Source organism: Camarhynchus parvulus, chromosome 3 (genome assembly GCF_901933205.1).
Source record: "Camarhynchus parvulus chromosome 3, STF_HiC, whole genome shotgun sequence".
NCBI lineage: Eukaryota > Metazoa > Chordata > Aves > Passeriformes > Thraupidae > Camarhynchus > Camarhynchus parvulus.
The window spans coordinates 51,108,674-51,252,852 of record NC_044573.1 but is presented as its reverse complement, the minus strand read 5'-3'; the positions used below and the strand labels follow the sequence as shown (position 1 = coordinate 51,252,852).

Sequence of the window (144,179 nt, the reverse complement as noted above, 5' to 3'; positions counted from 1 at the left end):
ATGACAAAAAGACATTTTGTTCCTTCTTTTCACCCTGTCCAATCAAAACGTATTTTAAGAGAGACCAGCAAAGAAAATGTAGAATTTCAAATCCCAGCACATGAAAGCACATTCACCTTGGCAGTGGAGGGGCTCCTTAATGCCTTGTTCTTACCAAACCATCCTCTGCCATGTCAGGTGGTTGAGAAGTACTGCTTCCTGAATTCCAAAACCAATTATTCTTTGCTTTGAGACAAAAAGGTGGGATTTTATCTGACAATGAGTATTGTCAAAAGAGGGGGTTATTTTGCTCTTCTGTGGCCAGACCTGAGTATTTAGATGACTCTCTGCAAGTGTACATCCCAGTTAGTGTGTTTAATAAAACTGGTTTCAGGGCACTGTTTTCACTTTGTGTGATCAGAATCTGCCTACTGAAAAACGGCAGGAAATGGAAGAGACTGAGATATCATATTTTCTCTACATCCTTAGAATAAACTGGTTTTTTTGGTTTACTGGAGACATTTTTTAATAAGTATATCCTTCTTATTAGTATTTCTGGGGAAGTGTAAAATCAGTGAGGTGAGATGAATTCCTCAAAATTAGAAAAGTCCACAAAACAAGATTACAGATTACCAACCCTTTGTACTGAATATCAGCTCATTAAAGGGTTCATAATCTCTAAATACATTCCTACAACATACTACAACATATAGGCCTTTTTTTTTTTCTGCTCCAATCTCTTTCAGGAGGGGGATGGATGAGGGTGTTTTGATAACTGGCAGTTATCAGTACAATGAAATAGGCTTCCAAAATATAATGAGGTTTCTGTGCTGAGGATAAGGCAAGATTCTTTAAGTGAAATGAAAGAACTCTAAAATTACACACTGAAAAATCAATATATTGTATCACTTTGCTTGAAAAAACGTCTTGCAAAAGGGTCTTCATTTTTCAAGTCCCATGACCACAGCTGAAACACATAAACTGAAAAGAAGAGCTATAAAGATATAAATCTTCATAGAAATCATAACTTTCTCATGCCATTATTGCTGCTCCTTAGCAAAACCATGCAGTCATTTTCTATTCATTTAGAATTCAGTCAAGTAGGATCAATTCAGGCTTTGTTTGTCTGTATCCTGTGATGTAATTCCAGCTAATGAAGCTGCAAAGTATAAAATCTGGCTTCAGCCAGCAAGGCCATTACGATGCTCCTCCTTCTGTTCTGACCTTTCAGTGTCTAAGGCAGTGAGGGTTGCCTGTTACTAGCACTTGTGGCAACATGTTGAGTGCTAGTATGGATGATGGCTCTGCTGCTATGAATCATCTAGATAACATTATCTAAGCAAATAATTTATTTCAAATGAGAAAACTTCACTAAGAACAGTAAGACTGCCCTGCCAAGCATGCAAAATTTAGGAAATGAGGAAATGGTAGAACTAAGATGAACCATGCAGCTTCAATTCAAGTCCCTAATATCTGACATGTCATGGTTGCTGTGGAAGGTTGTCAGAAGTTCATACAGGATTTTCCCATTGATGTACTCTGCAATGGAATCCTAGTTAGTACCTAAGATTGTTCACCCTCTGCTAAAGTGTGTGCAAAGCTCATGAAGACACAATCTTAATGTCAGACTGTACATTTCCTGGTAGATTTCTGCTACATGTGCTTAAGAAAATCAGCGCCTCAGAAAGACTGATGGATCTCTCTCTTGCCATTCACGCACCTAGTCAGACATGCAGCCAGGTAAGAGCATTTGTAAGATTTGTAAGATGCGTGCTGTGATCATCACGTCTTTATAAGGCTTGTGCAAGGCAGAGGCACCAATCTCCTTGTGCAGTTCCCATGGCATTCTCCTAGCCACAGAAACTGGGACACCCTGGGAGAAGTGGTCTTTTCACTTTGTCCAGCTTTGCAGTGCAACACGGTCAGTCCTCTTCAGGCTGCCTCCCGCGTAGCGCAGTCACTTCTTGAGAGCTGATGTATGACCAAATTTGGGCCAGATTCTGGCGTCTGCTTGATGTCCTTTCTACGTATTTTGTGTTACAGCAAAAAGGTGCTCAAAAATTCTAGACTGCACAGTGTGGCTGAGGACAAGATTTATTAGAAAAAGAAAAGGATGAAGAAAACAAGTATGCCTCCCAAGTGTGATACAAACATCAAGCATTCCTTGGGACAAGCAGGGGAATAGAATAGGTGAAAATTGTTTCCTCTGCATTGCAAATAGAAAAGTCAAGGCCTGGAATGAAGAAATCCGCCAAAAATTATGCAGAAATCCAAGGCCAAATGGGAATTAGAGTTTTCATCTCTTATTTCTGTGTATATTCTTCTTAACCAAGCTTCTTGTTGTTATTCACATATTGTCCTTTATTTTTCAGCACCAGTGCTCAGCCTTGACAGAGACACTTTGCAGTCAGCTGGAATCAGTTGGGCACAAATAATTACCTTGTGAATGTGTGACATTTTCTTGCCCCATTCAGTTCAGCACTGTAAATCACAGCATCTGCACAGTGACCTGCTGTGTGTATTACCGCGGGCCAGGTCAAAATTCTGCATTAGTAGGTTGGTTTTATGCAGATCTGTTTGCTAGTGCACTTTTTCAACTGGCTATGCAAAGCTGGTAAAAACCTACTTTAGCAAACAACGATGCAGGATGCACTTTCAATAAAAATCAAAGAAATTTTAAATGCAAATATTTTCCCTGGGCATAAAAAAAGAAGGAGCAACCAACTCAAATCAACCCAAAGAAAGGCAAACCTCAGCAGTAATCCAAACATCACTTCCAGGAAAAAAATCACAATTACTTTGAAGTGAAGGTTATCACTTTGGTTGCATTTGATAGAGAGAATTCTACCACTAGTATCTACATTTATGCAAGGAATTTATTGGGAAGCTTGCCTGGAGTAAAGAGAACAGAAAAGTGTGGCAGGTGAGCACGAGAAATTGCTTGAGAACAGTTTGTTTTGCTCCAGCTCAAAACATGTTACTTGGTGCAGTGACTGTTCAAGACCCACATCAACTGCCCATTGCATAAATTCTCATAATGTTGAGTTATTTAATGAATTAGGCTGCCAGTCTAACTTATTACAGAGGAGGCAGAAGAAAATGCATTTCTATTTTTACATCTGCTGGAAGGCCAAAGAATCACCTGTTACTTAGGTTTCACTTGCTTTTGACAGATATTAGAACCCAGCTGTATTTTCTAATCATCCCTTGGTCTGCATTATATTATCTCAGGGCAATTTCCACTTCCTTCTAGTGTTGTTTTTACTTTTTTTTTTTTAACAATGCTCAGTGAGACACAACAATCAATAATCTCATGGAAATTGCTCAGGAGATTAAAATGCTGAGCAATTTTTCATACACATTCCCCTTCTGGAATAAACATCTTAAACCACAAAATTATCTCTCTGAAGCACCATGCCAGTAGGCTCAGATGGCTTCTCCTAGCATTTACATTTTTTAAAATCTGCAGTAACTCCAGGGAAATCAGAAGAGGCACTTTGCAGTGAGTGGGATTTTTCACAGTGAAGTTAGACAGGAAGCTCTGCTATCCGGAGATACTCTTTGGTATAGTACACCCAGAGAGGTTCAGCCAGGGGAAGTTCCCACCATCCAGGTTTTCCATTGGCAATGGCAAGTGTTTTTTTGGAAACCTGTGCTCAGTTTTTTTGCATTCCCTTCCACTGTGCCAGCTCACTCAGAAAGTTGTTTGGAGGGAAATTGCAGCGGTACATGGTTGTTAAATATTATTTTATCACATTTATGTGTCCCATATGGCTTCTATGATTGTATCATCATTTGATTGTTCTATTGCTGGCTAATAAATAATTTTCATATCACTCCTTACAAGTCTCTTAATTTCTGAGAAGAAAAGAGAGATATGCGGATTCATCATCTTGGAAGTCTTAGATTTACTAAAGAATTTTCAAAACAGCTCCTCCAAATAGGCACTGATATCTTGATAGCAATCACTTCAAAAAACCCCAAACAAACCAAGACCACCCCAAAACTACTGAATCACACACTTAGTTATTTATCAAATCAATTTTCCTCAAATGACAGATCAGGAATCACATGGCAGATTGTGATGTAGAAGACCAAACACATGGACAGGTAAAGATGTAATGTCATATTTTCTAAGTTTGAGGGGATGGATCAAATTTGTTTTTCTGGATCTTTAGGCCTGGTCCTTTTCACTCATTCTCCTAAAACTTTATTCTTCTAGGAAGAAATTTCCTCTAGGAAACTTACTCTTGTGGCTCATCATTATTTTTAGTTGGCCAAAAGGAGAGGGTTGGTTTTTTTTCCAAATGTGGATTTTTTTTTAAGCTAGGGAAAATCTGTGGACTTGCAAGTACCTATCTCCATGGCAGAGTGCCTGAGGGCCCTGGCACTGCTGGTGATCCTAGTGACACAGCCCCTGGAAATTCTCTTTGCTTTCCCATTAGGTCCAGCTGTGGGATAGCATAACCTGCATAATATGATGACTTTCATTAATATATTCCCAGAAGGAGATCTTTGGAAGTGAGTTCAAATAAATGTTCTATGCACAAACACGAGTGGCTTTTGGTACTGGTAAATTGATCTGTGTAGTAAAGTGACCATTCAAACTGATAATAACTAAAATTATTCCAAACAGATAAAAATCAATTTACATTATATGTGAGCTTGCAAACCAGCAAAGGTCCAAGATTTTATTATTTGGCAACTTTACATCCAATTTTTCAATCTGTCTACAGTCTTTTTAGCAGAGTGGGCATTTTCCTTTCTTTTAACATACTTATGCAACCATAACACTGAATCTGTCCAAAATTGTAATGTCAATGTTAAAATGTGATAGACATCTGCTCTTGAAGTAGAAAATTACTTACAACTATTTCTCTCAATTTTTGCTAATAATTGAAAAAGCCAATATTCTAAAATAGAAGATTTTCTTATCGAAACTGGCATGGATTCCTGTGTCTATTGATTCTTTAGGCATTTACATAGAAAAGGATATGTTGAGATAAACCAAGTCTCATTATGTTACGACATTTTGTGACACTGTGACACCTCACAGTCAACTAAGATTGTGATTCAGAAACTAATGTTTCTGTGTAACTCAAAGTTTGGCATTCAGGAATTCCAGAGTTGTGCAATCATAAATGGAAATTTAGTTTATGACTGGGGGTACCAATTCCTTTGGTTTAGAATTAGTTTTCAATGTGCGATGTCTGGAACTCACAAGCCCACTCTAGATTAGAGATGTTTTCAGCCCATCCTCATTTTAGAACAGATGTTCCAGGACTATTTATTGAATAAGTAGGTCTTGTAATTTCTTTACCTGAAATACTTCTAATTATTTCAATCATGAAGCCTGCCATTCTATAAAAGCATCATAAAATAAAACAAACTTCAAGTTGTTATTTTCATGAATAATTCTGGTTTCTTATTATCCACTGCTTATCATAACTTATGGCTGGCTAAAGTGGCCCAGAATCTCCAGGCCTAAATAGCACCCAAACAGTTGGAACTTTGGCACATTAAGACTATCTGATTTTAAAGCTTATCCAATCTAAGGCATTGCGTGGGTTGTTTGAATGAATGTCTGCATCTTACCTCTAGAAACTTACTAAAAGTTCTGTTTCTGTTTCACTGGAGAAGGCAAGCTGCAGGCTGTGAGCACTCCAGGTCAAGAGATATCCATGCCTTTCGTACTTCCATATTTCCAACCTCTAACAGCACTGTGCAGGGTCAGCCTCATCTATCCATTTTGTGCTATGGTGCGGTGAAGGACTGTTTCTCTCTTTAGCTAAAATCATAGCATTTCCTTCTTACTTTTGTTTTTGTAATCTTTTTGTTTTGTCATTCCTTTAAGAAGGAAAGAAATTACTCTTCATTACATGCGTGTTAAACCTAGCAATAAACAAGTACTTATCATTATAATGATTATTAGAGTTGCATATTTATGCATTGCTAGCAATAAGTATTTTTGTGGCTTTCCAGGAACTTGTTCCTCATGCAAGTTTTTTGCCATATGTTAGTGCACCATGCTTAATGATGTCTGGAACAATGAAGCATAGTTCAGTACAATAATAATGCTACATTCTCTTACAGATCAACCTCACATTAATTTTAAAAGAAACTTTAGCCATTTAGGGACTGCAGAATTAGGCTAACTATTTAATGAGTTTTGTTCCAAAGCCTGTCCTGATATAATCAGCAATTCTGGTTTATGGTTGAGGATGCAAATAAATAGAAGGGAAATATTTTTCCAGAGCCATTAAAAATAGCAGGTAAGAATAAAAAATACAGCTGTGGGGAAATAAGATGATTTTTTATCAAAGTATATTTAATCAGATTTTCTCAGATTTCATGCTACTGCAATGAGCATGAAGTTATATTAATTACTTAAAAAAGTCCTTTTGAAAGCTGACTTAACTTCAGTAGTACATTGCTTACCAATTTTTTTCCTCATTATAAAGCATTACATGGGGTTAATTTGCTGCTGTCCATTGCAATGCTGATCATCACTGCTTGTGATTAAATATATATTGTAAGTAATTCATTGAAACATAAGCATTAGGTAAGACATTCTGGAATACTGTAAATATTGTATTAAGTGTATGAATTTACTCTCCAATGCTTTGGTGGGCAATTTGAGAAGTGAGGTGGGGAATTTAATTTCATTTATAAAAGTACAAACAATGTGCAAGAAATCGTCATTGTGTTCTCATGATGCAAGTGGTGCTTACATTTTTGTGGGGGATGCAGAAGGAATTAATCAAATTTAAAACACAGCCAGGATATGAGTGCTGAATAAATATAGACCATGGAAGTGGTGGTATGACATCATTGCTAGTGACGTCTTGCTTCACGAAAACCGAAGTCTAAATAGGAACAGCAATTTCTCATCTTGCTTACAGATGACACCAAAGATCCGTGGGAAATTTGTTTTCATTAACATGTTCTTCACTGATGGCTGTAGGAAAAACATTTGTTTGCCTAGAAAAGACAAATAAACATTTTTTTTAAGTACTGAATATCCTTGAGTTTTTTAAATTTAAAACTTCTTCAACATATGCTTTGCATTCTGATGCATTGGAGACTTCAAAATCATTGCATCACATCTTTTCATGCTTTCATTACAGTGCTGTCACACAGCCTTCCCTCCCTGCCCATTTGCTTGCATCTAACTACAGCTGAGACCTCAGCTCCAACATCAAGCATGAGGTAAAGCCTTCACTGGGACTCTATGGCCATGACAGAGCGTGAAAGATGTTCACAGGACCCTCAGTTTGTAAGTGAAAGCCTGAATAGTATCTCAGCTCCCTGGCAGTCATTCCATTGGAGTGGATTTTCAGGACAAGGCCTAGAGGAATAGAGGTGACAGTGGTAGGGCAGAGTGAGAAGAAAGCATGGACCAGACTGCTGACAGCAGCAGCAGAGAACATCTCTGTCCCTCTTCATTCCCTGTCAATCCTCAACTCTCTGTGCTGAAAATAAACCAGTGGTCATGAGTGGAGCTGTAACTCATGACAGTGGCCAGCAGAGACTGAGAGAAGGCAAATGGAACAAGGGAACAGATTTGAGAAAAAGAAAAAAGGACAGAGGCAGTGACACATGAACCACCTTGATAGGTTGGATGGAGGGGCTGTAGGATCAGACACAGAACCTTCAAAACTTCCCAGCCCTGATCAACAGGAAGATAGCTCACATGGAAGCTGAATTCAGATGAAGAAAAATGGTCTTCACTTTGTCCAAGCCAAGAGAACCTTGAAGCACAGCTCCATGTTTCCCATGTGCTTTAACTGCCAAACTGAATCTGCCTGCAGGATACCCACGGCCAGAATTAACTTTCTGCGGGCCCCAGGAGACCTGGGGATGGATTGGGTGCTGGGAAGCTCAATAGACCAAGGTTTTGGGAGCATTGCATTGCCCAGAGGCAGATATTTAGAGGCTGTGGTGGTTACTGGCAAAAGCTAAGGAAATGCAACATGACAGACTGAGCTTCTGCTTTTTCTCTATGTGTCTCACCTGTGCTCACTGCTACCTGCAAATACTTCTTTTCTCAGAGGCAACAGAAAAAGACTTTTAATGGACTGTTTAGCATTTTCCTGTACAAAAATGGAGTTATCCCTGATTTGGTCTTATCTAAGTTTTTCAAATTTTTTTTCATTAACTCCAAAAAACACACCATAGAAGAATACAGTAAAGTTTAGGATTCTAAGTCACAAAGCAGGATTTGGTCCTTCAAATCAGCTAAATGCTGTTATATAATCTATCCTAACCCTTCCTTTCCCTTCTCCAATGGAGTTTACTTCTCTTTTATGTGCAATGGGTAACAGAAATGGCACAAATATATCTCCTTCCTGTCTATTTTTCTCATTTTCTTCAAGTTGGGTCCCTCAGTGTCTGAAAATTCTTTTCAGGAGTGGAGTTTTTCATTATGTATGTTGAACATGTAGCAAATATCTATAGCCCTAGATTGAACTGTGGGGCATCAAAAAGAAAGATTTACTGTCAAAGGGTCTAAAGTTATTATTATTATTGCCATTTTGGTGAAGGAAAAGCTCTGCTTATGCAAGTGTTTAAATTGACCAAGCAATTACTTTCAATGCCTTTATTTCTATTCCCCTCTCAAAAATATTTGCTGGAGACTGGTAGTTTCATTTCACTCAAATAAGCACCAATTCCTTCAGGGAAAAGACTGGCTCTAGGCAGATGGTCTGCTTAGCCAACTTCCTTTCTTTGGAGGGAAAAGAAAAAGATGTCAACACAAACACAAGTCTGTGATTGATGAGATGTTTTAGGGCATGGGGGAATATTTCCAAATTTAATATGTTTTTCCCTTTAATGAAGAAGAAAATAGGTGGATCCTGAAAGATTATTTAACTTACATAAACTTACTTATTTGCTGGCCTGCTAAAGGCTAGACCTTGGCCGAGGATAAAGCAAAATTAAAAAAAATATTTCTTCTGTTGAGTTAGGAATATTTGACTTTTTACTTAGTTTTCAAAGGGCATTATTTGCATTAGTATAGAGATGGCCTTATAAATATGAAAAAGTGTGTGGGTAATGAGTCCTTGAACATAGTGCTTTTGGGTTTTTTTTTGACCAGTTAGTCTAGCACAAAACTGACAGTTCCTGTGGGCAATGACAGCTCAGAGACTGGTGGTCACCACAACTCGTTGGTGCCAACATCTTGTGTGTTTTCTTAGAAAATCAGGAATAATTTTCTAAGAAGAACTGAGCACTTTAACCAATCATGAGTGATTGTTTTCGGGGATAGGTCTCTCCTGTTAGACTTGTTTCCTTGTGATTAGTAAGGTTCATTAGAAAACAGATTTGAACCTTGACAGCTGTCACTCATGTCAATTCAGATCTGTATAGATGAATTTATGACCTTGTCATAGAAAAACCACATTTTCCCTTAGAATTTATACGTGTACAGAAGGAAAAAGGAAAGAATTTTATGTCATCCTAACACTGGTCTTTCTCATCTAGGGAGTCCTCTGAAGTCTTTCTCAGAGGACTTTCCCAATCCTTAATAAACTACCTCCTTTTCCAGGTATTTGACTTATTTATTTGATCATCTCTTAGGAAAATATTATTTTTAGGAATTTTTTCCATTTGACTTGCTAAAAAATTACAGCTGAAAAATTATTGGGGTTTTGCCTACCCTTTTGTGTTTAAAACTTCATTCAAAGGGAAATACTTTGGAAGGATCAAAAATTATTCCTCTACTGTATTTCCTGTCTGGGTTTTGATTTTATCTATGTTCTCTTCTTAATGTTGCAATAATTCTTATAGTACAGTAGATTTCTTTGGGAAGAAGAAAAAGAATAAAAAAATGTTTTCTTTGCTCTGCACGTCTAGTGAATGATCTTGATTTTCAGCTTTCTCATTTTTATCTCATTTATAGACCTGTAAGGTTTCTTCTTGTTTCATGACAAGAAAGTGTCCTAAGAGGGCACATAAGGGATGTTGCCTTGGCTCATGGCAGTTACAGGAAGGAGAAGGAATGAGGAGGGATCATGATACCAGGAGCACCTGTGACAAGCAGAGCTCCTAGTTTGTGCTATAACTCAGAACATTCTGGGCAAGTGGACTTTCAGCTGCTGAGTCTGTGCTCCGAACAGTTTCTTTGAGAACAGGCAAGGTTCGGCTAAAGCCTAAAGATCTCAAAGCAGATGCATTGTCTAAGTCTGAAAGTGCTTGATGTGTGAGACATGACAGGTCACATACTACTTCCAGTCAAGCCCTGGATCATTGTGTTTGACTTCCAGATTATTACCTGGAGTCTCTTTGACTAACAGGAAAATAATTTCCTCATAACCACATGTGGTATCACTGGGAATTGGATTTCCTGTTCTGCCAGTAACACCTTGCAGTCCCACTTTAGAAAGGATTGGTTTTATACTTTAGTATAAAACCTTGCAATCCAGAGTTGCCCCTTTGTTTTACAGAAGAGTATTCAGAAAAGGTGTCAGAAAATTGCAAAGTCCTGTCTGTGGGCGTGGTTTCAGTAAACCCCCTTGTAAAATAGAGAGCTCTCCCTAGATACTTCTCTGCTGCCAAAGACTTAAATATTCAAATAAATATATTTAATGACTCGATGGTTCACTTCACTGGTGTGAATTTTCCTTTACATGCCAGAGAGCTAACAGGAGAGCCAAGTAGCTTGAATCACGATAACCATGTTGCCAGTAAAAGGCAAGCTCTATGTTTTGATTGGCAACAGCACTAAGAAATATACCAGCTGTGAATTATTTCTTCTCCCCAAGTAAGTGGGTTTTCAGGGCAGTAAAAAATGAAGCCAAATTATCATGGACTGGGGATGATAAGGAAGTTGCGGAAAATACTGAAAAGAGCTGAAGAAAGTCCAGAATGAACTCCCCTGTGTTGTTCAAAATTATGCATTTTTGACATTTATAGTAAAGTTAAGACTGCTCTACACACACCTCTGAGGAAGAGCGAGCGGATGAACCTGAATGAGGACAAAGACTCAGGAAAACCTGCATCCATTCTCTCAACACAGCCAATATTAGATTTTCTAAAGAAGAGTGTGCATGTGGGGGAAAGTTGCGAATTAGCACTCTTAGTAAACTATGGAAAATCTTAGTTAAAGCATGGAAGCTGGAGCTAGAAAGATCCTGTTAATCCATTGAATTCAGACTTTTCACTCCAGGAGGGCTCTCTAATGATATTTCTAGTGACTCATCTAGCCTCACTTAAATTCATATCTATTACTATTAATAATAGTGGAGGCTATTACTTCCGCTTGCTTTTTAGGAATCATAATCATGGAAAGTGGGAATCCAGGCTTAATTGCTAAGAAATGGAAATGTATTGCATCAGAGTGCATAGTTCAGCTCCAGCAAAATACTCCCTTCTCCTTTGTAATTTAAAAATGAAGTGTTTTTTCCCTCCTGCTCCTCAAATGTCTTCATTTTTCAATACTCCATAAAACATGTCTAGATCATGTTTTTTTCGGATAGGCTGTTGCATGACTCCTTCAGTACCCAGTCAGTTGTGGGACACCTATGGGCAGCACCAGTAGCAGACCTCGATGAGCACAGACTTCATGGGCATTACAGATAATGCTGAGGTTGGAGTGGCAGCATGTATTGATGATATATAGATTTTTAGGGGTGTCGTGATAAATGGCTGGCTCTGCCTGGGGTGCCTTGTAGTCACAAACAAAAACAAATTAGATTAGAATAGAGAAGGTCATTAAACCATTTTTCTCCTGATGCCATGAGGTAACAGCCATGGAGAGAAGGGGGGCCAGACATGGTGAGGGGCCCAGGGATGGACTGCTGCTGTGCATCCATTGCAGCCAGCTGCGTGCCGGGTGATGCTGTCTGTGCATCGAGGCACAGCCTGAAGGGAGGGAGGATACCAGAAAAAGACATGATGCCTTTTCCTTTCATTGGCTGGAGGATGCCTTAGACATAAACAATAAGAAAGACTGTCAAAGCAGAAAACCCCACATATTTTTCAGGTCAGGCTACTATGCAAATCATAACAGAATTTCTTGGAGTTATTTCCATTTCAGGCTTTTGAGTGAAGAAGGACAGACTTTACAGATCACCAGGACTGGATACTGATAGTGCCATGAATTCTGAAGGATCTCAAACGTAACGTTACTAAACTATTACGCATGGGAATATTGTGTAGTTTAAGTCTTCCACAATACCAAAGAAAGGAAAGCTGACAAAGATAACTTCAGTCACTAGAGAGTGGTCTTGGAATATGTAGACAAGTGGGTCTAATTTTTCATTCTGGAAAATCAGTAAATAAGCTTCAAACAGATATTTGATAATAAATACATGATTTTGATAATACATTACAAAAAGGAACAGGCAGTATGCATATTGTCAAGGCAGATATGCCTCACAGCGCAGTTAGAGTCCTTAATAAGCAATATATGTGGATCCATGTAGTATATATGGACTTTCTATAAGCTTTCAGCAAGATCATTAGCCAAGTTAAAAACCCTAAAAACTCTTAAAACTCCCTCCAACTAGGAAAGAAGCCCCTTTGGGGGAGATAACTGCTAAAAGATAGAGAATGAAAACTTTCAGCAATGGAATGAGGTTACTAATGCAGCCCCATGACAGACACATTACTGCAGGCTCTACTGTTAAATATACCCATACAAGATTTGTGAGCACAACAGAGATGGTAAAGCCTGAAGGTGATTTGGGATGCTCAGGGGAAAGATGACAGTAAGAAACTGGAGTGTGATATCACAGTATGGGGCAACAGAGGAATAAAATTACAGATTAAATATAATGTAGAGTACTGCACAGAGGGTATGGGGAGGAGGGGGATAGCAGCACTCACTTCCAATATGGCTTGTTTTATATTCTTTTTCCCAAAGTACCTGTACATATCTTCTGCTGGCCAGACAACAGATGGATGAAAAGTCAGTCTGGCATTTTGTTGTGATTAGAAATTTTAATGGAAAAATTGGGAAGAGATGCAGAATTCATGAAGCCACTTTAAATGTTTTCTGCTTTCTTAATCCCTCTGCACTGGTGAATTTAATCTTAAAATGTTTGAATCCTGGCTACTGTAATAATGGCAATACATATAAATACAGACCAATACATATAAATTGTATCTTTCTCACCATGTAATCAAAAAAGTAGAGGAAACTCAGATATGTTGTAAAGGTAATAAGATTTGGAATAGAAGCATATAGAAATACTTTAATGCCTCTGTTTTATATAAGGCAAAAAATCATGGTTTACGTCTCCTGAGAATTCACTTCTGAACTTGTGAAACATAGGCAAAATATTATGTTTTGGACAAGAAATTAATTTTAATACTGTCATGGCTAAATCTAGCATAAATTATTCTATCTTATTTATGTAAATATAAAGCTTTAACCTTTTCTCTTAGTCTTTTTTTTTTCTCACAGTACTCTTTTGTGTTTCTCTAGAGATGCTGTATTGCAGTTATATTTATTATATTCCCTTGCTGCTTTAAGAAGTTCCTTTCTGTGCTATTTGAGAAAGATCAAGGTTCTCTGGAGGGAAAGAGTGAAAAACATAATCATCTGTGCCTTGTTCAGGGCCTTTCAGTGTCATGCTGTCAATTTGTCATACACCGAACCTCATCTGGTTGTGGCCTTTATGCACCAGCACTGATGGTGAAAGGAGAAGGGGAGTGGAGGGATTGTCCACTCCAGGACCTCAGTCCTCCCTCAGGGCTGTCTTCTAGAAAAGTCCCAGCTTTCCCTTCCCCTCTGTTGTAGCCCCTGCACAGTGTTGGGTGGAAAGGTGACATCAAAGAGTCATATCTCCCCTCAGAGACAGAGAATTTCTCGCTTCTCCCTAGACCATGCTCCGCACATGAAAACCCACAGTAGAGGAGATACTGTTTACTCTGGCTGGCAGTACCATGAAGTGATGGTCACCTTCTCTCCCATTTCTTTTATTTTTAGAGGAGATTTTTATTTCTCCTCCATGCTCTTCCCCTAAATAACATCAGTTCTATACTGGAATCTGCTGCACATGTTTGAAAAGCATTATCAGGAGCTGAAGTGTTGCCAGCATTTTGCGATCCTTGGGTGGCAGTGGGGGAAACCTGGTCTATTGCTGAAACAGAACCTCTGGAAAGGGACAAAGAATAAACCAGAAAATTGCTTCTGTCTAGTGAACTAAAAGAAAAAAAAAAACACTATGGAAAGAATTCCCCTTCATAAACTGTAAATTTTACTTGTACTCTATTGAGCCCAGATATGCATGTTCTTTCTATTACAGCTCATGAACTCACAACTGGAATTTGATTTTTATAAGAGAATAAAAGAAGAAGAAAAGAAAAGATGCAGTGAGGGAGCTCATAAAGTAGTTTTGGCCTCTAAAATGATATTAAAATTGGAATTTTTAAACTTATGTAGGAGCATTACTGTGTTAAAAATATCTGAAATGAGGTATTTTCAACATAGAAGTTAAACAAAAAGAAACACTAGTAGTTTAGGGCAGGAAATTACAAATTGAAGCACTCAGTTTAAATGGGATTATGGCTAATGCAAAATAGGCCTTTCACTTAGCACTTCTTTGCTATTCTGGCAACCAGGCAGCAAGAGACAGTTACATTATTTGTGGCTATAAAATGCTATGAGGAGTAAAGTCGTGTTACAGGACTATCAAGCTGAGAAATCAAACCTTGTGAGGAGTCTGCTTATACCACTTAGACTTGCTCCTGCCCCAGCAAATGTAATAGAGAAATGAAATCAAGAACAAACTCCCTAGAATGGGGGTAAACAGTGTCAAGGCCACAAATTATCTTCAGTTCTTCAAATCTTGGGTCTAAGCTGGTTTGTTTTATGAGAGAAGAAGGAACAGGTCTGGACTCCAGCAAGAAAAGAGCACACAGAGTCCTCAAAATATTGCAGAAACTTGAGAATTTTTGGGTCCAAACAGGTAAACACAAAAGGAACCACAGCTTTTCCAGGCTGGGATCCAGCACTGTCCCCCCGACCTTGACCTCCCATACAAGAAAAGTAGCAAGTAGAGCGAGACAACCAAAATCAAGACAGAATTAGCACAGAGGTAGAAATTAGGGTGTGTTTGCACTCCTACAGCTGGGTTGGTTGCCCCATGTAGGTGCCTATCCGGTCACTGGAGCCTGTGGGGCTAATTTTGACCTAACCTGAGGGTTTATGGCACTGCTGTTACACTGCAATCATTTTGGTGTGTTGCAAGACCGTAGTGAGACCCTAAGTTAACTGCTTAAGGGCTTAAGGTTTTGAGAATATTTGCTACAAGTAGTTGTAGACACTAGGAGAGGACCTCTTGCAGGGACAAACATTTCAGCCTGCAGCTGCATCAGCTATTGTTCGAGGCAAAGGGTTCAGGCTGTCTGAGGGAAAATGTATTTGTTGTTCTTTGCAGCAATTCATACCTTAATTCTTTAGAATTCATTACAGGACTGGGAAGCAGCATGTGAGATAAATGAAGTGGGAAAGAGATGTATAGGAAGAACCTGTGATTATTAACTGAAACAGTTCAGCATAGACTAATTCCCCCAGTATGACTATGCTGATTTATGCCAACTGAAGCTGAGATTGTTTGTTTGCTTGTCTTAATTGCATTTAAAAAGCAAAGCATTCATTTCTAATCCTCATGTTTGCAGAGAAGTGCTTGAAAACGTAAGTGCATCTAATTGTTCAAAGAAGCATAATGCAATTAGAAGACAACCTAGTGGTATTATTTAATCTTTTGGTACTTAGAGAAAATTATTCCTATTTTTGATCAGACTATTTTGAGAATTTGATTGGAGTTTTGTATAATGGTAATTTCCCCTCATTTTTTTGGTGAGTCTCTCAAACAGTGTCAAAAAGCAGTAAACATTACTTAAGGTAAGCAATCTTTAGCTTAAAAATTAGGCAAGTTTGACAGTATCAGATCTAGCAAATGTAGTTAGCAAATTATGCTCTGCTTATCTGGAGAAATTGATTGGTTGCATCCTGTACAAGTTCCTAGGAATTTCTGACCCTAGAATTTGCAAATATATTTCTGCGAATTTCACATCCAAATATTTGAAACCTCTTTTGACCTAATGACCAGAAAGAAAACTGAAACACATGACCATATTGAAATTTATTGCAAACTTTTGATTCTTTTCAGGAGGATGTTTATCCAAGCAATTTAAAGTTGTAGAATATGCTGGTTTGCCCATACTAGAGACTGAATTCTCCATTCACCAGCCATATACATGGCAAAAAGAAGCATGTACAGTCAACCAAACTTTTTCTTACTTTTGTGGATTGTCTTAAGTGGTATTCTGCCACCGTTCAGTGAGTTACTGCTTTTGCTGCTGAGTCAGACGATAGCAAATGTCTGTTTCCTATGGATGTTTTTTCTGGGTTCCTGTCCTGGTTTCAACTAGGGTGGAGTTAATTTCTTCTCAGTTACAGTAGCTGTGTTTTGAATTTGGAATGAGAATGGTGTTGATAACCACTATTAAGGAGGAGAAGCAATTATTTTCTCATCCTGTTCAAAGAATGTAAACCTAAAGAGGGTGAACTCAATGGAGAGCTTGGATGCAAGGTGGGGAGCACAGCAGATTTGCTCTGCACCTCTGTGTATCATGCTGTCATTGGAACAGAACAGTCTACCTGGTGTGCTAAAAGCCCCCAGACACTATGCAAATATAGAAGAACAGTCAGTGAAGTGGTAAAAATTGTTACAGATGAGCAATAACATCGCAAAGACATCTAAAAATTATTTGCCTAGTGTTCTTAGAGAATTAAAAAAAAGAAAAAGAAAAGGCTAAAACTGACTCTGAGGTAGTTAGGACCCTTCAAATCACAGCCAGGTGCTCAGGAACTGGGGGACCTTGCAGTTGCAGCTAATCAGGCATTTCTGCTGCAGCTATTTATTATTCAGTTCCTCCATATGGATTTCTTTTCCCCCTGCTTTTTCTTGAGGATGTTCCAATTTTTCTGAGCCCAACAGTTTTCCAGTTTTCCAACAGGAGGTGGCAGCTAGAGGGTGGGCTCACCCCCTATAACACCAAACAGCACTGCCCCAAGGAATGGCCTACAAGTCAAAAGGTGTTTTGGGGTGACAAGTTTGAAGAGTGACTTGCAGGTCACACTGCTGCAGGAGCTAGGTGGCTTCCCTGCAGCCCTAGTGCTATGTGGAAATCAGATGCAGGCAGTGGTTTTGCAGATATATTGGGAATTGAGTTTTGCATGTACAACACGTAAACTAAGTAAGTCTGCAGATACTAGGTGAGACAAAATTCATACAAGCAAAGAGCCATATGAAACCCTATAAAATAGATAAGACTGCTCAGGAAGCTGCCTGAGGGGATGGCAGGAGGCAGAGGTAGCTCTGAGACTGACTACTGCAGCCTTACTTGTCCACTCAAAGGACAGTAAAATTATTATTTTGTATTCAGCCATAGACTCCAGCCTGCAATGCCCTCAGTTGTTGGATCTCTGCACTGAGTGAGTTCAGAAAAACCTTCTGCTAGTGCCTTAAGTTATTAGATCCTCTGGTGGAAATTCTCATTTAAATAGATTTTCCCTCTATTAAGCTGGAAAAATTTCCAGAACAGGAAAAATGTGTTATCCTCAGCACTGTTTGCTGTCCAGTGGCACTGCTGAGGCCCAGAAGGGCTTCTCTGAACCCAGGAGAGCACAGGCTTGAAATCAATGTGGAATAAATAGTGATTTCTGACAAAAAATAACATGTTGTTTTGATCACTATTTCCCATAGTAGTTTTCTTCTCAGAAGCATAAATATATAAAAGGAAAACATCTGTCAGTGTCTGTGTGTTTCTGTAGATACACTTTTTGTTTGAAATTGAAAAGAGATGCTGAAGAATTAAAACTATATCATTTGTTAACATATTCCAGTAAAAAATTTTGAGACCTTTCCAGCATTTTCTCTTGCTTCTTTTTAGTGTTTTTTTTTTGTCCTATAGCTTATGCACCAATTTAACCTGGATTTGAAGCTGATTATACCAGAGAGAAGTTTCGCATTTGGCATGTGACAGAATTCCTAGGAAAAGCTTTGGTCACGAGTTGGGATCTCTTTAGGGTCATGGGTGAATCTTAGTGACTTTTGCCTTGCTTTCCCTCTAATGTGTGTTTTCATGAACTGCTGCATGCAGGTTGAACTGGATTTATTGAGCCAAGCGTGTGGCAGCCCTTTTCACAGAGATGAAACAAAGCAAAGAAAGATAAAACTTCCACTTTTTCATTTCTGACACTTCTGTGGCTACAGAAGGAAAACGAGCACAGCCAGAGCTACAGCTGCAACTAGCAGCATGGCTTCTGGTGGCAAAGGCTTCCCACATGACGTATCACTACTTACTCCGTGCTGCTTATCACTGACTATTCCTCTACACTTCCAGACAGGATTTTTTCCTAACTGTTTCAGTCCCCCAGGCCTGTGGTAGCTTATTTTTAATCACCTGCCCATGCCTGAGCACGCCCAGCTCCCGTCAGGCCCGGGCCTGCTCGGCAGGATGCGATGGCCGCGCTCGGCCTCCTTCCCACGGGCGGCTTTGTGCCCACGGGCGGCTTTGTGCCCACAGCTGCAGCTGCCGCTGGGGCCAGCTAAGAATAGAGCCCTGCTCCCGAGTCAGCTCCAAGGAGCATGGGCAGTGAGGGATGTGCTGAGGGGCACGGAGGGACTCTGGGGCCGGGATAAAAAGCAGGAGGATCTGAGGGTGCCAGCGGGGCGCTCGGAGAGCAGCGCATCCTTTCTGCTTTCTGTCTGCTGCCAAGCACCGGTGCGCTCACCGGGAGACTCACGGGAAGTTTGAGGACAAGATGAGAGTTGGAATAATGATCTTGCAGAAACTGAGCTCTGCTTAGCACTGCAGTCAGGAGGAACATTTTGTTTCAGCGGCATAGCAACCATAAGATGAAAAGGGCCAGGAATGAGAGGTAAAGGGGAGATGGTGTCCCGCTCTGTAAGGCAGTTTCCTGGCAGGGGAAATCCTGTGCTGCTCTAGGAAGGCTCCCACTGAGCAGGTTTAGCTGGGCTGATGGGACTCAGGATTTATCAGTGCTGCTATTGCCCTGGTAATGCTGTGGCACCTGTCCCTTGCCAGGCTCATTTGGTCCCAGCGCAGAGTGCAGCAGCTCTCCCAAATCTCCAGTGAGGATTTGCATGGTACCCACAAATCAGGCTACACATGAAATAACCCTCTTCTCCCTCACTTCCCATTTTTCAGGAGAAAGGTGGCTCAGAGCCGCGCACTGGCAGGTCCCTTCCTCAGAGGCCAGGCCATGTGCCAAGCCCCTCACCAATACAAATTGTCCCAGCAGGTCCATGCTCCAGCCTGGACATCTCACTATAAGTCTGATTAGTGACCCAGTCTGCCTGGTGCAGTGTCCCAGGAGTCACCTGCCACCCTCCTGGGACAGCCTTTGGGATCAGATTTGAGATGGCTTTTACATCAGAGTTTCATGTTTTCAAGAGATAAATGATGTAACTTAAGGCTGCTCTTTGCCTTGATTTTCCAGTTTTGGCTCATTCCTGAGTCTTTATTGTAAATTTGCTATTGGTTTAAGGTATCTGACAGTTTCTTGCAATTGATGCATTAATCAGGGCAAGTGGAGATGGCTGATTTCGGTAAGCTTACTTGCAGATGTTTTCATGTCGCTCAGACAGAGAAGTGCAAGATGTGCTGTTCATTCTCTCTCATGCTGTAACTGATCAGATGCAATTCTCTTTTCTTTACTCAGGACTTTCATCTTAAACTCCACTGCCATAAACTTGGAAGCAGCATTCCATCTGTAGATAAAAGTATGATAAATCCCATATGATAAAGGATTTCTTTCTTTTTTTTTCTCCCACAAAATGTTGAGGTATTTTTAAACAATACATATGTATTATCCAATGGTCTTGTAAGTTGATGTTCTGCCTTTTAAAAATGATAATTTCATTTAAATTCAGAGATCATTTCACTATAAAGGGTACAAATAGCAAATACTCTTTCCTCATTCATCTACCCTGAAATAATTTATTCTTATGACCAAAATCATCACAAAGACAAGCAATCCTTTATTGTTTGTTATACCACAAGTACATCCAGATTCACAAGCACAAGAAGAAGCCGTCAGTAGTATGTCACACTTGATAAATCGGTGCATTAAGGTCCTGAGTACAATGCTCTGCTGCAGCAATTCAGAGTGCATCAGCTGAGTGAGTGCTGGCAGCAGGGAGCTCAATTCTTAACTTGTCACAACTGTAAGGTGAAACATTTTGGAGAAAAAGAGGTGGATGAAGAACCTTCACCTTGGCAGCCCTAATGACTCAGGGGGATAGGGTAAACTTCAATACAATAACTTCATCCTAAGTCTGAGACCCAAGATTTATGGAAAGGGCAGTCTGAGTGCTTGAGAAAAGGTCCAACTTTGTGGATATGAGAGGCCAGCCAAGAAGAATATATGTGGTGAAGCATTCACCCGTGGCTTTAAGCTTCTGCTACCTCTGCAGTGAAAATATATGCCGTATAACTACTCCGACTTAAAAGCTATCATTGTGCAGCTGAACAGATCCTGATAAAATGTTAAAGAGGATAATCCATAGTAATTGTGCATTTTTGTTGCGATAGATGAGCAAGTTCTGGGGAACCACAGCACTAATGTCCCACCCATGGCAGAAACCCCAAAACTGTATCGTGAGGCTGTGCACAATACTGGCTCTGGCTGTACCAACATCTGGGGAAAGCAGGAGGGCTCTGATCAACCTGAGTGAAGCTGATGTTCCTCATCCTCTTACATCGTGTGCCTTAAGAAATAAATCGCAAGCATAGTAGGGCAAAGGAGTTAAAGCATACTGGTCCTGATTTAGCTGATATGAAGAAAACTACTTCTGTGAGTTACCTACTTTACGTGTGGGTGTTGGTTTAGTGGATCCTATCCATCCCAAACTGGACAAATGAAACTGTACAAGACAAACAACCTTTGTTTCCTGAACTCAGGCACTTAGTCATCAATAATTAATTACTGCAGGTAAATGAGCCAAAACACTTCATAAAGCAATATTTTTTTTGTTTCTCAGCTATTGCATCTGCTGCTTTTCCACAACCACCTTAATATTAAAATGCTTCTCTTGGCATTGTGCCAGCTATGGGAAAAACAAGCTGGTTGAAGTAACCACATGCCAATCACAGTTGCAGGGTTGCTCTGCACACATTGAAATGTCTGGTTTATGGGAATAAGCTACTGCAGCTCCTATCATCAGGCAGCCAAATCTGTCGTGATTTGTGTGCGCCAAGATAATTCAAGGTTTGTGTGCATGAAAATTCTGTTAGGCAGTGATTGAGATCTAAGGAAGAAGGACTCTCTGCCAAAGGGAGATTTTTTCCCTGTGGTATGAAAAAAAAAATCAAGTAATTTAATTAAATGTCTCAGTGTGTGAAGCTGGGTTGATACATTTATTTGCAAATATCCTGGAAAACTATCTGTTAGTTTCTGTGGCTTGACTTTGGGACAATTCAAGCTAGTGTTTTGCTTTTGTGACGGATTGTGTATGTAGTGGTTCAGGAAAAAAAGCAGAGAACAAACACACAGCCCATTTTTCAGACCTGACGGGGATGTATATATGTGCTGTATGTGCAGTTTGTGTTGTTCCTTATATCCTTCCCATCCCATTGCCTGCTGACTACCTGCTGAAATGGCTGCTTAAACAGGCTGCTTAAAACTGCTGCTTAAACTGCAGCAGACTCTGTGACTGCATGCTCAAGTGTTGGAGAAGTTAATTCTTGCCACCCCTGGCAAAGTCAACATTTGAGTCAACTCAATAGTTTAAGTCAAACTTCTTTGTGTGAACATTATCCCTGAAGCTTCTTTCTCACCTTCTTTTCTTAACCTAACCAAAAGAAAACACTGAAATGTCTTTTGCAGCATCTTCAGTAATGGATTTATTTCTTTTAACTGGGAAAAAAAGGCCTGTTGATTTTCCTGGCAGGGTCAAAGGAAGTGACAGCTGCATGAATTCATTGCAAAGGTTAAAAAGTAAAACAAATACCTAAGGCCCTGGCACAAATTTAACCTGGTCCATAACGGTGCCAGAGAAACCCTGGTTTCTAGTGAAAACAGCCCACAGAAGCCTGTACTGGACATTAATCTAAAGGAAAATGGAACCAGAAAGGTTCTCAGAAGGGTGTCTATTATTCCTCCCTGTTAAAAATCTCTGTCAAAATCAACCCTGAGACACATACACCCAAAAACCTAACCCAGAGGTTTACCAACCTACCTCTAAAAGGGACCAGGGCTCAGGGGTGATGTGGCAATGGTGTCTGCACCTGCTCCTCCAGCACATGTGCAGGTCACAGCTGCACAACAGCACCGTGCCAGTGCCAGGCTACTCAAGAGCTGGGAGATTTTGCTGCGCGGCCATCTCTGCTTTACCCTACAGAGGGTGTTTCTCTAAGTAAAGGGAGAAGGGCTGTTGCTGCAGTGGGGATAGGCTGGCGACTGGAGTGGTTATTGGCAGTGTGGGAGTGTGATGGGGTCCTGTGGGGTCCTTGTTCAGAGGGGTGAAGCTATTTGGTGGATGTTGTTACAGGCAAAAGGTTTGCGGCTAAAAAATTGAGGGGAGTGAATAAGACAGAAGAGAGGGTAGTGATGAATTTATTGTGGGAGCACCTTCCTCCTCAAATGGTGTGCTGTGTATAGTTCCATGTAATTAAAGAGGATCATCACAGGGCAGGAGGTTGTCTCTGTGTCACCTGATACTGCTGTCAGTGTTGATGTTGGCATCCACATGTGTGGGTTTAGGAAGCCCAGGTTCAGCCTGTTCTTAGACATCTCCAGTGACAGAGGGTCTTCTGAAAGTCTTCCGGTGCTTCACTAGGACATATCCTTCATCCTTGCCTTGTTCAAGAGGCAATTCATAGACTGTCTTTGGATTAGTCCCCAGGTGATGTCCAGTCAGATTGCAGTGAGAGGATCTCCTTTTGTGAATATAGGAAACTTCATATACTATATGTGGTAGGATAAAATACGACTGGGGAATTGCCTATTTGCTTTGAACTATAGCATGCTTCAGTTTGGGAAAAGCAAGACACAAAGTGAAAAAGACCCATCTTTGAAAGACACTGAAAAATCAATGAAAATAAGAGAGCGGGATGTGCTAAAATCAGCTGGCTGTAACCCAGCAGCAGCATCCAACAGTCACACTCTCAGGGACAGGCTGCTTCTGCCTGTGCTGATCTTTTTCTGGTTGATCTTTTCTGCACTGAAATGTGCATTTGGCTTTTCTGTCAGTTCTGCCCAGCCACATCAGGAGTACCATGACAGACTCACATCACCATACCTCCATCTGAAACTGGTGCACAAATCTGGAGGATCTAATCTAGCTAAAATAAATAAAAGTTTCTCACCTCTGGTAAAAACTACCACCTAACCATAGCGAGGGGTAGGGGCTGCTTTGGATGGCAATTTTAAGCCCCAGTCTGCCTGAAGCAATTTTAAGCATCAGTCCTGCTAACATGTGAGAAGTATTAGCTGCACTGCTTCAAATCTTGCTCCACAGTTACCACCGTCTCTAGGCTACACCAAAGAAAGGGTGAAAACGATGCTTATGGGTTGAAGTCCAACAAGGCTACTGGAACTCCATCCCCTTGATCTGTCCTTCCCACAGAGCTCAGCCTGTGCCTGTGCAAACACAGAACTTCTCTAAGAGCTCTTTTAGTTGCAGTCTGCATGGAAAACCACAGTATCTCAGCCTCTGTAAAGCTTTACAAATGCTATTTTTCCATGCTTGCTCTCCTTTTTGGAGCATCCTCACTGTCCTTACAGTTGATTGTGGTTCTGTGACCCAGGCAGATCCTGGTCATAATCCCCAGACTACCCTGTACCTTGGTTAATTCTAGAAAATTATTGTATCTGAGCAATGAGATGTTTGCAGCTAGACTGAGAGGTATAGTGGCATGTCTGCATTCCTGGGAAGTGAGCATTAGTTGTAGGGAGGACAGAGAAATTTTTGGGGAGCTCATGCTGGTTCCTGCCTTGTTTAGAGCTGTGCTCTTGTAATGGCACCAAAAGATGATGCACCAGGAATGCAGCCATGCTGTGACTCTGAACCTGTGCTACACCACAAGTCTTTGGAGAAATGATGGTGTAATGACATCTGTCACACTACTCTGCTCTGCTGTGTACACCAAGTCCTGACCCTTTGTGGGACTCCTTTCGCACTGCTCCTTCTTCCCACAGCCACAGCAGCCATGCTCCAAAAAAAGAAAGTGAGGTTAGAGCAGGTCCTGTCCTTCCCTGCCTTCCCTGCTCCATCTCCCCCAGGCAACTTCTCTCCCCTTAGCTTGGTGCTGGTACAGTGTGCATTCAGAGGGACATGCCAGTGAGAGCCCAGGGACAAGCCAGAATTGCAGATGAGACATTTTAATCTCGACAGAGTGCCATTTTCCAATGGAACAGCTTTTTGGTCAGTCCTGTCCTATGACAGAATGGCCTTGGGGCAGCTGGACAGCTGGGTTGGTAGCCCAGCAGTTCTGCACCTTTCTTGAGCTGACTGGCTAATATGTACCGTGTGAACAGAGGATCCAGCTGACAGCAGATCTGTTCCTATGTCCTTGATGGAAAAAGTGGTAGGGAGGTATGGATCTGTGTGCCACTGTCAACAAAGAGCTGCTGGAGTTTTTTCCTCCCTGCGCAATTATGTATACAGTGAATTTCTGAGTCACAGGCTGACATTCCAGCAGATCAAATTGTTTGCCCAATAGTGGAATAAGTAGAAGTGTACAAGCCTGAAATGGTGAGCTGATTCTGTTTGCTCAGCTGACAGAAGTGTAGCAATTGCTAATTCCATTGCATCCCCACAAAGCAAAAGAGGAGATGTAACAACCAGCGAGAGAGAATTACAGAGAGACTCTGCATTGCTCTTTCCACTAAATATGCCCAAATGCAGGCAGACGACTCTCTCCCCTCACTTCCCTGAATGCAGAGTGTTTGCTTTATCTGGTGATGTAACTGATTGCTAAATAATAGACAAACCTGGTATGAACTCTCCTACTTATTTCTGCGCGGGTGCACATATGGAGGAATCTTTCTGCATTTTTCACTGGATTTTAACAGATTTATAACTAGAAATATGTCAGTGCCCTCTGCTGGAAAAGCAGGAGCCAGACAAGAAGAAAACTAGAGCAGAATCTTGTAAATGCATAATATTATTGCATTTACTGCACTTGGCGCTGGAGACACATGAAATGCAGCTGGACAGGGATAGTGGGAGTCTTCTGACCACTAGACAGAGCAGGATCCACTCCCCTACAATGGCTGCCTTTTCCCCTCACTTTGGAGGGCTCCCAGACTGGGAAAAACCTGGCAGTGGAAGAAAACATCAGACCAGAGTTAGCAGCATTTGCTCTTTCATACACTTCAAGTATGGAATACAGTTCGAATTTTTGAGAACTCTTTTCTATCTAAAGACATGGTTTTTAAGAACTCCTACTAGAATAGTTGGGATAAAAAGTGCCCAGTTCAGACTATCTGTTACAAGCTAAAGAATCAAACTGGCATATATTTTGTAAGGTAGATCACTCAACACACCTTGAGAGAACTTTGTCACTCAGAGGGCTGTGGTTAAGCACAGATGGTTGTGGTTAAGCAATCCATATGGACAGCACCACAATGTGCACTCATCATGAGTACTAAAACTGTTCTCTAGTGAGAACAACAGCAGCATTGGCTTTGAGCGAGCAGATGAATCTGGGGAAGGGTTATCCTTCCAGAAAACGTTTCCATGAGATTTATTTAGCCATTTCTGGTGTAGTGCTTATCAGTCTGATTTCTCATCCTGAGAAGAATTAGCTTCTTTGTGAACTACAGAAATATTATTTTAGTTAAGTCTTCAAGCATGGAAATGCTGGAATTGTTGCCTTGAAGAACCATGAAAGATTTTCAACTTAAAGCTGTAGAATCAAAAACAGTAGTTTACATTGACAAATGCACCAATAGCCATGGTGGTGTGTCCTACCTACTCCAATGGCCTTGTCCCCATTGTTGGCCAGGGCGGCACAACCTGGGCAAGGGCCAAAAAATCATGTGAAAAGTATAAGATGCAACGCAGGCCTTGGCAACTACCTTTTCCCTTCTTTCAGTTTCAGTTTCCCTTTCTCTTCTTTTTTCCCCCTCCTCCTTTCTCTAGCACTACAGTAAACAGCTGTCCTGAAGATGGAAGTGTCACCATAGTTCCAGGAGTTCTGACAAATAAATGGACCGAGCAACCAAAGACCAGCTAAGTGGAAGGTGAAGGGGAAAGCCTCCTTGGCACATCAGTAGCTGGAGTGCTGGGCATGAAAGCATGAAAGGTCTGCTCCACAGACTGGTTTGCATGATTGACTTCCCTGGCATTAACTTCCAAACCCTTTGCCTAAGTTGTTGACCCCTATGTGGGTTTACATCTTTATATACAGCAAATGCATAAAAAGTTTTTATAATGACTCCATGAATGACACATTGCTGCCCTGCAACTCTGTAGCTGTCCCTGAAGTTACATAGATGTGTCTGATTATAGCTCAGCCTTTCAAAAGTCATAAAATGAAGTGGCATTTTATGTAACTCAATGGGTTACAGTAGGAAGCTGTTAACAGTAGAGGATTAAAATAAAATTGTTCTTGGTATTTAAAAAGTGTTGAAATGAGGAGAAAAATAAATCCACCCCCAAATGCTGCAAATCACTCCTTACAAGTTTGGCATCTGCCAAGATTCTACGTGGGAAAAAAAACCTGGGCTCCTTCCCTTAGAGGGTCCTCCCACACTCTTTGAGGCATAAAGCCCAAGGGTAGTGTTCACTGTCCACAGACACACACAAACAGACTGTTCACAGGTGCACCCAGCAGCCTCATTATGAAATGCCACTTTTCCCACAGGGTTTTTTTAATGCTTTCTAAAAGATACCACTTATATCAATCCTTGTATTCTGTGCAGTTTCTGTGATGAGACTTAAATGCAGGGGAGGAGATCTGACACATTTCAGCATATTTCCATCTTCTTTAGAGGTAAGCAAGTAAAGGTAGGCCATTAGTGTGTGACATTTATTGTTTATTGTTTATACAGGAATGTGTATTTATCAAGTGATTGGCTGAATCAAATTTTTCAGCGGTGATCAAAGTATTATAAGTTGAATGAAAATATTGATTGTGAGGGACTACATCCAGCTGGAGAGAAACAAATAGAAAGGAATAACTCCTGAGTTTTAAATTATTCATTTGTATTACTTTAAAATATCATCTCAGCATATTGTCAGTTGCCATGATTTTCTTTTAATTTCTATGACATGACTGCCACCATAAATAAATGAGATTGCATAACTTCCAGGTCATTCACTGAATGTGGCATTGAATAAATTACAAAAGGGAAAGGCATATTCTGCAAAATGTGTTCCCTTGATGAGATGGAGTTGGTCTTGCACATTTATTTCCAACATTTTGGCTAGGCATGTACCTGTCTCAAGTACTTAAAAAAACACAAGATTATTTTCCAGAGTTCCACTGTGTAATTTTTGCCATTAAACACTAAAAAGGAAAAATAAAAGTCAACCATTCACTATTAAAAGACTTTAATTATTTGGAACACTAACATAAAAAATGTTTACTTGAAAACGTTTCTTTCCATTTTAGTCCATCTTCAAACCTGTTACACTATATTTCACTGACTAGTATCACAAATTACACTGACAAGTTTCCTCAAAGTGGCAAAAGATAGAGCTACAGTAAACTGTTTCACAAGTTATTTAGAAAAAAACATATAAGAAATTATTCTTTCCCTCTTCTTCTCTGATGAAGCAGAAACTTAACATTAAAGTAACAAGAACAGTCATTATAGTGCTAAGTATATTTGACATATTTAACCTCACAAATAAATAAATATGTACAAGGGAGGTTACAGCATGTCAACTACAAAACAGAAAGCTTTACATTGTAGAATTGAGAGCATTCAAGAGCAGCTAAGTGACACAGACAGTTTAAGATTACTACATGGTAGTAAAAAAAGAGAAAAAAAATCTTAATTCAGCAAAAATACAGGTAGATGTACATTAAACTGATAGGTTACAGCTCAGCTTCATTCAGGATACTGTGGGTTTTTTTATTTATACATTTTTCATCTGTTATGTTTTATTGATTCCTTACTTTTTTTCAGAAATGTTTGGTTTTCCTTCTCTTCACTTTTGAACATCTTAATCAGGTAGAAATCTCACAGTAAGCTGCTATGTGAACACTATTACCTACAGTAGTTAAGCAAGTGGAAAGATAAAATATAAGTTCAGTAAATGCTTATACATAATCTCTCTGTAAATTATTTCAATTATTAAAGATATCTGACAACACTCCTCCCTGTTATTAATTACAGTTTGAGTGAATGGGGCTGACTTCCATTCATACACCACAAATGTATTTGCAGTTATGAGACTGAGGTTTTGCTCAGGTCTGTGTAGTGACAGCAGTATTCCTGGGTGGGATCCATCAGGACATCCTCCTCCCACCAGGTGTTTGCAGCCAGAGGAAATGTGCCGTTTGTGCGGTCACAGCATTAAATGATCTCTGCACACAAAAGCACGTGCAAAGAGCAGAGAAAGCACAAACCCACATCTCTCATCACTGAGCATCCACCTGCTTGGCAACCAAAAAATCTCAGCACAACTTTATGCTCTCTGAATTCAAATAATTAAATACGTGGCTAAAAATATTTTGGTTAAAAAAAGGAGTAATTTTAAAAATAAAAAACCTCCATTAGGAGACATTCTCCTCTGAATGCCGTATTTGAAAAAACTTTTTATGTTTCAGCACATGCCTTCAGAAACATGTGCAGCTACAATTTTTATAAAGCTTGTCATGGGCTGAAACATGGTTCATGAGAAGAGATGCCCTTTTGGCACTCAAGATCACTTGCTAATATGTCACACATTTATAGAGAGTAAAACAAGTAAGCATTTTATGCTCTTGTCTGTTCTCTGCACACATCCCTCCACACCCCTCAGTGTCATTATGGACGCAGTATAGCAATGTGAAATTCCTTAATATTGCCTGAACATTTCAACTCTGCGCATCCAACAACGTCAATCATGTCATCCAACAGGGCAACAAAGGGATATTGATAATGTTATGTGCCCAGAAAAATGTTATTTATTTTTGGCAAACATGTTCCAAGTTATCCTAATGTTGCAATGCCATCTGATGGAGGTGTCTATACATAAAGTATATGCGAAGTACAGAGATTGACACTCAAGGGCTTACAGAGAATTCATCTTGCATTTAAATATTTAGACTTAAATTTTAGCACCGTCCATAGTTTTTAGATTGTCTCTGGTATACGCGGTCATATTTCCTGTGTGTATTGTTATAAAAAATATGTGTAGAGAGAGTTCTAGGTATATATTTATATAACTATATATAGTTGAATGCCTTTTTGTTATCTTGTTTTGTGAAAAAAGAACACTAAACACAGACTTGAGATGGAAGACACTGAATTTCATGCATACCAATCAATAAATGCTGAAACACAGCTCTGTGTAAACTGTTTTTCTAAGTATATGGATACAAATTTGCCTGCATTTACCGCATATGCTGTTTTGGTGAGTAAGGTTTGCATGATCAGGTATATTTAGGCCAAAATATTTTATAATAACCCTTTAAGTGGTGGTAGAGTTTTATTCACTTATGAATAAAGAACACTAGACATTCAAGAAGCAAGAATCTAACAAGTGCCATAGGGAAAATCCATATTTTTCAAAATAAAAAGGCCATCATAAAACTGCTCAATAAAAGCTTGCCTGTACTGCATGACATGTCTGTTGTTCTCTCCAGGAGTCAAGACTTGCTTCTGTTTGGGTTATATTATTTTAAGTTAGGCTTGTGGTTCTTCAGTCTTACAAGATTATAATTAGCTGTCCAGGCATCATGCTGGCTGGCACACATTTAAAAACAGCTCAATACCATGGTAAAAAACTGTCGTTTTCCACAACAGTAAAAAGTTAAAAAAATCTGTCCTTAAGTGGAAGCTGTTTGTAGAACACGATAAACTGGGAAAAAAATAACTGAACAGATCAAATTTTATGACATTCAGTATTCTCAGTTCCAGGCAGACATTTTGTATTCCTTTGATTTAAAAAACCAGTAAATCAGAAACCCAGTTAGAACTTTGTGCTGCGACTAAATGTGTCGGACATGATATTTTTATAGAAGCTGTCGGAGTGAGGATTGCAGTATCCTTTGACTTTGTCAATGACCTGATGGACAGGGATGATTGATGTCTGTTCTCCATCCTCCTGGGCAAATTTTGAAGATGGCTTGTCAAGAAAAACATTCTCTAAGAGGAGGAAAAAGCAACAAGATGTAGTTAGGGCCTCTTAAGCAAATTCACAGTTTAAAAGATGTGTCACTCCCACATTGATATGCCTTCAATTGCCACTACTGCTGAACTAAATTACTGCCCTAAAATAAGTTTTTGGCTTGAGATTGCTTCTTCTAAATTCTTTTGAGAAGTCTGGTTTTTTGGGCAGAACTTTCAGGTATCTCTTGAAATTATCCCTCTATTATTTTGCCTAAAGTGTTACTGACTCCTATGACCTTTTAACATATTAATTTACTGCTGATGCTCTGAATCTTACAAACTAAAAATATTTTGATAGCACTGGATCTCCAAAAATAGTATCTCCACATAATAAAGTACTGTAGAATGACTGTGAACAGATTTAATTATTTTAACAGTGGACGCTTTGAGCTATGCACAGAAATAATATAATCTGTGCTGAATGTAGCAGAGGATGTCTTTCCTCCTAAAGCAGATAACCAGAGCCAAAACTTTGTGATTGCCTAGCCTCACCTTGCTTTTTCCATAATGTGCAGGCTGAAAACTGAAAGGAGGCCTCCCTTCAGAGTCCATGTGCTAGAGGTCAAGGGTGAAGCTGAAGAAGTAAAGAAGCAAGGCAATTCCCAGCCAGACTGGGAAAGTCTGCTTCAGCAGCTCACATTCCTGCTGTTCAGAGAACGGTCAGCAGGTAGAGCTAATGTAGCGAGAAATGAGAAGGAGAGAGCTTGTCTCATTTTCTCAAGCATGCTGTCCTAACCGAGCTCTCTTTCTTATCTCTTCCACTGCAGTGAAGCTGGAATAAATTCCCTGAACCTGGGCAAGATCTGTATCACTGCAAGCCAGCAGTAAGGTGGAGCACCCTGGGAAGAAATGTTTTCTACAAGAGATATTTTTGATGGCTGTTTAAAAAACCTTGGTGAAGTCATCTCCTAAAATTCCTTGTTAAAGCATCATTTAAGAATTAAGCATACTACTTGAACCATGATTTCATAAAAAGCTTTTCTTAGAAACAAACCAACTAGAAATAAAAAGAAAAGTAACCCATCCCTGGAAAAGTCATGATACCAAGCCATAAAAGAGCACAAAGTGTTGCGAAGGAGATATGGATTGCAGACAGAGAAATCAAAACAGTTTCACTAATTGAAACAGAAACAGGCATGTTCAGGCTTATCAGGATAATTTTCAAAGAACGCAAGAATGTTCATGAATCGCAGTGAGTAACTCCATGTCCAATGGCAAATTTCTGAGTACCAAGAGCCTTTCAAATATATGCATTTACTAATCAATGGCTTCACATCTAAGTATAGGGTCAAAATCATGTATCCCTGAAGTAATTGTGAGTAAGTAATTTTTGGTGCTAATTGATATAAAAATCTCAATGTCTAGAAGACTAATCCAGTAATGGCCACAGACCAAATATAAATATTAAATTTTCTGTAATAACTTTGATAAATACTAAAGAATCTTCTGGAACCCAATCAGATTGCTTTTGCTTTTTAATGTATGCTTCATGTATGGGTCATTTCAGGATAATATCCTTTCCCCATACTACAGCTCACAGGCATTAATTTCAGGACATTAATGTCTGTTTTCCAAAATGGTATCCTCTAAATGCTGTATGCCCCATGCAGAGTGCAGACACCCAGAGTTTGAAGCATGCTTGTCCTTTGATTCAGCATCAGTGGTGCAAGATGTAATAGAAATAAGCAGCGTTTCTGATTAGCAAAATCCTCTGCGTCAATGAGGACATCATGCAAGAAGCATCCCTCCACCGTATTCCAACCATGCATTCAACAAAAGCAATTCTCACTTTACCTGTAATGCTCCACCACTGATGAGGAAAGGCCCTTAGAAGACATTATCTACACCACAAACACATGAATGCTTGTGTCAATTCCAGGGAGCACATTATTACCATATGTATCAACAAGACTTGCCAAGACATGTAGCTATGGCATTCTTTGCCTGCAGTTTAGCTAAGTTGGCAAACTGAGAAGTTCAGCTGTATTAGAAATCAGAATCTGAATATTATTTTTTATTACTTTTATTATTTTTACACATGAGAAGATATGTCAGTATCTAAAAACCTAGTGTTATCAAAAATTCCCATAGAGTATCACAATAAGATGTGTATTTTGGAGAACAAAGTGAAACATATTAAAATTCCAAAAAATAAAAAGAAAACTTGTATTCTCTTAATGTCCAAAAAATCTTCATATTCAAAACTTTGATTGCATTAAGAATTGCAATCCTTTTTAGGAATGATTTATGCATGGGATTAAGCTAATAATTTTTGAAGAATATATATGAGCAAGTTTATTTTAACTTTACTACTTCTTATCTGCTACAGTTTCTTTGTTTTACGTCAAGAACACCTTGCAAAAACTCCAGCACTAAGTCTTCTTAATTGATAGCCTGATATTAAAGATGCTGTTTGTGGAAGCCTGCTGACAGAAGTGTTCCTGCAGGGAAGAGATGAATGAACAGGGCAGCTGGGTGCACTGCACACCGAACCTGACCTGGCAGCAGGGACAGGCAGCCCAGGGAGGCAGGCACCAGCCCTGTGCTCCCAGTGCAGTTGTGAACAGCAGTCCTGAGAGCAAGCTCAGGTGCTATCAGTCATCAGGAATGTCTAAGATACTTCTCATTTTTACTGTATTCAAAGCAGATGTACTTCCTGTATGTTCTCAATAAACAATAAAGTTTTAAACCCTTATAATGCCTGATGCACAATCTCTCATGCTAATGGATGCACTGAATCTTGGTCAGTGAGAAAACAACAGTGTAATTAATTTTTAAAAAAGGAGTGTTTGTGCCTAACTGAAGCAGGTAATGATCATCAATTAAAATAATAGAAGGTATTTCCTGGAAACTATGCCAAGCATCAAGAAAGGTGAGTGTCCCATCACAAATGAGACATTGGGGGCTTAACAAAAATAATTAATACTTAAGAAATAACATAACTTTCCTTCTAGTGAAATCATCTACTTCATATCTAAACGTTTTTTTCTGATAAATATTTTAAAACAAGTAAACACACCTTTGAGTTAAATATGTGCGCAGATTTTATTTCCACTATATTTATAAAAGAGTATTGTATAATAATGCTATGTGACTTTACACAGGACAAAAACATGCAGTCACAAAAACAGAGTAACAAAAAAAATCTGTACTATATAAGTGAATTTCTGAAATATTATCTCAGACACAACCAAACCTGCAAATCATTCCAGCTGCTCTCTTTCTTTGTTCCCTTAAAGTCTTAAAATCAGCACATTTTCATGGTATGAGTGGAATACAGATGATGTCTTTTATTACATATACCATTGATATCTAAATAAATAAGCAGTAGATATGGCTATTTGTAGAAGGGCAAGACAATGCATACTCTGGGAACACAGTATCCATTTCTGAGTAGGCTCCATTTGTCGTTTTACCCATAAATGTTTTACAATTAGATGAAAGGAGTTTAACCAAGACAATCAGCTGTGGACTTGGACTCTGAAGACTTGATTCCTATTTCCAGCTGTACTGCCAGCTTTCATGTTACCTTGGGTGAAGAACGTCATCTCTCTGCTTTGGCTACCCTGTGTTCACAATAGGATAATAAGCAAAATTTGCTTTCATCAAGCCTATTTCATTTAGTATGGGAACATACGGAGATCAGATCTATATATTGCATGTATTGCACGTTGGGTAATGGTTCTTATTAAACAATAATATATATTTAAAAAATACTCTCACTATATGAATTGATGATATTTTCTCTCTTTAACCTTGGGGTAGAAATGCTTGCTATGCCCTTAACACAAACCTATGTGCTCACAGATGCACTGGGTTGCAATGCAAGAACTCACCTGTATGGCTGTTTCGTTTGCAATATGTATTCGTCGTAGATTTTGATTTGGATGTCAGGTAGGTTGAATTGGAGCCGATGGAACTAGAGGATAAGGATTTCCCAAGATTATCGGAACTCTTCTTTATAATATTGGTTGCTGTTTTGCTCCAATCTAAAAATGAATGAGAAGTTTTACATAAATAACTACCGTAATAGATGCCTAATTTATTCAATTGTGTTTATTTCAAATATCTGATGCATTTCTTAGTATTGCTTATAACAAATACCTCATGCTTTTCCTGTTAGGTATCCTCTTTGGTTCTTAAGAATGATAAAAGTATTCCAACTTGATTTACTCTACTAAAACAGTTGAAATTGGTGGCTCTAACATTCTAACAACAGTTCGTCTGCACAGCAGAACTGCAAGTATGACCTGGCTTTCCAGAATGCAGAAGAGCAGAGAAGCTCTGTAGCAGTATAGGGATACCAAACTTTCCTGACCTGAAGAGCAAAATCCAAAGGTGATAGGATCATTTACAATGATCTTATCATCAGAGGGTTTGATCTGCAGCTGCTGCTGCAGAAGATTCTACCTACTAACAACTAGCTTGTTGTTTAGCATATTGGTGCACAATTTACATAATAAAGTTTATTCAGTAGTTCACATTTAAAGAATTTTGTCCAAACCATTAACACAATAGGCTCCTATGCTGGAACAACTTCTAAAATTAAATTAAATACCTAATACCAATAAACTGACTGAAGAAAACTAACACTTAAAACCTCACCACAAGTGTCCCAATACCAGTAAAATAAAAGTATCTAACTACTTTTGTACCATACAATTTGAGGTAAGTGCAGGCAGTTTCACAATTTAGTTATCCCCTTGTTATTCACTGTACTTCAATGAAATTCACAAACTGGAAGAGAAGTCCAAGCTAAAGATACGTGGACCACTTTAATCTTGCTTTAAATCAAGACAAATACTTTATAGTAAATTATTGATAGAGTGTTTAGGTATGCAAGTTCACATTTGACTTCTAGTTCACTGTTCTGCCTGAAAACAGCATCAAGTTCATGGAGATTAAAACCAGCCCATGGAGATAAACTGGTTTACGCCAGATATAATGACATCACATTAACTATACCACTGAAACATTAAAATCCTTTGTGTTTTTATTTCTACTATATTCATATTTATTTCTACCATATTCACAAGCTGCCCAACAGCAGCAGAAAAAAAATTGATCTTTGTTTTTCAGTTCAGGAGTTATAGGGTTAATCACATGGAAACTGAACATATGAAATAAATTGGATGTCTGATCAGAATGAATATGATTTTCCTAGTTTGTATTAATCCTTTGAAATAATGAATGAAGTTTTCTTACTACTAAATGAAAGCTTACTATAGAAAGCAATGAGCCTATGTCACTTTACACCAGCTGTAGATTTGAACACTGGTCATTGAACAAGAACCATAAGAGAAAGAATTATACGGTCCACATCACCACATCAGACAGCAAAGGAAGAGCCAGTTGCCTGAACAAAGCAGCCTCAGGCCATCCAAGATGGCCAAAGGTGAAGGAAACTATACGCATAGTGGCCCAAGCACTGGACTTTCCATGTGTCCAAACCAATGTCTGTCCTTTCATTCTGACTGTTGCAGATGAAGGTGAACATTAGTTCTAGAACCTAATCAGGCTTCGGTTAAAAGGAATTTTCTATGTTTCTGAGTTTCTAATAGTCTCTGAATTCAATGGCAAAGGACAGGACAGTTTAAAAAAGGCAAAGATAAAAGCAAAAGAAGTCATAATATTTCTATGCAACTTTTTAGAATTGCTCCTACATCAGCTTAACAGTCCACACAATTCAAAGTCAACACACTTTAATGTAGGAGAAAATGAGTAAGACCGGGCATGGAATGACAAAGTTTGAAACTCTGGATTTTTTTTTTTTTTTTTTGAGTCTGATGGACCTTCCAAAACCATCACCCATATCTCTGGTTTACCTTGCATTATATTAAAATAACATTGCAAGCTGTTTAACTGGACTTTTATAGACAACTGCAGCACCTAAGGAGGGGATTTGTGAACTGCCTTTACCTGAATTGTCTGCCAGTCGGAACCTGCCACAACAGAGATGTCTTCTCCACTGTTTCTGCACATTTTCTTTCATAGCACAATGGAATACAAATATAAACAAACCTGTGACAAAAGCAAATAAACACAAAATGAAGCATGTGTTTAAAATAGATTAACTGAAATTTGTAGTCAGAAGACTATGAAGTACAAACAAAAAAAATAATCTTAATATTTTGTTATTGGTATCCATGCACCATTTAAGAGGTGTGGAAATTAAAGTTTTCCCATCCTCTAGTTGCCATGTAAGTGTCTGAGATATCAGAATACAGAGATTAGGATGCCTTTTATTGGCATTGCTCAGTCTTCATATTTTTCTTTCCTTTTTTTTTTTAGAGGAAAATGATTGAAAGGTCTTTTCTTTGAAGCAAATGACTATTCTGCACCCAACAGGACTGCAAGAGAGAGACTGCAAAATAAATACCAACATTATTTTATTAGCAAGGAGATATTTTATCCCCTGGATATGGTTCTGTATGTATGAACTGTGGACTGTATTCTTTTAAAACCAGACATCTTGTAAATGGCACTTAGGGGTGTCCTAATGTAGTGGGTTGAGTGCTGGCCAAGTGCTGAAAAGGTGCACATGGATTTATGTGCATCACATGCACGTACTTAAATGATTATGAAAATGAATATGCTCAAAGTTCTGATTAGGAGTCCAGTTTCTTGCTCCCAAAGAAAACTAACAGATTTTCATACTCAATTGTAATAAATGTGTTTAAGAATGTTTTTGTGGAGTTGATTTTTCTCATGGAACTTTAAAGTTTTTATTTTCAAGACAGGAGATAAGCATCCTACCATGTGATAAGTAGGTCTTAACAGGGCATATGATATGTTTTCATCCCTACAGATGTACTTTGGAGCTAAATATAGTAGTTGGAAATGCTCCTGAATCTCCTCAGGCTGGCACTGGCTGTGGAATCTTTTGTTGTTCTGTGGCTTAGCCTATTTCTTGTTTTACTTGTACTGTCTGTGAGAGAGCCAACCCGAGGCTGAACACCTGACAGCAAAATGCTATTGCAAGATTCCTCATGATTTTATCTTAGATATGAATAAATGCTACATAATGTGGGCAAACATGGTCAAGTAGCTTCCTCTAAAACCATTCCTTTATGATCATCACAACTAGTTCTGAATACTAATGTCTACTGTGTTTCAGCTGTCAGAACACAATGGCAGGGTATAGCTTGGATTATAATGTTTTGGAGAATCAAATTATCTTCTTTCCTCCAAACTGCTGAGGCCTAATTTTGCAGAAATGCATGTCATTGAATTGGACTTGTATTTGCTTAACAGGCCACGTTGAGACCTCTGGAATCAGTTAACTTCAGGTAGGGGCTGGGTCATGAGACACAATCCTTCCAAAATTTTTCAAGAGCTGATGGGGAAAAAAAGGAAAATCACATTTTAAAAAAGGCATGACCTAATGCATCTCAAATGTAACCTCTCTTGGATTATGGTTACTGTATTTGCATTTGGTAAAATATTTTTCTATGTGATTTGTTTAAAGCACAGAGCAAGTCCGATGCAACCACTATCAACTCTTACAGGGGTGGAGATATGAAGCTGTTTGTGGCCCAAAGTTCTTCTTAGGGCTTTTACACAGCTTACAAACTTAGTAAATTGATGCTTAATTAAATTGCAGTGAATGTTCTGAATATTTAAAAAGAAAATGCATATTCCATAGTAATGCAAAACAAATGTACTGCATTAAGTACTTTGCCTTTGCCCTGTCTGGGCTTGGTCTCCAGAATTTTTTTGTCTGTATTTCATTATTCATTAAGTTTACAATGTGCTTTTAGTAGCACAGCCTTGGTTTTGGTTCCCAGAGACAAATCAGATCCTAGGCTTGGTTCTAACTTGGCTCTGACTTGAAAGTACTTGGCTTGCCCAGGCATATATATAAAATGAGCAGCCAAAAAAGAAATGTTCCCATATTTTTTACTCTGAGCGTCAAAGAGAGAGCGTCAAGAATTTCCTTTGTAGATGAAACAGCAAAGTACAGTAACACTAACAGTTGCTGGAATTTGCTTTTTCATTGCCAGTGCACAGAAAACTGCTGCTGGAGGCTGCTGGTATGGCTTGAAATACTCATACAGCTTTCAAAAACATGAGAGAGAACAGATGTATTTACCAACATCTCCACAATTAAGCTGCTAATATTGAGGAAAGACTTGCCATATTGAAATGCTTTTTGCTGCTAGGGAATGCTTTCTGATACAGATTTGCCCCATTCCATCCCCTTACTGCTACATGAACACTGCACCAGTTATATAGGATGCTAAACATCCTCTTCCTTTATTCTTTAGCTTTGCCTAGCTCTTTCTGACACAGCAATAAGTACCTTCAGAGAGAAGATTTTTGTCTCCTATTGCTTGATCTGACATGCCTGAACATAGACTGCATCATCATTGCTACCATAATCCATGAAAATCTCATCTCACTCTTCTTTTTACATTTACTTCTCATCTTTTTCAGTTTCATCTTCTGACTTAACTGTGTTCGAAATATTCATCTTCCATTAAATATTGCCATTATCCCACTTAGGCAGTGTTGGTCAACCTTGTATGCACTCTGCACATACAAGCTTAATTGTTTGCAGTGGAAATTCTGGTTACAGAGAACTTGTTCAATTTGACCCTTGGCAAGGTTTTCAGAATTTAAGTCTTTTTTCATGTTCTTCCCATACTTCTGATCTCTCTAGGCCTGTCTGAATTTCTAACACAGACACAATGCTGTAAATACTTCATTAGGCTGCTAGGGGAGTATCAGAATGTGTCCTTTGGAAAAAACAGTCTCTAGTAAGAACACCACATCCAAATATTTTTTGTCATTTTGCTTAGCATTTTAGGTTGAAACTGACTCAAACAAAAACCCACAACATGATTCTCTTTCCATGAAAGCTCAATAAATCTTTCAGCACAGTAAATGCATCTCAACTGTATCAGATAAAATCGGCACAGAGTGATACTAAGTACTTTTTCCGTAAAGAGAAGATATTTTGCTGACCCTAAGAAAATTTCATTTTAATCTCAATATTTGTGTTGCGTAACACATTTCCTTCAATGACATTCTTGAGTTTGCTTTTTGGGGTTTTTCTGGGTTCCCCCCCCCGGCCCGCCCCCTGGCAAGTTTAATTTTTATGTCAATATGTGTGTGGCTGTCCATAAGACATGGACTTCCAATATCCTCAGGGTTTTCTCTTCATTGCATATTTAGTTGTTCTTTATAGGTGGATAGGGCAAGCACTAGTAGAGAATTTTATGGCAATTGAGACATATGCAAATTTTAGCTCTGAGTTAAATTTTTATAAATATCAGCTATATAATTCTGTAATTTATAACCATGTGATTACAATTTACAGCATTTTTCAGAAAGACAAGCTATGCTGGAAAAGTAAAATATTGGAAACGAGTAACAGAAAGAAAAATAAGCTGACTGTAGCAGTCACTGTATTTTTCTTAAGCAAAGAATATCCCATATGTCTCTGCTATCTCTCCACACTGAGACAGGACTGAATTTTATTTTATGAGTTTCTCATGCCTTAATAAAATATTTATGAGTTTCACAGATTCTCTACAGAAATAAAGTAAGGAAAAAGGCTTCCTATATTTGTTATAATCAGTGAAAGGAAATGCTGAAGGTCATATAGCATGCATCTAAACAGACAACACTGCAGACTGTTAGCTAGGAGAGCTCTATTTATAATATAGCTCATTTTATGGAAAATACATTGAAACCATAATTAATTTACATAAGATATTCAAACCACCTATAGTTGGTGTTATTATTCCACATAAGGGGAAACTAATGATGGTTAAATATCAAAGGAAAACCTGGAGAGACTGGATATGAATTCCCTGGTCCAATCACTGGGCATAGCATGCCCCAGAACAGCAACAGATCAAATATAATTCGTTCACAGAACAAAAATTCAGCTTACCTTGCAATGAATTGAAAATTGAGAAGAGGTACAGGAAAGCAAGAGTTAAGGGACCCCAGGCAAAAAAAGCAAAGCCCCATGTCATGCCCAGGAGGAAGGTCAGGCTGACCACGCCGCGGAGGTTCCTCAGGATCTCTTCCTTGAGGCTCCGGTTGGTTCTTTTCCCATTCCTCCCGCAGATTTGCACCATCACCACGATAAACATGGCAACATTCATTAGAAACATGATTCCAAAGTAGCCAGCACAAGTCACGTAAAAGACAACTTCGTTCTTGATCCAGCAGCTGTAAAAAAATTAAATTAAAATAAAATAAAGTATCATTTTTGGTTAATGGAAACTATCCTTCCATTAATCATACAAATAAAGGAAAATGAGCTGATTTCTGATACCACTGATGCAGAAACATAGTGTAGAATGAAACTTTTGTCCATTTTCTGTTTGGAAACAGGATGAAGCCCAGAGGTATCTTAAGTGACTATGGCCTATAGTACTAAAATATGAGAAATCTGAGGGTTGTATCACATTTTAGGTAAAACTAGTTAGAAAAAGTGGGAAATGGTGGGAACTGCAATCCCATCATCAAAAAAGTTCAGACTCAGTACATAAAAATTCACTGCTGTCATCTGTGTGAAGCATTGAGTGCTTTAGAAACAGAATGGGCAAACTTGGATCTTCACTGTCAAAATCTCAAGTTTCTGCCACTGGAGCTAAGTAAGAACTTGAACATGACTGGAGAAGAAGCAGGACTTTTGAGGTAGCCATTTGACAGTCAGCCATATGAGAGCTCTAACTAATTCCTCTTGCAGCAAATGGCCTGATTGCTCAGCATGATACTATAATAAAATTCAAAAAATTAAAGCTTTATTTATCATAATGAGGCAAGGAAAAGAGCACTCACATAAAAATTTTGGCATTTGGAGTTATTATGTGGACGTCATGAGAAGAACATAGAGGACCATTGAAGTACATTGGCAAAAGGCTGCTTGATTTACAAAGGAAACTATTTTTATACTAATTCTTTCTTTGCTCTCACCTAGAAAATATACTTTTTATTTAAGACAAACCAAAATAAGTATTTTTCTTTTATTTTCATGAAAAACATTTGCCAGAGGCATGTTTGTTCCTGGCATTGGGTAATGCAGATTTCCCTCCAATTTTTCTAACAGCCTTCTTCATTTTACAGATCCTAATCATTCAGAGTTTTGCCCCTTTTTGCTTGTTTAATGCACCACTGTCTTTTCCAAAGCAACTATAAATGCTAAATTTCAAGAGATCAAAAGAAATACTCACAAGTCATCTCCTCCTTGCCCGCTTGCATCTCTGCCATATAACTGTTTGCCATAAATACGACTTGCATTTGTATTAGCACTTGCTAAAACAATTGCTATCACCAGAGCTGGCAAACCTGCAACACAAGAAAACTTGTGAGCTGTCAAATCTCCTGAACTTTCAAATTCACCGGGCTAAGCTGAATTACTGATGTCTCTATCCCTATTACTTTAGAGCACAGCATCCTGAGAAAACTGCACTTAGAAGGTAGAAAGAAACAATTTTTCAAACAGTACAAATATATAGAACTATCAAAACAATTAACAGGCATTAATGAATAAGCCTTGTAATGTTCTGTAAAGTAGAAGAAGTTTAGTATGTGATACGGAAATTAAAGTATAATAAACAAAAGTAAAATAATATCCCTTAATTACCCAAAGTTAAATTTGCAGCTGCACACAAGCTCTCATTATATAGTGAAAAGATTAACAAATTGTTGCAAAAAGGAGATCTAGTAGAAGAATGGTATTAGGAATTTTTTGAAGGATTTTTTTAATGCTAATATGAATTCATAAAGTTGTGTAACTGGGGAACATAAACTTAAATCTGTAATTTCTTGACTGCTTCTCTCAAGCACATTATATTATATACACCATATTATATACCTTCTACAGCACTATACATATTATATGTGGTCCCCTTACTTCCGTAAAGCAAACTATGTATTTCTTAATAAAAAACCAGAGGGAGTATTTGGGGACAACAGACAACTATGCAGAAGAGACCTCTGCAGAAAGGTACAGCTCACACAAAAGAAATGCATGTTTCCTGATATGCCTTATTTACACGTCTTATCCTTGCTATAACAGAACAGATTCAAAGGGGAAGAGGTTAATTTGCTTTTCCGACCACTCAGTCCTTGTCCTCTGCTGAGGTTGCCAAAGAGGATGGTAGTTGCCAATGGAAAGACATCAATTATCAGCTGCACTGAGGTCAGTGCTCTAGCCTAAGGTTAATGGCTTTGCATTGTGTTGTATGATTTCAAACACAATATGCGTATTCAGGGAGAAACCACAGACTCCTGATACAGACAAAAATGAAGAACAAAAGTCTTGCTGCCTGAGCCTTGCAGATATTTTTCAGTATTACTTTTTCCATTTCTGTCCTGCTGTGTACATTGCTTAGGGCAGCCGGGATCTCTTGGTGGTTTAAACACTGTGCTGAATCTCAGAAAATTTTGGTTGTTCGTGATTCCACAATAGGCTTTGTGCTTGTTGGCAAGAAAACTTAAGCTGGAATTAAAGTTTTTGAAAGTCAATGCAAAACGTCCATAGGCTTTGCAGTAACTGCAAAAGTTCCTGCGTTCATTGTGTGACACAGTCTTCCATCTCTGACACAGCACTCACATTTCCCCTCTCCCACTCTGGCCTCTTTGGAAAACAAGACCAGTTTATCTGGTCTCTCCACTCATTCTGGGGCTGGGAGCTGCCCTGGGTGGGGAGTGCCAGTGAGAGTGTATTTACACAGAAGCACACGGGGGAACTCGGCGACAGAGAGGGCTGGCTGTGTGCCGGCCCTGCTGCAGGCTGGGGAAGGAAACCACACACTGATATAAATTCCACTCTGTATTTCTGATAGAGAGCTTTTATATAGCAGCATTTACAAAAAACATTTTATACGGCAGCATCCATCCTATGTAAATATTGCATCTAGTGAACTCACCCCAGCCAATGATGCAAAACTTCAGTATGTATCGCCGTATGTACGTGTTAAACACCTTCACTAGAGCAATGTACATGTGAACAGCTTCCAGTCCCATCCATGTAAAGGTGGCCAGAAGAAAAAAGTGCAAAAGTGCAGCCACAGCTATGCAGAGGCCATCAATATCAAAGGATGCAATCCAGCCATCAAGCAAAAAAATCAGGTTAAGAAAGAGCAGGGCTGTGCTCAGATTCATCAGGATTTTGGATGGATAATCTCTTCGTAGCTTCCTAATGAGAGAAGCACAGGTGCACATGATTAACTTGCGGCAATCACACAAACCACCTCCTGCAGCTGGGCTTACCCCTTCACAAAGTCAATAAAAGCACAAGGAACCCCTTCCAGCTGGGTTTGTGCAGTAAGACATAGTGGTGTGTATTTCTGTGTGGGATTGTTGAAGGTTTCAGTTGTGCGTGGAGGGGGTAAGCTACCAGTTCTTTGGGTCCATGGTGAGCTAATTAACTGCTGCAATATTTTAACAACTGATTTTTTTATTACAAAAACCCCAAACCTTTAAATTAAATATAAACCAGTACTTTTAATTTTAAATGAAAACAAAACAAGTATAGCTGACCAGAAGGTCCTCTGTGTTCTATTCATATGTGGCCTTATATGTTAACTTAGCTTTTGGAATATATTGTCCAGTGGATGTGGTTTTCTGTTTGTTTTTAAATAGTCTCTTAGGAAGAGCGAAAAACATGTAATTCTTTTAAACTAGTCCCCACTGAAATGTGCATCATAAGGGGCAGCAAACAATTTCTACCAACTTGAACCAGAACACTATACCATAGGTAACATAATAGGAATGCAATCACTGAAGATATTTAAAACTTTGAAAGTCTCTTCTTCAGCCCCCCTTCCCCCTCCTGTCCCCAGAAAATTATCCTTCTTTAGCAGCTACTATGTCCTGCCCTGTTACTGGCATAATGCTTTCTTTGTGTTGACATGACTTCATTTTCTCTTTTCACTGTTCACAGAACTGTACCACTTCAAAATTTTTGCTTTCTCTTGAGTCATTTTCACACTTCAGCAGGACTTCTGCTGAAATTGTTGTAACACTTGAAATTTAAGTTCATTTTATCTCTTCCCACTTGTGTCTTAAGGGCTATAGAATGTAATTTGCTCTAGTTGGAAATTTCTTTTTAAATTTGGAAATTGTTATGCTCACATAGGCAAGTTTTGTTTTTCTTTAATAAAAAGCCTGTTTGACAATTTTAAAATAATATCCATCTGTTCAAAATCTAGAGAATTCTGTCTTGCCAGAAGGAATATTTTGATACAGATTCCCCTTATTCCCCAGTCTCAGCAGTACAACACATTAGAAACTGGAAGAAAGATTGTGAACTTATGTCCCCTTGAAAAAGTTTCCACTTTACAACACTGTGACCCTGATTTTGAAGGTTTGATTTTTTTCAGCCATGGACTTCCCCTCCTAGAGAAATAAACCACACTAACCACGTAACTAACTTATTTTATTCTGTACATACAGGCACTTCTTTGTGATGTTCTTCACGGAATTAGTACTTACTCGAACGCAATGTATGTCAGAAGAGTTGCAGCTGAAAATATAGCAGATATTCCACAGCCTATGTAAGTGATAAAGGTCAGGACCTTGGTGTTCTGTGGGTCGATTTGCGTCACCGCTCTCTGCAGGTCCTGTGAGAGAGAAGGAAGAGACATTGGCCGTAGGCAGCACTTCTGCTGTGAGCACGGCACTCTTTCTTGGTAATGGGTCAAGTAAAACTGAAAAGCACTCTGGCAATACCGCTGTAACCTTGACACTGGGGTGCATTTTTACTGCGTGTTCTCGGTCTACAGTTGTTACACCTCTCACTTCCTTCCCACAGCTCTCCAAAACATTGTGCTGTAAATACTATAACTTCTGGGAACAGCAGATAGAGCCTGATTCTGATCCTTATAATTCAGTACTAGGAATTGAAATGTCCTTCTCTGGAAAAGTCTCCAGTGTCCAAACTTTTTAATTCTGTTGCTTGTATACAACTTTTTTTCTGAAGATGGAAGATTTAGAAAAACGTAACTTAAAAGTATTCATACTGAAATGTGCAACATTGTAGGGAATTTTTAGCCTTTTTGTTATTTAAAGTCTATGGAGTCAATGCAACTAATCATGTACAGGTGAAACCAAGGGCAAGATATTGCATTTTGGATTTAGGGTCTGTTTTGATATAAGAACTACACTTTTAAATATAACTGGTCAGAAAAGTAGTGATAAAGACAACAGAAAAAAAATTGGAAATTAAGCAGGATTCTGCTTCACAAAATTCTAAGGATTTTCTTTTTTTTTCTGTCTAACTGTAAATGTCACATTTGAGAATGAATGTCAGTGTTATTTCCTTTTTTTAAGGACAAGAAAATATGAGAGTGTTCGGATTTATATCACTGTGGAGAAAATGTGTGCAAACACTAAGAGATGATTATGTCAATTCTACAGTCATTTTCACTGTTGTCCCTAGCAAAACTAGCTAGCAAAAAGAAACATTAAATGCTACAGAACTTTGCATGTTTTGTAGGAAAAGGCAGGTGCAGATTTTTCTTACTGTCCATACCCACCTTATATGACTGTTTATTTAATCATAAGGAGATTGTTCTTTGGAAGTAACTTAGTATCTAAATTGAAGTCAGAAGAAATTATTAAAATGGAAGACCAACTAGAATGGTCAAAACTATGTAAAAATCTATTGGAATGCAGCCCAAATTAAAAGACCTTCTGCCTTATTTCCTACTGCCACTGAAGCATTCAGGGAAGAGAAGGGGCTCATTGAATATATCCTAAAGGAAGCCTTTTCTTAATCCCTTTAGGGATGAGAAGTGGAACAAGACCATAATTTAGCTTGCAAGAAGACACAAAGTTTTGTGGCTTTTCCATATCTACATCTCAGCATGATGTGACGAGAGCAGTTCTATTAAGAAGGGTCTGGAAGGCCAAAGCTGAAAAAGTCAGTGTATGTGGCTCCCTTGTGTGGTTTAAGTCCTATTGGACACTGCCACAAGTTACTTCAAACCCAAATACTTCCACTTAGGAATTATTCCTGCTGTGACCAGGAGCAACATCTTTTCTGCAGCTATGTTTTACAGGCTGAATGTTAATTTCAGCTGGAAAAAAATGTATCAGTCCATTATTGAGCATAAACAACCACCAAAAGTTCAGAAAAGATAGCACTACTCCATTTTTTCATGTTGGGATTTTTTTCCCTCTGGAAAACACTTCACAAGTGCAAATTGCTGGAGGCTGCTGAAGGCTGGAGGCTATGCTGCTGAGGCTGAAGTGGCCCATATGGTTCCCTCTTTCATCTCCTGGACAGACACTGCTCTACCAGCCACCCTGTCTGGAGACTTTGCTCAAGGCTCTGACAGAGCATGGGCTACGTGTTCTGCACCAGTGCTCCATGAGCAGTCTTTTTCCAAGAGAAGGCCTGTAACATAAGGCATCCCCAAAACTGAGTAAAGCCAAACAAGCAAACAGCCAACATGGGTTTACACATTGTGCAAAAGGTGCCACTTCATAGTTTATGACATTAGATAAATCTTGTCAAGTTTGAGAACTAGATTTGCAAGGGACAAGTCAGCCTTTCTATCTAAGGATGAAAGAGAATTATTGTGCTCCCTTGACTTTTCATCCTCATTACTATTTCTGCTGTCTGGAGGATGTTTTTCTTTCCCCGTTTTTCCCTACAATGAATGTCTTTTCTTTTTGTTCTGAAAACAGCATTTCTAACTATTTCTCATGCTTTTTTTTTTTTCCCTGCAAGCAACTTCTCACTTTCTCATTCTGGAAATTTCAAATAGACTTTCTTATTCACTTCCCTCTTGTTCCATACCTCCTTCCTCAGCTGCAGGTCACTTTTGTCAGATTATACTGTTAAGGGATATGTCAGAGATATTCCGAAACTTAGGACTCATTAAGATCACTTTTTTCCTGTCTCTCTAGTGGAAATGTTAGTACTGGGCCTTGGTTATATTAAGTTGGATGTTATAATGTTATAATATGCTATTTGTATTTTGGTATCACTCAGAAGTCTCAATCTCAGGTCTTTTGTGGCGCAGTATTTTTAACACATAGAAAAATCTCATGGGTACATTTTAGTTATTTAAAAAATAATATTTAGCCACTTTTAAAGAATTTAATAATGATAATAATAATATTCTTCCATTGCTAACTTTATTCATTATCTTGTTCCTGAATCCTTATCACTAGCTAGTGATAAGGACAAGATAATTTTATGATAATAAGGGGGAAATAATGTATTATTATTACTATAAATTATATGCAAAAAAAGAACCCAAATAACAAAAATGAGAGTTGTCTTGCCACCAGACAAAGGCTGTCTTGCTGTTCCTGGGAAAAGTAACATGGTGAGTAGTGAGTTTGCCTACCATTAGGACCCCAAAATGTGTGAGGTGGTTGCATAAGCACACAGTTTCATTTTCATTGGACTCTGCATCCACCTGGCAGCCCGCAGGGTTCCAGCCACCACTGCCACCTGTGGAAATGAAACATGAGAAACTGATGTCTAACAAACACATGTCAACCTCTCTTTTAGAAGATTTCTCACTTCATCCTGTGCAAATGCAGAAGTGCTCTCTCAAATTGAATGAGCCAGCATTAAAAACAACTGCAAGAGAAGCAAGTGTCAGATTTCCTAGCTTCTGCAAAGACTCACCCCAGATGAGTGCCCAGAAATGGACTTCTGAGCAGAAGCAACAGATGGAGATGGATAATAAAGGCACAGAGCTTTTTGGTTAGTGAGTAAGACGTGGGTTGTGCATTAAGACACACCTTAGTTTTACCCAATAAGAAGATGGTTTTAGTACTCCTTTTCCCCCCACTGATGTGATGTCTACACCTGCCTGCCTACCACTCATCTATCCCCAGGCACATGAAAGCTTTTATGGCCCAGGAGCAGAGGGTCCCGCCCTTCCTCTCTGCAGCATGTAATGCAGAAGCTCAGAGTGGGTAATCCAAATGATCTCTGGTGGCCTTACAAAAAAAAGATGAAGTGAACTATTCCCAACCCATCCCACTTGAAAAGACCATTCTGAAAAACAAGTAGAAAGATTTTAGTTTTAAAAATTAAATGTTAAAAAGTAAAATGTGTTTTTTTATTCATTTTTTCCCTGCCAAAATATGAGCTACTTTTGTGAAATCATTCTTATTCTCTGACTCTTAAAGACATTCTTCTCATGGCTCTTGACAAAATCCAGTGTAATTTGCTCTGTAACTTCAAGACAATCAACACTCAAATTCAAGACATTCTCCCAAAATACTGTGAAGAATACTGTGAAGATGTTCCAAAACCACTTAAAACTCTTCTCCACTCAAGCAGCCACTGTGAATAGTTTCTTCCCTCCCTGTGTTTTTCTCCTTTAATGTGATTCTTAAGTTCAGCTTCCTGACTAGTTTCTATGATTTTTTGCTCATTTTAACCCTCCTGAATTCTTCTCAGTTGATCTGTCTGTATTTCCTACTTTGAATGACAAATTTGGATGTTAAATTTTATTTCTTGCAAGACTCTGTGTACTGAACCTCTCCATCCAAAATCCTCAGCTCTGTCTGTTTCATTGTAAGGAAGAGAAACTTCTCAGCAGTGATCTCTAAAACAGAGACATCCGGAAACTCATCCCAGAGAACGACTTTGCGGAAAGGATTAAGAGCCTGAGTAAAACATCACACACAGGTTTGGCAGTAGCGACCATTCTTTGATGAAGAATGTTCTAAAATGTTGCTTTATTAACATGAGTCTCTGTATGTGACCACAAAATCTTATAATCTGTAACAGTCACAATCTTACACCTATATAACCCAGTTCTTAAAAAAATGAACAGTTAAAAGTATGGCTAAGAACAATTCATGTGTCTGAGTAGCATTATAATTTAATTTGCTCGTAAAGACAAATGAGAGAAAAACTGCAGATATGGGAAAAATTGGAAGAACTTAATGGAAAAAATGTAAATGTTAAAAACATTTACATTAAAAACAAACTTTTAAAAGGAGTATTTAAATTTGCTGTTACAAGTAACTATGTTACCCAGAAGCAATTTTACACTTCATTGAGCAGACTTTATTGAATCCTGAAAGGATCGATTTGGGAGCAAAATAGACAATACTGTGACCAATTTTAAGACTCAGACATATTTATCCCCCTCATGAAAGAAATTACAGTATTTTCAAACTTACCATTTTTGTTCATATCCCAGAAGACACAGGTAGGTTTAGGATCTTCCTAAGAACAGATGTAAAAGTAGACTTTGTATATTCTCTTCAGACATAAATCTCATCATTTACAACAGATGTTGCAATGCATATATTTTCATTTAATCAGCTGAAGAATCCATATCATTAGATAGTTGAAAATTTGCCTAGTGTCAAATTAGAGTTTTTTCTGCTAGAAAAATAGATTTGTCCAAATTGCAAAATCTAGAGCACTGCTTCTATGTACTGTTCAACAGTTCCTTTTGCACATTCTCAGAATAATGAAGTTTTCTCATTACTGAAGTTATCCATGAATATTATGTCTTTTATATAATCTAAATACTTTTACCTGTTTACTGCCTTAGGGCTTCTCCATGAATCCTCTACGTAAAGCTTGAAAATGTACAAATGACTGCTGAACCCATGTGTAGGTTGTTTTGCCTCACCTTAAAATATTCATTGTAATGCAATGCAAGACAAAGTCAATTGAGCTGTGAAAGTTACAAACCAGGTTTTCATTACATAAACAATTTACTTAGGTATTGCATTTTAACATTTTCTTTAATGTTTCAAGTGCTAGTACCTCTTTTGGATTAGATACTGAGAATGGAGTCAAGCTCACACATTTTCTAATTGGAACAGTATGCGCCAAAAGGTTGCATTTGGTCTGTATTTCCCTAAATTTACTGTAGTCGTCTTTTATAAGTGTATTTCTGTCCATTCCTCTGATGAAAACCACATAACAACAAAATAATTCTGGGAACTATAAACAAAGCGAATAATGCTTTGTCAAAGAATTTAGGTAATTATGAAGTTGCAGTGTAATAGATCTTGTCCCTGGTCATGAATATGGTCATTAAAAAAGGTTTCACCTACAGTTATTGGCAAAGAAATTACTTCTGAGGGGCAGAATCAATCATCTTGCAGATAAATGTTAGATCACGAATGGAGTGCCAATGTACGAGGATGGGAGAGACTATTTGTTTCTATGTTGTGCTTGCATTCTTTTGTTCTAGACTTCTTAATTTTGATTTGAATTTTGATCTTACTCAAAATCCATCCATATAAATCAGGTTATAATCTTAGCCTTTACTATATATGATCTACATTCCTTCTCCTCTGAATAATCAGTCTTGTTTTACCTGAATTTTGGTATGCTTGATTGTAACCTTCACATAATCCTGAAGATCCTGAATGGTTAAGTTTCCAACACTGCATGCTACCACGAAACTGGTCAAATTGGCAGGATTTTCTGCATCCTTCAAGAGATTAAGAAAAATATAACAAGTGCTTACATGGCACATAACATAAAAGCCAGAGTACACAGTTTCAATTTTGCAGCATGCCAGAATAAGTAAGTTGTCAGCATTTCTGTACTTTTGATCACACAATATAAGAATGTTATGTTTATAAAATCAAATTATGGGTTAGCCTCATGGAAGCTTTCCTATTTTTTTTGTAGCCATAAAGCATAGGCACAATCATAGAGAGAGGTTAGAAGGCAAACAAAATTATAACTCAAACAGTGTGGCAGATAACAACCCATGATATGATTAGCTCATTTCCCTAAAGAAGCATGAATGAGCTCACTTATCTTATTGTTGACACTGTCCTTTAGTAAATGCAAAGTTTTTAGAGAATAAACCATTTTCTCAATATAGTTGCTAAATCACCCTCAATCTTACAATGAATGATTATGAAGTAGTAAACCAATTCAGAGCAATGTTACATACTGAAGGGGATAGCATTTTCTGTAAGGTCTTATTCGATAGGAATTGAAATAGAATTCTGACATTATCACTGACCAGTAGGATTTTTAACCTATAACTGACAATTTTCCAGAAGAGGTGGTTTCCTTGGAAATGAATTATTTATTGAAATGGGAGTGCATTAGCAGTGCTATTTTCTTTTGATAGGCTTCTATTGGAACCTGCATATTTACATGCCTGGTAGGAAAGCTTGGTTACTGCCTGTGGCAGATCTTAGGTAAAATAAAGTCTTCTATTGCCACTCACTTTCCCTCCCAAAATCTGGTCTGCCAAACTCCTGAACCCTTGATTCCTTCCATTTAGGAGCTTTGTTAACATAAGACGTCAGGTTTCAGCTCAGCACTGGGCTTGTGAGATCCCACCACTCATGAGAGACACAATAGCTTCTGTTATTAGGTGGATATTACCCTGAGAAGAATATTTTATTTCCCAAGAACCATATCCAAGAATTTTCAGACACAGTATTTCAGATTATACTGGAGCTTTGGCAAAATTCTGGCAAAATTTCCTAAAACCTTAAAAATTGAAGAGGAAAGAAAATGCAAAACTCTAGGCAGTTCTTTACTATTCAGACAAGAAAAAGTCTCTTGGCTATCACCTAAATTTGAGCAGCCAACAAAGTCTATGAAAGTCCTTGGATATATTTGCACAGGTTTCAGTGGATTCTGTCTGTAGCAGATAAGAAAAACAAGACACAGTTGGTTTCTTTAGTGAAGGCGATTTAATGTATTCTTATGTGTGCTTTAAAGTAAAATACAGATTTCTTCTTATTTAGCCATAAGGCTGTGTTCAGCTGAAGTTCAACAGTTCAGGCACAGATGTTTACACTGAACACACCTGTGTTTGGTGAAGTGAATCCCACCCTGAACAGCTTTTATATAGCCCTCTAAGTAATGGAACATCTATAATGAATTACAAGCCAAAACTTACTGGAATTCTCTCAGTTGCACTACAATAACCCATCAACTCCAATACTGCAAAGTATGTTTCACTGTTATGTTGAATTCTTTTAAGGAAGACAACTAATAGCATTCAGATACTTGTAATTGCACATGGAAGAAATATGAAATGCAATACAAATAAATACTCTTATACTAATGGATAAAGTTATTTGGTTTGAGATGACATGTGGAGTTTATTTGTAGGCCTTATTTTAATCCCCTTTTTCTTTAACTACCTTTATTTTTAGACTTCCTGAAAATGTGAGGATTGCACATTTTTAATTCATTGTGTTAAACACATTACCCATGAAGACTTTGAAAAACACATAAAAAATGAAAGTCATTTTAGTTGCAAATTAAGGTGCAATTTTTATGGTTTTTGTTTTTCAATTGCTTATTAAGTACCGCTTAGAAATGCATTCTGGCACCATTAAGGGACACATTCTGACTTCATATGATTTTATGCCATTATGACCAGCCTCCATCTGTATTCTTCTGGGTTTTTTTTTATTAAAGTTATTCATCCTGTTTTTCTCAAAAGCAGGCTTAAAACGAATACAATTTAAAATAAAAATACTTTGGGGTGTATTTCAGAAGGCAACTGTGGGTCATGGGTATTTTCTTGCCTAGATTATCTGAAGAATCTGGATACACTGCCAATAAAAACGATAATATAGGGACAATACAATACTACGGAGTTCTGCGGATGCACAAGAGCCAAAGGTCACTTGAAATACTGATGGGAAAACAAACTCAAGTCTTCTGAGACACATTCTACAGTTCACCATGAAACAATGTTTCCTTCTTAATTAACTTTTTTTTTTCCCAAATAACTGTGGTTTTGGTTTTCTTTTTCCAAGCTGCAAACTCTTCCTAACATTTTTGGCACCTACCATGCAGGCACTATTTACAATTACCATTTGATAAGACACAAAAAGTAAAACATCAAATCTGCCTGAGCATGTTTAGGTTTCAGGTACAAGTATTGTTCTCCTTATTCCTATTAAAATATGGTATGCTTATGAGAACACAGGTATTAAAAGAACACTGTGTGTGTATTTATATATATATATATATATATGTCCACAAAAATCCTCTGGCTGTTAACCATCAGCCTGGAGTTTCCAACTGAATATAGAACAGTCAGCTGGATATGACTGCTAACCAGCTCTTAAAAGGAAAGGAGAGTACTTGGCAGTGTTATATGCCAAATTCTCTCCTCATAGAAAAGAACCTGGCTCCACTGAAAATTAATTGATTTTAAGCAGCTGGGATACAGTTTTGCATAGATTACACTGAGAAAATGTTTATTTCACATGTGAGAGGAATTTGCAGTTAAACCACTGACTTCAACTCAACTTGGGCACTACAACTATTTTGCTGCTCTGAACATAAGACTGTCTTTAGTGCCTACATTTGCTGTCATCTTTTAATTCCCATAACTCATGAAATACTGTGAAAGGATTACACTACAGGAAACTTTTAGCAACTGGCTTTGATTCACCCTACCTGTAGTGACTTCAAGCACATTAATGCTTACCTGAAAAAGACCATTTTTATTGAAGAAAGTAAACTGAGCCCTGGATATAACTTCAAGCTCATCTTGACTTAAATTCTTCAGTAAACTTGGTGGCAGAACAACAGAAGCGATGGCACTGGTCTGATCCTTGTCAAAATCTATCTGTTACATAAAAACAACAGGAGAATATCTTCAAACAATAAAGAAACCATCTGTTGTCCACAGCTAGGTTCACACTCTTAAACAGAAATATCTAGATATGGGACTAGAACAAATCAACACTAAAATGACTTGTGTCTATGTTAGAGTTGATGCAATAAATAAACTTTTTAAAGGCTAGGGAGGCTTCCCACTTTTCCAGCATGAGATCAGCCATCTGCTACAAAAAGATATTAGATAAAACCAACAAAGAAACAACTCCTCCACTGCTATAATGATGATTTGGAAACAATGAAATAGTAATTATGACAGTCATAACCATTTTCAGTAGCATTCAAAATACTTTTCCTCATAGCAAACAATGTTGAGAACTAAAAAATATGCTCTGAATCTCTCTTTATTAAATTGTATTAGTTGCCTTGATCTGCACATCTGAAATAATTTTCTTATGAGCTTTTATAGTTTCTCTGGAAAGCAGATTTAAAAATTATTAATGTCAGTTTTCCATATTTATTCTGCTCTGTAACACAAAAAAGACACTTTCTGACACCATATAAATTGACAATGTATCAGAAATCTAAAAGCCCTCTGTGGCCCAGGAATATAACAAGTGAGTAGGAAATAAAAGAGGATGCAACTCTGCATTTTATTAGCAATTCTATGACTGATCCCTTTCCCACCATGGCCTACTCAAGGTGTGCCACCATATCCATTGAAGGAAGGGGAACAAGCCAGCTCACAGTATAGTAAAGTCAGCTCACTCTATAGTAAAAGCACTTCAGAATTTTACTGTAAGATATGGGAACCCCCACTACTGGCTTCCCCAGGGGCATCCTGGCCATGTACTTGTGCCTCTCATGGACAATTGTATCATTCTAAAAGCACCATTAGCTAATAGAAAGTTAAAAGTCATAGGCTATTGACAGATTATTCACCCTTGGAAATCAGTAAGAAGGACCTCACAGACATCTCCCAACAGGGATAAATGCAATTCAAAACCAGGTTTTCAGAGGTTGATTCTGCCACAGTAAACAGAAAGTGTGTACATGATAAAGATGTCCCGTTAGGCACTGTCTGCAAATAGAGTAGAAGAGGCTTCTCCAAAAAAGCATGGATATATTACAGGAACAATTTAATAATATGAATCACCAAAACCTTTAGTCAAAGTTTTGGCAAAAAACATAAAGACACAGGGGACTGAAATAAAATCTTTCCAAATTGCCATGGATAAATTTGCTTGGTATCTACTTTAAGAAAAAAATACAAGAAAAAAATATCTGGAAACATTCTGACATACAGCTTGAAGAGTTCCATGTTCCCTGATGAGCCTAGGATAGATCATCACTACAGTGGTGAAAAATGTGGGCTTTCACAAGGGAATCTCCCTTCAGCAGGGACAGAAAGTATCTTTCTGACAGGCATGGAAAATATAAACGGTGCCCACAGCTGCTGCAACTTTTCTGGTAGGAAGGATGCTAAGAATTCTCAATCAGCTGTTGGAAATGTGAAAGTCTGAAAAGAAGCTCATGTTCCAATAGGAACAGTATAAATAATTTGACAAAATTTGGATTTTATGATTATTTAGACAGTGCTGTAATAAATGATTCCTGGACGAGAAAATTCCTGGATGTCCTCAAGCCACAGATGGTAATTCCTGTTCTATGTATGATCATCTAAAACCTGGCTTCAGAATTTTCCTTTCCTCTTTCCATAAATAAAGGATGAAATCTGCAGGAGAAACATTCCTTTGATAACAAAGAACTATTCAGCTTCACAAACAGCTATTGAGCTTCATTAATATGAGAGCTAAACAAAAGTAGATTTACAATCACCAAAAATTTCTGATAAAATTGATTCAAAGGAATTTTAACTAAAATATCTAGGAATATAGATATGTGAAAACTCAAGTACATTAAATCTATTTTTATCTATTTAAAAAAGCATTAGAGTTTTGATCCAAAGTTTACATATATGCACGAGTCCTAAAGCCTATTATATTACTACTACTTTTTCTAGGAAGTAGACATTTTTCTGTCTTCATTCTTGTTTTGATTTTTACAGTATATCATATCTTATAAAATGATCAGACATTTATTAGGATTGTTGTGTTGCCATTTTGCATCAGGAATTAATTTGTTTCCATACAATACTTATACTCTAGTGATTAGTCTTTAACTGTTTATACAATGCCATATTTTGTTGAATTCAGTTTTAGTTCCTCTGGCCCAAATGACAGCAGATTTTTTTTCTCTTTCTGTGTAATATTTTCTTGTGTTTCTCCAAGTAAGACTCACTGTACTTGAATGGTTAAACACCCAGGAAACTGAGATTACATTACCTCTGTCACAGACTTCCTATTTAACTGAAAAAAATTAAAATGCACTGCATTTTTAAAAGCATTTACGTGTCTTAAGATGTAGTGAAATTTACAAGTTTTTGGCACCTTACCACTACTGATTTCCAAAGGACCTTTGGAAAATCCTGTTGGTACTCATGTGCTTCTCAAGCAGTATTTCAAATTTTAAGATGTCTATTTTTTTCTATTTGTGGGAAAAAAAAGCAAAAAAAAAATATTTTTGAGGTCATGATAAATATCTTAACTATAGTATCCTGTCTAGATCCTGTAGCACTGGAGACCTTCCTAAATTTTGTGTGATCTCTGTTTGTTTTATTTTTAATGTCTAGGCTGGTCAAGCTCCACATGAATGACTTGAACTGCCTCAGATATCCTAAATGGTATAAGGCAATCCACCTATATGTGGACAACTGGATTAGACTTAGGTTTCTTTTAGCAATAAATATTTAAACTGTACTGGAAAGCTGAAGAACTTTTGTATCTGCAGAAATCTATATGTAGATACCTATATATAGGTATCTTATTTTAAAGCTGAAAGACATCCAAAGAGTTGTTAGATATTGTACAGTGGTCAGTACCGCACATTGTTAAAGGTTATTTTCCTTTTTCACTAGTAAAAAAACCCCACAAAACTAAAAAAAGGTCAAGCGTGTTGTGGATTTATAAGTCAAATTACTTTTTATCTGCATGGAATGTGAGTTTATCTGTGTTTCCTGTCACTCAAGGAAATACTACATTAATCTGTTATCTGTTTGGATGATTGTAGGAAAAAGGAAATAGAAAGTAGGGGGAGAACTGGGAGTTGTAAGTGGATTTATAGGAACCACAGTAAACACACTTGGAACAAGAGGTACATTTCATGTTCAAATACAGCTGCTTGTTCTGTACCTGGAAATCAGATGCATTATTCTGTGGACTGACGCTGAAAGCACCACCTTTGAATGAAGTTGAATTTATAGAAGACACTCCAAGTGCAAGATTTCGTGTTGAAATACTCATGGATGGTCCAGCAAAATGGATCTTTAAAGCCAAGGCATCAATAGTTTTTAGAGCTCTAAAAACAGAAATAAAAATTACTCTGAAAACTGAATACAGAAAAAACCCCCACCTATGTTTGGCATGCCCCTCACATAACAAGATGATCCTCTTGTTGCTATGTTTCTATTGCCCATCCGTGTATTCACAAGGAGACTGATGGACTGTAAATTTATGCATGTCTCTTGAAAACAAAAGCTGTTGAATGACAGAAACTTTGTGACTACATATCACTGGTTCTGAAATAATTTTCCAACAATACTTATATCTATGCTGTGTCATGTATCAAAAGACTTTTCCATCCAGATACTTTGTCAAGCACACTACAAGAAGAAATATTTGTGTATCTGTTTTGGAAATTTGTTTTTGGTGGAGATCAGAAAACTTTGATTTTCTTGTTTGTCTATACATGTAAGAATGAATCCTTACAGCCCTGCAGGTTGCTCTCAACAACTTTTCTCAAATGCAAAAATACTTACTCTGAAGATGAGGCTGCCAATACACTGTCTGAACTGGCCAGAATATTGGAAAAAATTGTCACCACGGTAGAACCCAGAGATTCATCAATTTCTTCGTCATTCACAATTTTTTTGAGCTTCTGCACAACGTCATTTACTTTGTCTGAGGTCAGCTGCTGCCCCTCACCAGTGAGATTCAGAAGCTGATTGGCAATATCTGCTGCATTTTCTGTGAGCATACAGAATCAAGCAAAAAGCAAAAATAACGCATTACAGTAGTAGTAATTCTGAAGTAGTCCGGAATTCAAATTTTTATCATCACTGTTGAAAGCTAGAGTATGTTCTGGTAGGGTATGCAATGAACACAGGATTTCATCATTTTGTCAAACTTATAATTTTTTTTTAAAGTATATAGGACCTGCTGAATATATACTATCCTCATTGGCTGTGTCTTTCTTTTCTTTGTTTTGATTTGAGTTTGTAAATCAGAACTATTATAGAAAGGGGGGATTGCATGAAAAAGAGAGGAATACAATGAATAGTATCTCTTTTTTTTCCCTCCTAATGCTATCCTTTTGTTTTCACTGGGAAAAAGTTTCACTCTTGAAGTGAAACAAATGCATCCGAAGTCTCTATTACTGAAAGAGTGTTCACTCTTTTAAGCTTTCTGAAGAAAGTCTGACCCCCTTGCAAATGCTTCCCTTCTTTCAGAGGATGCTACTCTTACTTGTCAGAGACCTGGCAAGCACAACACACAAGCAAATTTCATGACAAGAATCTTCCTGATAAGGGAAGTTTGATAGCATGTCCAATGGCAAAACATGTTAAAACTGTAATTTCAATGCCACCTGGACAGAAAACTAATATAAACACTAACCTTTAACAGCTTCAAAATATTTGAGATTTAATGGAATTTGCAAATAAGATTTTGAAAAATCAGCCTTCTTTAGTTTGCAGCTGGCTGTGGGCTGTTTTTTATAACACATTTTTCTGATATATTTACTGTGAAATGTTCATTTTACATGACATGATGTTTTTCATATAATCAGACTGCAAGTACCCAATTGACTGAGTTAGGCAGCCAGGCTCCCTAGGACACCAAAAGAGGCTTCTCCAAGACAGCAATTCAGAACAAGAGCTTACTGTAGGTGTTCTGCATATTATACATAAGACTGTATAATTATCTTCACTAGCTTTGGCACTAAAAAAGGGACCATAACATTGTTGTCCTGTTATTTTATTACTCTTTCATGGCCAAAATGACATAAAAGGGTATTTTAGAAACAGAGAATAAATCTGCAAATATCTGATTGTAAGTCCAGTGAAGAGAGCAGGAGCCTTTCACCTGGCAGGCATTAAAAATATTTAAACATTTGTCCTAACTTGAATATCAAATAGAGGTAAGATGCCACCTTCCTTTACTCTTGATTAAATTGCCTGAAGAGTTTGATTTAATTCAGTAATTGCTTTCCAGAGCTCTAAATGGGTGAGCTGAATTTAACTTGGGTGCACTTCCCCAGAGTTTAATTATTTACTTTGCACTGATTTTTTAAGAAATATTTTTAAACAACTTAGCATAAAGAGAAAATATGTTCTTCCAAAGACCAACACTAATATACCCACCTGTGCAATTTCTAAGATCAGGTTGACCCCAGTATGATGTATAATTCTGCAGACCCAAATAGCTAAAGAGGGAAAATCAGAAAATTCACATGAAATATCATAACAAAATTACATAAATATTTCATAATTCTTATGTAGGTTTCACAGTGGTCCACTCTACTCAATTCCCAACATCCATAGCAACATGGCCCCTAGTGAAACACAATATATATACTTGACAGTGAAAGTGTATGATTGATTAAAAGATAGTGCTGAGAGAAATCCCAGTTTTTCAGTGGGAATTCTGGCTTCGTGCTTCAGGAAAGACCCAAATATTGACACAAACTATTATGCCCCTATGATGGCCTAGGCATATGCTCTTTCTATAATTTCTCCTTTATATAAATGGCTTTGATCTAGCCAAATGCAAGACATACTGCCTCTCATAAGAACATGCACAGGAGCCATGTGAAGGTATACATTTATTCCACCAATGAAAACTAGGGTAAGTAACTGTTGGATCCAGGTCCAAATTTAGGGGTAGATATAAAGATTCCTTTTTTGCGGTTGTTTTTTAAAGCCTTACCATAGCAAAATACAGAATCACAGAATGGGTCAGGTTGGAAGGGACCACAGTGGGCATCTGGTCCAACTGCCCAGCTCAAGCAGGGTCATCCCAGAGCATACAGCACAGGATTGTGTCCAGACTGTTCTTGAGTAACTCCAGGGAGGGAGATTCCACACCCTCTCTGGGTAATCTATTCTGGTCCTTGGTAACCCACACAGTAAATAAGATCTTCCTCACACTCAGGTAGAACTTCCTGTGCATCAGTTTCTGTCTGTTGCTCCTTGTCCTATTGCCTGGCACCACTGAACAGAGCCTGGACCCATCCTCTTGGCACCCTCCCTTCAGATACTCATAGACATTGATGAGGTCCCCTCAGTCATCTCTTCTCAAGGCTGAACAAGCCAAGTTCCCACAGCCTTTCCTCATAAGAGAGATGCTCCAATCTCTTAATCATATTTGCCACTCTATAAAAATGGGTCCAAAATTAAAAACACTTTTGCCTAAGTTTTCCTTAAAGACAATCATGCTGTCACAACATGGAAAAAGGAAGGATGGTAAATAGGAAAAATTTATCCCTTTGCTCAGCACATGATAAAATAACATTATTCCTCAGCTGATCACATTTGTTGTAACAGCACAGGTAATCACCTACTGTGGAATGCAGATGACTAGAAGAGACTTTTAGAAGAGCTTCCTCTTCTCTCCAAACAAATCCCACCAGTGTTCCTTATTGGCAAAAGCTAGTGGAGGCACAGGAAGGCACAACACAGGGCAGAACACAGGAATTTTTTTTTTTAATGAGGAGTGCTGTACACAATTATTTGTAGACCACAAATGAATAATAAAGATAAGCAATACTTGAACAGCAAAGGCCAGAAACCTTAATTTTTAATGATTCTGAGGCTCTGACATAAAAACAACTTGATTTCTGCACTACTCACTCTACAACAAAAGTTGGTCAGTCAGAATCAGTTCTTGTACAAGATTAGGAGGCTGAGGAAGTGAGTTATTTAAGTATAATGTGGGTTGCTTTCCTGTTTGGCATTGAAACTCAAAGCTGATTCATATCCATGTTACCATACTATTTGGAAAAAGTAAGAGATCTGGTCTTCTCAGAACACGTTCCAGATGCAATGTGGGTGGATAAGACAAATATATTGCATTTAATAGTAATCATCCTAAATACTGAAGCAATTAATTAATATTGCATCATCATAACCATGTTTACGGCACTCAAAGGAGATGAAAGCCATAATGTTTTGGTAATATATAACCAGAAGCAATAAAATTCCCATTTTACAAATGGGAAATGGATATACAGAGTCAAAATCTTTTGTAGATATTTGCAAAAAACCCTTACACTAGGGAAAATTTCTTAAACCTGAAAAACTCAAGTTCCAATCTTTAAGCATAAGATTATCACCACCTTCAATTATGACTAACTACTGGCAAAATATTTGTTTCACAATTTCTTTTACTTCTTCCCTAATGAGATGAGGTGTTTTGGATTAAACCAAATACATGGCTCATCTTCATAGAATTTTATTCTAATTCTTACACAAGTTAGATAGTAGTGGTGGAGTGGTGGCAAATTTGAAGCTTTGGGTACGGTACCATAAAGGTCATGGCCAAGTGCAAGTTCCTGCATGTGGGTGAGGGCAATCTCAAGCACAAATAGAGACTTGGGAGGAGAAAGGATTAAAAGCAGCCCTGAAGAGAAGGACTTGGGGATGCTGGTGGAAGATGCAGCCCAGAAATGCTGGATGCATCCAGCTGCATCCATGTCTGGGGCCTACAAGATGAGAAAAATGTGGACTTGCTGGAGCAAGTCCCAAGGAGGCCCACAAAAAATGATCAGAGGGCTGGAGCATCTCTCCTGTAAAGACCCTGAGAGAGTTGGGGTTGCACATCCTGGAGAAGAGAAAGCTCTGGGGAGTTTCCAGCACCCAAAGGGACTACAAGAGATCTGAACAGGGACTTTTTACAAGAGCATGTAGTAATGGGACAATGGCAAATGGTTTAAAACTGAAAGAGATTAGGTTTCAGCTAGATATTAGAAAGATTTTTTTTTAGTTTGAGGGTAGTGAGGCACTGGCACAGGTTGTCCAGAGAGGTTGTGGATGCCCCATGCTTGGAAGGGTTCCAGGCGAGGGTGGATGGGGCTCTGAGCAACTTGTTCCAGTGGGAAGTGTCCCTGCCCAAGGCAGGGGGATGATCTTTAGGCTCCCTTCCAACCCAAACCCATTCTATGGTTCTGTGACTTGAATAAAACAGTTTCATTCTGTAAGAAGATTTTATTTTTATAGTCATGTTAAACATGTATTAATTGTGGGCCTTAATATGCTCTGCACAAGTGGTAGATTAGTTTTTTTCTTATCAATGAAATAGAAAATATTACTGCACCTCCCTAATCTCTCATGGTATAGAAAAAATCTTCCTGAAATACAATACTAGCCAACGGCAGCTATTATATATAACTAAATAATAACTATATATAACCAGAAGGTTGCATCAGAAACAACTCATCTTCTCACATATTTGAACACCTACCAGGTTCTTGATGCAGTCTGAACTGAGCTCCCATGGCAAAATGTGAAGTTGGTCACAGTAGGCCTAGTATCTGGCCAAAAATAGTTTGGAGGGTTTTCTTCAGCTAAACATTTTTCTGTAAAAATGAGTATATCAGTGTTAATAATGAATTTCTTCCCCTAATCATCTTACATTTGTTGTCCTCAGCTCATCAACTGGCCTACAGCACAAAATTGTCTTAAAATTGCTTGGTTGTTTGCAATACAGTGGCAATAGAGAGGTGCACAATAGGGAATCATCCATGCTGCTGCTGCTGCTGCTCAAAGGTAAGACTTGAATGCGTCTGCTGCATCCATGCACTCCAGCAGCCTCCATCTCCTCCTTTCCAAAGGAAGGGCAATCTTTGCTAGAAGCTGAATGGGAAGAGATTAGGGCTAAAAGAAGATTGATTAAGGGCAATTGTTGTCAGAAACACAAACACCATTGAGAAGTGGGGATGAGGGGCCTTGGAGGTCCAAAATGTCTCATTTTAGCTCTGGCTGTAAAGTATATTTTGTTATCCTCAAACCACCAGAGGAGCTGTCAGGAACCTCCAAGCCTCTTTCAACCAGACAACAAGACATTAACTAAAGCAATTTGGACAACTTTGTTTGCATTAAAAGTGGTATTTTGAGGATGGCTCTTTGAGATTAGTGGAACAACCAGGTTTAAAGAGACAATTTAAAATCTGAAACCATCATATTGTTTGGAAATGAGTGATTATTTTAACACAGAAGGTGCTTATTTATGAACAAGCAAAAAAAAAATTGTTGTGTAACAAAGCTGAACACTACTCACCCACTGGATCAACATCCACAGTATGAAGTTGATATCCCTCTTCCATGGTTCGATTATTACTTATGAGCTTCTGTCGGATGTCTTCCTCTTCCAAATTGATGTTGTTGGTAGAATTATAAACCAGAAGAGCCAAAGCACTAAAACTGCAAAGAAAATTATCCAAGTGTTTCAGTCAGGAGAGCAGAGGCCAAATGTGTAGAAATAAAAATATCTGACAAACCCTGGGTTTCTGAGTATGGAACAGTGTCACCAAAAGAGTGTTGCTCATTATCTGTAAATTAATATTTTTGTATATATAGGACCATGACAAGAAAATATGGCTGGAAATTTCATTTCCTAGTTACCTTTAAAAAGCATCTCATCAAAAGAGCTAAAAATGTTTTCAGAAGAGTTCAGAAGATGAAACCATAGAGTTGTAAATTCTAAATGGCCCCTAATTAATTTTAAACATCTGGTTGCTAATGGCTTAGAAACTTAAGAGCTGATTCATCCCACCTCACAAAACTTGTCAGGGTGGGACAAGTCATCCTCCAGAGGATCCACATCTACACTGACTACAGAGAAAGACTAAGAGATTAACAAAGAACAGATGACTAACATTTAAATCTCTTAAGTTTTTTTATGGAGTGAAAAACACCCTGACATACTTCTGAAGCTTTTAGTCATAATTAGGAAAGTCGAGTTCCTCAGATGACTAATCGAAGTTTGAGCACTAATAGCTGTTTCTGTATTGTAGCCCACTGCTACTTTCTTGGACATCAGAAGTAGTTCAAAGTGCCCAAGACTCTTTCCTGTGAACAAAATAAAACAGGCCCCACCCTTGTCCAAAAACATTGCTTTTCTGGAAGGGAAGTCATGAACAGCAAACCAGTTCTAGCAGGACACAGGAAATAAGCCCAGAGTGGAAGGCACAGAAATTTCCTCCTGGGACAAAAGGATCTCATTGGAGATGAGAATATACTGGTACCCAAGAGCATTGCTTGGCTCTGTCTAGTAGGAGGTAAGCCTCTAAAGCATGGAACATTGGATGTCCGTGGAAGCCAAAATGTGGAAAAAAGGAAAAAGCAAACATTCTTTGGGCTGTCTTCATCTTAGCTTTGCCCTTGGACACCCATCAGCCTGAATAAAGACAGACCTTTGGAGTGTGTGAGCTGTTCCTGGCAGCCTGGGGAGCGGTGGCACTGCCAGCACACATACAGTGAGCAGGGCACACACCCATCAGGGGTGCTTCCACCTGTGGCCCCCTGTGTAAGAAAGCAACAGTGAGCTAAAGGGACTTGTGGACTACGGGAAGAAGAGTAGCAGAAAAAAATCTGTAGGGGTGCTGAAGAGGGCCAGTAGGGTTTTCAGGTACTCCTTTCTAGACAGACCAGGACTTCAACTAAAAAAATCTTTCAGAAAGACATCCCCATGATGACAGCTCAGAACTGCACTTTCCAGATGTGTCTAATTTTCTTGACATATTCACTGTTTTACTGGTTACATGTTGTTGGAGAAGAAAGATAAAAATGTGACCACCTGCAGACTTGGCTTTCTCCTTTCTCAGTGGATGTATTTTAGCAGAGAAATTCCAGCTATCTCAGGCCAGGTCTCTCCTTCCCTGCTCCCAGAGATACTGAGTTCCTCCTAACATTCCTTTGGTCTCTGTGGGGTGTTTAACATCTATATGGCAAATAGCCTCAGTAGGGTGGATATGCATTAGCAGGCTTTTTCTGTATACCTCAGATATGTTACAAGCACAAATTTATTATGGCATTTATTTTTAGCAGAAGTATGGAAATTGCCTACAGGATCGCCAATTCCTTCAGCCCTCCAGTACTTCTGCCCCAGAGTCTCCTGGCATTTAACCATCTTTCCTAAAAGATTCTGGCTTCAGTCATCTATTCCCTTTACTTCAGAAGAGGAAAACTTAATATACTGATGCCACTCCCTACCTCAGCAGTCTGGCTACAGAACAGACATTCTGAACAGTCACCACTACTGCTTAGGCGCCTGTTTCAGGATTCCCAACTAACCAAAATGATATTTAGTATCCATACCTGTGAGGAAGGACAGTGCCAACAAAATAGAAGGGATAATGATAGATGAGGTAGAACTGATTGCAGTTATATTGAAAAATTACAGGGAAAAGTATTGATTGTGAAGCACTGGCAAAAAGAATCCCTTAAACCAATCTGCTGTTTTCTGAGAAACTCTTAAAGCACAGGTCATGTATACTGTATAATAAGAGCCTACTCCATAATATGATGAAAACAATTTCCACAAACTTTTCAGAATGACTCATGCTACCTTCCCAGACTAAATAAATACCTTTTAACTTGACAGCTGACGCAATATGAAGTTCAGTGCTTCCTTCCACTTTTGTCACACTCAGATCCCAGAAAGAAAACATTATAATGATGAAGAGCAAATTCTCAATTTGGGAAACAGTAGGCCTGCACTCATATAAATGGCAATGCTGCTGTGCTCTGCTGGTGTCACTGGATTTGCTACACCCAACTTTAAATCTTTTATTGTGTGACATATAAAGGCAGATAGATTCTCACAGCAGCAATCAATTACAAATTCCACATCATCTATAGTAACCTGTACTGCCAACATTACTGCCATCAATATAATTTTAAAAAATGGACAGTGGTGTAGGTAAACACAACAGGGATTAGTATGTTTCTCTTTTCTTTGACTGAAATGGTGACAGCTGGAGCAAGCAGGAAAGCTTGGGAAGACCAGAGTCTATCCCACTTTGTCCTGGTCTGTTGAGCTAAGCTGGCTCAGAGAGAGCAATTTATGAAGCTGCATCCTCATCAGAGGCACAGGAGTGGAGCCTGTGCTGCCATGGCCCGGACCACAAAGCCAGCTTTCTTCTCCGGCAGTGTGACTCAGAGCTATTCCAGGACAGTGTGCCTACACACGGGCTGTGGTCGCACTGCTGCGCCCTGCGAGGAGCCCGGGGGAAGGACTAACAAACCACGCGAGCCCTGCAGCACAGGCTGCCTTGCACCTGGAGAGATGCAGCTGGTAATTAGCAATGCACATTTCTCCTTTCTGTTGTACTAGACAGGCTGAACTAATACTGAATTACTGGTGTTGTCAAACTGTTTCACAAATCACTATTAATTTCCTTCAGAGTTAGTATAACTTGATTTAAAGAATATAAAGAACTAATTTTTAAAGAACCGAAATACTTGCGGAATTTAAATCTCCACTAAAATGTCCTGGGAATTTCAGAGATGACTACCCTGGCATATTTTAAATAGTTTTCAAATGTCAACATTAAATTCTTTACTAATCTCATGGTTATGTTGTCTCTGAAGATAACTGGTGATGGATAGTTATAACTAAAGACTGGCCACACAGGTAGGCCTGCAGAGTCACTTGTGAGGTTTTATTTCGTATTTGTGGGGTTTTTTAGACAGAGAAAGGAAATTATGAATTTGACGTTATGTTTTTAGAAGGTTAATTTATTATTTTAGGATACTATATTATATTAAAGAATATTATATTAAACTATGCTAAAGAATACAGAAAGGATATTTACAGAAGGTTAAAAGACAATAATGAAAACTTGTGACTCTTTCTAGAGCTTTCACACAGCTTGACTGTGATTGGTTATCAAGTTAAAACAATTCACATGAAACTAATTAAACAACCACCTGTTGGATAAACAATCTCCAAATACATTTTAAAGCAGCAAACCACAGGTGAAGCAATGAGATAATTATTGTTTTCTTTTTTATCTGAGGCTTCTCAGCTTCCCAGGAGAGAAATCCTGAGCAAAGGGATTTTTCCAGAAAATATGACAGTAATGGTTTTAACTGCTTCACATTAACTGGACAGACAAAAAGAGATGACTGTTCCATAAGTCACTCAGTGAAGATGCAATACAAAGAACAAACAAAATGTTAGAAAACTCACAGAGTAAGTCAGAAATAAGTTTAAAAGCAGAGGAAAACTAAAAGCATTCCACAGAAGCATCTGAGTTGTGAATAATCTTTTACTTGAGGTGATTTTTTTTGACTGCAACACATTAAAGTGTTCAAAACAGAGAGCAAAAAAATATGACTTAACAGACACATTCAAAGAAATGTCAAGGATGAAGAGTTTCCCTGGAGAACGTGATGTTATAGCTAGAATATAAAATCTGAGACTTCATGACACAAAACTAAAAATTGCAGCTACTTTTTGGACTACTGAAAATAAAAGCATCCTAAGCCTTCCTTTTAAGTTAATGACCATCGTAGCAGAAGAATTTTGCAAGCACCATGGTCACGCCTCATGCCTTGGCTTGTGTCTCTGGGTCTTGCTCCTCCTTGCAGATCTGGTGTGGGAATACAATCAACTACAGCCTTTCAACAGAAAGCACTTTTAATATGTGCTAATTTGGTATGAAGGCTATTCATTACTAGAGAATGTTGCAAAGTCAAACCAGAAAGGACTGGAATCCCTCACATGGAACAGCTGGTCTTTGCTGAAATGGGTTTTTGGCTACACTTGCACTATGTTCTGGAACAATGAAGAAAACCCCCATTACCCTATTCCCCAATACACTGCTTTTCTAAAAATGGCATCTAACAATGTCAGACCTTCACTAATTCTAGTTAAAGTTGGTGGAAAGACAAAATAAGTCATTGGAAGCTGGAAAAGGGCAGGAAGCTTCAGCAGGAGACTAAGAAGGGATCATCCTTCAGTCACTCAAAAGGAAATCCCAAATTCTTGAATCTGTGATGAAGGCTCTCTTCACAGGTCATGGACACAAGATGCCAGCAGGGCACTGTGGAGAAACCTGAGGATTTTCACTTGTTCTTTTTTGGTTGGTTTTTCAAACAGAAATATTACATATAATGTACATGTTATGCAGCATTTTAAAATATTTCTCAGCCCAAGTAAAGGCTGCCCCTTACTCCAAATCCTTCATAAAACCTCACCGGTAGAAACCCAGAAAACTTTTGAAATAGGAACAGACATCATAGATTTGTTCATTTATAACAAGAATAGCAAATTATTTCATAAAAAATAATTTGAAGTAATCTACAAAGAATGTAAAAAGCCCAATACTTGGGACTAGAAAACCAGAATCATGCTGTTCTAGTGTTGCTACCTCTTGTCTAAAACTATTACACAATCTAATTAACATTTTATCCAAGTGCATTACACTTCCCATTGAGCAAAACAAGACCCAAGAGCACAGCATGCAGGAGCCTGAATATGCCTCACTAACATTGGTGGCAAAACTCCCACAGACTTCAAAAGAGCAGGACTGGGCATGGGTAGCTCTGATTAACTGCTTTCCTCTCTATTTGCAATTCCAAGACAAGGGATTTCTGTTTACGTTTAGTAGTTTTTACGCAGATGGCTACCACTATGATTTTTAATTTGGATGAGATGTTTAACAGTACTAACATTAATATTGTTTCCCATAGAAGGAGCAACCCAACACTGGAAATAGGCTAAAATTATGACAATCAAGCAGTGGCTGTTGGAACAAGCATAAACTTACTGTATGTTAAGTGAAGAAAAATTCACAAATTAATTAGGGCCTGAATTCTCAATACTGCTTGCAAAATAAGAAAAGAAAGGAGAAGAAGAGAGCTGAACTCTTTATTAAAGATCATTTCCCCTACTGTAAGGCAGCCCTATGTAGTAATCTGACCAAACCTAGAATCAGTAGGACTTTTCTGAGAAAACCAGCAGCAGCAGTCACAGGAAGTTTTGACAAAGGTGTAGAGTCATAAAAGGCAAAGAATTATTGAAAGAAACAAACACATTTATAGTTTATCTAGAAAATTGGTTCACTTGGATAAAATCCACAAATTGGTTTCATTTTCAAAGGTTTGTGCAAAAATAATGGGGACAAAGAAATAGCTATATCCATCGCTCATGCTGAACTCCTGTCTATTTTGAACAGCTGCCTTTTCATTAAGAGGCAGAAACCGTACAACCAGGGGAAAAATTGAACACTGACATAAAGTCAAATACAGCTTTTATAAGACTCTGTCTATTAAAGTAGTTAATTATCTACCAAAGTATTAGCTTGATACATACTGCTGTCATCCAGAGATGTCACAGTATTAGAGGTGCTGATAATAATATGCACTTTTGGACTTGGCACTCTGTCTCTCATCACTGGGTACATAAATGCCTAGCAAGCATGGTGTACTTTGGATTTCTGCAGCTCATACAACACAGTAATGAAAGAGCAACAATCCACTTCAATAATTTTGTTTTGTTTTGCTCTTCTCCAGAATGCAGTAGTTTTAAAATATTTTTTTGGAAAAAACACCTATTTTTAATGTGACAAAAAAGCCAGCTTCCTACCTCCCACTTCCAGCTACTATTTCTTCTCTGAATCATTCTCTCTTAGCAATTTTTTCCTCTTTCACATGCAAGAACACTAGGTGGGGAGAGTGACAGCTCTCTCAGCTTTATGGATCTTCCTTGATGAGGAAGCAGTGTGGTAAATATGGGTAGAGCAAAGCAAAATGCATAGAACAGGCTTGGGGATGTTGTTTTGTTGGTTTTGGGTTTTTTTAAACTGCTGTATAAAATACTAATCCAAAAGGAATGCAAAAAATATGTGATCTGAATTACAAGAATATGAATTCATGTAAAGAGAGGAAAAACCTTCTCAAAGAAGACTATGATCTTGTAGAAAATTCAGAAAAGAGAAATAAGGCTCAGTGAGTTAAGAGTGAAGACTAAAATATTCACTTCTGTAAAAGATAAAGTTAAGGCCCTAATATTTCTATGTTAAGTCTTAAATTTTAACTGTGGAGCAAATTTCTGTTTAGATGAACATGAAGGTAAATAGAACAAGAAATACTTAAAAACTAAGGGAAATAGTAGAATGTCTAAGACTGCAACAGACTTATCCTTGACTATCCAAAATGAAGAAATAAGAAAATATTTGGGCAACTTTCCACAGAAACAATTTATAGGAACATTAAGTTAATATAACTGCATGAAATCACACAGTGAGCAAGTTACATTCAAGAATTCAGCCATAACTTTACAGTGAATCACCTAGGCAGTCAGGAATTACCATTACTTCCATCAGGTATTTAGAATTTCTACCCTCTAAACTGCTAATCTTCTATACTCTCAAGTGTTATCCTAGCATCTTGTAGGATTTCCTAAGAATCCTATCCAGGAAAAATCCAAGGAAAGTCTAACAAAGAATCTTGACAACAATTATCCGTAAGCAGTAGGAAAAAGGTTTGCTTTATGGATCTTCAAAAATTCAACAGATTTCTTCCCCACAAATTCAGAAACACATGTGTGAGCCTCAGAGAAGTAAGGAACTGGTGACTAAACCCAGGAATACTGAAGACTACTGGGAAGCTGATCCTTTTTTGGTTTCAGAAGGGAGGAATATACAATCATAGATATATACACAGAAAACCTAAAGATGCTTCAATCAATTTTTTTCAAATGTTTCTTCTGTAAGAGGTAAATGATGCATGAAAATGTATTCAAGACATGAAAGCTATATGAAAAAAGGCAGAAAATCATGTGTACATATATTTCTATATATGTGTAAGTGCATACACAGTGTGTAAAAAGTGTCATTTTTGTTAGTCATGTATCATGTACCTCCCTTAAATTTTTAAATATCCTTGTTTTATCCCATCTGCATTTCTAGGTTGAGCAGGATCCTGACTTGTCTTTTTGTTTTGTTTTATTTTGTTTAGTTTTGTTTTCTTAAGAGAACATTCACAGCATGACACTCCTGATTATTTGGAGAACATTAAAATTTGGTGTGACATGACCAGCATTTATACTAAATTATTCAGAATGATGAAAAAATGTCATTTAACCTTGACACAAAGTGCACTAGAGCCCACAAGAAGACTAGTTTCTCATTAGACGAGGCCTTCCTTGAAAAATGACATACTATGAACATGCAATTCCATTTCCTCTGAAATTACATATAATGAACAAAAGAAATAGAGACTGGGTTACTTCCCCATGAGAGTAATACATTATGAGGAGCAATTTAGTGGCACATTCACTGTATGTCAAAAAGGGAGGCAAAGGAAAGGAAAGGGAAAGGGAAATTACTAAAACAGTTTCTGCTTCTTCAACTGTTTTTTGAATAGACTAGGGAGAAAAAAAAAACCAGAGGTCAGGATGGTGGGAAGGTGAGACAAGAAGAAATCAGGTGTACAGCTCAGCTGCTAGACTCATAAAAAGATACAGAAATAAGGATGGGGAAAGCTTTACATTCCTCAGCAGTCTTGGATTGTTGGTAAGACCCGAGGTGCGGTCTCCACTTGAAAGGCCTTGCTGGCATAACCATATCATTTAGAAGTGTGAAAAAAAATCCTACCCACATCACTACACCCTACTGTAAATGTAGGTCAAGCAGCAAAATAGCCCATTCAGAGACTGGGCTTACAGTGTACCAGTTAAAAGGTTTTGCCAATAAAAGCTGTCTTTCTGCTGTGGCTATGTGGGAAGGAGATAATACCTTCCTACAGATCTTTTCATGTCTAGGCAAACTCTTGAAAACTAGAAGCACCACTAACTACTTCCTGATGGTAAATTGGGAATATTGGTCTGATATTAAAATGATATTATCATGGCAGTTCTCAAGAGTCAACAGTTAAAATTCTTCACAGGATTTTTGCCTACACTTCAAACACATTCATCCCATACCCACTTATTGCCCCATCCTCAGAAGACTAATTATATTTTGGTTTTCTCTCCTTAATTTAGTCCTAAGATTCCCTCCCTCTCCAGACATCCCTCAGAAATCATCCTGCTGCTTTCAAAGAAGTCCATGGAGGCCAGATTTTCAGGGGGTTGACCCATCTAACTTTCTCTGGCTGCCTTTGAGGTCGTTCCAACTCCAGCGCCTCCAAGCCCAGCAGTAGTCAGGAAATGAGAGCATATGGTAAATAGTTTAACTCACACTCGTTTAGCTTTCAATTCTAGCATGATTTTTCAGTGTTTTCCATCTAGTAAGATGTCTATTAACTCAAGAGTGTCTGGTTCAAGAGAACAAATGCAGAGACAGTGGACAGATACCAATGTACCAAAGCTTGTTGCTAAAGAAAGCTGGGTGTGTTGTACAACTTAAATATCCTGTATCTATTCCGTTTTCTGACAGATGAAACCTGAGTTCTGAACAAATTATCTGTTAGGATTTAAAGTGTGATAGGTTGAAACCAAAACAAACATGATAATCAATATTAGGTTTCTAGGAACATTCAGAACACTGAGATTGCCAGCAGTCATGTATTTACAGACCTGCAGCATCTGCCAAATAATAGACAACGAATCCAATAATAGACAATAAAGCCTGTTGTAAAGCCACTTGCAATAGCAGCTGTTGCCTCTATTGAGAAAATGTCTTTCAAAATATTACCTTTTAATGCTTCTTTTTTGTCTTGCTCCCTCTCTTATGGAGGCAGGGTGGATGCTACGAAAGAAACAGACATTAATTAGGGTGGATTAGTTCTCCAAAGGAATACAACATAAATATCTTTCTCCTTAATTTACCTGATATTGACCACATACACAGTGTAATTCCAGTTCTGGAAAGTACGGTTCAGCTGAAAAACAGGAAGACATTGATCACATGAATGGTGAGATGTTAATGGGGCTCTTTGTTGCTTAAAGCTGTGTTAGAATTTCACCCTTCTGCCCCTTGAGAAGTCCCCTTCAGTTTTGCAAAGCAAAGAGAACACTCACTTTTCAGTGAGGTGACTGTTGTACAACTGGTAGTGAGAGATGTGGCTTTTTGTGGACAGAAGGAAATCTGTATAAGGTCACGACAGAGCGAACAGGTGAGCGCACAGGATCCTGACTTTTTCCTTTTCTCCCTCTCTTCCACATCTTAAATCCTCAGATTTATACACTTTGAATAGAATAGATTTACTGAAAAAGCTATCAGCTAGATTTTCACCTGAAAGTCTTCAAACTTATGATGATCTTCTTTTCAGACCTTTGTACTCTTTATTCTGAGTGCTCAACAGCTGCTCTGTTTTCCTCCAAGAGACACCTTTGCATGCTCTTAAACCTTTCTAGTTTCTTTGGCTCAGGCATCTATGTACTTTGCCTGGGTACTGCTGCTAAGGGAACAGCCTTGGAAGGTGTGCCTAACTGCAATTCTGTTCTGTAGATTATTATATATATATATTCTGGTTTATGGGTGCCTTAGCTTCTGATAGCTGAAATCTCCAAGTTTTTTAAATGAAAAAATAGTTGTTATATTTCATGATATCGTATATTCGCATAAGTAGTTAGTATAAAGGTTTCAAAAATTGTGTGACTGGGACTATGTGAAGTGTCAAAAAGGACAGAGAATATCTTTATTCAGACAGTAAGAACCTCTAGAGGCAAGAACTTCAAAAATCCCTCACCTGGAGTCAAGCTTATGTCTGCTAAAATAGGTTGAAAAACCACGGGCTACTAGAAACCTCAGCAGCTGACCTGTGGCAGAAACCTTTTGAAGTAGCAAACATTAGGATAAATTGGAAAAGTTTATTGCTTCCCACAAATCAACACTGCCGGGTGTTTCTATGATTTCTACCATAATATAGCTTCAAAACCATATTAGCACTTGGGGAGAAAGTTGTTGTCCTGTATAGTGATGTTTGAACCCAGACATGTACCTCTTTGTGTGGACAATTCTGATTTCTCCATACTTTCCAAAATCTCACTTACTACCTACATTTCTTAGGAAGCTAGCTAGTATAGCACAGACATTTTAAATTTAATCCATAGTGCTGAAGAGCCCCAGCTAGACCTGAATTTATTACTGCACAAATAAATAAAAGAAAGATATTTGGAGAACACATGCGAAGAGTTTTTTTGGTAGTCTCTTTTTGCTTTTTTTTCCCAACTGATAACAGTGATGGGACAGATTCATATATGTAATCACATAGGAAAGAAAACTTAACTTACCCATTCTGCAACGACATCATGTACTTTTGACACTGAGTTGGGGTTGGAACTAGAGACAACTATTGATATCCTGTAGAATAGCCCACCTGTCCGTTAAAAACAGCATCGTAATGTTAGAAACTGATCAAATTTAGCTTTTTAATAATGAGATTTTAGCTTCATGATTAATATAAAAATTGTGCTGAACCCCAGATACAAGGCCACCTCACACTCTCGTTGGCATTTAATCTCTGAAATGAATAAATTCTGCAGGTTTGGGCCCATTCTCGTTAGTCCTGTTGATTTTGACAAGAATTCCCTCCCCCTCCATATTTTCAGAGGCACTTGAAATGTGACATGGAAATTCACAGACAACATACATCTAAATAGTATTTTGCATATGCCTCTAATGTGGTGTGTAAAATCAAGTTCATGACAGTGCCAGGAATTTTAAAAACTATTATAATTAATGAAGTCTGTAAACACAGATAAATTCTGCTCCTACACATATTGTTATAATATTGTTATATGTTTCAGAATTGAACCACTGCAGATTGGAGTTTAAATATTGTGAGAGCAAACAAAGCTCATCAATTAAATGTAGGAAGGTAACTGAGGACAGAATTAGGTGTGAGAAGGGATATAGAGCTCTTGTTTCCAAAGTACAGGCTTGCTCTGAGGCCTGGCAATGGCTAGACAGTAGAAGAACCCATATTAGCTTTACAAAACTGGCAGCTGAACAAACCATCTTTCAGTCACAAAATGTGTAACACTTGGCTTGGTGCAATTTTATATTCAAAAAACTGTTTTGAAATGGCACAGTGTAAATATAAATTCTCTTTAAGCTCATGAGTGGGTAGGCAACATTACAAGATTTCACATCTAATAAATAACATCAATTCATTTCATAGTTATGCTCTGTGTTAAAAGTCTGTACTTTCCACAAGCCTATTTTTTTTCATTAAGCTACTAAATATTCCGTAAGCTCTAGTTGAGTGAAAGTTCCCAGGATGTGGGGGAGGTTTAAGAACTTCTGGATCAATTTACTTGCATTTATGTGCATTTGTGGCATTGCTTGGTTTTGGGCTGTTACCAAAGCTGTGGGTCTTGATCACAGATACATGCATTTATATAACCTTATGTAAATCTTACAGACACACTACATAGGTCAGAGCAGGACATGAAAATAATTATACAGAAATCCCTTTCTGTCTCAGATTGGAAAGGAACTGCTCTATCTTTTGGAAACTAAATAAAAGACCTTTTATTCTAAGTATAGCAAATGTCATAATTTTACAACTTCATAGATAATTACTGTACAAGAGCTTGAAGTAAAAGCACCTGGAAAAAATTTGACATCAGTATTTTCCAATTTAAGTGTGCATGCATTGGTTAGAGGCAAGTACTTTAAAAATCCCTACTCGTGAAATGATTGGAGTATTGTTCTTTCTTTATAATATGGAATTAATTATATGAATATTAAGATTGGTAAAAAAATTCTTTTACAATAAAACAGTAAAGAAGGTGGTTTACTAGACACTTTCTTTGGTAAGCTATGATCAAATTTGTGATATGAGCAGAATGAACTTTGTTTTGATTTACTGTCTTTTTTAACTCTTCCGAGGAGGCACACAAATTTGGTGCATAGTTTAATCTGAAAATGTGCTTTAGTTTATTATTACTGCAATAGTTAAAAGAAAAGGATTAAAAATTATATTTTTGGAAGTAGAAATTTGGACTTTGGGCAAATTGAAAACACTTGCAATGCCTAGATATCCTTTGTATGTATATATCTCCGTATAAACACATATTCAATTTTAAATCTATAATGCACCATTTGTATGTGCCATACAGATACACACATACAGAAAGTGTGCATTAGATACTCTTGCTAAAACTCATGTGTAATTATATATCTAATTATAACCTTACTTAGATAATTATGTATAGTGACAAAATCACCTTAACATAGGAAAATGCAAAGTATTTTAAAAATCATACACAGTAACTACAAACTAGGCAATAGATTCAAGATCTCCACCAGATGGTGACCCAAAGAATGTTTTAATGAGGTAAAAAAAAAAAGAACAAGAACTAATCTGCATTTTAAAATACTCTCAGGAGACTGTAAAGTAGATAGTAAAAATTAAAACTTATTTATCCCTCTTCAAATTAAACAGTTGAAATCCCACCACAAATTAATGAATGAAAAAAAAAAAGAGTATAAAATTGGTGAAAAGTAGCCAAAGAAAATTTGAAAACAAAGGGAAAAACAGCCTGAAAAACAATGCCCCCTACACCCACTAGCAACTACAAAAATATAATGATCAATCAAATGTGAGTATTTTAAAGAATTCCATTAGGAAAATTACTCAAACACTTAGTTTTGAAAAATCTTCTATTTTTGAAAGTGAAATCCTCAAAAATATGTCAGTAAAAAACATTCATATAGTCCCAAAAAATAAATTGTCATTTAATCATATAAAATATGTGGAAACCAGTCTATTATCCTCACAGTCTCATGAGAGCTGTCTTAGAGAAGCACACAAATATGAGAAATCACACATTAAGGACATTTACTATCACTAAGATGCTACAAATTCCCTTCTGCTGTAATTATATTATTATTCCAAAACATCTTCACATGCTAAATGGTCCTACATCAAAAGAATGAAAGACAGCTACTTCTACATTCAGTCTACAAACTGAATATCTAATAGATAAGATGATTTGGGTTTTTTTCTACATCTAACTTAGCAGCTTGACATACTGTAGTGGAGCTCAGGTCGACACAGGCAGCCCAGCTCAGTGAAGAAGTCACACAAACAAGGCAAAAGGACTGCAGCAGAGCTAGTAAGTTGTTTCAGTGGTGGGTAAGAGGTGCTGTTTTGGCTTGTCCCAGATGGCAAATTGGCCAAGGAATAAACATGGGCTGAAACTGATGACTCATGGTATGTCACAGAAGAAAGTGATGTTTGGATCTGCACAAGAGAGTGATGGATGGTGGCTGCAGCTCTTGTCAGAGTGCCTGTCAAGATGCTCTCTTTGTGCTGAATAAAAACTCTGCTATAGGAAGATGGCAAAGGTACCACATCATTCATTACTGCAGGTCTTGATGACTCCAGAACTGAAGAGAGATTTGCAAGATGTCCATAATCAGCATTTTCAAAATCCAAGGCATTGGCAGTAATGATAGATACTGCTTCTCTGTTTCTGCTAAAGGGTCCATACACCTCCCCCTCTGAATTCCATTCAGAAAGCCTTGGTATGTTTGTTGATGTCAGAACAGCAAAATCCCTTATGTCTTTATCATTGTCCATGATTTCTTGTTCTACTGCCCAGAGAGAGTATCTTGGACTGTCCCCTTGATTTTCAATGGAGTTTTGTCCTAAAACAGTTAGATAATTTCTTGGTGTTTCTGTTGTTGGCAAGTTTAACTCTTCTACATCCCACTGAGGGAGCAAGCTTGGAGAAATTGTGTCAAGATGATTCTGAAAACTTTGTGGGAGTGGAGGTGTGGAATAGGTGTTAGGAGTTACACTGTCTCTGAATTCTGACTCTGAATGAAGAAATTGCCTCAATTCCAAAGACACTGGAAAAAATTCAGAACTCATTGAACCGATGCTTTTTAAAAAAATACCTGCATCTTTTTGAACTTTACTTCTTGGTTTATCAATGGTATTTGTTACAGCGTCATTCTTCAGAAGACTTTGAGACTGCTGTGTTTTGCGTGTTCTTGTACTGCTTGTCAAACTCTTAACTCTCCTAGTAACCTGAGTCCCAGATGTACTGATCAAGAAAGGAGCTTGGCTATCCCTTGAACCAGAAGGCTGAGTTCCTGAGTGTGTTGGCAAGACAGAAACAGGCTGATGCCTATTGTTTAGGAAAGTCATGTCGGTTTGATCACTTACTATGTCAGTTTGAATTTGCGTGTGCAAACTATCCGCAGAGTTTTCAAGTACCCGATCAAAAGGGCTTACCTGTGCCCATACAGAGGATTGAATGGAAGGTGCTTCCAGGGAAGGAAAAGGAAAATCAAAATAAAATTCACTGTTGGAAGTAACAGTTAGGTTTGCAAAGCTCATTGTTGACTGCAATTGTGATATTGACTGACCATTACTTTCTGAAATTCTCTTTGAAAAGCCTGGAATAAATGAACTAAAGATTTGTGTTTCCAAAGTTGATACATGACTAGAAAAATTAATTTCTTCATCTCTGTGACCTAAAAATCTAATGGCAGATGTTTGTTCAGAGATACTGTCAGAGTTAGCATATAAACTAATGTACAGCAATCTCTCTGTTGGGGAAGAAAGCTGTTTATTAAATGAGAGCCAGAAATTTTCTGATGGTTCCCCAGAAAACAATTGAGATGCTTCTTTCAAATGATGGGAAACAGTCCAGAAACTTGCTCTTAAAGAGGGGGATATATCTACATATTTTGTTGGAAAATCCAAGTAATCTGAGTCCCAGGAGTCAGCAACTGGATTCATGTTCTCTGGCTCTAATATGGAAAAAGCTGATTCTTCATTTTCATTACTACCATGAAATGCATCCAAATTGCTCTCCAGTGCTGCATTTCTGAGGGTCTCACTTGGATTTTGAAAGTATAATGAATGCTGTAAATAATGAGACCAGTAATTACTACTAGATATAAATATGCTGTCACTTTTCAAATATGTGTCAGTCAACAGCTGTTGATAAATAGGCAGGGTTGTTACAACATGCTTAAATGCTGAGCTTGTCCAGCCTGGTTCTACCAGAAATGATGAAAATGTTAATAGTTCTCTACTGTGTCCTTGGACTGAATTTGTCAGTTGGCTGTCATGCATAAATTTTGTGTATGATTTTTTCATGTTCTGAAAAAAACTTGTCGGTTTTGCATGTAGAATATCAACAGAGGTTAAATTTGTAATGCCTCCTGAGTGATGGTCCTTAATGTGCACAGATTTTCTAGACTGAAAGTCACTGTTTGCTGATAGTGTAGAAAACGTTTTCTTGTCAGCACTGCCTTCTATCATTTCCAGGTAAAAATTTTCAGGTGCCAAGTCTAGTGAATCTAACCTACTTTTTTGGAATGGTGCCTTCTCATCTGTAGGTGGTACAGACAAGCTAGAAAGAAAATGATGTCTGCCTTCTTGAATATCAGAGGTGATATGATGATGAAATACAGGCTCATTCCACCACTTCCCAGACTCTAAGAGGTTGCTTGTATGCATGAAATTGTTTGTGTCGCTGCTGGAGGATGAAACCCACGGAGTTTCTTTTTTGTGTTCGTAAGCAGTGCTGCTGCTGCTGCTGTTGCTGCTGCTAACAGGAGAGTGGAACGATGGCTCAGAGCCAGAAAGATGGAGCCTACTTGCCAAAGTCCTTGCTAGCTCTGCGCTGGGATTTCTGCTGTGAAGAAGAGGAACTGCTGCATTCACAGGCGGCTCTGTAGCTGCATCTGCTGCACCAGAAGTACCACGGAATGGACTTCTAGAATAATTCAAAATATTTTCGTTTGGCAACTGATTCATTACAGTATAATCTAGGTTGATGTTTTCTGTATAAGCAGACAAGGTTTTGTTGCTGTTCTCCTCAGAAGAAGCTGGTGTGGACAAAGTTGGAAGGAACAAGCTGTATGGGTTTTTTCTCTCTGGGTTATCATCTGCTGAATTTTTACTGAAATGCAGGGGCCTTTGCTTCACTGGCCAAATAATTGGGGTTGAGATAATTCCTATTGTTTTGATCCCTTCTATCTTAGATTCTTGCTGCCTCTGTGGTCGTGAATGGGAAAATTCAGGTGAATTTCTCTTCATTCTGAAGATAACTGTAGCAGGAAGTCTGAATTCCTGCAGGTCTGTGTGTAGCAAGCCACATAGTTAATGGATTAAAGAAAATATATGTAACTTAACTCTCTGTTCTTGGTCTAAAAATCAACTTACCAAGAGTGGAAAATAATGCCTGTTAGCCGAGTGAAAGTTTAATTTGCTTCTACCATAAGTGAACTTGGCTTATTTTCATAGTCTTCCTACTTTTTCTCAGGACTTTCAAAGCTAGAGAAAGGACTTAATTGTCCATTTTTTATTCATAATACTATTAATAAGATTGAGTTCATTCTGTCATTAAAAAAACCAGAGTGAACTGCTCATGGTGAACATTTGTGAGTGGCTCCACAAAAAAGAAGCAAACACTACTTGGAAGAAATTTTCAATATTTTCTTCTTACTTCTACAGCTTATTAAAACCAAACAGTCTGGATTCAGATAAATTCTTTCACATTATGCACTGTACTGCCTGATTGCCAGTGTACAACAAATATCTGCCAAGAGAAAAAATACTTCAAGAGTTTTAAATCCTGCAGTAACAACTGATGAACTGGGGAAAAAAAACCACCCAACTAAAAAAAATCAACCTAAAAACCAAACCACAAACCCCACCCAGATTCTAATTTATTTCTGTGGAGTACACTGAAAAAATAAATCTTAAAAAAATATACATTTAAGCCTGTGATGAAAATTGGCAAAATCTATCTCTCTGTTTAACAACCAGCATTAACAAACTAAAATATTTTAGCAGTACTTCACAAAATGATGCTCAGTCTTTAGGAGACAGTGATATCACAGAATTTGAGAAAGCCTCAAAAGAAATCCTGGCTTTACTCCTGTGCTAATAATAGGTTCATTTACTACCTTATTTTTTCCCTTAATCTTTCTAAATGAAAAGTAAACGATATCTGATACTGTCAACATTTTCCCTAGTAAAGTCCGATCCAGCTCTTCTTTAAGTCAGTGGAAAGATTTCTGTTGACTCAGTGGAAGTGGCTTTGCTCCATAGGAATGGTTCCACTTGGCTCCTGCGCCTGAGGAACAGACAATCCGAGCCTACTACCACCCCGGCTGCACAAGCAGGAGCTGCACAATGTCTGACAATCTGCAGCCTTGAAACCCTTCAACAGCACAGCTCTTTTCGGACCCTTTCCAAACATCCCTCTCCCTTCCCTTGTTCTTTGCGTTGTTAAATGCAATGGGTGACACAAAGTTAGTCCCTGTCACAGAAGAGCCAGGTAAACACGAAACAAATAAACACTGAGTTCGGTTCTGTTTTCATTTACACCATTCTGACATGGTCCAGAGATTTAATCCTGATTTATTCAGTGTAAATGAGATCAGAACTGAGACGTGACCCTTGACATTATGATGGTAGGAAAAACACACCTTAAAATACAACAAATTTGCTTTAGACACAGTACAAGGAAAAATGTAACACAGGATTTCTTACCATTGTTTGGCTTATCGTTTCTATTAGTATCGGGCATGTTAGTGGTGACAGTGGGTGGTGTAGGAGTAGTAGCATTTACAGTAGCTGGTAATAAAGATGAGAAAGAGGTGAACTTGAATGAAATATGAATGTTAATAAGGTAAGACAAAATGGGAACAATGCATGACAATGTAAAATGAAACCATCTACACACAATGCCATAAATGTTAAAAAAACACATTATTTTTTTCTGTACAAAGTGATGAATAGATATGAACTGAGGCCCCAGTCCTGCAATTCTCGCTTGCACTCACTTCAGTGGGAATTTTGCCAGTGTACATTTTGCAGGATCAGTCCTGCACTCCTTTCATAAACTCAAAATCCTCTCATGAGAGCCTTGGTTATGTGAAGACCAGAAAATGCGGAAGTTCTAAGATGCGTGCACTTAGAATGCTGCTTGTGAAAAGAATCTTTGCACCTCCGCAAAGACTGAATATGACAAACAATGAAGAGAACTGAGATCAGGCTTGGAACAGGTGAAGTAAAATACCTATTTTGAGAGCTTTATGTAGAAACTCAGCTCCACTCTTCCCACTGACACCAACAGGAGTCACTCCACAAAATCCTGGAGAACCAGCTGAACACTTTTCAAAACTAGGAGGAGGAGCCAAAACTGCAAATATCCCCCACGATGGACTGGAAGGGTATATGTGCTAGAAGAATTCAAAGATCATGCCACTAAATTTTCAAACAATGGTTTGGAAAATAATTTAGTTTTGTTCAGTAACTCCCAGGGAATGCAAATCCATGCACTGATAGATTTTTTTCCTGAAAACCCTTATTTAAATTCTGAAGATTGGCATGGTAAAATCTCCCAGTGTTATATGGCTTTGGAAGATTTTGGAAGAATCAACCTAGGAAGTTTAAGTAGCTATATTTTGGACAAGAAATCACATTTTATGTTTTGCTAGGTTGATTTATCTAGCTTTTTGAGTCCAAAAGTCACAAACTTGTCACAGCTTAGGGAGCAGGTTCATGTTCAGGTTTTAAAAAAAATTATGGAAAGATAAGGAAAAGCTTGACATTGGAACAGATTGTAACTGGGAAAGTGAGCATATGAAGTGACACCTTGAAATATATAAAAAGCTCTTCCATGAAACTTCAGAGATAGATTGTCTGAGGAATAATTTACAAAGTTTCTTACAGATTGTGTCTTACAGCCAGTGCTGCTAAAGGAGGCATCTAATGAACAAAAATGTTTACTAAGCATAATGAAGAAATCAGTTCTTTCATCAGACATAGCTGACATAACCTGGCATCCACAAACTATTTTAATGTTGTTATTGCACAACACCCAACAAACAAAGGAATCCAAAGTGGCCTCTCAGTTTAGACAAAGTCTGTGGTATTGACAGAAAATAGACAGACATATTTTTATGATTTTCATTATTATGACAATAATTATGATGGTGCTGAGTGGAATAAATCTGATCTGGCATCTTATTACAAAGTGACAAACTGAACACAAGGGACACTTTACCAAATACTTTTTAGAGAAGGAAAGAGTATTACCTTTATGAAAATATTCATAGTCTTTATTGAAGTCTTTATTGATGATCTAAGAAGTTATGAAGGCAAGTTTGAAAGGCAGCATCTTTTATCAGAGGCAATATCTACCAGACAAGTTAATAAAGCTGGGACAAAGGATGAGGTTTTTAGAAAAGCAGGCTTGTTCAGCTGAAAATGTGTCCATTTCTGTAGCCATATTCACTGATGTTATGAAAGACATTTTCTCCCTTCCATACCATACTATTTTAATGGAGGAAAACACTCAGAGATCTTCCAAAAGAATGGACAAAGATATTTATACAGCGATACCCTTTACATATAAAAAGACTAATATTGAATAATTGTGGATGCCTCATTTACCCAAACTATTTGAGTTGCACTATTTAGATTGTACTCTGCTTTGTGAATATGATGCCTGAAAATTACTGTTTAAAATCTGATTATGGACATTAATAGCATTTCACTTTCCCCAAGGAGACAAGTACAATATGCTCCAAGAACCTGAACCAAATTTACCTCAGGAAAATCTGGGAAAAGTACACTGAAAACTGACATAGATCTCTTACTGGCTTTCCAAGTAGAGTGCATTTCCCCTTGAATTTTTAAGCCAAATCTGATTTACTTTAAAATATTGATTTTGAAAGAGTTCTAAGACTTCTTGTTCTCCTCTTATATTTTATTTCCTCCTGTCTCTTTCTTCCACCATTCAGCTGGAAAGAGTTTACAAAGCTAGCTATTTTTGGTGCAGTTGCTGCTGTAATTAAAGTTTAACATAGCATGCCAACACATTGTAAGGCCGGGGTTCATGAAGGCATCGTGGAAATGGGTTAATGTTTTATGGAACTTCAGCATCTGAGCAGAACAGTACAAACTAACCATCCTTGCATGCCCATTGATTCATGTGACATGGAAATCTGTAGGATTCACCTATTCCTTGCATTCCTTCAACTGAGCTGACCTTTAAAAACACATAATGAATTTTTATATGTGGTCATTTTTACATTATTAATCCATCACTAAGTGCCATAGCATGTGTTTTCTCTAAAAGCTGCTGAATTTTGCAGTTTGATGGTATTTATTTTATACCTGCTAATCTCAAAGTATCTAGCCTCAAAATATCTTATTGAGAAAAAACCCTGAATAAAAGCTGGTTCCTTTATTTACGTATCTTCCTTTTTTTTTTCTTTTTACAGATTTACCTACTAATTATACTGGTTAATATTTCACTGTGAAAATGTGCAGGAGGAAAAGAGGTGGAGAAAGAAATTAAAGCAGTCAGTTAATTCAGCTTCGATATAATTGAGACTATTTGGAAAATGTATTATCAAGGGAGTGATCACATTTTTTCCACATATTGTACGAACAGGACACCCACATACTTGATGAGACTAAAGAATTCCTTTCCTTGATATTTTTTATTGCCACTCACCCTCTCATAAATGATAATAAAAAAGAAATGGATTAAAACCCTGAGGCAAATAAAGATTTCCCAAAATGAAACTGTGAAAAGGATCTGGGTTTCTTACCTTGGCAAAGGCTTCCTAGGTTTGCACAACTGGTTGGTTCAATTGAAGAAGAAGGAATTAGATATGAGCCTTTAAAAAGAGAAATCAAGTAATTTAGGAAGGATTAGTTACTGGGCCTAAAACACATTATATCACACAGTGACACATTTCTCTTCCTAATTTCCCTCAGTTGCAAAACTGACACTGCCATTTGCCTATAAGACAAGTTTTCAGTTTCTGTTGCAGGTCAGGAATCCTTGAAAACCCTGCTGACTCGCAAGTCAGAGTCACTCATGTATCCTCCCGCGGTTCTCTCAGCTTTCACTGAATAACATCACATTAAAGGAATGCAGCTTGTGTGTGCTCTGTGAAATGGGTTGAAGGAAAGGGGTCCGTATGGCCATGGGATTTATGTGATTTTCATAACAACGTGTGACTTGGAGGAGTGACCACGCTCTGCTGCTGCAGCACAGGCTACCCAGCGCACACTTGTGAGTAATCTGCCTGGGACAGACACAAGCCAGATAAAAGGTGATTAAACTTGCTCCTCTGCCCTGGGCAAGGGTGTGATTAATATGCTGGTATGCATGACTTATAAACAGATAATGTTATAAGTCTGTACCTCTACAGAATTATTCATAACAACAAACACTACACTTTGATGATCATCTGGAGACAAAACCAAGGCACCTAAGAGGGGCTACAGAAAAAGAACTGGTGCAACTGCATTAATTACACTTCATGTATCCCAGAGGTTCAGCTGCAGATACAGCTGCCTTTGCACACTGTGTTGAACACAATGGGACCATAGAGCTCTGGCAAAATGTGAACCCGCTAGGAGTTTTGCCCTTTTGGCTTTTGCTTTGCCACTTCAGAATCATATTGAGTCAATGAGATTCTCTCATGAAACACACTATCCTTCCACAAAACTAAATAGCCACCACCCATCATCTTGTAAAGATAGCTCAGAAAATATTTCCTGTGATGCAAGAACAAATGAAGCATGGAGCTTTGACACAGAAACTGCATCATGACACAGATACCACTACATGTGTTGCCAACAAATATAGGGCATAATTAAAACAACAAATATTAAATGATCCTCAACAAATATTAAATTTCACTGATTTTTTTAATGGATTAAGAGATAGAGGCAAATTCACTTTCTTGGTACAATTCTTATGAACTCCAGGAAGGATGTTCTAAATGAGTGTACTATCCCCCTCACGAGGTGGGTTTTTTCTCCCAAAATAAATTTGTTAATATTAAACAGTCAATATCAAAACCTACTCTGTTTCACCCCTGTTGTGTAACATGGAAAGATGACCTGGGAGTTGGATGGAAATACTAGGGGTGTTCATATTTTCTTCATTAAGTATTTTAAACAAGATTGTGATTTTATTTGGTGAAACTAAAAAACAAAATCAAATCAAAATTTACAAAACATTTAAGTCAGAAGACTGCTGCATTGCTTTTGCATGGCAAGTGTTTGGCAGCAAGGAGGTACAAGGGGCAGTTCTCTGAGAAGCCTCTCACAGAAGCTTTCCCTATGTCCAACGGAGCCAATGCCAGCCAGCTCCAAGATGGATGTGTTGGCCAAGGCTGAGCCTGTAAGCAGCAATGGTAGTGTCTCTGGGATAATGGATTTTAAAAGGGGGAAAAGTTACTGCACATCAGCAGTTGCAGCCAAGTGAGGAGTGAGAATGTGTGAGAGCAAAATCCAACAGACACCAAGGCCAGTGAGGAAGGAGGGGCAGGAGGTGCTGCAGGTGCCTGAGCTCAGATTCCCCTGCAGCCCGTGGTGCAGACCATGGGGAAGCAGCTGTGCCTCTGCAGCCCATGGGGTCCATGGTGGGGCAGAGATCCACCTGCAGCCTGTGGAGGACAACATGCTAGAGCAGGTGGGTGCCTGAAGGAGGCTGTTGCTCCATGGAAAACTGGCACTGGAGAAGACTCCTGGCAGGAGCTGTGTACCTATGAAGACAGGAGCCCATTCTGGAGCAGGTTTGCTGACAGGATTTGTGACTCCACGAACCTGTATTACAGACACATTGTGTGATACATCTCAGTTCAAATGTCTAAAACTCAGACATCCATATCTGCTTGTCATGCTGGACTTTATAGCCAGTGGAGAGGAACAGGCACTCCCACAGCAAAAGAACTTTGACTTAATGAGACATCTTTTCCAGCATGAGATGCACTGACCTGTGGAATAGCTTTTTGATTCTACTATTAATAAACAGCACTGAGGGCAATTATCTTAGCCTGAAACACTGGCCAGCTGCCTAAGGCAGACACATCCCACACTGAGTTACATCTGAGAGCAAAATTAAGGATTTCTTCAGCCTTTGGGTATGAAGAATCCATGAAATGCACATGAAAAAACAAACAGTTGCAGGCATGGACAGATATGTGGCCATGTTACCCTTAAAATGAGTAGATCCTATCCTGCTATAGCTGTAGCCAGTGCAGGCTTCAGAATCAGAAGTTGATTAAATGCTCCTCAGTTTGCCTGCACTGAACTCTGAACTGGTGGGCAATAGCCATACTTCTATCATTACCTATGTTACTTGTTTTAAAATAAGTCTGGATACCTAGGCTGTGTATGCATACCTTTACATGCAATCTGCACAAAGGTATGGCAATAAAAACAGAATTCTGTCAAGTCTTATGCAAACACCCCACCACAACTGCACAGCTGTGAAAACATTAGTCTATGGAATAAACTAATAAAAGGTAAAACTATGAAAAGATTATCTGAAACAATTTGCCAGTGTTTTATGCCCCATAAATCTACTTGTAAAAGCTTTGTCTGAGAAACTATAAAAATAATACCCCTTGAAAATGTAAGCACTGTTCAGGCAAAGATATGTTGAGATCACTGCTAAATGCTTGGTTTGCTTTCTTTTAAGTTACAGGCCACTTCCTGGTGAAGCATTATTGGAGTTGTGTGAAAAACTCTTTTCTGCATAAATCCTTTCACTGCTGTTAAAAGAAGCCTAATCAGAGTCAGCTTCCCAATGCCAGTGGTTTATTCATGTTTGATAGCCTGACTCATCAACTCTCCTGTTGAAGGCTGATTTTACAAAGAAGGCTTTTACTTGAGAGGAGGAAGGGAAGGCAATTCCAACAATTTCATCTGTGGGATTAGTAATGATCTTTGAAATGGGTCTGCATCCAGAATTTTCTTTCAGGAATACTATGGCTCAGGAAAGCCTGTATCACAGAGGGTGATTTCATGTCAAGGAAAGAAAAATAGCTAGTGAGTCAGTTTCCTCATAGGCTTATTTAGAGGCAACAACAATGTTTATATGCTGATACATTTTAAATTACTTGAATAGATACTGAGCCTCAAGCAGGAACACTAATATACTTTTTCTAAAACTATGTTCTGCTGCAGGAAAACTACTGACAACTCACATCTCGGGGAATAAAGTTGTGGAATGAAAAATATTCTATCTACAATATCACAGCTGTGATATTATATTTGTGTCTTAGGATTGTACAGTCTTTAGCAGAAAGAAGAACAAGACTCCTACTCCAGTCAAAATTAAATGAGATTGCAGCTTTTACAGAGATAGGTTTTTTCGTAAACAACCTATGGTATGGTAGACATCATGGTGTAACAGAGTAAGAAGAGCACGATTTTTTGGGAAGTTATTCTCTATCAGATCAGTTTATATCAATGAAATAGAAACAGTTGTTTTGGGTTTTTTTTTGTCAAAAAAACCCCCCACAACATTATAGAGAAAAAATGTTTTTGTTCATCACTCATGGTCAGATCAGCCTTTTCTTTATTCTGGTAGAAAAGCAAAGGTACCTAGTTGCTTGGGGTTTCATACAAGTGTTGCTTAATTTTTTTAGCAGAGGCATGTTGAGATCTTTCTTAGTAGTTCTAGCTGTGATTAAGCATCACACACTTTGATATGAGTACAATAAAGCAAGCAAAGCAGCTTTTTTAGCCACCTTAATCCCTCAAGAACTACTAGATACAGAAGCTAGAATGCCTTAGTGATGGCAGCTTCTCTTCTAAACTAAGGATTCTCAGAATGCTGACAGATGCTCTGTCAAATGTACAAAAAACACTCCAGGACATTTATGTGAATCAAGTGTCTGAGGCATAAAATGAGAATAGGCTGGTAAATGTATTGAAATTTATTTTCTGGAGTAATGTCCAGGAAAAAACACCTTCAGTAAGTACCAGTTAAAAAAGGACTGGTAATATGTCATCATGAAGAAAAAATCTCATGATTTTTATCTCTAACTCTTCCTTCCTGTCCATCTCTTCCAATTTAATAATTTATTCTTATTTCCTGTCACCTATGCACTGCTTTTGTCAATACTTTTGCTGGCTCTGCATGTACAGCATGAGGCTAGCATGGGCTCCTCTGGCTAATCAAAGGGCCAAAGGGCAGGTACAAAAACATTTAGTAATTAATTAGCTAACATACATTTTTTTCTCCAGAGACCACAGTAATCTTATCTAGTAGGTATTCAACATTATTCCCCTTTTGAATGAGCCAATATGGAGTGTTTAGGAAATCTTTGATCTGCAGATCATTTCAAGTAGCTCAATACACTTAGGGGACTTGTCCTTTTCCTTTAAAGACTCAACTCCATACCCTTTCAAAGCCTCTGTTTATGGTAAGAGTTGAGCTAAACTCTAATAAAGGTAAGACCTTGCTATTTTTCTTTCATGGGAATGCTCTCATTTTTTTCTATCATGGTATGTGGTATGTTCAGCAAAATACAGAAGTGTTGGGGGGGGAGGATAAGCAAAAAAGTTTTGGCAAGGCATACTCACCACAACTCAAATTGTTTTCTGCTTTCAGCGCTGAAGTTGGAATACTCCAGAATTCATTTTCCCAGTCTACAATGTTTCCTTTCACATCGCAGCTGAGGTTGGCCAGTGTTTGCGCATTCATGGTGAAATTCCAGAGGCGGAAGTTGTAAATGTCCCCATTTAGAGAGCTCACTTCATTGCTGTTAGAGCCCAGCACCAGCCTCCCATTTCCAGGGATAACTTTGTCATAGATCTCTGGACAGTCCACCACATGATAGGTGTTTTTGGCATATATACCTATAGTGCCCGAGAAGCTGTCCCATACAACGCACAGCTGCTGAAAGGTTCCTGTGAAAAACTCCGCATTTCGGGGCAATGCATTCTTAAGGATGCACTGTGTGCCTGAGATGGACAGAAAATGGCCTTTTGTGGTCTTCCCGAAGCTGAAGAGCTCTCTCAACAATGCATCAGTGTAGGAGAAAACCTTCCAGTCGTCGTTGTCATCGCTGTTGCCCTTGGTTGCTTCAAAGCACAGTGTAAACTGTCTAAGCTCTGGCAGTGAGACGGTCTCTGCCACAGACACAGCATCGATGTCAGGAACCTGGGGAATGATGACTTTCTGGTTCCTCAGAGACACGGCAACTAGAACCAAGAGCAGATGCGTAAACTATCAAAAAAAATTTCATCATATAGGAATAAAGGCAGACTGGCAGCAGGGGTTAAAGTAACATACATTAAATCAAACAAACATTCATCAGGTTGTTTTTAACACTGTAATACACCAGCAGCACACACCAAAGGGAATTTGACTTGGGAGTGAACTCAGCTGAAAATATGCAGCGATCCTTTCAATGGCACAGAGAATGCTGTGTGACACCGAGTTAACAGCCCCCTAAGTTGTGTTAAGAGCAATATTAGGACATATTACCTACTGCCCTCCAACTCTGCTTCAGCTCACTTAATAAAAATTACTTCTCATTCATCTAGTAAGGATGCATTAAGCAATGGAATAAACCAGTTATTCGAAAAACACAGTATGATGTGCTTTTAAAATATGTTATTTTAATTACTTGTCTGCATGACTGCATTACACCAGTGAAGTTTGGGCCTTCCTTCTTTTAAATATCGCAATAGAAGAAAGGCCCCATTACATTCCTTGGCAAACTGAAGCCTTTTGTTGCTGAATTCAGCAATGGGTATTTCTGCACAGCATTAGGCATCTTCTCATTTTGTCCCCAGCAGCTTTCTGGTCAAATACTGCAATTGTGTGCTCATGAATATTTCTATCCAAGCTGTTCCCTATTTACTAACAGTTGGGTCAGCAGTTTTGGACTTTGCACAAGTGTCTAGAAATTTCTAGTCCTACAGCAATTTATATATTGCTGTAAGGGTATTTAGGCAGAATTGCTCTAATTGTTGTTAAATATACTCATTTGCATGGGCAAAATGACAACCACTAAATAAGAAAGTATCACATGACATACTTTTTCTCCATGAGTACATGAATGAAAATTCTGTTCACTGTATTTCAGAGAACATTATTTTTCAAAAGAGAATGTCACTATGCTCAGTTTTATTGTCACATTTATGGCAGCACAATTCTTACAGCAAATTTCTCCTCAGAAAAGTTTCCGGCTGCCATTCATGCAGAAGTGTCTGGTATAGATTGCAACAGCCCTCGGTTTTACTTCTGGCTCCTCAGTTCTGCCTCAGACCCATATCTCCTGCAAATGTCTGCTACCTCTTACGTGTTTTCACAGTGTATATGCTGGAAATGAAACTGTTTCTTGCAGAAGGTGAAAAATAACTGCCACAGTAGTTAATTCCCAGTCTCCTCTGGGATTTATCAGTGATGTCATGACGCTTACACTAATTACTACACCTATTCTCTTAGATTGAAATAAAACCCTTTCAAACATGAGAGTGTGAGACCTGAGGGAAGGGTGACTGTCATGCCAAACTCCGGAAAAGACACAGATACATATATATATATATTTTTTTTATATATATTTTTATATATATTTATTGAAATAAAACCCTTTCAAACATGAGAGTGTGAGACCTGAGGGAAGGGTGACTGTCATGCCAAACTCAGGAAAAGACACAGATACATGGTGTATAAGGATTCTGTGCTGTCTGTGGCACTGCAAATTCCCTTTGCCAGCTGCTTGCAAAGGCTCTGAGCTCCAAACTACCATTTTTGGATATGATATACAAGAACATAATTTGACCAATATATTACATAGTAAAATAACATAAAGCATTGCTCATTATCTGCCAACCCAGCAACTGCATAATAGGAGGGAAGAGAGAAAAATACTGGGCTTTTATAGTTACTGGATTTACTTCATAGATTTATTTTTCTTCCCAAGGGAAAAAGCATGCTGTAACAATTTTATAGATAGAAATTGCATTCAACTCTCCATTGAAAACAGGGGCATTTTTTTAGCGGGTTAATTATACCGTAAGCTCCTTTACGTAACATGGAAAGTGTTCCAGAAGAAGCGTAAGGATTCAAGACTTGAAAAAGAAGAAAGCTTATTCACATGAGCACTATCCAGACCAGGTGGTCAGAAAAGTTATGGACAACCTGGTCACATTTAAACAGTACAGAAAGAGACATAAATGGGAAGGACTTTGCTCCCGTACTGAAGAAGTCTACTCAGTTTTGCTGTATTCATCGTACAGATTTAACCACTGGCAGCTTCCCCATATCCCATATATTGAAAAGACAAAACTGACAAGTAGTTTGTCCACATGGAGAAAACCAAATCCTGCCATCAATATTAAGTGCAGATCTCTTTCCTGGTTGTTGTTGCACAGTCAGTCATCACACTGAGGAATTTAAATGTTAGTATCAGAGAAACTGGTTATTCTCTGAGGAAGAATATACATATATTCTTGGAATATTCATCTGGGTGCTTGAGAATACTTTCAGAATGATGCTAAATTTTTTCCTTTGAGAAGATCCTGAGACTAGCTCAGCTGGGTAGAGGGTAATGAAGTGTGAATAATGCCAGGGTTGTGGGTTTGATCCCTGTATGGGCCATTCACACCATGGCTGCACTTGATTCTTCTGGGTCCCTTCCAACTCAGACTGTTCTGTGATAACTGGATTACAATGGGCATGGGGGTTTTTGACACATTTTCTTACAAAGAACATACAAACATCGACCTTACTTGTGTCTCACTGTCTCACATCTCATACACCCCTTCACACATAAGCAAGGGAGGAGTCCTTCGGCTCTATTTTATAATCCCTTGCAGGGAATACTGGTCTCCTGCCAGCCCTTGGGCTTTTCAGTATAGTTTGGTGCTTAAGGGGTGCCTTCTGCTGTTTCTAGCTCCCTAGCTTTCATCTTCCCTTTCTCTGAGGCTGGAAGAAATGTGCCAAACTTTAATGAGGTCTGCAAGTGTCCACATACAAAATATGTTTGGGGGTGTTTTGTTACTACCTCAGTGAATTGTGCTTTTAATTTGGGCTACTGCAGTCCTGCTTAACTGTATTGTAAATAGCCTCAAGCATTTCTGTACTAACACAGGTCTGTTGGCTCTCCTTCCTCCCCTTTTGGTGACTGACTTCTACTTACTGGTGGAGTTATTACTTACAGTTAAGTGTTACTAGGAAATTATTTACCATGACAGCTCTTCAGCTGGTGTAAATTGAAATAATTCCCCTAAGACTGGCAAAGCTAGATTGGTTTACTGCAGCTGAGGATATGGCCTGTCCATCTGCTATTGGTGTGTTGCAGGAGGTGGCAGGCAGGAAACAAACATTTGTGTGGGTGGCCAATTTGATATGGACAACAGGACTCTGCAAAACTCAGTTTGAAAGTTACATAAAACTGAGCAATCACACAAAAGCTGTTCTACTCCCGAACTAATTCTCTCCCACAACTCACTCTCTTGTCTGTCTTTCCCCACATGTATTTTGTCTTGTGTACATGCTGCATGTTAGGATGTTTATATCACTAATGTCTTTTTAAACTTCATTTCTAGATAGCAAATTGTGCGTCTTTGAATGGCCTTTTACTTTCCAATTTTGTATTACTTTCTGAAATTCAAAGTGGAACAAACTAGTTAATTTTATTATTATATATAAAATGTAATTTCTTAGAAAGGGAAAAAAATATAACAGCATTCCCCTAGTTCTGGGAGAAATTAATGCTTTTGCTGCCGTGTCACATTTTTGATAGTTAAAGATGGTGTCAGCTTGAACTACAAGCTTTGAAACTTCATGTGAAGTGAGGGGGTGTGCAATTTTTCACATGACGTGAAGTGAAGGGGTGTGCAATCTTTTTAAATGCTGTGGAAACTCTTTGCAAGCATAGCAGAGCATAGCACAGGCATCTGCCATGTGGATGTGTTGTCATTTCAGTGTGTGTGCACATTGATGTGCTATTTTCCACATGCTTTTATAACTTGAAAGGAAAGCAGTACATTATGATCCCTTTCCCCAGACTCTTTTCTGTATCCATTTGCAGGTTAAGTTTTACTATGATGTTTGTCTGTAACTGTGTTCTGAAAGTAACACAGTTGCACAACTGTGAGTAATAAGCAGAATATAGTTATAATTTGCCCTAAAAGAATGCAGACAGCTCTCCCAGCATCCACAGTCAAAATCAAGACATCAGGTGAAAGTTACACATTTGGAGTAATGAAACCAAATGAAGCCAGTTCTCAACCTAGGTGCTTAACAGCAAGCCTTAACACAGAGCTTCTGAACTAATATGTTTGTGAAACATTAAAATATAAGCCACTGGTGAAGGTCTTTGATGCTTTTACTTGCACTGGAGAATAGCCTTCTTTTTCAACATAAAAGGCTATCTTCCAGGACTATTTAATTTTGATGGTGCTATCCATGAGTATAAGGTACTACTCAATTTGGAGGTAATATTCTTGCTTCCATTATAATGCATTAGTCTAGGTATATATACACAAAGGGCTCTCTGCCTATGTTTGTAGACTTTTCTTCTCCTTATTAAACACAGCTGAGGTCAACATTGCATCTTTTAATTCCAATTGTAACTCATCTCTTACAGTGATATTTAAACATTAAAATATTAAATATTTGCATAATCTGACTGTATATAATTTTTTACGATCCACTTGATTTTACAACTGCTTACAATACAGCAAGACTTTTGTTAATTTCAAATAGAAAGCCTTTTCAAATAGAAGCCTTTCAGAAAATTTGCTTTGACTTTCATAAGAAAACAGGTGCTCCTACAATTATTACTACATTATTTTGTCAGTATGAAAGGACCTCAGTAGAGAGAAGTATTTTTAGCTTCACTGTGATGTTACCTTTTTTCTTTTCAGGACTGCACACAGACTGTGATGACATAATTATGCCTACTTTTGTCCTATAATTCCTGGGATTTACTATCTTAATTATCTAAAAATGAAATGTGCAATAAATACTTTAAAATTACCATGAGGAAGATGTGCTTGTGACTGATGAGAGAACTGCCAAACTTCCCTGCTCTGTGTTTTTACAACAAGCCTACCTGCAGAACAGAACTGTGCTACAATAATATAACGGCTAAATGCAATACTAGTGCTCAGTTTAAGGTGTGCAACCACTACAAAAAGAAAGTCTACTGAGACCATGCAACTGGAAACCATAGCCCTGAAGTGGAATGAACAGTGAGCCACACACGGGGCCTGGCAGCGACTGTCCAAATGCCCTTCATTACGTCACTGCCCTTTGCTGTCTAGTTAATTCTAATTAATGCTCCAACCGGAAATTATTTATACGCTTATCTTCTAGGGAAAAAAGCATGAGTGTCTTTGTCAAACCTTTAAAACCATTATTACATACTTAGGGAAGGGAAAGAAAGGTCAAGGAACTGGGATGACAGGTAGTCATTTTGCAACGTCAGCTCATGCCTGGGAGTTTGTTCCAGAGGCTGGATGAACTCCGAGAAGCTCTGCTTTCAGCACAAACTGCTCCTCACTTCTGGGAGTTACACTGGGCCACAGGACCAGGCTGACCTTTCTGGCTCAACTAAGTTGCCTCTCATGTTCTCCTTTAGGTTTCTATGTCCCTCTGCAGGTGCGCACCTGTCCTGCTTCCAAATCCTCCAGCATAAATTGGCAGGGAGAGAACTGTCAGGCCTAAAATCTTTGTATGTGAAAAGTTTTTCTAACACACTTCTTGTCGTGTCCTGGAATAAAATAATTTTGATCCAAAGAAAAATAAATTAGCTAATAAAATTTACAAGATCACCCTGTAAAGTGCAGCCTCACCCATTCATTCTCTTCTTATGGATTCTCTATCTTATTCTTGATTCCTTTGGGAAGTCATTCTAATCCTTATAGAACTTTTCCTTATAACATCTATAATGGGATAAAATGCTTCGGACTTACTTACTTCGTACATAGCTGGCATTAAAACCTTTCTTTTGGATACTGAAGTCGCTTTTAAATGACACAATCATTTCATTTCCGGTAGAATTATAGGATAATCCTTTGGCAGTGATGCCACAAAGGTTCATTGGGCTTTCTCCATTGTCTAATGTCAGTGAATCATAAATGCAGCCTGGAGCTTCTTCAATGTCGAAATCAATAAATGTTAGCTGGATGATAAATCCATGAGGTGCTCGGATGATCCACTTGCACGCTTGGCTGTTGGGATAGTCACTGGGGAAGCATGGCGAAGTGAAAACTCCAGAGGGGTCAGTCAGCACAGTCCTACAGTCATAGCATCCATGAGCTGACAACGAAAACAGAGAAAAGCTGGAGGTCAGGCAGAGACGTAACTTAAGAGTAAAGTAACCATCAACACAAGAACTAAATGTATGTCTGTACAGAAAAATAGAGATGGGAAGAAGAAAGGCAGAAAAAGGCCTTGTTTCTAGTGGGGAAAATGTTGGAGGAATAGCATAGGAAAAGCATGTTTTATGTAAGAAATCCTATAGCAAAGAACTATAAATTATATTGCTAAACAATAATTTGTACACATATATTTACCACGTATAATGGCCTGATAAAGGCAAAGTGAAAGCAATGTTTTTCAATTCAGAAACGTAAATTGTAAAACTGCAACTTCTAAAAAGATGACTGGTATCATTCACAATTTTTGGCTGCTGGTCTGACTGTAGGTTATCCCAACAGCTCAATGACATGCTGTTGTTTCCAAAGAAGTGCCCCTGGAAAGGAGCAGCAAAAGAGTTGGGCTGAAGAGCAGCAGAAGCTGCAGTCTCTGAAGGTTAGTCATCTGCATTTCCAGCTGATGCATTCCACATCACCCAGAAGGGCAGCAGTGAGCTACTGGCTTTTGAATCAACAGTAAATTACTGTGTCCTTCCCATGCTGACTCAGCTCCATTGACCTACTTGCGGCAGTCAGGCTTTAAGAAATTCTTACCCCATTTGTCATACTCCTTTGCTCACCTGCTGTGTTTACCCATGAGAATTTCAAGTCCAGTTAGTGCCCAGGGTTGCATTTCTTGTTTGGTTAACATTTGCTCATTTATCATATATTTACTTAGTGTTTTATATGATATAATTACTGTGAACTGCCTGCTGCTGAAATCTCTAACAGTTTGCCAAAGTAGCACTGAGCAAAATAGGTGGGAGCTGAATATCACCACGAGATAACCAAGGAAACTAACTGGCCTATTAATGCTGAATTACTTTGCAAACATTTCATCAAGCCACAACCCCATGTCAAATCTTACAAGGATGAAAAAACATGAATCATTAGCTGCTCAAACTAAAAACAACCTAAAAAGTTGTTGAGTGTAAATTACATACAGAACAGTTATAAAATAGGAATAAATGCAACTAATTCCTCCAAAGAGCCCTTGATGTTTCTTTCCAGAGAGGGTCTTTGTATTTTTCAGTCACATTTAAATGGTGTTTGGCCTGAACAAAAGGACCCTGACTCTGTGAAGTTGCAGGCCAAAAATGCAGTTTACATCTGCAGTTAGAATTGAGAGGTATATTTAAAATAGTTTTTATAATTTTTATTTGCAAAGCACAAATTCATATGGCCCCAATGAGGTAAAGAGACTGTTTTGGCTCTCAGAGCCAAATGCAGGCTGGTTACACTAGGAAAGCTCAGTGGGACACTTTGTTCAAGTGAGAAAAAAATGCCGTCTGAAAGATTTGCAGGCAGCAATGGGAAGCAGTGGTGCTCCTGGAACTCAAAAACTTGATCTGTGAAGTACCAAAAAAAGCCTGCCCATTTTTAATTTCCCTGTAAATCTTTACAGTCAGAGGACTATGCTCACCTGTACTGCAATCCTGGTGTTCCATTTATTAACCAGAGAGGGAATATTTACCTATTAGTGATTATAAATCCTGCAGTTGTACAAAGAGATGACAGCTTCATCCAGTGGATTTTGCACAGATAGGTATCAGCTTTCAGAGAAGCACCTTAGATTGAGAGGAGGAGCAGCAGGAAAAGCATGCTGCGTGCCACAAGCCACTGCAGGCAGTCTCCCAGTCCAGGGCAGTGAGCCCCTACAGGGCAGAGCCCTTGTAAGATGGCTCTGGCTGGAGCAGTCTCCAGCTGGAAGGCTCTGGGATCCAGGATCCTGATTGCCAGGATGAGGGCTTACAGGGGCTGGGGATTTGGCAGCACATCTCACTCACTCTCCTTCTCATTTCTGCCAGAGAAACGGACGACACAGAGCTCTCTGGGCAGTTGAGAAGTTTCCTTGGGCACTCAGATAGACCTGAAGCCAGGGACTAAGGTGTTAAGTGATGTAAATACATACAGGAACATGGGTGTTAATATAAACTGGTCAATGTACACTCGTGTTAATGTACTGTTAATGTACGCTGGTTAATGTACACTTGTGTTAATGTACACTGGTTCATCCCAGGACACCTAAAGTAATCTTAAGGGTATTATAAGACATTGCCAAACCACAGAAAATATGTTATTTGTCAGTAAAAGTGTATGTCCCTAACTGGAAGAATATTACACTCAACCTGAGACTGGAAAAGTCAAATTTGTCCATCAGAGAGAACTCTGATGTTCTTTGTGTTTATTAATTCTATTGACCATCAGCAACCAAAAACAGGACTCAGCTTTTCTATTTATCTCTCTCTCTTACTCAAGAGACAATTTATCATTGTCTCTAGGCTGCGTAAAAAGAAAAAGCCAGTACATATAACAAAAAGCACTCTTATCTCTGATGTCACTGTAAAGAATAAAACATAAATGTTATTTATGATTTTTAATAATTTAACCTTTGCAGAAATGTATTCCCACTTTATTACATCCATATTGTTTTGTTGATTTTACAAAACCAATGCAAAAAAAACCAGCCCCTAAATTTAGGTAGGAAAATAAGTGCTCGAAACTTTGCATGCACAGAAGAAACAGATTTGGTAAATAAAATGGTTGGGTTTTTGTTTTAAGTGGGTTGGCTCCATTTTGGTATAGTAGCTATTCTCTCCATGACTGCAATTTTAAGGAGAAATATCCTGTTTTCATGCAAATGTCCACAGTAGTAAGTAAAAAGAAAAGAAAACAAACAACAAAACTATATATAAACAGAATGGCTTAAAATGGAACGTTTTGCACAGCTTCTCATGAGACAGTTATTTTTCTATAAACATCACCTATTTTACTCATTAAAGAGAAAAATTGCTGTGGCAACGTTAGGCTGTCAGCCAAAGTTGACAGATATTTTGCAATCCCATTGGCCCAGAGCAGTTCTGAACTGTGGAGAATGAATACTTGTTGCAATACACACCACAAACACTTCTAGAAGCAATCCAAGATATTTTATTGATTTTAATGGGAACAAATTTAGCTATGATATTCCTGGTTAGAAGCCCCACATATCCATAATCTGCCTGTCAAGTAATTTTCACCACCATAGACCAAAGGAAATTCACTGTCTAAATATATTTCTCCCCCCCCATTCTTTCCCAAACCAAAATGAACACCCCTTTCAAATAGTGAAATCAAGCACTTAATTTCAACATTTCCTAAACTGAAAGCTTCACTGGGCAATTCATTTGTTTCCATCATAAGAATACACTGGAGTATGGTATCAATTTTTTTTCTGCATCATACTCATACCTCCCACAGTAAAGAATATTGAACTATTTAGTGTGATACTTCAACACTAAACTGAAAAGGGAAATTAACAAATTCCTCTGGAGCTAGTTAGAGCTTTCACCAAAGTTATCTAAGTGTTTCAAAAATGTTAATTGACTTCAGAAGTGGAATAGACTGTAGGGGAAATGGCTTTCTCCTATCATGGCATGGAGATATTGGGCGAAAATGGAAAAACTTTCCACAGATTTTTGGCTCCTCACAAATGAAATAAAACTACTGATTTTCCTTAACTACTTTGTATTTGTATTTGTATTTGTATATGTGCAAAGCACACTACCAATGACTTTAAACTGTAGCTGGGAGAGAACTTTGACACTCCGGCCCACTGTAGAAAATCCAAAAATGAGTATTTAGTGCCCAACGGAAAATTTCAGTCAAAGCAATTTGACCACTTTTTATAAGAACTTATCAGTAAAAGCAGGAATAGAATCCCATTTTCACAATTGCCAATTTTCCTAACCATGAAACCATTCCCTCTCTTCTAGTATTTTCCTGACTATTTCACATATATATCTTTTAACTTGTGTGAGAAATACCCTATCCTAGTCTTTCCTACACCATGCTCAATCATCTGGCGACTGCCCTAAAAGTCAGGGGCTAAGGAAAACATATCTGACTCATTAATGATTGCACCACACAAACAGTCATGTGTATATGCAAACCTCATATCCTATGAAACAAAACTAATTGTCCAGCTTGTTCTGTCCACTGACTTTGCCTCTTTCGAGTCCCAGCACTGAATTCCACCATATGAACTCATCAAGACAACTGCAAGTACTGATATACACAATTTCAAAAGTGACTTTCATGAGTCACTTTTGGGAAGCTAAAGCCACAGCCGGACACAGAGCTACAATGTCTAGCTGTGGATTTGGGAAGGAAACAGTCTTGATATAGTCTTATCCCATACGTACGTACTTCTCTTTTAAAATTTTTTTCTTGAATGACTAACACATTCCAACATTTGCCTCCAAAATCTGTGCTAATGTTCATTCATATTTTTCTCTAATTTCTCCCACTTCTCTCCATTGTCATCATTTACCCCTAAAACCTGTATTTTGTCCTATTATACTTAGCATTTCTTTCTCAGGCATGAGTTTTGATCTTTACCTCTCCACCTACTTTCATTTCTGCCCTTATCCAACCTTGGTGAAGTGCTGAAGAACAAATTTTGTTCAGCCAAGAATTTTTACAAGAGCACAAAAGCAATCCAGTTTGGTACACTGTCTATTTCAGCCTTAAAGGCCCAAATTTTGTGAAGGTTAGGATCAAATGAAAACAAGGTCACTGTGGGGAAAAAAGCCTGTACTTGCAGTTTGTGCATTATCCAGGTTTTTTTTACACCAAGTTACAGTTTGCACTGGAACTTTCTTTTCACAGCTGAAGCACACAGAGTTTCCCACCTGAGAGGAGTGTAAATGACTCCACATGTTTAGGCAGTAGCACAGGATACCAATGACAACTGGGGTGGGTTGTATTAACACTACCAGTATTTTTTAAAAATACATTAAAGGGTTCCCTCACAAAACAAAATGCTTCTGGATTTCATTCTGGCATAAAAATTAAATCTACTTCTCTCCGTGGATGATACAATTTTTATAGGAAAGAATCGTGAAATAAATCTATGTAGCTCTGGAACGGAATTTTCAGAAAGAAAACCCAAATATTTTATGTCAACTCTAGTAATATTCAAGTGAACAACAAAATCTCCCCTGCCTGACAGAATTAGGCCAATTCTAAGCCACAGAAAATCTTAGCTAGAATGCCTAGCACTTTAGACATAAAAAAGCAGTACAGAATTAATTATAATTTGCTTTCATGTTGACATCTGGGAACATTTAAGCACTTTACATACATTTTAAAAGGCAGTACTAACAAAGATGGTCATTTGGACTGAGAAAGAACAGGCAGGTGACACAGCAGAGGTACTTCCAAGTGTGTGGTGATGCCCAAAATAAAAGAGAAAATTTACAATCATTTCGTGTCACAGCATAAAAAACACCTAGTTCAATGAACACTGAGTGGGAAAAAGTTTTCCTTTGTAAGAAGCAATTAATTGTTCAGGTTTCTTTCTATTTCAAGGATATCACAACACAAATATTGCCAAACATTAGGTTAGATGTATTTATGACTGCAAATAGATGGGTGAATGAGGTCAGCAATGGGCACACCTGCAGACAAGCAGAAGGGCCAAACCACCAAGATGTGGGTGGGCTGGAATGGCTACAGAACAAACAAACCTGTGTTATTCCAGCAAGACACAAACACCAAACCAAAAACAGCTATCCTATGGCATAGACTTGGACAGTAGCTTATCTTCACCTCAAAAATAATTTTGAACAGAAAGGCAATCTATAGCTCTAGATAAATATCCACATGCAAAGTGGGAGCATATTAACTGCAAAGAAATGTCCCATCACTCACTGAACATAAAGTAATACTCTGCTCTGCTTACTCACATTTAAGCTTGTAATGAGATAAAACCTTTTCAATTTGTTTATGCAAAACAGGAAGCCTAGCACTCTTCTAGAGCCTCTGCAGACCAAACCATGTACTCTGCTCTCTGTGCAACCCACACTTTGATTGAGCTCAGTCTGCAAAAGTTCAAATGAGGAGATGTGGCAGGTTTATTTTTGCTTCTTTATTTACTTTCCAAATTGTAGAAGCTGTATGATCTCTCAAAAAGGTCTTTATTCTGCTACACTATGCTGATAAAAATTACTGTGCACCACACCTAACTTAATGTTTGCAGCTACTGTAATTGTCAAATTAAACAGACAATCCTAATTCTATTTAAACATTCAGATTTAAAAATAAAATAAAGGATTAGCTCTGCAATAAACAGAAAGGAAGTAAGACTCATTCTGATGTGTACAAAATTTTGTCCCTTCACAAACAATGTTACCAGGTTGAGGTCTACTGCTTAGAGATATGACTGTGATTGCGTATAAATGCAGATACCCCCGGATTTGTAATCATCATATGGAACAATATCTACTATAGAATTTCTACAACATTTCTAAAGTTTCTAGAACATTTCTACAACAGCTCTAGATTTCCAGAAGTGTTGAGCAAATCTTATAAACCTCACAGATATGCTTTGAATTTAGGCACAGACTTAAAATTCAGCAACTGTATAAAGTCCTTTTCTGCACAATGGTGTCTTTGAGTTCTGTATTTGAAGCTTTGCAGTCCTGTCTTCAGCCTTGCAGCCCCCTCAAGGCTGAATGGGAGAGCATGACTCCCTAACTGCTCTGTCTGAAAACCACATGGGAGGCACCGCACAGACCCGAGCAGCGAGGAAGGCTGTGCCATCCTCCCTAGGTCTGACCATTTTCTTTTCTTTTCAATGAAAGGAATAACCACTGGACCAACACCGGCAAACATCCATTCAGGGAGAGAGATCCACTCTCAAACACAGAGGATGATTATGGAAATGTGGTTTCCATGTAACCAAGTAATGCTGATTGAATTTGGTGGGAGAAGGAGGCCAATTTTTTACACCAAACTGCAATGAAATAGTTCCCTCCAGACTTTGAATTTCCTTATCAAATTACTTTATGCCTAAAGATCAGGAAAGGTAAGGTTTAATTCTAAGTCAACCATGAACTTCCTAAAAATGTCCTTTTATTCCCTGGCTTCCCCACTTAAACATATAAGCATTATTCCTCTGTGTAGGGTTCAAACCCATCCCACCATCCTTTGTTAGTAGGATGTTACACTAACTTTCAGCTCTGCAAAGGCATTGGCAGCAGGCTTTGATGCTGGACAGTTTGGGTGTGGAGAAATATATTTCAATTCACCCTTCAGGGTTTTTTAAATTTCTCCAAACACTGAACAGTCAAACTGCAGGTCATAAAAATCCCAGGCAGTGTCGTGTGGGTCATCAAAAATAGAACTCAGTAAAATTTAAATAGTTTTTAAAAACATTCCTAAATATTTTTTATTATTATTAATAGCTGTAGAATACAAAGAGTTCCCAACAGGATAAATATTACAATAGTTTTTCTGTGAAATCATTTGCATAGACTCATCAGTAATATAACCAGCATATTTTATAAAATAAAATTTTATAAGTCTTATATGAGTGAAACTTTACATTATTCTTCTGCAACACATAATCAGATGTATTTTGCAGAGCACAAGTACAATAAAGTTTTAGTTAGCAAGAATCTTTTGAATCTGTGTTATTCTTCATTTGCAAATGTGACTCTTTTGGTTGATTTGTGAGGAATCACTATTTTAAGCACTATTAAAAACTCAGTCCAGACTCTCATTCTGCATCATTCCCATTGCCTCATCTTCACAGTACTCCTTGTACCCAGCAAGAATTTAAAGCCTCCATATTCCTGACTGGAAACAGCACATAACCCTGGCAGAGTCTTTTATAATTCAATGAAAGACAAGATTGTGCTCTCACAAAATAATTCAACAATTTGGTTTTGGCCACTGAAGCCAGGAGACAAAGAGCGTACTATGCCCTGGCCAGTCCTATCAGCTTGCCTTGCATCATCGTTTGCTGATGCATTATGTCCTGCAACATATGCTTTGAATGGATGAACTGGTTGGCACACCTAGAAATAATAAAATGTAAGGAAAAAAAAAATCTCCTTACAGGCTAGTATATTTATATGAAAGTGTAATTGTTGTCTATGAATTCACTTATTATTTCTGCTTCCTGTTGCTCTAGCCCATATTGCTTATCAGTTTATTAGCAAATTATATTTGTCATCACATGGAATTAGAACTGATTATTTTCTCTCTTTTGTAAGACAAGAACAAAGCACTTAATTAATGAAATGATATGTGGCAAATTGAAAACTGATAAAAGACAATATTTTCTCTTATGTAACAATGCCAGCCTGTGAAACTCGGGCCTGAAAACTATGAAAGCAGGGAACATAAAACTCAGAAAGTGCACAGACATTTTCCCAATTATCTAATAGGATCTCTGAATCCCTCCAGACATAAAATAATTGATGAGACATAAATGTAAGAAATTGTAAACATCATGGCTTATGTTTAAAATTAATCTTAACCAACTGGCCATGAACAGCATTAATAGCTCCACCTTGGTCATGGACACAATTCCAGTCTCCTGCCCATATGGCTGCAGCTCAAGGCCAGCTCAGGTCTTCTCCAAACCCTTCCTGGGTACAGCTGAGCAGCCAGCACAGGTCAGAGGCCATTCCCAACATGCAACCTGGATGCAGCTATCCCAGATTTTGGAACTGTGTGCACTTGAGACACAGCATGACCTGGCCTCTGAGGCAGAGAGAAGCCCTGGGCATATCCCTTTCACTGGAGTAAAAGTGGCCATGGCACTGTGGGAGAGCAGACAAAGCCACGTGAGGCCAAGCACAAGGTTCTATCTCGTGTATCTTTCATAGGAGCCGATTGAGCAGTTCTCATTAGTTTTGATGTTCCAACACTACACAGAAATCTGGGAGAAACAGGTGGTATTACATCCTGTTTCGAACATGATAATCAAATTATCTTTCAGGATACACTTGAGGTCAGTAGCAGTAATAATGTAACAAAAAATCAGGAAGAGCGAAGCTTAATTTTCAAGTCAGGTTAAGATTAGAAAAGCAGACATGAGAATAGTAAATTACTGATTTGGGAAGCATTTACCATGAACATAGGCAGTAACCAGCTACTACTAAATCCAGGAGCAGGTTTTTCACTAAAACCTGAAATCAGCAGAAGCTGATTTGCACTTCCTCTTGATACAACTATGTAACATGGTCCTACACCAAGAGAGATTATGTTATTTATTTTTTTTCATAAATAAATATGTAAGCAACAGCTTGACTTCTAATCTTTTCATTAAGCACACAGATGGACTGGAACTTTACACAGGTTTAAGGTGTACCATTCATATGCAGGCTGTTGACACTTTGAACAGGACATTTCAGGGAACTGACATCTTGACTTCTCAAGATTAGCATCCTATCCAGTCCTCAAAGGAGTCATCCAAGTACTGACATTATCAGTATTTGTTATATGGTGGATCTCTAAAACTTCATGAAAGTCTTGAAGAGGTAAGAGCTGAAGTTCTTGGGTGGGATGCCAGCACAATGCAGAGACTATTAGAGATTCAGTGTTTTTCAACATATTCTGCACTGCCCCCAGGCCCCATTTTATGCTGGAATTCAGTAGGTATTTATTTCTGTAGGGTTATCATTGCCAGTAAAAAGCTCTGACCCCTCTTGATCACTCTAGCACAGATATCCTACTCCCTGACAGCAGCTGACTTAATCACAGCAGTGACTCCAGCAGGTTTTGATTGATCTGGGAAATTGAGGGAACCAGCTACAATAGAAGAAAATATGTTCAGAGCCAGGGTGGGGGCCCTGCACTGCCTGTTTCCCCTTAGTTGTTTGGGTTTGTGCCAATGAAAATGGAAGTGGAAACAAACACACTGACTGGGTAAATCAGCCCTGACCCATATGAGTGGAGTTCACAGTGTAGACAAAGTTATGGATTTCCCCCAGAGGGAGGGGGTAATGTGAAAATCCTGTGTTACACCCATTGTAACTTAAGAATATTTTCATTGGCATTCCTGTGATAATCTTATAAAAATAACAGAATTGACTTGCTAGTTTTGGCTTGAGTTGGACATTTTTTTCCACAGAGTAGCAGAAGTTTGGGACAAAGAAAGGTATTGACAGTTCAGTTTAGATATGCTGGTTTAAAAGGCATTAACTAGTAAGTATACAGGTGTGTGTGCATTAAGCACATAAGCTAGCATACATGTAAGTAAAAAGAAAATTAAGTCAGGGAAGGGATAGACTGGGAACAAGTGAGAGGTTTTTTGTGAGGTTGCTGCATGTAACCCAATGTTTTTCAATCTGGGATCTACATATCACGCTCCATCACAAAACATGCTAAGATTTACAGGAGGAGTGGTCATCAAGAATGTTGTACTTTTGTCTGCTCTAGCCAGAAGATCTGGCTGCTGGCTCATAGCTGTTCTGCTGCTGCACTGCTACAATGAGGATCACATCCTCTGCTGGAGTAAATCGCTGGGTGCAGTTAGATTTAATACCAGCCTGCACAAACTGAAGAGCTGTATGGCTAAATACATTCTCAGGTATCACTTGTGCAAACACGTCACACTTCTCTGGGAAGTAGTTAAAAAAATGAGTGGAAAAACAGCTGACAATCTTTTAGTGAGGAAGAGTGGTTTTTAGGAGCTTGAGTTCCCACCAAACTGCACAGACATGGGTTAAAATAATGCTACAACTAGGCACAGGTGATCTTGGTAAACTCCAGTCATACAGATGCACACATTGCTTCTACACATACACTGGAAACAGACTAAAGAAGTTGTTAGGATTAAATTCTTGGGTAACAGAATATTCTGTGCAGTGAAAGTAGAAAATACTGCATTTTCACCAGGTGCATTACCCAGCCAATCCAACGCACACCCAATATCCAAAGCAATTTCCATTTGATCCATGATGCATTCAAAATCTTTTATTGTTTATAAGAGGATAGGTCAATTGCAGAGTTTTCTTTCTGAAGCTTCAATGTTGGAATGTCTTTTCCGGCTGCTACTATCAGTATTCTGAATAGGCATAATTTTTAAGTCCTCTGAAGACCTCTAGAAAGCACAAGGTAGCGGGGTTATTGTATGGTTTGTCAATTATATTCTTCAAGCTTTGTCTGTTTACAGGTCAAATTTTGTGCCTAGATTTAAAAAAAAAAAATGTCAGCTATTCCAGAAAATCCAGTATGGATTACATGGATCTCTTACAGTAAATGTTGTAACTACATTTGGTGTTGTTTAACAAATTACAGAAACTATGAAAAATTACTTTACACTGGAATTCACTATTATAATAAACTATGAAGGCATTCTGGACATACTGGGAAACACCAACTCAAAACTGATTTCATACAGAGTCTTTGAAACACTTTAAGCATTTTGTTACTTGTCCTCTCTGTGAATTTTCAAAGTAACTATTTCAGTATTATTTGGGCTACTTATGTTCCATTAAAAATAGATACTGTTGGTGATATATTTGTCTCATCTGATCTGCAAGATGTAGCAATCTAAGTCAAGAACTTCGGGATTTTTTAACATTACAAATTTATAAAGAGTTTTTCCTATTACACACAGAAATATTCTGTTCTACCCCATCATAGAAAACCAGCCATTCTCTCACACTCCACAGACAATAACATTCAGAGTTAACATGAGTTCTGCCCAGACCAAACTGAAAAGATATTCTGAATAAGGATATTGGTGTTTTCTTGTACACTTTCAATGCAAGCATGAGGAGACTGGAAAAGGTTAGAGCCTCTTTGCTAAGCCAAGATTTCAACTTTTCTACTTCATTTAGGGAGTTTCTGGAAATTAGTCCAGCTACACAAATAAAAGTGAGATCAGAAATTACTTCTCAGTATTTTTCATTGATGAGAACAGAATAATGCCATGTACAATATGGCAGACTAATATCTATTGTGGTAAGGAAGTGTGTGCATTTTGGACATCTAATGCTACTCTGATATCTCTAATGCTGTTTTTTGCTCTATATTCTCAAACAAGCCATTCATTGTAATTTTGAATAACTTCAGTTATACAGCATCTAAAACTGCTTTCTTCTCATATTGTTTTTATCAGATGTAAAGATGGAAGGGATTGGCATACCTGAGTCAAAACAGTAATTCCTTCACTGACATATTATTAGTTTCCACCCCTGGCATGTTGGCGTATTTCTCCTCACAGAACAGCTGAAAAGAAAACTTTGTGAACACAGACTGCAAAGTCTTGTGCTGACCAGCCAAGTGTCTCCTTACTGCTTCCATTAAGTTTACAATGACTGATCTTTGTGTGACTATACCTGAACCTTTTATTTTTTGTCAGTCTGGGCTATGTGGTTTATTTTTCTAACCTCCATCCAGTACTGCAACTGCTCTAGACACTGAACTCCCACTGCAATCAATCAAAAATTCTCCCCACACATTCCAGTGCTTTTTCCAACACTAAAGCCTTTTTCTACAAATTCCCTAAAGAAAAAAAATCCATGGATGAATGGACTTCAAAATTAGGAATTTGATTCTGATCAAACTACATACATTTAACTCCTTGAGTATGGATACTATGTGCCCCACTTCCCTTTTTGCATCTTGCTTCTTTACTGAAAGAAACCCCCAAATTTACAGGGATCAGATCAGAAATAAATTATTACCTGTGTCCTTTTTTTTCAACTATGTCTGCTTACCACATAAAACCTGAAAATGTTCTCCCCTTAATCAAGAAAAACTACAATAAGCTTGACTAAGCTTGGCTTTAAAACCTCTCTGCTAGATTCTAAAATGCTTTGTCTTGTTTTTAGTATTTGTCTACTCGAAATCTTAAAGAAGAGGTTTACAGATATTGGTGTGATGTTTTTTAAAGATCTACAAAAAATGTTTAAAGGTCTACAAAAATGTTAAACTGGTCTCTGTGTTAAAAACATGTACAGCACTTAGTTACACAATACTCTACAGCTTCAATCTCAAATACCATGAGAAATCAATTCTTAACTGAAAGAGGAATTCTGAAAATAGACTTCTTGTTTGTTTGGGGAAACTTCTTGTTTCACCAAATCAAAATCAGCAAGTTATTCAACTTAATATAAGACCAAGAGTGCTTTCTTAGTCTTAAGAAAACTTGCTTCATGGGAAGGAATTTATTTTCTGTGATGGTTCTGCAGTCATCAGCATTATTTGAAAACAACATCTAAAGCACTTGCCATTTAATGGAAACTGCAGTTTTACAATTGACTTGCTCTGCAATTTCTGAAACCAAACCAAACCAATCAAGCAAAGGAAACCTCTTTCATGAATCTGTTATTTACATATAAAGCAGACAGGAAAAAGGTATTTTGTTAGCTCTGGAGACACTGTTTAAGGAGGTTTTAAAAGATTAGGAAGTATAATGACAGGTGCACAGTGTTCCTTAAAATGAGACGGGAAGTGAGTATGAGAAAATTTTATGGCATCATCCTTCTATAAAACTAAGTGAACAAACTGTTCTCTCTTAAAAATGACTATACACTCACATTTACAACCCAGTATTGTCCCTTCACTTGACCTTTAACACATTGTACTGCATTAATTGCCTTAACTATTCAATGAAGAAAGCCAAGTACTGGGTTGCTTCCATATTCCTTCTGTGTGAGGTTATTTTTTAAAATATTTTCCCCAAAATATTAAACTCTGCTGTTGTTTTGTGTTCAACAAAGCTCTGAAGTTCAAGCAAGCCAACATGTGTCATCATCTCAAAACTTAACATCCTCACTGTGCAACTTTTCAGCTAATCTCTCTAGCAAAACCTACCTCTACACACACCAGTGACTGTGGCACTCTCCTTCTTAACACCATTTCCAACACCACTTAACATTACATTTCAACTGTTTTCCAGGAAAGCCTATTTCAAAACCACAATGAAAAAGATACCTTCTTATTTAGAGTTGGAGTCCATTTACCAATTTTCTGTCTCTGCACCCTAAATATGAACTAATAACAATATGAAAGTAATTTGAGTATCTAGACAGATTATCTGGATACCTCTGAGAATTGAAGCCCACTTTGACTGCAAGTTTTCTATTGTTGAAATTCTCAAACCCACAAAGATTTACTCCTTCAGGATAATAAGCCCTGAGTCTTCCAGTGATGAAGCCTGGCAGAGATCAAAACTATACTGGACCTAATAAAAGGAGTAAATATGGAAGAGACACTAATCAAATTCTAATATTCAAAATCTGACTCTGAAGTTCGAAGAGACCTTAGAATTCCCACTGCTTTCACATTACTCACCTTTTACTATAGTTTTTAAGCACAATTACTCTGATTTTGCAGATACTGAAAATTTTAACATTTGCAATACTGTAATTTTTGAGCTATCATTTGAACAAACAATGTTGCAAGCCCAAAGATGGAAACATAACAGCATGGGAAGTATAAGCCTACTTCTCCTAAAGAGGAAGGGGATTTTGTCTCCTGAATGTAGATTTACTTGGCAGTAACAGTCAATAACAAAAGTAAGAAGCATATAATTAAAAGTTTTGAGTATATTTTTACCCATGACCACAGGTTGATTATTATGAAGAGTTAACTGAAAGCTTTGGAGGGAGAATCAGAAAGAAATATCTCAGTGTTACAGAACAAAGTGATTTACAGAAAAGCAATTTGCCATGTGTGACAATTAATAAAGATGCAGTAAAATATAAAGCATATGCCCATTGCTATAGTACATGCCATATTGTTACCAGTATGACTCTTCAAAATGCATCAAGCAGAGCTGCAACGTGTTTAACTCACCTCCTGCAAGAATAAAATAAAGCAGTGTTCTTGGAGTTCTCTTTTTTATTATTTTTTGCCTATTTTTGCCTACACACTTGCTGCGTAAACTATTAAACTGCAAACTGTAAACTTGAGTTCATAAACGAACCCATCCATGACTTCTATCTCTGCTCTTTTAGTGTTTATCTCAGTGATCACTTCCCTGCATTGCAGATTTACTTCTGGGGCTATTGAAGCATATCAGTGCAGTGTTCAAAAGTAGTCTGAGGAGAGTGGTGGGAACAGTGGCTATCTCCCACATCTGCATCCTATCAGACTGTCAAGCACAAAGTTACCATGAACACTATTCACTGTTGTTCACCCAGATATTTTAGACATTCTATCAGAAGTGCAGAAGAACACTTAAAAATACGAATTAGGGGCAATAAATTTAAAAGTTTTGAAGAAGCAGGTTTAAACACATTAAACAAATAACATGTCAAATACATCTAATTCTCTTTATTTTAGTTCAACATTTAATGCTTACTAAAAACTTTTCTCCTTTCATCATGCTTGGCCAGACCATCTAGTTTTAGGCTTCATTCAAAACTCAATAGAAATGCTCTCACAGCAGGACTTGGACCACAGCCTTTAGACTCAAAAATGAAAAACAAAAATTGACCATAACAAAACCTCATCAAGTGACCTGAGCGCTGGTACTACACAGTTTCTGTCATAGAAACAAATTATCCACCTTAGGATCCTGACACATGAAGTTCAACAGAAATATAAAAGTTTCTTAAAGGGAACACCTAAAGCATGGGTTTAGCAAGTTTTTATACGGAAAACATACTAGCTATGAGTGATTACAATATCTGACCAAAAAACAGCAGCCAACAGAGTGGAGAAAGCTGTTCGTGGTGCTTTGCATTAATAAACCTATAGTGTTAGTTTTGAATCATTATTCAAGGTGGTCCCTACCAGGCATACACAATGAAGAAAAAATCTGCAGAAACAAGAAGTAATCTGGAAAATTGTTCCAACATCAGTGCCCTGTATCCCTCTAATATATATTTGAATGCAGGAAGTAATAAAAACTGTAAGACAATGAAGCAGATCACAGTATTTTTATAGAGGGAAAGAAAAACATTAGTACAAGGCTTCTTTTGGGCAGTGTGTTACCTTTATAGAGGCAGTGTCAGAAAAGGCAAGACCTGGTCTAAAAACATATAACTGTTGTTTAGTGAGTTTTGGCTCTAACAGAGAGTCCCAAAAGGAAAACTACAGACACTGAAAAGACCACAGCAAAACACCACTTTACTTGCTAAGTCATTGTATCATGGTACTCACAGAAGAATGGACCAGAAAAAAAGCAGACAAAAGTAGACTTTCTTCCCTAGTGGGGAAAAAATGAGGGCTGTATCTGATTGTCCTTGTCTCCTAAAAGTGTTTCCTTCTGAATATGATATACTATGTCCTGATAGGAATTAGGAAGAAGCATATTAATGCTGCAGTGTGTAGGTTAGAACCTGCTTTATAGACCTGCTTAAACACAGCTCAGCATACTTAACAAGTTGGTAAGTGTTCCTTGCCATACCATGAGATTTTTTTTTAGAGGGCATATTTTACTCATGGAAGCAAGAGAAGAATGACTCATGAGTGATTTCATAACAGCTCTGCAGAAATTAGTCCAACGCCATGGCTGTAGGAGAACTAAGCTGGACAGACTGTCAAAGCACAGAGGAACAAGGAGAAAGAGTCGAAAACCACAAGCAAGAAGCACAGAGTAAAAAGGATAAAGCCTGTATAAACAGGAAATAAAGGAAGTCTTGCATTTAAACATGACCATGGTGTCTAATTGCTATGGATAGGAAAAACCAAAAAATTCCTTTCACACTATGTATAGTGTGTGCATAACCAAATAGTCACTTTACTCTAAAGTCATGTTCATCTAAATCCACCTTGCTATTGTCCTGTAATAGTATTATTTCTTCCACAAAAGCCAGCGACTAAGCCCAGAACTATGGTAGACTCCCATGGTAACAATGGCAGAATTTTTAGGCAGGTCATCTGACTTTGGTCAGGAGTTCAGTCAATAAAACTTACTGATTGTTCTCCACAGGGTTTTTCTATTAAGGACTCTCAGCTGTTAGGTCAATTAAGCTACAGTCAATATAAAGAGCTCCTTAGGGAGAGTATTCCATCTTATTCTCATTACTACAGTTGACCCTAGTGCCGAGGTCTGCAAAACTGCTGCTGGTCTGGAGTTAAAAATGTATTCTACCTACTTCCTTAAGAGACAGGCTATTCCAGATCTTCTAGTTCTTATGAAATCTATTAATTCTATTTTAGTAGTTGTGTGGTTGGCACTAGCATCAATCATTGCAAGTTTTTCAGCAAAAGTTGCTGAGCAGTGCGTGCAAACCAACAGGGAACTCTTCAGTATGGTTCAGGATAGTTTCAGTACAGCTCTCCCACAGTGTGCATGGAAAAGCGGAGAAATGTTTTAATACCTGCAAGTATTAAGCCTAATATGAACCTTATACCTGGTCAGCTGATCCAGACATTAAGCAAAGAATAACTAAAAAAACTAAAAAATGATAGGTGTAATCAGCTTTCTGAAAACAAGTAGTAGAGGAACAATTAGATGGGAAGGCTTTTTTTCAGAAAAAAAAAAAAAAGGAAAAATAAATCTTCAAAAAATATTCTGCAAAGTAATTTCTGATAAGTGTCAAAACATTTGATTGTAATTGCCTTTTAAACTTTTAGAAAGCCCTTTTTTAAATGCTGAAGAAAATTAAAAACAATTATTTAAATTTTTGCTTTGATTTTCAGAGCATTTTTTTCTCTATCATTAAAACACTTAAGCCAGAATTTTTGTCCTGTTGCTTTTCTTTAAAATTAATACACCTTCAAGTTTCAACAAAAACAATATATTTTTGGGAGAAAAATCAATCTTATTTAATAACAACAACTCAATTCCTCATCCAAATAGCTTTCCAGTAACTCTGATATCTTCTTTCTCTTTGTAGTTTTCTTAAGTGTTATTATGCAGCACATTCTGCGGTGAGACAGAGTGCTGGAGATCCATTTGTAGTATGAAAAGCTTTTGGGTGTGCTAGACAGCTCTCCTGTGACTCCCATGACTGCTGGCTTTTCTCCATGCAGGCAGTTCGGATCACCTCCTGTAGTCAGACTCAAAACTATTCAGCCAGAACAGCCAGAACAGGCTCTGACAGTATGCAGGACTAACAGCAATTACAACACTTTGTAGCATGTGGTAATTGAGTCATTATGATCAGGCTGCAACAACTACATGAAGGAAAAGTTCTTATAATAGCTCTGATGGTAACTGCTTGCATATTTTCTTCAGTCTGGACCAGTTAAGAAAGCTGCAGAGCAGTGCTTAATGGTTGGCTGGAACGCGTTCCTTCCGACAGAACCACTCTGGTACCACCTGCGTGTCTGCAAGGCCATATAAACAAAAAGGCGATGTCAGCCTGGTCTAAATGCCTCTGAAACTGTGGCCACTGTTCCACCACTGAAGATACTACACTGCACTACGGAGTAGTAATGGTGGCAGTCTTACAACTCTTTTCAGATTGTCTGGTAAGTCTGCTCCAACCTCAACTCTAAACATAACTACAGTGTAGTGCCAGCAGCAATTTTAAGCAGTTTTTAGTTATGGAAATGGCAGAGGGTTGTTTGTAAGTAATCAGGCAACTCCTAGATTCTTCACCAACTATGACTTGCAAACATTTGCAAGAAGTGCTTTCATTTACAACTAGACAGAGAATTGCACCTTTTCTTTCAAGCTTCCTGACTCTACACAAGTGCTACCTCTGAGGCAACTGTTGAAACAAATGCAAAATAATAACAGAGGCAAAAATATAAATAAATAATTCAGCCTAAAAGAGCTCATCATACAAAACCTTCCAACTAGAATAAATAAACCAAAATAAATACCACCATGCTTACATTCAAACCTTATCAATAGGGTAAGAATGGTCTTACTTTGCCTGTCTGTAGAAAAAGGGTTGTGAGGAAGGCGCTTCAGCAAAGTATAAGGGACAGGGTGGGCTGAGTGATACAGGCATGATGCAGAGTTATCACCTGAGCTCTGGAAAGCCAACCTGGCAGCACTTACTGCTTTTGTCACTACAAGATGATAAAAGTATGAACATATGTTCACATCCCTTCCCTAATGGCAACAAGGTAACCCTACACCTTATGTAGCAGGACTGCAGCAGGTCTGCTACCCAGAGCAGAATTGTGCTCAAAGCAACTCTCTGCTCTGCCTGAAGATTGTCCTTCTCCAAGGACTGTATCCCTGCCACTAACCAAAGGTCCAGTTTCACTTCAGAAGCCAAAGCTGCAGCTATAATGGGAAATCACCTTATTCTGGTTTTAATCTGCGACTCTTAGCACAGATGCAATGTGAAATGTTATTATTTCATGAAAAATGATGACAATAAAAATCCCATTTCCAGTGTACAAATATTTAACTTCATTTTGTCTCATAGTTAAATCTCCTTTAAGCCAATTTTGGATTTCCCTGCACATGAAAACATTGCGACTTCATTTACAAGCAACAAGTTGCCCGGTTCTGAGAAAGCAATTTACAGGAAGTAACAGCATCAGAAATTTCTTGCCATTTGGATTACTAAAAAACCAAAACTAGCATAACAGTGTTATCTTCTGCTTAGAGCTGATATCTGCATGGTCTTTCACATAGAGGGGTCTAAAAACCCCTGGTGTCAGAGCCAGGTGATCGCTGAACTGCCCACCAATAAGAAATAATCTATGAGACCATATCTGAGTTGACACGAAGATATGCCAAAATGCTCTGTCCTTTTAGAGAGAGGTAGGATCATTATTCCTATGGCTACCAGCTCTGCACTGTGCAGAATAACATGCTTGTTCCCTCATTTGTGAGAAAGGACTTATAGCATAAATAGTGGATTGCAGACTATCTCGGTTCCTTCTGCATCACAGTTTCTTTCTGTCTGTTCTGCATTTCAGAAGAAAGAAGAAATTAATCCGTTCCTTCTGGAGTGATGGCACTTTTCTCCCCTTCACAGTCTGAGGGAAAAACAGTCATTTGACACTTTCAACAGGGTGTGAGAGGGTGGTCTAGCTATTAGTTGCAACTGAAAAGGTTGTTCAGCTAACATTCACAGTTGTGAGGAATTACCACTCAACTGAGCTGCTCGAAGCTTTCATTACATTTTAATAGAGGACATGAAGTACCACTCAGTCCTTTCCACTGCTTGTCAACATGATTAAACACATGTTATTATTTTCAGGCCCATTTTTACCAGATGCAGTCTTAGTCTAGAGCACTGCAACAGGAGTGTAGTTACAAATCACACATCCTAAAGATTTGCTAATAATGTTAACACCTGTACAGTTTGCTGGTAACAGGCAGTCAAGTAAAACCAGCTTACCACAATTTTTCCCTCTGACCAGACCAGTGCCTTAGCTACCACAAAGGATCTGTGGTACAAGAAATGCTAGAATTAGTGGACACCTGGATAAATAAAATCTATTTGGGGAGTCAACATGACTTCTGTAAAGTGACATTTTGTCTTATAAACTTCTTGGAGTTCTCTGCAGGCTTCAGTTGTGCTATGTGGGCTAATATGACCCAGTTGACATATTTCTCTTGGATATCCAGAAGATTTCTGGCAAAGACTTTCACCATAAGCTTTAAAGGCCATTAAGAAGCCATTGTATAAAAAGCACAGTCTTGGCACAGATAAGTAACTGGTTAAGAAGTAGGTCATTGGAGCAAATGGGAAGGTATAAAAACACAAAAAAGTCACCAGCAGAGTGCCACAGGGGTCTTTGCTGGAATCCACACTAATTAGTGTATCCAGAAAGTAGCTGGAAAAGCAGTAGAAGAGTACAGACAAAGTTTGCAGACAAAGTGCAAATGGAAAACTGCTCCAGACAGTAGATACCTTGAAGGCAAGCTGTAAAGAAGAGAAAAATGAGTCTCCTGTAAGACAGAGGGACTAGACAATAAAATGACAAATAAAATTCAACATAGATAAGCATGACAGTGTCCTGAGTGCACTAAAAGCCCTTAATTTGCTTTCAGTTTTTGCTGGACAAATGCTGTAGGTGTATCTGTCTCTGGCCTTTGTCTGTGGCTGCTCCTAACAAGACTCTCTGGATGCACCCTGGACCTCCTTCTTCACCTCAGCCTGTCTATTATCCCAGCCCAGACATGGTGAGACTGTATCCAGTCAGCGAGGACCCTGTCCGTGCTGGGGTCAGCCTGGCTTCCAGATCCTCCACCACTGGCAACCAAGCACCTGCTGCTCCCAGCCAGGTGACAGCCCAGGGCACATGAGGATGTCCCAGCCTGGGTTTAGTGAAGCTGTTGAGCCACAGGAAGAGGATGCATGGGTGTGGGTCCTGGGTGGAGATGGCCAGGGCAAAAGAGGGAGTAGCCAGGTAGTCTCAAGCTGGGAAAGAGACAATATAATGGAGAACAGACAAAGGTCTACAAAAGGTCTGTAGGTGACAGGGAAAAGAGAGATAAGGAGTACCTGCTCACTGTCATTACTTAGTGACCCTTTGCAACAGAAGCCAGGTTCAAAGTAAAGAGAACAAGGTGGTCCTCCATACAGCAGGAAATGGACACTTGGCACTCCCTGCCTGAGCACAACTGTGGATGTGTGAGTTCAAAGGGAGTGGGCAACTAGTTGGCAGAAATCCATTGTAGACCAAACAGGCAAGCCACGCCAGCCTCAGTTAGATTTGCATTCCCAAAATGGAAAGAGTTGGAGACTGGGAGTTTTGAGGAAAAGTATCAAGTACACAGGCTTTGCTTTAACACCTCTATTCCAGATGCCCAGATATGAACACTGGGCTGGTTTGACTCCATTTTAAAGGAACAGACCCACATCTCTTACAAGGGCAGATCAGTATCAAGACTTTGTCCGCACTTACAGGAAAAAAATGATTTCATACAATCTGTAATCTGAAAGCTGACACAGTTATTAGACATTTCATAATTGCTAGAAGACTCATTTGTCTTATGACTAGCTACATGTCTGGAGAGTAAGAAAAACAACCTCAGCTCTAAAGGAAATACTTTTTCAATCTGCTGTCTTAAGGATTAGGATCCTTGTTCTTTTTGAGGATGTTGGCACCAAAGGCACTAAGGAAGCAGGGGGTGCTTGGCACTGCATGCCAGTTGCAGTCTTTCATCTCACAGACTATCTTAACATCAAAGATATCCTACCCTTTACTAACTGTACTTCTTTATTTACTTTATTTATTGCTGAAGAAGTCAGAATCTCTCCACAAAGCTCTGGGCACCCTGCCATTAACACAGATACACAGAAAGATTGTGTGCATTTCAGAGAACCCCAATTCCTAGAAAAATGCCACCTCCTCTCAAACCTCAGTCCACACTGAACCTGCTCACTCAGAATAAAACACTTCCCAGGTGCTCCTTCAGAAACTAACACTGCAGAAGTAAAAGCCTTAACATCTTTCCCCTAGATAGATATTCTCTTGTCACTCTTTAACTAAGAGTAACATTGAATCCTCTATTCATAATACCAAGTGTTTTGTTTCCTATTTCCAAAAGGATCAAAACCCAGTCACCAATAAACTAAAATTACATTGCCTTGAAAACAAACAAACACAAAAAGCAAACAAGCAAGCTAAACCCCCCCCCCAAACCAAACTGCACCCATGCATCACCCTGGAGAAAATACCAGAGAAGATGAAGAAATCATATTTTTTAAGTGTGTAACCAGAAATTCCCCTGAAGTTATACATAGAATACAAAAATGAAGTGAAAAAAAAATCTTTCAAGTGATAGAAGCATGCTGGAAATACAACAACAAAATATCTCTCTGTTCCTTTTTTCCTTTTTATTATGAAATACTGTGTTTTGGTGTTACCTAGGTTGTACTGAACCAGGTTGCAGTGGTTTTAACAAGGCTGCAGTAAATAATTGAATGAAAAAGGAAGTTACAGACCTAAGCAAATTGCTTCACAGGGAAATAGTTTGATTACTCCAATCACTGTCATCTTCAGCTTCCTTAAAACGTCACAAAAATATAGTGGAGAACATCTTGATTAAGTGGGAATGCATGAAACAAGAAAAATAAGTAAGTCACATTTTGTTAAGAGGACTTTCTGCTCTTCATATGGGATACATTAGCATTCTAACTAAACATCTCTAAGAGTAATTATAGTTTTATCTACATATACACAGACATCTCAACAATATAAACCCCTCCCAGAAACAGACACCATTAGGGTTGCACAATCAAGGACGACTGAAGTGAGGAAATGCCAGAGTTAACCTTCCTCTGGCCCTTGCGCACAGATAATTGAAAAAAAATCTTCAATTACATAATCACATACTACTGTTTTTGCAGGATCTCATTCAGTGCACAGGAAGGACAAACCCCATGAAATAAGCAACTTTGCAGTATCCTGCTTTACTTCTGTTCTTCGATGTGTTACCCTCAACCTTGAAGCAATTCCAGCTCTCTCCTGAGGCATTATCACTGACTTCCTCATGAGTTCTTCTGTGGTGTTCATCAGTGTAACATGTGAACCTTTCTCCAACAGTTATTTTATTTTAAAACTTAAAATATGGCTGTGATGGAAGAAGTATTCTTAAACTCATTTTACAGAAGTATATCTGGGGAATATCAAGTTCAGAAAAATCTTCTGATGTTAGGTGTTTCAGACATGCAAGATCTAACTTCTGATTTGCAGCATTTTATAGATGTTAATATAGTCAAAGACAGTTCCTATTCACCTCAGCTGCAATCAGAGCTGCAAATGATTCTACAGATTTAAATTAGTGACAGAAACTGAGACACATTAAAGACAGGCATGAAATTCATTTGCTGAGCCACCCATAACAGAAAATAGAGACAGAATTCAGTTTTCTAGCACAGCCTTCAGCCACTCTTGCCATGAGATCTCTTTGCAATCCAGTTCCTCATTCAGTGTACATATTCTACCTCCGGCTACACTTTAGGCAGACCTCAAAAACCATATTCAGTTTTTTTTTACCTCCTGGCATGTTTACTTTGTACAAAACTGATGGCCAGACACAAAAAGCAGGTGGCTTTGTAATACACCCTGCATGATCACCATGGATGTGAAAATGGAAAAGTCCATAGGCAAGCTGAATTCTTCAAGTCTGTTATTTCCTAATTACTGGATTGACAGCTTTCTAGACTTAGTACTTTCTTTTACCTATTTTCTTACTAAAGTTTTATTCTATTATTTACAATAAGTCAAATTTGAAAACTACACTTGTGTGACAATCAAAGGAAACCTTCCCCGCTGGACTACCACACAGGTTTCTGACATATCAACTAAACTAGCAACCGCTGATTCTACATTATAATTCTCTATTTCACTAGCTGAATCCCAAGCTTTTCCTCACCTCCACAAAAGACAGGAAATTACTGCAAAATAAAAATATAACTCTTTGTCAGAATTGGTGTGATTAAAAGGTTGCATTACTTAAAAGCAATAACAGACAACTAAGAGCCATTTAATAGCATGTGGCATTTCAGAAATAAACATACTGTGTCATAATTAGAAAAGATAGATTACAAGGATATGGCATTACCCACCTATAATTGGGAGCCTGGATATTTACTCAAACCCCTCTTATTACTGCTGATAAAGAGGTGCTCACAATGAAAGTGATTATTCATCCAAGTCTCATAAGATATATTTTTCCATGACCAAAGCAGCCTATACTCAATAACGTAATTTACTTAAAGTGTGGACAAAGTCTTTGTGCTCTGTGGCTGGATTTACAAATCTGTCAGCGCACACAGGAGATCCACCTGCACAATCCAAATAAACATAATACCATGTTTCCGTATGGATATTTGTCCTTAAACCTATACAAAATGTTAGTTCAACATGTCCTTCTGGTAAAGTTTAAGTTGTATCATAAACATATAATGTTCTAGGATAATTTTATCAGTAATTTTTATAATTTATAGTAATTGCATATTTTAAAGTAACATCAAAGAACAAGTAGCTTTATTTATGGCAGTACACAAGCACAGGGTAATGGCTGATGCTACATCCAGACTATATCTCCAGCAGTGACAATGCCGACTAGTACTTGTTTACTTAAGAAACCTCATGCCACATGGAGAAAAGTAATAAAATACCACCATTATTATTATTTCATATTTATCTTATGATTTTAGGTGGGCAATCCTCTTTGAGTTGCATTATAGCTTTAAAAACATAACAGGCAAATTGTTAATCTTACTGAAGGCTTCATATGTGTAATACACAGCATAACCCCAACAAAGGTCCATAAGGGAATGTATTTCCCAGATCAGTGTTTAGACTGGGCATATTGGTCTTTGGTGGTTTTCATAATTGTTGACAAATTGGTAAGTACAGCCCAACAGTGGTAGATAATAGTGCAGAATATCTCCCTGCTTCCCAAGTAACTGGTTCCTGAATGTATACAGCACCTCAACCATACAAAGTCTAGTTGCACAGCATTTGACTGTCATATTTGTTACCATCAGTATTTGTAGGCACACTTCTCAGTTTACACACCGACACCATAATTACCATCAGGAATGATATAAGAGGAATAAACGGGGACTGTTGTGAGGGCCAGAATAAAAAAGTGAACCACAAACATGAAGAGAATTAAATTATGACAAAGTATAAAGAACAAATTGCAAGTACCACAGAAGAGCTTCCTGGCAAGAAAAAAAAGTTTCATCAACTGCTATTAAGTAATTTATGTTTGTGACTCACAATGGTCACATTTTGATGACCAGATTCTAGTTGAAGACCTTTTTGTTATTACAGTATATGACATTATTTTTCCATTCTGCTCTCCTTGTATCATTCCTTATATTGAATTCTGCAAAGGGAAACTAATCAAAATCTAATGTGAAATACCACAAATTGCTAGTAGACCTGATGTTCCTTTTTTTTCTAAGTTTGGCTTGATCTCTGCTAATAAAAGATGTTTCTTTGGATTTTCACATATTTCAAGTGAATAAACACAGTAGCTGATTAAGATAAGAGGCATTGTAGACCTCATCCTAAAGATTAAAACTCTAGCCCGGTTGAGCTGTCTTCTCACTAGAAACACATGCAATAAAGTAAAATAAGAGGAAAGCTGAAAAAAAATCATGCCACTAGAACCAAAAGCAATTCACTTCAAAAGGAAAAACAAAGCTTTCTTCTGTGCATTAGAATTAAACACCAGAGTGGATGTCAGGATTGTTATGATATTTTAACTGACTCTGACAGTTACTAAACAATCCCCAAAATGATGTATTAAACCTAGCTGAAAAAGAGAGTGATAGAGCAAAAATGCTGCCTTCTCCTTGGCTCAGTTTTTGAGAGTGCTGAAAATAGTCATTTAACACTGAATCTCAGGGAATCTGAGGTGCTCTGACTCCCACAAATGGTATCATGTCCCAAAAAAAAAGCAGGAACAGTGCTGGAAGAAAAAGTCTCAGTATCAGTCCTTCCAGAAGAGTTAGTGCATCTGAATTTTTTTTCTGGAGATCAAGTAAATTCTTAAGTACCAAGAAAGGGTTCACATGACATGGGGATTACACAGACAAAAAACAGAATAGAAAACCCTCTTCCATTTCATGGGGTGAGATCACAGTAATCTGCAGACAAAACCCACAAGTTACAACATATAATTATTGCCAAGTGTACACAGCAACACTTTTTTCCTTCTTTAAGCCTTTTTCCTTTCTGAACACTGAACAGTGATGAAGTACCATGCAAATGAAACCTTTTAAAGCCATGGGGCAGAACTTCGGCTTCCTCTGACACAGCAGCACTTCTTGGCCAAGACACCAGCTTCCACATAGTTTCTGTTTGTATATTTGGGGAGGGGTTTTCCAAAGAGCTCCACAGTGATGTAACTCTGCTCTTATTCAAGGACAGTCAAACCTGCACTGACTTTGGTGGGACTCAGTAAAATGAATGTTACACAATCCATGGAGGAACCACCAGAACATATACAGCTGAACATGCACTTAAGAATTTCCTTGTATTTTAGTCCAGAAGTTGTGCAAAAACTATTTGAAGATTAAAACAGATTTGTCTCAATTTCCCCACTCCTAAGCATAAAAAAAGCACAGCACAGACTTTCTATGAAATTATGTCATTATTTTCTCAATCATATTACTAGTAAGTTATTTTCCTTTACTTTATTGAAAAGAATACTTAAGAGAAATGATGCTTTTAAGAGAACGTGGCAAAATTTTTAAATTAATGTTGTAATTTTCTCCTTCAGATTCAGAATACTTATTATATCAGAAAAATTATTAGGATGATAAGGCAATATAAATGTTTTGAAAACAATAGCTTTAAAAACTGGACTCTTCTCAGCTACATTTCTGGCATCTGCTACATTCCATTGCTATGATGTACTATTCAGAAAAGATTTATGCAGCCAAGCATTTTTTTCCTAAGATCTTGAGTTCAGCTATTGATTCTATGATTAAATGGCCAGTAATTCAATTTTGTTAAGCTCTAAAAAAACAGAACAACTTCAAGTACTTTTGTTGAAGGTAATAGCCAAAGGAGTCAGTAAGCACAGGAGTTGTGTAAAACAGAATACTTGTATCACATACATCAACATTGCCAATAAGGAAGGAAAGAAACGCACCCAAAACTAAAGACAACTATACCAGATATTATTTGCAGGTAGCTTCTAAGTTACTAGATCTTGGTCAGAGATTTAGAGACTTACTGTTTGTTATTACCCACATGAAAAATATGTGTATATTTTATTAGAGAGAGGGAGTGTACACATAGAAAGATGCCTGCCTTTTAAATCCTCAGTAGTATCTTTTGATTGCCATGTGCCACAGGAAGGAGAAATTTATTATTCTACCAATGCTACTTCGGCCTTTTTGAGTTCCCCAGAGACATTTCCAGGAAAGAAGAAGGGTTAAATGCAATTCATTTGTATAGTAGTGAAATAATCACTCAACAGTGGAGCAATTCCTTATATGCAGAGACAGACAGAGGGAAGGCCTGACTGGCATTTCTGACACACAATGCCTTTGCCAGTTCCAATGGCAAGATTTTAGCAAAAGAATAGCCAATTAAAAATATGATCAAAGTACTAGACATCACAGAAATGGTATACAGCCAAAATCTGACTGGTCAAAGAAAAAAACCCCACACTTTATAAACCAGTTATATAATTAACTGTAACCAGAGCAGCTAGTGCACATCTGATGTACCAGGCTTACCCATGTGAGAGAGGGGGGCACATTATTGGTATTGCTCCACTTCCTTTAAGTCCCTTTATCAGTCAAAAAGAATTTTTTTTAAAGCCCCAGAGCTTCTAACCCATTGTACAAATTATATAGTTTTTCAGCACCAGCATTTTGCCCTTTTATTTTTGTGTGTATATTACATACATACATAAAATATAATCGTTCTTTAAACCAAAGTTAAAGCCCAAAATAAGTTAACACCACTTGGGTGATTTGTTATTCAAAATATTGGATGGGTGGGCACCCACACCAGAATAAAATCTGTTATTTTAGATTTCATTGCAAAAGACTCTTCCTTTCTGTACTTTTAACAACTCATCAGACAAGTGATTTCAGGATTCTCTGTACACTTTCAGTTCCTATAAAGTGCAGTATAATATGTAACTATCATACTTTGGATAGGGAAGATATTTAGACAGAATCAGAAGAAAAAAAATTCAAAATTTAAACCCATTTATAGACTTTTCCTGTAAATTCAAGACAATGAGAAAAAACAGTTGCCCTCACACTTAAAAAAAAAAAGGCACAGAGGATTGGGTCACTTGTACAAATGCGTCTGTGATAACTTCAACCGTGAGGTCTTTCTCTCCACCTAAAAGGCAAGTTCTGATTAAAAAATGCCTTGACTTTCATAGTACGGATTTGTCACTGCACAGTTCTTAATTAAGAGAGCTCTGAGAAGCCAGAGCATGCATCTGAACAAAACAAACTCTGTTCGAGGCAGGGAGTTGCAGCTTTCTGCCTGACACCCATTAAGAAGCATATTCATGAGTGAAAAAAGATGGAACTAGAAAAAAATCTGATTGCATTGTAGCCTTTCAAAAATTACATTAGCTGTGTGACGATCTTTTCATGGATCTACCATGTGTTCATGGGTCTACCCTGCAAGCTCTTGCAGATATTTAGCTCTGGAAAAAAACTGTACTGGGAGACAGTTGGCCTGCTTTGGGGAAATCCAAAAGAAAAATGGTTTCAAAAATAGGAACTTTTTGTCACTCTTTGAGTAAATTATTTTACAATACCCACTTTTTCAGTCTAGAAGAACTTTTCAAACGTTAATTTCTCTGAAAATATGCCATGCTGACACTTCCATACAATATTAACTGTCTTAACATCTTAATTAATACAGCAGTAGTTTTAGAGGATTATGCAATCTGAGTTACCACTGTAGTGGCCTCTATTGTCAAAACTGACTATTTGCTACACTGGAATTTGGACAAACCAGTAAATAACTGAAAAGATGTTCAGAAATTACTGAAAAGGAAATTTACAGAATGGGAATTGGCAAATATCTTTGGGAGTTGAAATCTTGAGAACAATTAGCAAAATCGTTTCCAACTAACAAATTGAAAACAGTTAACATACTGTTCAAGCAGCTCTAGCCCCAGAGAATAGGGGGAAAAATAAACCAAAAAACTCCACAAAACTTACAACATGAAAGATCCTAAAAGAAGAGCACAAGTTCATAGTGGTACCAAAAATGTAGCAGTGGAGTTGGGTTTAAAGTGGAAAGTGGCTTGATCTTTTCAGAGACAGCAATTAAAATAGACTTATGTGAAAGATATCTGGAGGCCAGACTACATAGGCAGACTTCTAATTCTGAATTATACACTCAATTTTCCTGCACTGCAGCAAGAGTTAGAGCTTAGTCTGTCATTTACAGGAACTGAGCAGACCAGCAAGCACTGAACCCAGACAAAACAAGAGGGGTTTCTGGGAACGCTCCCTTCCCTTGATATGCATACTTAAAGAATTATAGATGTCCTCATGGCTCTATTAAAATAAATTGTATTATCATATTTAGGGCAGGAAAAGTAGTTTTGATTCAACATATCACAGTAAGGGATGTACTTCTCTGATGTAACTTATCATTATTACTTTAATATTTTTGTTAACTTTGTAGAAAATGTTCAATCTATAACTAAAATACTTTCTTTTCCTCCTACAGCAGAGATATTTTTCTCTTCCATGATGAGAGAAAGAAATTCAGACTTAGTACATGTGAGTAATTTAATCAGATGTTTTTCATACACAGTCAAAATTCCCTCACTTTTTTTTTCAGATTCTTGAAAAATAAACATCATATATGTTTTTCTTCATTTTACTATTGTATATCTATCTCAGACATCTCTGCATTGTGGTTGTGTGAAAATGCAAATTTTAACATTTCTTTATCAGAAAGTGATAACTGAGGCCTTGCTCTAGTAAGCATTACATGTTACACCTTGTGGAAAACGTTTAAGCAATCCCACTAAGTAAACAAATACTATGTTCTAGCAAAAGTAATCATGGGCATTAAAATAGGTATCTATAATTTGCAAGATCAGCCCTTCTGATTAATTGAGAAATGCTGACTTTACAGTGGTAATAAGTCACTTCTAAAAAGTCATTTGGGATATTAAATCAACCAATTCAATTACACAGTATTAATTGTGATACCTATTGAAATGCACATCACATAGGAACTTTTACCTGGAAAACTTCTATTTGTAGTTAACACCTTCACTTCACAGTACAATGCTTCTCACATTAATAATCCACAGGAGGAAAAAAGCAGCATTTACAAAGACTCAGGTTTTTATAACGACAGAAACACATCTTGTCCTAAAATTTTCATTCACTTTATTGAGAGCAAGTGACGAATGCCATTAAAAAAAAAATTCACATGAAAACCTCTATCAGGGCAGCCTTTTGTAAAGCACAGTCCAGATGGCCACAAGTCATCTTGAGCCTATTTTTGGATATAGTGCTAAGGTAGGTACTTTTATTATATGTTGTGATAAATAGTATTGACAAATATTCAAGCTTCTCTTGGTTATGTTTTTTAATTTCTAACAGCGAGCAGAGAAAATGGGGTAAAAATAATTTATAAACAGATTCTAAAATACTGTAGGTTATAAAGACCGGACCTTCTGTGAGAGGTTGCTCTTTCTTTGAAGGTATACTGTTTAGAGAGAGGTACATGATTTAGCCTTTGTTCCAATAAAAGTGTGCAGAGACCCTGTACAACGAGATCGTAGTCAGCTTAGAAATGCCTGAGCACATTCCATATCGGTTTGGCTGTGAGGGCATATCAGAGGAGGGGGAAAAATCACTGTGCTTTTAAGGCAGTATTGTCATGGTTAATGCAAAGAGGTTGAAACGTTTAAGGAAGGGAAAAGAATATCAACACCATTGATAATAGATTATAGCTAAAAGATTATAGCTAAAAAAGTAAACAGAAGTAATGAAAGGCAGGTTCCTGTGAAATTCATTTCAACAGTAATTTACTTTTATATTAACAAACTGTCAACTAGGGGAAATACAAGAAAGATGACTAGCAACTTCTTCTCTGCAAGATTTGTACGAACAGAAATTCTAAACATATGCCTCAAGCCAGCAAAAATTTAGATACTAAACAGAACATAAAAGAGATAGCTTATGATATGTTTTGTTTAAGCTAAATTAAAATATATTTTTAAAAAACCCTGACAGAGAAAGAGGAAAGAATAAAAAAACCCTACAGCAATTCATTAAATACATAGATTCCTTCTGACTAATCTTTCAATTACTCATGATTTATGTATGCCTCTGTAAGGAAAGACTGCCAGACTGAATATTTTTTCCAAACTTTTGAAATTTCCTGATGTTTTCCATAACTTTCAGAAATAAGAATTTCCATGCCTGAGTCAGGGACAGAACTATCAGTCACATTTACCCTGCTCAGCAATAAATGCACACCCGCTCCCACCCCTGGGATCAAACCACCCCCTGCTGTACGTGAGCATTGTGCCGACCGGCTGGGTTACTGCCTTGGCACTTGGGCTCTTGCTCTGCACGTGGTAAGAAGGAGGAAGATAAGGGAATGTGCTGACAACCATTTCATCATTTGCCCAGTGATAGGATCTTTGGCCCCTGTCTGGGGGAGGCAGCTTGAGATCTGTGGTGAAAAAAGCACACTTCCTGACTTGGCTGTGCCAGATAAAGCCCAATCCATTTTCACTGTGTCACTACCTCTTGCTGCTAGCACTGGTGGCATGAGCAATACTTCCCACCATACTGACTTCCCATCTCTTATTAGGCTTCTGAACCCACAGATTCACCCTGAAATCTTCCCATAAACAAGAGAGGACTTTAATCCCTCCTTTATCTACACAGACACAATTAAGGAGCATAACAGACAAAGATGATCTTATATTATGGATCATCATCAGACATGTAGGTGAAGGACCTGCCTTCAGAATTTTTTTTCTTGATTAATTAAATACAGAAATTTTGCTTTGAATAACCATTAAAATTTAGATTCCAGGGGCTGTAACAGATTTGAAATTTACACTTTAGTAAGCTCCTGAGAATTGATTAAACTGCTCTGAGGATGTGGAAATGTGGCACCAGCGCACTTTACTGATGGATGACCAAAGGACAAAGGTTCATTCTGGCATTAGCTACAGCCACAGTAATTTTGTGGTAACATCGGCATGGGGTATACTGCAGAAATAGTGTAGTAAGAATCACAGATGTCCTCATGGCTTAATTAAAATAAATGTTTTTCGCAGTCTAAATAAAACTAAATGTGGTTGCACAGCAGTCAAAACCTAAAATATTTATTAACTCTTATGTAACTATAAGTCTACTAATGACATAAGAAGGTGAAAACTCTTATGAGGATGTTGCCATCTCCTCAAATTTTCAAGTGTTCAAAACTCTGAAAATCCAGTGCTGACAAGACACTCAATAACTAGACTGGAAAATAATTATGCAAACTGCAATCTGCATTTAAGGTCACTGAGAAAACTCCAGTTCTGCTCCTGAGTTACCATAGAGAGCACAGACAACTCCAAAAGACAGCAAAATATTGAAACAATAGACATTTTATTATGACAGCAGAAAAGCAAAAAAGCAAGGGGGGAATAAACTGAACGTTTTTGTGAGGTTACACACATCTGAAGCAACTGATTTTCCTTTCCATCCTGAACTGCTGCTTCTTTATGTCAGATATATTGAAGCTATTGCGACAGGACAAACAGCAAAAGAATTTTTTAGACACAGCAAAAGCACTGTCATATTCCAACACCTGCAATTTCCAATGGGTCTTCTCATTTCCCAGATTTTTAACCAAGAGAGATTCTACAGGACAATGATTAAGAAGGAACTATAGATATTAGGGAAGCTTGGAAATTATATAATGTATTTCTCAGCCCCAGGGAAAGAGGACTGTATATTTAAGCCATTTCTGGTAGATACTACTATACATTTCCAGGGACTGGGATTTCCCAGTCTTTCTTGACACCTATTTCACTGCTATCTAAACCTTTTGATGAGATGTCCTCCCTTTATTTATCTTCTTGCAATTTAAGCCCATTTCTTTTTGCCCTTTCAACTTGAAAAGATCAGTCTATCCCTTCCCACTGCACCTACCTCCTTAAATATTCTCAGTTCTTATGCATTCCCTCTTTTGTCTATTATAGATCAAAAAATCTTAGTTCTTTCTGTCTGCCTTCGTTAGTTACATTTTCTAGAACTTTGTTCACTCCATTTGTTCTCTCCTGGGCTCTCTGAAACGAATGAAATGTACAAACAAAAAGTTAGGAATATCTGAGTCTCCTATAAAAGCAGATTTAACTAACTGTTTAAAACACCCCCATTCCAACATCTGAGCTGCCATGAATCCCTTTCACTGGAAGACAGGCAAGCTGTTTGCAAGGGAGGTGAGACATACACTCGTCCCAGGGAAACTGAGGCACAGCTAAATGACCCACATAAGACTATCAGGGGCATCTACCTCAGACAGGAATGGAGCCATGACAAGTCACTAACTGAGCTGTGCAGTAACTTCCCCCGACCCACAACACATAACTTGAAGCCAGCGTGCCCAGACTTTATGGCTGCTGAGTTCTTAACTAAAGTACATGCTATATATTTATTTTTTTTTTCCTGTCAATAATTTCTTTCTGTTTCAAGTGTCACAATCCATCCATTGATTCCTTTGAGGTATCAGACCTATACTTTTGAACTGCACTCCACTTGTGCACCTGCTTGTCAGTACCTTAACAATCTGTGGCTGAATATTCTGTCCACAGACCATCTCACTCCTGTTCTAAATTTTCTGCTGTGTAATCCCTCTCCTAAGCTTTGTTTCTGAAAGCAGGCCCAGTACTGTAGTTTTCCCCAAACTAAATGATAAAATTATTACTTTTGCATTTTCCATGTCACAGTGTGACTGCTATCTTTATCCTTATGAATAGTCCCTTAAATAATCCATAAAACCTGGACCTGATGATCTTAATCCCTTGCTTGTATGTGACCTCACCTCCTCTGGGCAAAGCTTAATAAGCACCAATAGCTTTCTAAGCTTACAGCTCACTAGAGAATCTGGATGAATATCAGGCTTTTATGAGATTTCTACTGTAAATTCAGTCAAGCTTAAGCTGCCAGAGAGATTATGAATACCATATGAATCCACAGCCGAAGTGACCAATAGCTTTTAAGAACACGAAATAAAAAATGCAGGAGCAGCAGTGTTTCCTGCTTTGTCTGTCTTGCTCTATTAGAAAAGGCAAATGAAAAGATTCCATTTTGCAGCATTACCTATGCTTTTACATCAACATAAAAAGAAATATGAACCCTGAGGGTCTACAGGCAAGTACTGCCAAATGACAGGCTCCTGTAAAGGTAAAATGTCTCATTTTCATTTCAGTTGAGTATTAACAGCAGGCTACCCATCATCTCTTTCACTACTGAACAGCAAACATCTTTCTATTGAACCTGGGCATTTCCAGCATAACTTATTTATCTAATTATCATTCAGGACAACAGGGAAATATTTTTTCCATTTATTGACAGTTTTGAAGATTTCAAATCTATTCCTGTGGAGGCAAGAAAGGAAAAGTCCCCACAGGGATGCATTTGAGACTGGAACACTTTGGCTGCTTTTACAATCCAATGGCACCAATCATTTTATTGCTGAAGAGGTTAGCCAGGGGCATATATGATTTTATAGAAGTGTATCCTGGAGTTTGGCACAGGGCTTTTGACCTTACTTGTTCAGCAGCAGCACAGATAGCCCTGGTACAATTAGCTGAATGCACGGGTGAGATTGTGGTTGGCTTTCTCTGTCCTCACAGCACACTGACTGGGACCTTCTGGCTCACAGGGCTCAGGTTGCTGTGCTACCTACACTTTCAGCTATCAATTATCTGTTATGAAGAGGAATTAGCAAAGGATAACAATTTTGGCATTCTAGTGTTCTAGCCACCACGTAACAGCACACAGCAGATGTAAATTAGAGGAGGTTTTGCTGATTTACTTTGTGCTAAGAATGGCAGCAGTATGGCCCAAGATCAAGTATGGACCAGGAACTTGAAGACACAAAATCCATCAGTCAATGGAACCACAGGTGAGAGCAGATCCTAAATGCATTTCTGGCTACAGTTTAATGGAAATGGAAAACACCTATTAAAGTGATATGAATATGGAAAGTGCTACTGCACAGTGACAACATTGTTTTGTCTCTAAAAATTATAGGTTTAAAAATTTAAAAAAGCACTTTTTTAAAAAGGAAAAACATTACCAAAGAAGTTAGAAGTCCTTTCTATATATAAACAATATTTTTTCCAATGGCAAGCCTGTCAAAGCAAAACAACCCATCTGATACAGAATTAGGTGGGCACCACTAGCTGCTCCAAAATTTTCATATGCTCCAGAATGAACTCCAGATATCTTTTTTCCAGCAAAGCAGCTGGATCTCCTGAAATACTTTGCACTTCAGTGGTTAGGACAAGACATTTACTGAATGAAATCTCTCATTCGTATGTTTAATGAAAACAGCCAGTATGTTACATTATGCTGTGAAGTGTCACCACAGACCAAGATGATGTCAAGTTTAAACTCATGGTTCTTTACAGTGTAGAGTTATCTTACATATAACTTGCATATACTTTGCTGAGGAATGTTTCTATAATTTGAGTCATAAAAACTTTAAAAAATAATAAGCACACAATAATTTACCACTTTGAACTACAGGGAAGAGCTATTAAATACACAATCTGCAGGCACAAAAAGTACTGTGGAAAATGAAAGAACTACATGATTACCCACAGAATTTCAACAACCAGAAGAAATTCAAAAGAGGCAGGCATTAACAAGGTAAACACAAAGAAAGAACTAAATTAAAGAATTCAAAGAAGAAATTAAAAGGAAAAAAATAGTAACAATTAATAACAGCACAACTGTAAAAAATGGCAAAAATAAAATTCAGCAGTAGCAGAACACAGGACCCAAGCTATAAAATCACAAATAGTGATCATAATGCATCACTTTCATCAAAGTGTTATATTGTACAGAGTTCAGCCATACATAAGCATAATCCTCGGTCATTAAAACTTTGGTTCCTGGATCATTTATTTATGCAAGAAGATAAATTGCTGACTTACCTGCTTGCTGCATGCATATAATATATGTGGTAAACAAGCAGAGACAGTGATGCAGCTTCCATTTCCAGTGATAGCACCACATTTCACTTCCATGAGACATCCTGTGGGAAAAAAGAAAAGCAACTAAGAATTCAGGGAGTTTTACAAGACAAGAAAATGAGGAAGACTCTGTTAGTCAAACTAGTAACCTGCAGTAAATAAAGTAGTGAAAATTATGGATGGCCCTAGTATTGCTTAAATGGAGACAAAAGTCTGCTAAAAAGGGTCAGAAATTATGTTGTCTGGTTCTTAGCAGACAGCAAAATGGAAGACTGGTCAGCCTTGGGCTTCTAAGCAGACAGATGTGGGTGGTATTTCAGTAAAAGAAACAAGAAGCACAGTCGGAAAAAGTTAAGTTGTAGGGGTTTTTTTGAAATATGAAATTTTACACGTATAAACACATTTATTCTATTTAATTAATTGAAGATTTCAAATCTGTTCCTGTATAATAAATACATATTTGTTATTAACTAAATAAAGACGGTAGATTATAATTTGCATCTGCCCTTAACAAAGCTTTCCATTTTTCTGTTCTAATGTTTTGACAGCTATGATATCTTCTGCTGACAATCCTGAAACTTTCCTTGCCAAAATCTAGGAGCTCACCTGTGCTGCCAGAGGAGTCAGGGACATACTGATTATTTCATAAAATAAATGCAGTTATAGAAAAGTCTCTACCAGTTATAGCTTGAAGTTAAAGTTTCCTTTCCCTTGCAGGCTAGAGGATATTTAACGGCTAAACCAAAATGCTTCCTCCACTGTGGGCAAAAAAGGAAGCAAAAGTCTTAATAAACTTCTTCAGACCTTTAACAATGCATCCATAATGAATGGTGCTCCTCTATGTTCACGTCTCGTTTTATTCAACAAGTCAGCAGCAAGCAAAAGGAAGTAACAAGTAATGAAATACAACGTGCATTATTTTGACCAACTCCTTCCTCTCCTATTTGGTGATGATAACTGGCTTTTGTTCAGTAAGATATTATCTCCCTCTACTGAGGTAAATAAGGACAAAACTCTTCGTTCTTCTCCATAGATAGTGCTGTGAACCCACCAGTAAAAGCTGGGGGCAAATATAAAACCTTTTCCAGTGTAAGCTTCTGTTTATTCCCCAAGTGGAAACCAATGCAGCAAGATAAACCACTGTAAAGGAACAAGTAATATTTCAGCTTTAAAAGTAGTAATTCATCAAAGCACTCCTGTGGGCTAGATGCCAATGGGCCCAGGTAAATAACACTTCAGCAGACTGCCTGAATCTGTTAGGCTTCCTTTGAGTGCAGTGTTACACAGCACAGATATCTGGTTACAAAATAAGTTCAGTTCTTTGTGGGTAGTTGTATCAAATTAGGAATCTGAAGCAGATTTATTTTTTCTGAGATACTGTAAAGTCAACAAGTGTTGAAGACAAGTTCAGAAAACATGGGGCTCCGAAATACAAGAATCTCTTTGATGAAGCCAGACATACAAAATAAGTGGATTATCAAACAATAGAATTATTGTCCTTCCACTTAGTGATCCAAAAATCCCTATTAAAATCTCAGACAACAGAAAGCTGAGGTTTTGGAGCTGTTACTTTCCAATGTATATAATTCATAAATCCACAATAACTTTAATATTAATTTTAAAAACTGAATTTGAACAGAAGTCCTTTGAAGACATGAAAACAGTTACACACACACACGCAAACACATATGGCATACATATATACTCACAGAGTGGGGAAATGGAAATGTTGGGGCTAACAGCATGACACACCAGAGATACAAAAGAATTTTCCTGTGCCTACAGAAGAGTTTGCAGATGAGACACATGGCATCCTGCTGCTTAATCTACCAATGCAAACCTGTAGAAGTGGTTGCATTACTGGTTTTTGTTGCTGGTTTGTTTTGAGCAAGCACATTAAACAGTTATTAGACTAGGAAACAAACAATTATTTATTAGTTCAGAATAATTCTGTATTAATTTCCATCAAACTGATAAATTGTCTGTATTGTCACGTTTGATATCTCTGTGAGCTCAGACAAAGATTTTGCTTATTTAGTAATGGGAGAATCCAAAACAACACATTTGAGATACTCAGGGAAAAACAACATGACAAGCTTCTGCTGCTTAGGTCTGGTGTGAATGAAATTCTATGTTAGTCTGAAAGAGGTATTTAATCTGGCCAATTTCTATTTGTTACTGTTTACTTGCATTGTGGAAATGCTTACAAGCGAGTACTCCGTGGTACTCCAGAATGATAGTTTATAGTCTGCTTCCTCACCTTCATCCATGTAAAAAGTGCTAGTCAAGAAAGACTTCAAGAACATGGATAAGCAACAACAAAGCAGAGCATAAATAAGTGCAAACAATAAGGCAGAAAGGAGTAGCTATAAAGACTTTCTCCCAGAGTAAAAAGCTAGAAAACTACATAACTGCTATTAAAAAATACACAATTCTCCACTAAAATAAATAAACAAAACAAATATATAAGAAAGAGCAAACTGTCTCCTCCACTTCTCCACCACTGAAGGACAAAACAATTCTCTTTATACCACATTGTGTCAGTTGACAAGAAAAAGGTTTATCAGACTCCGACAAGAACGAACACAGAAGTGCACACTACCAAAACACTCCACTAATGTGGGCACCATGAGTCAGATCTGTTTCTTTTGGAGAGGATTGCTGAAAAACTGTTTTACAAAGCATAACCACTAGCTGAGTGCTATAAATTAGTGAGGAAATCAGTTATTTATATGTTCCTAAGATCTTGCAAAGCCAAAAAGTCAAAATTCAGAAAGCTGACTTCTCACAGCCTTATACTGGGATATGTAACACTCCTGTTCACACAAGAAAGAAGTTGTCAGGGATGGAAGTCAAATAACTGCCAACAAAAAGGCTGCTTCCACAACAAAATCAATCCCTGATATTTTTATAATTTGACATTTCAGACAATTATGATAAGGTGTTGTAATAACTGACAAATACTTCTGAGGCTTTAAAAAAACACAACTTAGTTGCAGATATTATTCACCTCTTAGTAGCCACCATATTTATTTTAAGGTTCTTTTTCTTGGTTACTGGTGTTAATCAACATCTAGAAGTGAATACAAACAGCATATGAATAATTCAATAGAAAAATCAGCAAGTTCTGAGCTTGTTTATAGCTTACCAAGGAATTATATGGTCCCATGACAGCACTGATTTGATGACCCAAGAGACCTCTTTGGTCTTGTGTTCTTATTTTAAATACTATTAAAAACATGTGTTCTGTCATTTAATATTCATTAACAGCACAGGGGATGGATATCAGAATAGCAATGTAGTAAAACATGACAGGAGTTTAGGTAAGCAAAGGGATGGACCCTGTAACAAAGAGATGGATTTGTAACAAAGATCTCAGACATGGAGACATGGATTATTTCAGTATTTGTCTTTGGTTACATAAAAATTGCTGAACACTGTTCATAGTGAGTTTTCTTCTCTATTTTGTATCAGTTTAAATGAAAAAGCCCTGTTCTGTCCCCAGCTGTCCACATTAGCAGCTCTGAAGAAATCACTCTAGATTGTCACAGAACCAAAACATTTCACCCAACATATTTGGGAATTATTAGGACACCTATGGTAGGAGTACATCTACTACAGATGGATATAGTCTAAAAACAGGAATCCCTCTCAACTTTTTGGGTTTTTTTGAGGGTTTTGGCCTTCTGCAGAGTCTGTTTTTCTAAAGTCTGAAGTACTAATTTTTCTATGGACTTGCATTTCCCAGTGCAGACACTGTGTGACATGACCATCTATGCACTCTAGCTACCAATTCAGTCCAGTCTAGTCCACAGCTACTTTCATTTCCTATAACATAGGGAGACAATGAGCTTATTCACAATTCATTTCAGAAGAGCAAAATAGACATGTAAATTATCTAAACCATAAATGGATAGTAACTTGACACAGTTCAAGATAGAATTACTGGGAGTTTTGCGACATCCAACTACTAAATCTTATTCTACATGCCAGCAGCCAGCTAGCAGACAAAACAGCATTGCCTTTTAGGGAATATACAGCTCTGCAGGACAACATACACAAAATGTGAATAATGCTGGAGTATTTCATTTGTAGACTGTACCATCCCAAAACATGAAATACAAATTCGAATACACCATCTTCTGTCTTCATAACTTTGTCAAAATTCCCTGGAGTAGGATGGGAATTCTGCCTCAGGCACGCTGACATGACTTTTTTTGGTCTTTGACATGTCTACAGCTATTAAGGAAAAATGTTGCTGACACTTTAAAATTAAAAGAAAGATAACATCAATTTCACAATTTTTTTTCTCACTCAGATTGTAAACAAAAATATTTTAAGCTTAATCACTCCCAAGTAGAACTGCAAGTGAAAGATGATTGCAACTCAGTTTAGTTCCCCAAGATTAATAGAGAAGTTGATTTTAACTCCAAAACCATCGCTTTAAACTGTAGTACATTAATGTCTTGAAAGATTAATTACACAATACCCCTTAAAACTTTCATTTTGTTAAGCACTACTTGCTCCTAATTATTCTTACAGCCAGCTTTGAAAACACCCTCATGCTCATCAAAAGAGATGAAAAAAAAATAAGACGCTGCCTTTTAATTTAAACAGTATCAGCCCTATCAGATCCATCTAAGTCCCTTGGCTTTTCTTTCAAAGGGAACTTTTCCCAGTTGCAGGCAACAAATCTGCTGGTTGTTTCCAACCCGGTAGCGCCGCAACATTAAATCTTCAGGAACTCCCGATTTCTGCCTTAACTTGACGGCGCTGTGTGAGAACCCCCTGCCCTTTTCACTTGTACCGATTCCTTCGGGCGCATCCCCAGGATCTCGCCCCTGGCTGCGAACGCACCGGCGGAACGCCGAGCCCCAAACTTCAGTACCCCGCCTTACCTTCGGCGAGGGACGGTCAGTAAAGGAGAAATATCCCGGGGAAGGCGTCCGGAGGCCAGCGCAGTGTCCGGCCGGGGCTGGTGCGGTCCGGCAGGAGGGGGAGCCCCCGAGGCTGGCGGAGCCCCCGCTCCGTGCGCTGCCGAGAGTCGCGGCGCGGATGCTTTGTGAAGCCCGCCTTGCCCTCCCTCTCCCTTCCCCTACTTTTTCCCTACTTGCTCTGGCGCCTCACCTGGAAGGCTGCCTGCGGTGCCAGGGCTCCTCGACGTGAGCGGCCACGGCCCCGAGCCGAGAGGCCGGGGCCGAGAGGATGCGGGGGCACCGCCGCTCAGGGCAGGCGGCCAGCGGGGCCAAGTGTTTCGCTACTTGCCCGCAAGCACACGGAAATCCACCAGAGCCGTCCCAAGGACGGGGTTAGGGCGCCCTGGAAAGGCATCGGCCGCCCGGGAGACGGCAGGGCAGCCGCCGACGGACACGGAGCCCGGACGGGGCAGAGCCCTGCCAGCCCTGCCCTCCGAGCTCCCGGCTTGAAACTTTCCCGTTTCCCCATTCCTTCAGCCCTACCTACCTGCACCAGGGCTCAGCTCTGACATTACTCACCACTTGCCGTGGGTGGTGGGAAGCCCTGCCGAGCCGCCCGGGGTCCTGGCCCCGCGATGCAGCCCGCGGGGCCATCCGCGCTCCCCCAGCGCCCCGGGCGGCAGCCGCAGCCCTCGCCCCAGAGCCCGGAGAAGGGACTTACATGGTGACATTACGGGGCGGCTCTCCGGGTCTCAGCAAGCATCCGCCCGCGCTGCCGCTCGCTCTGCCTCTGCCCCGCTCCCTCGCCGGCTCCTCGCAAAGGTCATCGCTCCTTGCCCACCTCCCTTCCACGCCCGCGCCGATCCGCTCCTCCTCCGCCGCGATGCTTCTCCCACCCCGCGCCGCGGCGGGACCTGCCTCTCTCTTTGCACAAGTCGGGGAAACTTCGGCGCGGAGCGAAGCCGCCCCGCCCGCTGCCCGCGCCCCGCAGTCAGGTGGCGGCCCCGGCGCGGCCCCGCGGCTGGCCCGGCCCACCGCGCTCCGGGGGCAGGACGGGCCCGGGAGCCGCCGCCGCCGGGGCCCCCAGCAGCCCTCCGAGGAGCTGCTCCGCGGGGCCGGAGCGCCGCTCTGGGGACAGGGATGCCCACCCTCGCCCGGGAAAGGCACGACACGGGCGTGCCCCAACTCACTGGTTAGGTGCTAGGCCAGGGTGTGCAGCCCCCAGGCACCCCTCAGGAGATGATAGCCGCAGGCACAAAGCCACCCGCAAAGGACATAGGCCACTTCTGGGAAGACTCCATACTGGGGACATTGCCATTGCGTGTAGCACCTCGCAGCATCCCCAGGGCACCAGGGTCCCGGGACAAGCACGCCCTGCACACCCATCACACCGCGCACGGCAGAGGGAGGCGCACATCAGCCCACCTGCTCGCCTTAAGACAAAAAACTGTCCCACTGTGTCCCAGAGCTGCTGGCACAGACTCCAAGGCACTTAAAGTGTGTCAGTTTCCTTTGAAGCACCGAACACACTAGGGACATGAGATGGGTGGGTGGAGGTGGCGCGGCTCTGACCCACTTTAAAGCGTGCAAGGCGGTGTGCTGCGCCCACAGAATGCTGGCCCGCACCTCACTCCTGGGGAGCGTTCTTGGAGGATGGTAGTTTGCACCATTTGCTAATGATCCTGAGCTGCTTTGCTCAATTAAAATCTGTAGGATGTGGGACTGCACTACAGGTAGGTAGGAAAGCATTGAAATTAATAGAAAGGGAGAAACAAAAGGTCATCAGAGAAATCCAAAATTTTCACAGTACTCCATGGATCTGAGCAGGCAGGATTAGGAAGGATGGGGAAATAAAAGACCTGGCACAGTGAATCATTCAATGAAGTTATTAGCATGCAATGGCAGTTAAAAGCAAACAGTCCCCATAAAAAAAAAAAAAGAAAAAAGGATGAAAACATCAATAAATTTTTCATGAACTTTATACTGAACAATAATATTCACTTATTCTAGTCAATTTTTATTCTCTGTCCTTAAAACAAATCTATAGACTTGTTTTCAATGTAAATTCTTGGCACTGAACATGGGCACAAGAACTGCTGGGACTGGGTTAGCCAAATCCACATGGGCAATGGTACAGGCTTGGACAATGTCAACCTACAAGTTCTTGCTGCTGGGTTTATTGTACACCTGCAGATTATTGTGTTTACCTTCTGTGAACAGCAAAGTCTGTGCTTCTAGAATGCACTGGACTCACTGAACATGAGCTCACTATCTCCTGGGCATATTGAACCCACCTGGTATGAGATGTACACAGTAAATCAAGAGCATCTGGAAGAAATCAATCTGCCATTCATGCCCAGATTAGTGATACATGTGTAATGTTTATCTGCTGTCGTTGGAAACTTACATCTTCCTTTCCTACTTGGAAGGCATCAGAGGTGACTGCAATTCCAGAACCTGGCAGTCAAGACAAAAAAAAAAAAAAAGGGATTTTCCCCCTGTCATAATTTTTTCAGCTATTTCTTGGTTAATTCTCCTGTTCTGAGTTTGCTGTCAAACACTTCTGCAAACATCAGTCCACTTACCCCTCCACAGCAGGAGCACTGCTGCTTCTGGATCCCAAACTGAACAGTGCCCAGCAAGAAATGCCTGTGATGTCCAGTGGGGATAATGTGCAGTGCAGATTTTCTGGACAATGAAGTAGCACGTTTCTGAAGACAGCCTCAGAGCTGCACAGCAGTGAAGGGAACCCAATCACTAATGAGAATGCTGATCATTATCTGGCAGCACTCACTGTGACACATCTGCCTTTAATCAATAGTGAAACAACTTGGCATGGTGTGGGTAGTTGGAGAGGGCTGCATTTCTGGCTGCTGCTTAGCAAGAGTGAGTTTCTGTGTAGATCACAGTGATTTTAAGATCTGTGTCTCAGCATGAGAAACCACAGGCTACATTACAACACTCAACCCAGGTTAACATTGAAGGCTGTCTTTTGCACAATGTGATTAAGAGGGAAAAATTACAGAAGTCTAGGAAGCAGCAGTACAACCAGAAGGGTTTTTTATATTGATATCTAGTGAGCAGCACCCACAGAAAGTCAAGCAGCTCTTTTTATTCTTTTCTTACCACATCTGTACTCACAATGTCACTTTACCTTCATTTTTATTACACCTCAAGCAAGTGGGGTCTGAATATTCTTAGGTACAGGGGTAGCATATTCTTCAAATATTGCAGAGTGCTTCATGAATATTCTGAGATTATTAGTGAAATATTTTGCATGAGTTTATAGGCCCTGATTTTTATGGTTTTGTTCATGTGTTTCTGTAAACTTACTAGGCTAGTGTGATTTCCTGATATTTTGTGCAACTTTGCACCGACTCATTTAAATGTCTTATAAGAATGTTAAAGAATGCTTCATGAAATAATAGTATTAAATAATATTTTATATCTGGATATTTCATTTTAATATTTGAGACACATGATTTGTCAATGAACTTTTGAAAGTCTCTCATATATTATATCAATTGCATTTAGGAAAATCTGTGTTTATTTTCTAGAGAAGTGCAAATACTGAAACTTTATTGCCTGTAACAGTGTAAAAGCAAAAATAACCTGAAACAATAAAAAGGAAGCTGAAAATATTAGTGCATTAAAAGTGCTATAAGCTCATAAAGAAAATTCAAGATCATATGCATTCTCAAAAATTCCAAGGCAAAGCAAAAATTGGATTTGCATTCTACAACTGTTCCTAGCTTTCTCTCTGGTCATTCTCATATCTTGAAGAAAAATGTTACACAGCTGAGTCCAAAAGTTCAAAGATGAGCTCCCAAATGCTGATTTTGAGGATAGAGGTTTAGACATCAGTATATAAAAGGTGAAGTAGCAGAATTGATGTGAATTGTTAGTAACAAGAATGCACATCAATTGAAAGATTCAAGAATTCACATAAATCCAAGAATTACTTCAGACTTTTGACATATAGCTCTGTTTCATGATGCTTTTACATAAGCTGATCTCATAAATAACATAATCTCTTTTGCAGCTTTTCCTTTCTGAGAATCTTTTGTTCCTCTAAAGACAACTTAACTAGCTCCCAGATTTCCCAGCACCAATCAGCTTTGTTTGCCCCTTCCTGCACCACAGCTGTATCCAATTTTTCACAGTCTGGATGACAATCTGACCAAACCTCCTGGCTTTTCTACTTTCAGAAGGTCTCTAAGCAGCTCATGTTTCCTTATTTTCCCTTATCTGAGAGAGTAAGGGCCTTACCTTTCTGTTTTATGTGTAAATGCAGCATAAAGAGGATCAGGAGTGTCTTTTTCTTTATTTAGTTGGAGATTTTTTTGTTTTGTTTTGTTTTGTTTGGTTTGTTTTTTCTTTTCTTTTCTGGAGAGATGTTTTCCCTTATGATTTAAGGTGCCATCTAGACAGGGCTTATTCCCATTAGTAAGATGCTGAAAAGGTGTCAAGTCAGTTTTCACTGTGGGCCTTAATGCAGTGGTTTCACCTGAGTGCTGGGCAGGGACAGCTGGATGCTGGGTGAGTGAGCATGTTTTAGAGGCTGCTAACCCAGTAGATAGGGGGAAATAGCACACAAGTTCTATGCTTAACCAAGTACCAAGCCAGAATGATTTCCAAGAACTCGGGAGGCAAGGGAATTGTGAGGACCATATTGACTAATGTTCTTAAGTGGTGAAACTGCCTGTAAATTATTGCACTGAGCTATATGTTCTTGAATTTAAGTATTTCTCTCCTGAAAACAAGCATAAAGTGAATTGTAGGTCTAATGTATTTCTACAGTGCATGTGCAGGATTTCAGGGGTAACATACACTCATATGTTTATCTCATTTGGTACTTTCTCTTTGTGCTTTCATGTGCATAAAACTTAGGCTATGAATATTTCCTGTCAGGGAGGTTACCAACAGCTAAAATGCTGTGCTTTGTGCCAGATGAGGTGTCTTTGATGAAGTCCTGAGAGCATGGCATATACAGTGCCTGCACACATTGCACTCCATAAAATTCTGCAAAGTCTGTGACCTCAAACAAAGCAAGAGGCAGATCAGGCAGCAAATTAATTTGGATGGTTTTCACAAAGCATTTCATGTCTTTGATCACTGTCTTTTTTTCTGAGCCCATTTCAACTCCTTATTTTTGATCAAGCATTCCAGGGGTCCTGAACCTTAGCCTGCTGGGGCATGCTGCCACTGGTGTTTTTCCACACATTTCTGATCTGTGTGGGTGGGAGGATGCTGGAGGTCCCAGCTTCCTGAACTTTCATTTCTATAAAGGGGAAGAGGAACCTCATAACATTGTTGTAGCTTCAGATGAATGAACTTGGGAGTGGTGCTCACTTTGCATGGTGATGCACTCTCACTATAAAGAACTCTGTAGGATGATGTTATCAGTTAAGAGGAATCTGCAGCCTGAATCTGAGCTGGTGTCTGGTGTTCAAACAGAAAGATAAATGTGGAAGAAAGAGCTTGTAGAATGAGAGGACATGCAAAGAGAATCTGTCATTTGAGTGTGATACAAAACAGAGGGGGTAGAGGCTCAGTAGTGAAAAGAAGGGCTTCAATAAGAGATAAATCATCTTTGCCAAGTACACTTTGAACTTAATAGACACCAACCAACAAAAAAAATTTTGTAAAATCATTTACCTATCAATTATTTTGTCTAAAAATGTGCCTCTGTGGCTACAAGTAATTTCAATGCTGAGTTTATCATCACCTAAACTGCCTCATCCCCTCAGCAGATCAACTCTGAAATTAGAGCTGTTTAGAAAAGGTAACACTGATAGCTAGGGTCTCTCCCAGAGTGTTGGTACTGGTAAGAAACACACTGATAATTTTGTACAAGACTATTTTCCCACCAAGATCTGTGTACAACCTACTCATGAATGAACAAATACTTGGCTGGAATAAATACTCGTCACTGAAAGATTCTAAAATGGCACCAAATTTAAATTTTTCTCCACATATGTTACTTCACAAATAGCCAAATTCTAAGGAGCAACAGGTTTCAGTTGAGCAGGCTATATTTTTATAGTACCAGCTGACTTGCTTCATCTCTAATTCTAGATTCTTGATCTCTTTTTCAGTCATGCCTTGGCCAGTTTGGAGGAGTTAAAAAAACAGCCATCCTTCACCTATTTTAAGAACCCAACTTTTCCTTTTATACAACTTCTGGGCAGGATTTCTCACTTCCGTTTTCTGTCCAGATGTTAAATATTTAGAGCAACTGGAAGAAAAGCTGACCTCATGGTATTTCCATCAGGTTTCACTAGTGGAACAACTGGAAACCTCATGAGGAAAGCCCTTCTCTAAGTGTTCAGACTAGTTTTGCAGACTCAAGAGCTTAGGAAACTTTGGATAAGTTTTCAGCAAGTATCAAAATATTTGGATGCTTATCAGAACTGAAGTCAGAGGGAACGGCACAAAATTTATTTATCACTCTTTATAATAATATCACAAGAAAAAAAATCATGGGATCACATAGAAATTGAAACAATTGCATGTAAATCATAAGCAATGAATTATTTCCCATGTCATAAAAAATAATATACTTCCATGCAGAATGGAAATTAGATACTAAACACAACATTAAATTAAAAGAAGGTTACAAAGAGCTGAGTTGTAGGGCGAAAGCAGAAAACATAAAACCTTTCTAACTTTTAAGAAAATGAAAGAAAAAATGAGCTAGTTGATTAATTATCTATCCACAGCTCTTTTGAAACTTTTCACTGTGTTCAGGCTGAAACCGCAGGAATTTCACACCAATGTTTTAAAACACTACTACAAAGTTGTTTTTTTTTTTTGATACAATTAAAAATCCTTGCAATTCCAGTTTCCAATGAATTATACAGAAAACCCAACCAAACAAAACTACCCAATATTTTTCAGAAGTATGTGAAAATTTGACCTGCCTTCAAAACTTAAATTCCATTTCCTGTGCATATGCATTA

General features: G+C 38.3%; 1 protein-coding gene across 6 annotated transcripts; it reads right to left on the bottom strand.

Moving 5' to 3' along the window:
- Positions 1 to 27,504: 27,504 nt before the first annotated feature.
- Positions 27,505 to 138,213, bottom strand: ADGRG6 (adhesion G protein-coupled receptor G6). Of its 6 annotated transcripts, XM_030946668.1 has the most exons (26): positions 137,939 to 138,213; positions 132,263 to 132,363; positions 95,567 to 95,908; positions 89,212 to 89,832; positions 84,429 to 84,497; positions 81,355 to 81,438; positions 74,117 to 74,202; positions 72,710 to 72,762; positions 72,576 to 72,629; positions 63,209 to 63,351; positions 62,393 to 62,507; positions 59,296 to 59,357; positions 57,694 to 57,901; positions 57,068 to 57,233; positions 53,686 to 53,826; positions 50,578 to 50,694; positions 49,421 to 49,466; positions 47,620 to 47,726; positions 44,753 to 44,880; positions 43,186 to 43,454; positions 41,485 to 41,599; positions 40,194 to 40,477; positions 36,212 to 36,313; positions 34,129 to 34,281; positions 32,087 to 32,133; positions 30,132 to 30,268 (listed from the first exon to the last, which is right to left on the bottom strand). In XM_030946668.1, coding segments are annotated over exons 1-25 (3,582 nt in total). In that variant the 5' UTR covers positions 137,941 to 138,213; the 3' UTR covers positions 30,132 to 30,268; positions 32,087 to 32,119. The 6 variants fall into 6 exon arrangements, with proteins under 6 accessions (XP_030802526.1, XP_030802527.1, XP_030802528.1 ...); XM_030946666.1 differs by lacking the exon at positions 32,087 to 32,133 and having other exon boundaries at positions 27,505 to 30,268; XM_030946669.1 differs by lacking the exons at positions 30,132 to 30,268; positions 32,087 to 32,133 and adding an exon at positions 32,145 to 33,858.
- Between the last annotated feature and the right edge of the window lie 5,966 nt (positions 138,214 to 144,179).

Excerpts from the sequence above, each read along its gene's own strand:
- ADGRG6 (XM_030946664.1), bottom strand. Across the intron at positions 81,439-84,428 it reads CCTAGGAAGCCTTTGCCAAG|CTACTGTAAATGCTACTACT; the intron begins GTAAGAAACCCA and ends CTTTATTACCAG. Across the intron at positions 79,935-81,354 it reads AAACGATAAGCCAAACAATG|ACCTGCAGGAATTCAGACTT; the intron begins GTAAGAAATCCT and ends TGCTACACACAG.